Genomic DNA, 143,214 nt, shown 5'->3' with positions numbered 1-143,214 from the left:
AGTAAAACTTGGGACAGTGCTGCAGACTGAGACGATCAAGGACTGCAAAAAGGAGTTACAAAGGCTGAATATTTTGTGAAACAGGAATTTAAACGTCTGAGATGAAGTCATGTGTTTCGGGAAAAAAAAATCAATAAAATAATGCAAAATTACTCAAAACTCAAAAAATTCAAATTAACCTTTCTCCTTGTGTTTCTTCAGTTATATTTTAATATTCCCTGTATGTAAATATAACATCATGCACTCCTTGGTAGTTACATAATAGCTTTTAAAATGTAACAAGAATGTAGCCTACTTGTTAATATTTCCTTCTTTTTTTTTTTTATTTCACTCACTTTATTTAATTATCTATATATTTGATTTGTCTATTCATGTAGCATTTTAGTTTTCATTTTACGATATATTTATTGTAAATCGTTTTAAAAAATAAATAATTAAAAATAAATTCGGTTTGTTTCCAACTGAAAAGGGACAGAACCAATCACAACGTGGAAGGCGGGACATAAACGTAGGGATGAATTTTGATTGGGTCGTTAGCTTCGACAAAGCTTTTTCTATTGGTCTGAAGATGAAAGTTTTAGCGTTTTCAAACGTGAGAGAAAATACAGTTGTAAAAATACTCATATAATGCTTTATTAGAATATGTTTGGCAGATAAGTGCTACAATTATTTTAATAAACAAACACTTAACACAGGGGTTTTTCTAATTTCTATAGTTACATCATAAATTATACTGTTTATTGGTGAAATAAGAAAGCTTATTGTATTGTAAAGGTGTTGAGGTGGTGTTAATGCAACTGTCAGAAAACTCAGCAGATGAAGTAAGAGAAAGTCTTCAACACGTTCCACTTATTTTTCTTTTTTTCTGTGCTTTTGTTGGATTACAGGAAGCTGCTTATGGCAGCCAACATAGTGGGGTGAAGTGTTGCTACGAATGGAGGACGTCTGTCTGTCTGAACGGACAATGTAAGTGAACGTCTTCAATATAATGTCAACTACATTTGAAATGTGTTTTGCTTCGGGCTCAGATGCTAGCTAGCAAGAGTTGTGTGTCGCTCGTTTCCATGGTTACTTCACGTGATCTGAGCCAACACGCTGCGCAGACTCAGAGCTGATGCGTTTTGTAAATCCACTTGTGATTTTGTGGAGACTTGTATATTTATTTTTCGTCGTTTGTGTATTTTTTTTTTCTGCTTGAACTTCAGTTTAATGCAACAGCTCTATTTCTTCATAACTCTTTCCTGTGCTTATAACTTCATCTCTTTTGCACTACTTATTTTATTCACATTTCTTTCACCTTTTTCACCCCCTGTTGTGAATTATAAAATATGTCTATGTCTGCTTCTGATTTGCTCACTGGTAGTGTCCTGAAAAAAAAATGCTTTTACATTATGAAGTTAGGAACGCCCATTTCAATTATACACCTAGAATAATCTCCCCAAACCCTTACATCTAGTTCTGAGTTTATCCACCTATTGATGACATTGTAATTGAATAATAATCGTAACCACTCTGATGTCAGCGAAAGAGCTGATGATTTTAATCAAATCACAACAAAGTTTTCATCCACTGTGAAGCCTTAAAATGAACAAATCTCTGAAGTGGCCTGTGTAATTTTTGCCTGTTTGTAGCAAAGCATATAAGGAAATCACAAATTCTCATCGCCTTAGCAAAAAAAAGAAAAAAAGTGAATCAGTTTTTCCTGCCTTGTCTTAGCTGTTTCTGAGCTGTGTCTATTTATTTACTTGTTGGATTGTTTTGTTGTTTCGTTTCAGTCTCCAGGCTCACATCTTACAATTCAAACAATTCAAAGTTGAATTTGCTTTAACATAATGTTTTAGATCTGAACCTTTAAATCAGGGATCTGAAGGGCTCTGCTCAAGACTGATGGGCATTTCAACTGGGCATCCTTGGTTCACTTCCATTTAGGGTTATTTCTTTAAATTCACTGTCACCCCAAATAACAGAAAAAGGGGTGGGAGGGTCTCTGAGTAACAGACATGGTTGACCTATTCTATAATGCAAATTATTATCAGCTTATGGTTGCAAATAGTAATTGTATGTTCCCAGAGACAACCCTGCGACGACATCATTTTGAAACATGTACTTTGATTATAAATGTTATTTTCTAGGCTGACTCCTTGGACAGAGTACTTCTTCTTTTTGCAGACAAAAGGTCCAGCTGGGCTCTTGTTTAACCGCCTCCACGGACTATTATGACTCTGATGGATGCCAGGCATGTTCACCTTTCCCAATAAGACACTAATATTAACTAGCAATGCTGGAATATGTGCTGGGTATATGCGTGCATGGACCTGCAGGCTTGTGCTATTATTACATGTTGATGGGAATGTAAATCTATATGTAAATGTAATTCAACATACTGACTATCGCCATCAGTCATATTTATAACACACAGGGTTCAGCAAAATTATGCCACCCTGGCTCCCATGCAGACTATGTAACATTAACATCCACATCACCTGCCCCCACCAGCCCGTCCATATCATGAAAGTAATTTTGAACTCTGTATATCCAACTATAGGCGTCACCATTACAATGAAAATGAGCAAATGGCGTTGTGATAGGGAATCAGAGGGTGAATGCCATCTGATCCCAGAGGTTTTTCCAAGCGTGTCAACTTGTAAAAGGCCATCACAGAGTTGGATTGTTCCCTTTTGAAAGGTTATAGGCTGCAACCCATGTTTCAACTCTGTCACCCCTTATAGCCCATGTATACATCTGAAACACACACACACACACTTCATATCCTGCATCTGTTTTGTTTTTGGGGAAGGGCTCTCTGCCTCCTCTGCTCCTCATATCTCTCCCTAAATTGGATGCAGGGTCGGGATGCCTCACTGCCTCGCTGAAATTGTGATGTGGCTGCCTGATTTTGGGTTCCATGCATCCTCCGGTATTTATTATTGTTATTTTTTAAAAAGGTAGAGGAGGCCAGCTGAATGAAGGTTCCTGGTTCAGTGCTTCATCTCTGAGCATCCAGACTAGTGGCGTGTTGAAGGTGGATGGAGAGTCCAGGACAGGGATTTAAAGTCTCCCCATTTCCAATCACACATTCCAGAGGGACGGTTCTGCCTGATGAATGATCTTTATTGAGGAGAGGGAGTTAAAAGAAGCATGTCATTGCTCTCATTTGATGCTGTTTGTATGTGCTATAGAGGCACTTACTTTCATTTTGTGCCAGACGCTGCAGCCGACTCTGACAATGGAAAGGTTTATCAAAACAGGATTTTTCCCCGTTACTGTGGTGCATTGGCAATATTCGGAAACTGATGGTTACTTATTTACAAAAGTAGTCGTTTAAAGGCTAAAAATGAGCCGACTGTGTCCTGAACTCTGTGCTTTTCTTGGATTTTGTCTGTGTGATGAGACACTCAGGAGAGGATTCACCGAATGGGTTTTTTTTAGGACCTGAAGTGCGTCTTGTAAAAATGGCCGGCAATGTGCAGTTGTTTGATAGACAAGCGAAGTGCCATTTTGGAAAAAATATGTAATTGATGTGATTTTGTGGCGACAGAAAAGCCCCCTTGTTTTATCTAATCTTAAAAGCTGGAATAGCAAAACATCTGGTTTTATAATATTTTATAGTTTTCTTTGACATTGAGACTTTAAGAACCTGTGAAGGACATCTCTGTTGGCCAAGAAAGTACTTTAATTGAAAAAAAATGGTCAGCAAATTCAACAAAAGGATGAAAATACCGTAGTGCGTAGTTGCTTTAGAAATAATTTATGAGTTGTCCGGGAACACTCAGATGTAGATTCGAGCTGTAACTGGTTGCATCAGCTTGTTTCAGTCCTGTGAGCTCTGCTGAAAACAAATCTGCTTCCTTTTCTGCTGCAGCTGCAAGCTTCCTTGTTACTGTATGTATGTAAATACAACCAGCCAGCCTGTATCAAAGCAGTCAGGCAGGAGGAATTCCATCTAAAAAAAAAAAAAGAAAAAAAAAAGAATCGCCCTGGATCAGCGCTTCTGAACAAAAATGGCTCCCATGCATCAGCCATATGGGGCCCTCTGTGCTGGAGTCTCCCACACAAACACTGCAAGTACAGCACCCGAAGTGGCAGAGTTTTTCTCTCACTGCTACACACCACACTTTGTTTTTATCACTTTTCAATCATATTAACATACTGTAGGTGTTGTGTTTTTGTTCATTTAGATGGATATCACAGCATCAAATAGCTGAGCGGGATAAGAAACTGGCGGTGTATTAGAGGGATTCAGTGGATTCTGGAGTTAATATGCCAAGTAGAGCATGTAGTAATCAGCAGCGTGGCTCACACGCAGGAAAAAAAACAAATGATCAAACACAGCCGCAGGGGAGTGAGGACTTGATGACAGGAGCAAAAACCTAAAATTCTCAGCCAGGTAACAAAATATTCCTGCGCTTTCCCAATCATCCTGCTACACTGGTATTACTGCTCGGCCTCCAGAAATGACAACACCAACAGCTTTGACAGAGGCTCAAAATACATGTCTGGGAAAGCAGCAGGATTAACAAGCTCCATTTTTAATTTAGCTTTTTTCATGTATTACAGATTTTTGCCTTCTTAAAATTATACATCCAAATGAAGTAGCTTTAACTCCTTCAAGAGGTCCCCAAAATACATGAAGTGTCACAAATTCTGCAAGGTAAAAATAAAATAAAAAAATTCTGCTGTTTACACAGACACTTATCTTTTTATCTTTTGTGAGATGGACAACAAACGCCTTAAAATGATTTTTTGAGCGTATGAGAAAAATTGGTAAAAAAAAAAATCAATTAAGCTTAGCACACTTCTGTATCACGATTATTACAAAACATTATAAGGAGCTTTTTTGACAAATGCATTCACAAAACATTAGTTGTGGTTAAATCAAAGTACATGATCAAATCAATGCAAATTACTCTAATATTTCCCTTAGATTCGGTGGCTCACTTACCTGATAAGACTCGATGAAAACATTGGCCATGCTTTTTAAAAGCTTCCATTGATCCTTATAGTTTGCTCCTCTCATTTTTTTACGCAGTTGGCAAAATATAGGAACAATAAATGATAAATACAAAGTGGAGTGTCACCTTTCTGACCATGTCAACAAAGACTAAAAATGTAGAAGCTACATGAAAGTAGAATTGATTGTAGATGTGTCGTATTGTTGCTGGTGTTAGTGTTATGGCTCATCAGTTAGATGTGTCCTCTTATCAGCTCAGCCTTAATCTATAAATAAAACACTCCGAGAGAACATTACTCTTAACTCTCAGCCTTTGTTACCTCCGTGTTCAGCTGTGATCGGGGTTTTTAGCTTTTAGTGGTCAAATGTAGAAAAAAGAAAGACTTGTGACACAGTTTCAGGAAACCAGGACTCCTCCTTGTTGATGCAGATTGGGCTTCTCTTTTGTGTTTTAATAGGTGTTTAACCTCTCTTCTGTTTGTCCCTGCTCAGAAAGTTGAACAATTACAAATTTTAAATGAAAAGCTTATAGATCAACCCCCCTATACACACACACACATACCACACACACACTCCAAAAGCACCTTTTTGTGAAGCTCTGTGATCAACAGTATGTCTGTGCTTTCAGCAGGAAAAGACCAAGAGCGAGAGAACAAGCCTGACAACACCTTTTGAGACCGGACCAAGTGACTTGTGCCTATGGGGATTAAATTTGTGAACAGAAGCTCTATACACTCGCACACATACACACACTCGCAAAGTCCCCACACACACACACCCACACACTCTGCGGCCGCACGATGCCACAACACCTCTTTCTCAGCTGTGAGTATAAAACCACATTGACAGGAGCCTTGTCCTCTCTTGTCCAACGGTCACGCTGAAATGTTTACCTTTACATACAAATGGCCTGGTGTCATGTTGTGTCACATAATGTTTCATGGACAAATAATGTGTCGCATTTCTCAATCCGCCCTGCAGCCCTTAAGCCCCCTTCTTCTTAGCTTCATAGTCACAGCAACACCCAGGCACCATGGCGGTAAAAAAAAGAAAAAAAGAAAAGGGGACCCTGTGTCACCACAGTGAAGTGCCACCCGGAATTAAATCCCAGGGATACAGAGGTGAGCTCAACCAGCATGGAAAACAACAGGGCCAAGTTGCTTTGAAATGATATCAGTGTAGGTTACTTTCACAAAGTGTACAAAATGTGAGACAAAGTCGGATCTAAAGCGGCTCTATGAACGACCAAAGAAACATTCCTGCCCCTTCAGACCTCTTCTTGATAGGCATTAAGGATTTATCCGCACATTTTCCAGAACAAAATGAACACATTGCTTCTAATAAAGAATCAGAGTATGATCAGACATGGTAGCACCAAACACATGAGCAACCAAACAAACATTAATTCAAACAAAAATGAGACTGATTCTTGAACAAAACAAACGTGTGGTTTTTAAGTGATAATTGAATATTTAATATTGAGAGGGAAACTTTATTGAAGTTTGTGGGCAGAGAAAATATGCATTGTATCCCTTCATCCATTTTAGGCAAAGATCTGCTCTTTTTGGCACAGGAGCCACTGTTTATACCCCAAATCAATACTTTATAGAAAAACACATTAATCCCAAACTAACTTATGTTGTAAATGTGTGTTTAAATCTGTTCATTTTTGCTTTGAGGTAAAGTAATGTGGTTGTAAATGACTCAAAAGGAGAACATTGATGGAGTGAGAGTTGCAGACTGCTAACGTATATTTTACTTCTTTATTTATACTTTTACTTGTCGTGACTTTCTTATCCTTAAGCTTCTTAATTCCCACTAATATTTACACGTCTTTTTACACCTCTGCATATTTCTGATGGTGTGGTGATTTGTGGAGGTTTTATTTTTATTGGTTAGTTTGAGAGATTTAACTGATTAGAAAGACACAAAAATGTGAACAACTCCATGGCAACTTTTCTTATCACTGACTTTATGTTAAAGTCTGCTTCCAATACTGTAACACTAATAAGTATAGTGAAATGTTGTGGCTAAAAAAACACTTTATTCATAAAGCTCTCTCTCCCGCACGTATACTGTGCCAGGCCTCCTTTACGCACTCTCCTTTAGTGGTAATCTAAACTGTCATGGTCAAAGACTGAAGTCCCAGAGAGACACACAGCGTCTCCTCCTGTGTGGACGTGTTTACTTATTGTTTCCAAACGTCCCTTTAGTTCTTCTCTCTCGCGCTTTAATGCGATTCTCTCCGGTTCCGCTCGGTCAGAGCTCGGGTCACCGGTCCAACGACGACCTCCCCCTCACATTAATGACATTAATTAGCACGCGGGGTGAAAAACAAACAAGCAGTGATTAATATCGAAACTATGGCGAATTCTTTCAAGGCAAACCAAATACGGAGCGACAGCCTTAGGTGACAAATAAAAGGGTAGCTTAATAGAATAATATCATATGACCATATCATACTAATATCGTATATTGATTCATGAAAGTAGGGCTTTCTAAATGTTACATGGCATAGGCCTATTGTCTCTCGACTATAAAGTCTAGAGATAAGATAATGTAAAACGTCATATTAATAATGTAGCACTTTTTTATTCTAAAACAATAAATGAAAAAACATAACTATTATCTCATTTTCCTGAGTAAGAAACTTTACTAAGAGCATTACAAATATGGTGTTCCTACATCTGTCATTGCATTTGTCTTATCCTGTGAAAAATTGACCTTAAAAAAAATAATAAGAAAAAAATAGGGATATTTTCTTCAAATTTGGGCTAAATTTCTATGTTTTTTTAAAATATGTCCCTGCCCTTCTTTTACCTCACTGTAAATCTGGTCAAATTACCCAAATTTAACTTGCGTGATATAACAACTGTGTTTCTTAATATAGTGCATTCTTACAAAGTCTGTCTTTATACCTTTAGGAAGTGAATGCAGCCATGGCTCTGCATACAGAATCAAGTTTTGGGCCTGAAAGGATAAAGGCAAGACACAATGTATTCTACCTATGTGGAAAAGAGTGAAAACTGCATATATAGACTGTTTTTTTATAGAAAATATTACAGTTATTGAAAGCTTGACTGAAAAGAAGAAAATCTCATCAGTTGTATTTATTGGCAACACTGGGTCAGAAGTTGTCTAACAACCTAAATATGACTGTAAGAAAATTAAAAAATATTTTCTTTTATGATGAACATCATTTTAATACATTTCTTTCCTTGAAGTAGGCTTATCACTTCGTGCTAACATACCAATGGTATACACATATATGCTCTAAATTCCAACATGGATCTCCCTGATGACCCTCATGGTTTGCCTGTAACAGATGTAAAGTGGACTGTTTCTTCGCTTTAAGTACCCAGTTGAACCTGTCAGAAACATTAGCAGCCTATTTATGTTTTGATGTTGTGGGCGCGAGCCGGAGGTCAGGGTCGTAGTGTTGCAGCGCGCGGCGACAAGCAGAGCAAAAGGGTCGCTGTCTCGCGCTTTGTTCCGCACTCAATTGTCTCGGAGCTGCGCGTGAACCCTGAGACCTGCAGCTGTCTGGAGGGCAGAGTCGAAAGAGAAACAGGGATACGTTTTAAACCAAATAAAGAGACATATTGACTGTTGAATATCCTCCTTTAAATCGTACTTTACAGGCTCTGTTGAGTGTTTGGTCTGGCCAGGGGGGAATTTTAGAAAAATCTTTCGTTTGTTTTCAGTGACAGAAAGATGACAGACGATGAAAGGAAATGATCTTAATGTCAAAGCTCCTTCCGTTTGGCTTCTACACGAAACGAGTTTTTTAATTTAATTTTCCATTTGGCCTTCACAGAATGTTGCATTGCCTTGATTTGTGACAGTAAATTGTATTTATGTATTTGAAGAGTAGAGCCCATGCTTACATGTTGTTTTAGGCTATAGTCTTTAAGTGCTTCACCATTAAAAATGTCTTTATCTTTCACTAAAACGACATTTTATTTTGATGAACTACTAAAGTTTTTTTTAAAGTCCTCTGCTTAGTTACTTCACTTCTCTTTAGGTTGTTTTATATAAGACACGTGTTTAATGTATTTGTCATCAGTATTGGTTTGAGCACAGAGGTCATTTGATGAATGAAATCTTGAACAAAAGAGGAAATATTTTTAAGGTTAAGGTTTTTTTTGTTGTTGTATTGGGTGATGGTGGGCCAAAAAGTCTATTAATCCATAACATATGTTGTAACCAAGTGCACTCCTCAGTTGATCTGATTGACTCTAAAACTCTCCCTCTTGAAAGTTGTTCATCTTTAATAAAAATCGACGAACCAAAAAGAGCACGTGTTCAGGAAATCTCCACTGTCATTGTTCCGCCATAGAACTATATTTCTCGATGAGAAGTGAACAAAGCGGCGAGTATCAGTATGAGTGGACATTTTTAGTTGGCAAATTAATATTGAAGTGAAAGTTTGTGCATTCACAGGTGTGTGTCTACGAACAATAAGAGCCGAGCATCAGAACTTTCCGATTTGTCACAAACACTTAGCGCAGAAGGAGGACAGGAGGAGCAGAAGACTTCACTATCCAACAGCAGATTGATGAAGGTGAAGATGTAACTCAAAGTACTGCACCCAGTCTCCGTGCGTAATGCGTAAAGTGCGCCGTGCGTAACAGGTGTATGCTGCCAAAGGAGGAGAGCTGTTTGGAGGAAGTCCCTTAAAGGCTCACTGTGAAGATGCTGAAAAGACACATGCGATATTAAGAATCAACTTTCTCTTGTTTGAAACAAAACTACTATGGCATTACGCATAGGACTTAACATTACCTGCCTACATCGCTGTCTTGTTCCCCACAGGAAATGAGTCAAACATAAAAGAAGGGTAGAGAGGGGGAGAAAGAGAGAAGGGGAGAGTAGGGCGGGGGCGGGAAAGTTTAGTAAAGTGGAACTTGGTAACAGATGCGAGTGAGGGAGGCGCGGCCCTGCAGGGAAGGGTGGAGATTTCATGATGTGTGTATGTATGCATTAGCCGTGCGCAGGCGTGTGCACGTGTATGAATTTGTGTGTGTAAGCTCGTGCAGGGAGCGAAAAGGAACAGGACATGAGCGCACATTGCGAGAGCGGCTCTTTTTACTCGGCGTGATCATTTCACGCTTCCCCCCGAAGCCCTTTTTCCACCTAAAGCGTTTAGTTGCAGCTGACTGAACACTTGCAGGGTGTGCAAGAGGGAGCGGAAGGGTCGAATTATTTCAGCCTACAAGTCGCCCCAAAAGTACTGTAGGACGAAAGGGGGGAGAAGAAGACTGTGCCAGAAAGTGAGGGAGAGAGAGAGAGAGAAAGAGAGGGAGAGGTGGACACTGGAAAAAGTTTTTGTTCTTTCCTTTTTTTTTTTTTTTCTTCCCGTTATCGCCTCCCCCTGTTCTAACCAGGCAACATGGATCAGGGGCCCAAGAGTCCTGCGCTGCGGCTGGGAAGAGCAGGTAGGGTCGCACTGGTTGAGCTTAATTTCAATTTTAGGTAGAGTTGAATGAATATTTTCTATGTCAACAGGTTTTTGTGTTGTGTGTTTGTATTTACTATATATATATATATATATAATTTTGGCTAATTTGTAAAACTTTGAAATACAAGTTGTGGAAGTTTTTTGGCAGATAAAATATATTGGAGAAGAAATGCTGGTGATGTCCTAAGTTAGTTAAACTTTTAAAAAGTTTTCTGAACTGGAGATTAAACTTTAAAAGTGAACTTTTTCCCCAAAAATCTTTTCATCACTTTTGGTTTATCCAATGTTGTGGCTTTATGACTTTTTGTGGGCCAGTTATGAATTTATTGAGGATTTTTAGCCAGAATTCTGTCCCTAAAAGTTTTTTCTCTCTCTCTCTCTTTCTCTCTCTCTCTTTAGTTTAGTTCATGCTGTTTCAGATTGTGGTTCGTTTCTGCCAATATAAGTGGCCAGTTTATGGTTGTGAGTTAGTACCAATTCTGCCTGGGAGTGGATTACATTATAAATTGGGATTAATGTTTTAGGGCACTTTTGGATACCTGCAAGACTGTGGTGATGGGTTTTATTATTATTATTATTGAGCAGGCAATAAGCATAGATGTGTTGAGCATGCAATGTGTTTCTGTGTTAAATGAAGCCAAAACACTTTGAACATGTTTTATGAGGACTGAAGTGACGAACAATGAAAGCTGTGTGTCTTTCTTTCACTCTGTGGACAAAAAGTTTACACTGCAGTATAATTCAGACCAAAGCCACTCTCTGAAAGAGTCTGTGTTTGGCTCTTTCCTGCGTGTGTGCATTGCTGTTATTCAACAGGTTCATCTGCTCTCGGCCTATTCATAAACCAGCGGGGTCTGCTACAGCAATGGATCAGGCCATCGACCTTGTTATGGCACCCAATGGATATCACATCATTTCATATTGCTGCCCGCTGCGTCTGCATTGATAAAACGTCGTTTGTCATTAAGAAACGGTGGGCAGGTGATCCTCTGAGGAAGAACATTGTGTTTCGTTGAAATACTGGGGATTCCTCTGATTGCCTGGCACTGACACTATAGTTAAACATGCAAAGAAGATGTTAAATACAGTTTTTGTTCTTTGGAAACGCTGCATAATTATTATTTTTAATCATATTAACCTGCACAATATTGTTATTAGGAGTCATGTTGGAGTCTAACGTGTCGTCCCATGGTTAAAATACGTCAGTTTGTGCCCGGCCTTCTATGTAAATTGGTCATCAAAGAAAGCCTAAGACAAATAATGCCCTCTTTGCAGTCTTTGTTGGAGTGGGCCTTGCCCAGGATAAACGATGAATGCGTTGGGATTTGTAGCTATTGGATAATAACCTTTTAACCGCAGAGGAAATCAGAGTTTAAAGGAGGCCCTCCCCTGTTGGTGTGTAAAGTCTTCAGGGCCCAAGGCCTTCACCTACAGCCTCTCTATTTTACTCTCACTTTAAGAAACGTGCTCGGGGTACAAAGGAGACTCGGGAAGAATGAACGTGATTCTAATGAGAACTCCTTTCTTCCCGCCCTGTAGGTTGGTCGTGCGTAAAAGTGCGCAAAGGCCGATTCTTACCAATAAGCAAAGCCGCCATTTCGGTTTCTGTGTGGCGAAATGTGGCCGCTGGGGCTGATGTTAAATAATTATTTTCGATGAAAAGTGTGGGGAAAGATAGTTTTAAATCATTTGCTATTTATTAATTTTAAGATCCCCCCCATAAATAAATAAAGTAAAATTAATAAATAAAAATATTAAAATAAAATCCAACTTTGGATTCAGTGGTGGTATTGAGGTCTGAATACATTGAGGTTCACCAGTTTCCCCCTTGTGTTTCTCATCAACAGTTTCTTCTTACACCATCAGACAATTAGGGCCTGAATAATAATACTTTCTTTTAATTATTATTCTTAATTTTGATTTTCCCAACGTCGTTGCGAACTAATCAGACATTACGCTCTGTAATTTATAGGCCAAATACGTTTGTTGCGTAGACGCCGTAGAGAGGTGGAGGGTTGAGGAGAGTAATCGAGAAGGGAGGGGAGAAAGAAGGAGAGAGATGACCTCACATGGCATATAGCCTACTTTCGTTTTGACCTGAAGTGCCCCATTACAGCACAAGGTTAGACCTGATGCTATGACCAGAGGGGGCTCGTGCTCCCCCTGACACATGACAGACTGGTCTTTTACGCACTATCATCGATACAAATGATTACAAATGGATTCATTCGATCAGGGCTGTGAGAGGGAGACGCAGCGAGTGTGATGATTGGCCTGCTTTGGGAAGTCTAGCACGGCTCACTCCGCTCAGTCCATATATTTTATTGAACAGTTATTATGACTTTTATATTTTATAAGCAAGTGCAAACTTAAGAACAGATACGGCAGCTTTCTCATTATGTTTACAGTCAGCGGGCGTGTAATAAACGAGCTGGTGGAGTTAACATGCGCTATTAATTTTTCATTGCTTTTCCGTTTCGAGGCTCTCGCGCAAAAAAAAAGCAAAACAGCCGAAGCTTTTTCATGGTGGATGGAGGGAAGGGCGAGGAAGAGTGAGCACTTAGACAACAGCGATGCCTCCAATTTGCCTCCAAATGATTATCACAACTCCACCACATTCTTACTAATGTTTAAAAAAGTAAACGCTCCCTCTTCCTCCCCCCTTCTTCTCCCCCAGCCTCCCCCCCCCCCTCTCATCCTCCCATTTCCGAGGTAATGAAATATGGTAATGGATTTGGACCCCCGGATTAAAGTCGTCCTACCCTGATGGAAGTTTCCTCCAAAATTTCAACCCTAAAGCAACAACAATTTGTATACATGATTGATTGTGTTTGGATTTTTTAATTGCTTATGTATTTAATTTGCAAATCGTAGAGACAAGGGCGACGACTGCAATTGACTTCTGTTGCCGAAGAGAAGCGCTCAGTCTAAATCTCAATAAATAAAAACAGACTCTGGGTGTGAAGGGAGAACGAGCACAACTAAAGAAGATTTTTGTATTTATTTGTATATTTATATACCAAAAATAACCCAAAGTGATATCTTTATGTTTTGTCTGTAAACTGGAGACACCAAAAGCCAAATTGGATACTCTGATCTATCAATGCAAAACTATTAATTTATGCTTTGTTTGGAGAAAGAAGAATGCAAAAACACTCGAAATGAAAATGTAAAAATAATGAAGATCATAACATGCATATGATAATATGCAATATCCTGAGATATTCCACTTTGCAGAGTATTTGATCTCAGCAGGTGTTGCCATTGTTCGCACATCCCCAGTTTCCCTTTCGTTGTGTGCAGCCTGAATGTAAGTTCTTCTGTGTGAACTAAGACTACACTTCTTTTAGATGGTCTATTGTAAATTAGTCTTATTATGCGTGGAGAAAAAAAAAGAAAAAACAAATCAATGCAGCTCGTCGTGTGTCAGATTTGTTTGAGGGCCTCATTTATGAATACGCAGGAAACAGATGTGAAATATGAATGAGGATTAGTGTGAATGTTTCAAGGTGTTCCTCAATGCCAGTGGATTAAAGAGCAGCAGGGATCAATGCAGATTGTTGAAATCATATTGTGCTCTTAAGATAGAAAAAAAACGAGTTTATTAGGAGGTGAGATCACTGCCACAGAGACATCATGCAGTGTGTAGGTGCTACCATGCAGGCCTGAATGGTGCTTTTATATTCAGCTCCGTTTATTGTCTCACTGACTGCTTTGAAAACTCCCTCAGTGTAAGTTTGTTGATAGTACAGTTGCTGTAAGTCTTCCTGTATGTGTTTGCGTGTGTGTATTGCAGCGTGTACGCGCGTGCTCCCACGCACACGGCCTAAAGTCTAACGCCCCCTCGTGGTTGCATTCAGCTCCACCAAAAAGAACCCTTTCTACAAAGAGCAAAGTCCAAACTAAGATCTCCTAAAATCCGCTGTGGATCAGATTAAAAAACAACAAATAATGAAGAATAGTGTTCGTTTTAATGAGGACAGCCTGAGCGTCATCCACTTTATTAGTTTGGGCGTTCTGACAGGAGGCAAGTAAAGCGAAATCAAAGCAAGGATAAAAATAAAAAAAATAAAAAAGTACTCTATGATATTATACATTGACCTTTACATGATAAGATACATAGCCTTGAGGTATATCAAATCTGTAAGTCTTTTGAGGATAAAGTTAAAGTTATTGTCCGTCTTTTCTGTGTCACTGTATTTACCCTCTTCCGCTAACGTCGTGTTAGTCTAATATCTTTAATCATATACTGGCTTTTAACAGAAAAGCATATTAGATAATGGCCTTAAATGTGTGTAATCCACGTGTCTTATGCGCGCTGTATAAACAGCGTGGATCTGAAATGATTAAATGTCTTGAAAAAGGAAGAAGGGAAATAACACTTTTTAATTTGGCTTGTGCTTTAGGCTATTTGTGTGTTTAATATTACAGGGGCGAAGCTCAGATATGCCCTCTGAAATCAGGTGGGACGAGCTTGTAATGAATCCCTCTCTCTCCTACAGTTTAAATGCGGAGCTCGCCAATTGCATTTCATTAAAAAGCACGTCCGTTTGGATCCGCAATCAATTAGGTAATGAGTAGGAATGCATGTTTCATATGCTTACTTTACTCGATTGTCCCCCAAAGCTAAAGATTTATAACATGCTGTATAAGGCGGAAATTACACAGGGGCAATTGTTTTCATAATAGCCTACTTGACAACCCTCGTTCTTGTGGGACCACGAATATGTTGAAATGAGTCAATAGCTTCCGATTTTTTTGTTCTAATGATATTAGGACAAAACGTGATTCCCGGAAATGTTAAAATCTGTTATTGTTTAAGTGTTTTTTTTTAAATGTATTTATTTACCTTTTCTTTATTTAAATCCTTCTTTCCCAAATGTTTGAGTTCCCTCGTTTTTTTAGCCCTTGCTGCGACTAATCCTCATTTAAGTAATACTCAATTAATTAGCCTTTTGATATTGACATGAATAAATTGAGCGCAAACGGGTATAAAGGCATTAAGTTTCTTACTTCGTTAATTGAAATTACACATACCATCATCTTACTCCCCGAGTCCTGCGAAGCCTCGCCTCGCCTCCCAATTGGTCGACAGACAATACATGTGGGGCGTCATTGGCCCACGGGATTCGCGCAAGCCAATCAGAAAGCTCCTCTTCACGATTCTATGTGGGGTTTGGCTGATGACGTGTAGGCAGCGCTCGCGTTGTGATTGGCTGGCCTCGCTGAGAGTGACGGGCAGCTGGCCGGCGCGTGTAGGTTAGGGTTCCAGGGGGTTGGGAGCGCGGGCGCTGTCCGCACGAGAGCTGGTCCTGAAACGCCGCGTGCGCCACCGTGGACGCTGGGCGCAGGAAGTCTATCTCTGTGCATTTCAAGAAGCTTGTATATTTACTTATTACATCACAATCTCTTGGCGCCTTTTTGGCACGAGTGCAGAGAAAACAATATTTTCAATTCGGACAGGACACTTTTCTTATCCAGCGCGAAGAAACGTGTCTCAGAACTCAGACATCTAAACCAGGAGTCCTCGAGCATCGAGTCCGGGTCCACACAGAGGGGGCAAGAGAAGCAGACCAAGACTTGCCTTTGGAAAAGCAACTCGCATCCCAGCCTCTATACTCGTATCACAGTTATTTTTTCTGCTCTTTAGCCGTCCTGTCTGCAGTCCATTTTTCAGATTGATATTTTTAATTTTTGTTGCTTTTTTGTGGCACGGTGGATATGTGACTTCAAGATGCGAGCTCTCTCTCCTCCGCTCTCACGCGCTGTAATTGATGGAGATTACCAAGTGTTAATGTGAAAACAGCTGCCGAGGACAGGAAGAAATGTGCAGGAAAGAATCTGGAAGATAAAAAAAAAAAATCTGTGGATTTGTAAAGATTGTTTTTATTTTTTGGCTTTTTTTTTGCGATTTTGTTTTTTGCGATTTATTTTAACTCACTGAAAGGGGGGGGAAGTTCAGCCCCCCATCGGTGAAGTCGCAGTTCAGGGGTCACGGCCAGCGGACCGAGAAGAAGAGGAAGAAGAGAAAGGGAGGGAGGTCACTTTTTTACCTCTTGATTTCTATTTTATTTTTTGGCGAAAGTTTGAATGTGTTTTGGTGGGACTGAGGGGACCCGGTGCAGACGATAAGCTGAAGGAATGAGCACTGTGGCAGTCGTTTCCCTCCTCTGGTTTTGGGGACGCCAGCAGAGCCCCGGTGTGGTGTCCCGTCTCCATGAGGAGGGAGCCCGTCTCTGATTCACATTTTGACGCCATTTCTTTCTTCCCTTCTACCTGAGACACCCCATGTATATTAAAATATATTTGTATATTTTTTAGTCAAAGTCAATCATCCCCTTGTTATTTAGATATTTTTTTTGGCAGAAAAAGAGATCTTCTATTTTGAAGGAACTGGCTCTGATTTCTTTTTTTTTTTTTTTTTTGGAGCTCACGGTCTGTTAGTAAAGTGTCCGCCTGAAACGGGGCGTCCGGTAGCTTTTTAATTTTTCTATTTTTGGACCCCCTCATATCGTGACTTTCAGGGGCCTCCAGCCCTACTATTGAGATGGAGATTCACTGTAAACACGACCCGTTTGCTGCCATGCACAGTAAGTTTACACGTTTATAGGTGCTCTATCTGCATGAGTCCATCTGCTCTGAACTGACACAACCCCCACATCATCATCAGCTCTGTGTGCATATACAAGAGCAACAGCGGAACACATCGAGCTGCAACAACAACAAAAAAAACAGTCTTATATGACTGCTAGGCTTATTAATAAGTCTCTCACAGTGAAGTCACATTTTTAAACTGGAGCAGTTGCTTTCTTTTTCTTATTTGATTAATTTAATTCATTAGTATCGAAAGCTCGAAACTGTCTTGGTGGAACTCTGAAATCTGCTTGGAAAGTTAATAACCTCTTCTTATAGCACTATTTATTTTTAGGCTAAATAAAGCATGTTTGCCCAAATAATACAATGTTAAGATCTGGATGTTTTCGGTGCTTTACATGTTGATGCATGCAGATCGTTTATGAAACTGCTATTTAATTATTATTATGTTTTATTATTTGAACGTCTTGTTTTTTGCATTTGATCAAACAGCTGCACATTTGGAGCATTAAGCTGTATTCATGTTTTTTTTTAATGTTCAACGCGTTGTTGTATTTGTGCAAGCCTTCGCTTTGTTGTGATTGTTGCTGCCTTGTGCAACACGGTTTGTTGTATTTCCTTGGTTGAACGAAAGAGAAGGTGCAGGGGTCAGAGAGGGGGGGGGGGGCATAGGGGTAACAAAGCATGACTAAAAGCTGAACTTGATCCACAAACACTATCAGTGTTTCTGCTCCTATAACTTGGTTAGACAGAGACACAGGTCTTATGGTGATACCAACAACAAGGTGAGACTCTGCTGCGGGTCAGACAGGTTCAGGCTCGCTGTGTGCACACTCTTGCTCAAGGACACATCAGCAGAGCACGGTGCTCTTAGAATGGAGGGACACTTGTGCAGTCAGCTGTGACATGGCAGGCCGTGCTTTGTGTCCACTTTCCCTTCAGAGAAACAACAGAAAGCTCCCTTCACATTTAATGCATGTAACACAGTCTGAATGAGTGTTCATAAGTGACAGCAGCAAAAATAATAATTACAATATTAACTGTTCGGCCTCCCATTTTAAAGTGAGCCTTATATAAAAAAGAAAGAAAGCAAAACAACATGCTTTGGAGAAAGAATCATTATTTATCAACCCAAAAAAAATGGCCGTTATTGAGGCCTAAAATATCAGGAAATAATTAAATTATGAACTTTTTCAGCAAGCCAATATTGTATTTTGTGTTGAAAGTAGACTACTTCCATAAACGAAAAATATATTTCAGACTTCCAAATTACGTGTCGTTTACGTAATACGTGAGAAATCGTGTAATAGAATATGAATTAGGCCTTTAGTTTTTATTTTTCTGCAATTTAGTCGCGAAGAAAACGACTCCTCTGTGACTGACACAGGTTCCCACGGTGCGTTTTCTTCTTGGAATAAAAAAAAAAAAAAAGCAACACATACACACACACGTGCACGCACTTAGAAAACAGGGAATAAACTAGAACGAATCCCGTTTCCTCTTCTTTCATGCCGGTTGACCAAAGAAACAGCGCCGCTAAAGTTCTATATGTCAGAGCCCGGAGACGCTTTAAAACGATTACAAGTCAAAATGTCAGAAAGCGAGAGAGGGGGAGAGAGAGAGAGAGATAAAGAGGGAAAGAGAGAGCGAGAGAGAAGGAGGACAACGATAGAAAAATATATAGAGAGGTAAATAGGGAATGAGAGAGAGAGAGGTAGGTCGCCATGGAATCGACTGTGACGCGTAAAAAAGTAGTTGATGTGTGTGTGTGTGTGTGTGTGCGCGCGTGTCGGTGCGTTTGTGTTGGCTTTCATGAATGCTTAAAGTCTCAATACCTCTTTAGCATTTTAGTGGTGATTAAGTTATTTGATTGAAGAGATTTTAATGTTTTTTTTGTTGTTTTTTCAGGAAAAAAAATCTGCGCGAGTCTGTGAGCTACTGTCATAGGGCCTAATTTCATAGATATTTTATAGACCCTTTAAACAAAAGAGTAGGCTAAAGGCTAGCTTTAAAATGTTCATCTAGTTGTGTCTTTTAATGTTTGGTGCATTGTGTAAGTAAAGCGATGTGGATCTAAACTTTGCTAAGGTAGCAGCTCGTTTTTAGGCCCAGCAGTGACGTTTTCAAAATGTCTAGCAGATAATTGTGATGATAATGAGCTGAATTTCATAATCACGCATTGTGATGGTAATGGCGGCAGATTGAATACAGAGCAGGCTGTGGCAGGCTACCTTAGTGATGGACTGATAGCCTGAAGACAGAGGGGGGGAAATATAAAAAAATAAAATTAATAAAAAACACAAACAGCTGTAAAAAAAAAAAAAAAAAAGCAACTCAGACCACGTTTTCTGTTGACCAGAATTTTTGCCAACCTTTAGCTAAACTAAATGTGGTAAAAATGCAAAAAAAATATAAGGGATGTATGAGGTTTGACTATAAGATGAAAATTAAGATTTTGAAAAAGTCCAATGATTAGATTGAGTCACACATTCTCTTCAAAATGTAATGATTCTCCCCTCTGAGAGAAAAATAACACTCTATAGTCCAAAACGCCTTCCTGCCTGGCTCATCTCTCACATCTCTTCACTGTTTGCTCAGGAAATGTGCTTCATCTGTATTCTCGCCAACAGGTTTTCAGCTAAAAGTCATTTATACTTCCCCTTTCGTTTTCTTTTTTTTTTTTTTTCTTTCTTCAAGAGAGAAGAACTGGTGGCGTTTTGTTGTGATTCCCCCCCCCCCCCCCCTTTCGCTTTATTTTTGAGTCGTCAGGCCGTGACGAGGCAGATGAGAGATGAGGAGAGACAGAGAGAGAGAGAGACATAGAGAGATGTAGCCGGAAAAGAGAGAGACACAGAGTCCTAATGGACCTCATTTTCTGGATGGGGGAGCTTGAATATACTCTGCTTTATCTCTGTATTTTTTCCTCCTGGAAACAGTGAATCAATCAAACATTTAAGGAGGTGCAGGGCTTTTAAGTCAGCTCCTTTTAAAGGTAAATAAATAAAAGACAACCGGGCTGCATAATGACCCCTGCTCCCCTGGCTGTGTGTCTCTCTGTCCCCTCTTTGCTTCTGTGTCTGAATCTGCTGCTTCTGCCAACACGTCTCCGTCTGCCTCTGGAGACTGTAGCTTCTGTCTTTTACTCTTCATTTGGCAAAATCTTTGAATCTCATTCACAACTAAACCTCCCAGAGTTAACGCTGATTGAATTTCTGGGAGCAAGTGGTTAATTTGTTTGGTCAGTGTGATGAATTACTGGACCTCTGTCCCTAAACTCACACAGCTGTATGGAGGCTCCTGAATTCTTCCCCCGCTTCCAAGTAACATTTTTTTTTTTAAGCCGTCTTTACACAAGAAATGAGATGGATTCCTCCCCAAGTGCATCCCCCATTTAAAGGCTATTTCCATGTCATGATGATAAAAACCAGCGAGATCAAAACAACGTCAAGTCTTTAAAATGCAACTCGTGCAACATACTCAGAGAATTAAGCCACCGTTTGCGATAAACAAATGCCTTTATAGAATGTGTAAGTCATTGCTTTTGTGCCCATCAGTATTTATAGGCTTGGAAAATAAATTTCAAACGTATAATCCTCATGAATCGTCGCCAAGAATGGTGAGAGTGGGAACGCCTAATGCCAACAGTAAATACACAGATAAGTGAATAAATAGTTATCAGGAGGTTTTTGTAGGTCACAAGTCATTCCTCCCCACATCTTTACAAAGCAAGGCGCATTTCCTGCCCAGGCCCAGATAGGAGAGGTGAAAGGAACCATTTCATTTACTCTTATCTGAGAAAGAGGGGGGAGAGAGAGAGAGAGAGGGGGGAGAGCCTCCTCTGCAGATACCTGTGCAGAGGAGGACGTTGGTTTCTATAAACGACCCTGCAAAAACTGTCTTTTATTCACAGAGAGCTTCCAGGACATAATGCTGTGACACAAAACATCCAGAGAGAGAGAGAGCGGCCAGAGAGGCTGTGCAGGACTTCCATTTGGCTCATGTAGGTCAGCGGGCTTCTTCAAGCTTTGAGGAATATCTGAATATGTGCTTCCTCTCGGCCTCGCAGGACACAGTGCTGGGACTTTAAGGGCTCAGGGTTTTTAGCGAACTCGCAGAAATAGATCACGTAAAAATCTGTGGATTTTTCTTTTAATAAAAAAAAAAAAAAAAAATCAAAGTAAGATCATTACTCCATTTTCAAAATGTTCAATCTCCATCTTTTTCCATGATCGATAGCATTAAAAAGTTTAAAAGAACTTCAGATCTTCGGACATATTTTTAAACAGCAACAGAACGAGAGACAGAGCAGCATTCAAATCAACAGCAACATTTCAAAACCAACACGTTGCCAAAGTATTTGTGCAATTTAGTTTGCAGGAGTTAATAGTCAATGGACTTCTTGTTTTGTTGCCATGGTAATGAATCATGTAGATTTCTACCTGAATGGTATTGAAGGTTTTTACAATCTTGTATCATGACAGCTGGATTAGAAGTTCAAGAGCACGCAGGAGAGCCAACCTTAATATCCCAACTCAAGATCTTCACCACATTGTCCTTCTATTCCCACCTTTTTTTTTCTTTTCTTTTTTTTACCAAACATAAATTCAACATCAAGTTTAAAAAGAAAAGATGTTAATGTTAGCGTACATGTCCTAAACCGAGGTACCAGCAGACTGTGTTGGTTTGTGATTTATAGTTTCATGCTGATCTGAGGACAGACAGCGGGCACATCGTGAATCCTCTTCAGACAAACTGGGATTTTGGCTCATGGCAATAGATAGAAAAATACTGACCTGGCTTATTCTTACAAATGCATACATTGATGTACTTGTGCCACCTCTTCTGTCTTTCTAAGACGTTTACAACATAACGTTTGTGTCTTTGTGATTCACCAGAAGAACTTGAGAAAGTTCAGTGTATGCTGCCCTCTGCTTTTGAAAAGACCACTGCTGCGCTCTCTCTTTCGCTCGGAGTATCTTTGTGTTGAAAATACGATACTATTGATTATTTCATTGAAGGAGATCATATCATTTCTAAAACTCTTGGTATCAGAATATTAAAAACTTTGACAACCTGAGCTCCTGAGCACGTGCAGGGTCGAAGGTTAAAGGAGTTCACTCGGCACTGGGCGCCTCAGACTTCCAATGTTGTTCGTTGCCGTGGTATCGATCGAAACTTAAAGTATATTACTTTATTATTTAAAGTATAAAGTCTGGTATTGTGACAACTCTAACAGGAGCAGCATCGAATCCCCTCCAGTTCTATCAACAGAGTCGCACACTGGGGAGCCAAAAAATCATCATAAAATCATCTCAACGGTGTGTTTCTATAGAAACCAGCTCACATCTTTTTAAGAGCTGTGTTTCTTGTCAAAATGACACTTTTTTTCCCCAGCAGACAATACAAGGACATGAAACATGTTGACACAGACGACTTAAACAAAAGCACGTGTTAGATCAGAGCACAATGTGTTTCTGCTGTGAGTTACAGCATCGCACACTGATTGGTGCATCTCCATAAATTTACTGCACTCACTATCTCTAAGTGAGGGTTGAGCTGCTCAAACATCTCACAACTCATTTCTACCATTCTGCAGAAGTTCCTGCATGCTAGTCTCCAAACTTCACTTCTCCTGTTCTGAAATCTGTCTGTGATTTGTTCCGTTGACGTAATGGGCGACGTCTTTGAGTTATTTTCTACGTCAGGTTTGAAAAGACGGTTTACAGGCGGAGTTTTCATCATGAATTCAGTTCTTAAGTTTTTTAAATTCACTGTGGAGCCTTATGACACCGCTGTCCCACCACAGTCACGATTGTCCAACTTCCATCCTTTAAAACATTTCAAACTGTATTTTTTAAGGAGCTGTTGTATTTGATAGTATCTTCAGTCATATTTTAAACCAATAGTGTCAAGTGCATAAGAGAGAGAGCGCGAGAGAGAGCTCTGTCTGAATTCCACTTTAATGTTGGTGTTGTTCGTGTGTAATTCAGACACTGTTCGCCTGTCATTTTAGGTCATTGAAGAATTTAGGCGTCATTGGCTGCAGAGGACTTTATGCAGGAAGTGATATCGTCTCACTTTTACTTTTATCGTATCTAAGTTTGAAATTCTGTCATCAAATGAACCCTACACAGTCAAGTCACTGAAATGAAAAGAAAATGAGTGGTCTGTAATTCACTCTATAACTGAGTCTGTTGGATGATAGTGTACATTACATTTAATGCAGGTGATGCTTTCAGCTGCTTTCTTTGTTGTGGTTCGCCCACCTTTCATCAAACTGAACTCTGTCTGTCGCTTGCTGTCTTTATTAAAGAGTGTCAGTCTGCAGCAAACGTTCATGATGGTGACGAGTGTGAATCTTACAATCAGTGATTCTCACCTCAGGACCCACCGCCAACTCCTTCAGGAAAAATTGCGACCCCCAGTCTCTGATCATTTTCCAACCAATCAGATGTGTTTGATGTAAAGCTGTGGACCTCAGACGGTACAAAACGTGAGAGAACAAAGAAACAGAGCAAAACACACACTTCATAGATCTCTGAAAACAGCTCTGCGACCCACTTTTGGGTCCCGACCTACCAGTTGAGAACCACTGTCTCTTTGACGCTGAAAATATAATCTGTTAGAGAATAGCTTTATTTGGTTTCACATAATGAGACTCTCCAGACTTCACATTTCTGCGTTTATTTGAATTTTCTAAGTATGGATTTATTTATATTTAAGCTGGAGGAAAGCCTGTGTGTGTGTGTGTGTGTGTGTGTGTGTGTGTGTGTGTGTGTGTGTGTGTGTGTGTGTGTGTGTTTCTTTATGTCACACTGGTGGAAAAAAAGAGGACAGGTTCAGGGGACAGCTTTGTGTTCGAGGGGGTATCCCTGCTGGGGAGATGTGTTTAAAATCTATTACCCCCACAGCTAGGATTAGTGTGTGTGTGTGTGTGTGTGTGTGTGTGTGTGTGTGCGTTAACACGTGTGTTTCCCCTAAAGACGTAATCACTATGGTAATACAAAAGCCAGTGGATTAGTTTTAGAAAAAAAAATGGGGTTGATTTATACTCTGCCTTTGGTGAGATATGTGCATGTACAGTAAATACACAAACACAGCTGGGGACACACAGGGTGCTTTAACTTTCTCTTTCATACACGCTGTATGTCAGCGATCACCATACAAGCTATCTCATAGCTGTTAGCATCAGTTAGCACTGCTGTCTTAAAGTGTGAGGCCGCTGCATGTTTTCTGACCTGGCTTGGCCGGTTTGTGTCTTTAAAGAAATCGTTTGCAGCGATAGAAATGTGTCAGAGGAGTTTCCTACACTGCCTCTCCTCAAGTGCATGCTGGGAGATCTTCCAGCTGAACCTGTTAGCTTTATGATCAATCAGACAACGGAGAGAAGATAAATCATCAAGGACTAAGAAATGAGTTGCTTTTTGTCTTTTTTAGGCTAAAATGTCTTCTTTAAATAATCTTTGTAAACTGAGAGTATCTTTGTGTTTGGGGCTGTTGGTCGGACTAAACCAGTGATGAAAAGACTCCAGCTTGACATCGTTGTTTTGTTCTTTTCTAACCTATAAGGTTGATCATTTCAAGCTGCATCATTTCACACGTCGTCGTCGTCTTCTCGCTGCTCCTTTGCTGCTGTGTTTGAAGTTTAAGTGAACATGCAGATGTTGTTCTTCTGTGTCTTGGCTGTCGTCAGAGAACAGCTGATTCAAATATAGGAATATTAGTAAGGAGCCAGGGCCAGGCTCACAGTTTACTCTGCTCAGGTGGAAATGTCAAAGTTTGCACACTAAAATAGAAAATAGAAAAATAAATCCGAGACATCAGGAAAAAAATGATAAATCGAAGTTTTGATACAGTAAATTGGTTTGATGACTAATGCTTAACAAAAGTCATGAAAAAGTGATCATCAACAGGCACATATGAAAGTGTCCTTGTGCGTAGAGTCAGTATGATCAGTGTGGGTCTGGATTAAAGGCAGACAGGACAGCTGAAGAGAGACAGGAAATGTTGGAATGAAAAAGTCGGGGGAAGAACGTGCAGCAAAGGGCCGAGGTCGGATTTGAACCTGCAGCCGTGGGGGGCGTCAGCGCTCCCACACAACTTTATTAAGTGTTGCACAGACAAACGCATAACATGGTGTTTAAAGCGTCGTTAAGCAACAGGCAGGACTCCTTCATCCAGACTGGACTAAGCTTGTCAAAGTATTTGAGACCTCGATACTCTTCCCATGTGTTTTAAAATGAGACCAACTCAGTTATTGTGATAATCAATAATATCAAACAGAACCAGGAGCTCCAAAAACCCCTCAGATCTCCAGTCATGTTGAACTCACAAGCTGCAACGAGCTAAAGAGAGAGAGTAATATCTGAACTGCACAAATGCGTCTGCAACGCTCCAGGACGAAAACATCGGCAATTTAGAAAGTGTTCAGAAGTTTTCCTGCATTTACAATCAACACATGACCAAACACAGGCGGCCTGGGTGTCCAAACAGGTCACACAGTCGTGACAATCGAAGTTTAAAAATCGGTATCATCACAGCCCAACCAGACCGTACTGCAGCCGTTTGTGAAGAAATGTAGTGAGCGAGCAGCAGTGTTGTGTGTGTGTGTAGAGACAGACATGCTGAGTTATGACTGTACTGTCAGCAGTCAGCGAGGGAAGACTGTTAAATTGTCTTCTCCCGTCTGTCTTTTGTTAAATCAAGTCTTTTGTTGTCTGAAACCCGATCACCATCGCTTCACAGAAGAATCAGGATGATTATGTCAGAAAAGCAACAATAATGTGACGTTCTTCTGCCTCTTCAGTTTTCTGAACCAGAAATCTAATTAGAGGACAAGCCGAGCCTCAGAAGCTTATAATTGAGCAAACGGATAGTTTATTATTTTTTTTTATCAATTATTTGGTCACTGCTGTTTTTCTGCTGTTCTCTGAAACTGCCATATTTAAACCTTTTAAAATGGTTTCATTATTACCTCACCAACCTCATCTGAGTACGTTCATCTTCTTCCTCTGAAATGCATCACTGTCTTAAGCGAGGGCGACCGCATCGTTTCTGTTCTCTCTCATCCTTGACCCTCTGTGTCTCCCTCTCCCAGGACATGGCGGAGTGAACCAGCTCGGAGGTGTGTTTGTAAACGGCAGGCCCCTCCCAGATGTTGTGCGACAGCGAATAGTAGAACTCGCCCACCAAGGAGTTCGACCCTGCGACATCTCACGGCAGCTGCGAGTCAGCCATGGATGTGTCAGCAAGATACTGGGCAGGTAAAACGGCGCACACACACACCTTAAAAGTGTGACACACTGCTGTGTTAGGAAGATGTGCTACAGGAGAACATCAGGCTTAAACATTTAGTTCATTGTCGGGCCTTATTCTGTGTCTTTATGAGGTCATATCTGGGTCAAATCGTTTGTATTTTTCAGCCTTTTTTTTTGTCGTTTCAATGCCAACTAAGCATGTGTCAAATTGAAGCTCTTGCGTGGCAATTTTTCTTTTTCCTTTATCACACACAAGCTAAATTTCCTCGACGGTTGGCCTTCATTTCCCTCGTTTCTCTCTTTTTTTTCTCCTCCTCCTCTGTATCCTGTATCTGTCGTCCAGCCCCTCTCAATATTTCTGCCTTTTCTCACCTCCCATTTCTTTCTCTCTCTTTCTTTCCGTCTCTGCCTTTTCAAAGCTAAAATTCAAGAGTAAATCCCTGCTCGTTCCGTCCCCCCGAGAAGAAAGAGGCACAAAAGGGAAAAGATTCATCACTTTTTGGAATTAGCATCAAAATGAAAGTGGCACCATATTTCTGCACCCCTTAAAAAAAAGGGAGGTAAAAAAAAAAAAAGACAGAGGGGAGATGGAGAATGGGAGAAAGACAAGAACAAGGAACACAATCAAAAGGGAAACGGCGTGTTAAGGGTGAAGAAGAAGAGGAGTGCGGGGGGAGACAGAATGAGAGACAGAGAGACCATTTGAGGGGACGGAGGGGAAGGATTAGCCACAGCGACCCTCAGCTATATCAAAAAATGTGTTGCTCATTGTTCTCCCTTTGCCTCACTCTCTCTCCTTCTGTCTTTCTCTCTCTACCTCTCTCTCTCTCCCCCTGTCCTGGCCGTTCAACTCACTCAAGCGTTACCGTTTGGGGGGGGGGGGGGGGGGGATCGAGGGATGGAAGGAGGGAGGGAGGGTTGTTTTATCCTCTCCTCTCTGTCTCTGTGGTGCCAGCAGAACAAAAACACCAACTCTACCACTCTGTGTGTGTCTGATTGTGTGTGCGTGTGTGAGTGTGTGTGTGTGTGTGTATTGGCTCATCGCTGCGTGGATATCAATAACCACGCTCGTTTATTCACCAATGATTCAACTGTGAATAATTTAAATAGTTTTCCATTTGGAAATAGATTGTTTTTTCCTTTAGCTGTGTTTAGACTCCAGCTGTGAAAAGCCCAAAAAGTGCAACACACACACACATACACACATACACACACACACACACACACACACACACACACACACACACACACACACACACACACACACACAAACACACAAAAAGAAAGACAAGGAAATGCACGCTTACAGGAGCACACATCTTCACGGAAGGGATTACTCTACCGTACAGCGGTGGAGAGAGAGAGAGAGAGAGAGAGAGACAAACAGAGAGAGAGAGAGAGAGAGAGAGAGACAAACAGAGAGAGAGAGAGAGAGAGCAGCAGGTTTAAGACTGACTGACAGCTTGCATCCACACACAGCATCCCCCCTTTTCTGCAAGCTGCGGAGCACATTTGCTGTCCTTCCACCCCCCCATTGCCCCTTCTGCATGCAAATACATTCATGAAATAGCCATGGTGGACATGAAACGCCTGGATTTGCTTGGTGTGTGTGTGAGTGCGTTTGATGTGTGTGTGTGTGTGTGTGTGTGTGTGTGTGTCACAACGTGAAAGAAGAACAAGAGGCAGCACGGCAGTCAGGCGTCACAAACGTTTGTCATTCAGTCGATGCTGTTTCTAAATGACCTGCTGATAATCAGTCACCTGGTTAAGGACAAATGAACCTTCTCATGGGACAGCGTCATATTCTTTACTCTTGGAACGAATTAGGTTTGCTTTTAGGTCAACATTTCCAGTACTTTTAATCTCTTTTATAATCGATAGTATTGAACACTTCATAATCTTTACTAAAAAAAAACCTTCAGATATTGAGTCACTATTTCTGCACCAGTACATCGTAAGCCTTTTCCCCAATTTAGCCATCATTAATCTTTTTTTTTTCTCAGTTAAACAAGAAATGACCAAATACTGAGAATGTAGGACTTTTGTTTTTGTTGCTTTGGTATGTAAAAAGGTATTCATGTAATTCATCGTTTGACTTTTCTCTAAGTTTTACCTTTATGCATCATGACAACCCTATGTTGCTGTCATTATAATGGTTATTTTCTGGGGTGCTAGTGGTTGGAGCACGTCCCATGTACAGAGGTTAGGCCAGTGGGGAGGTGAAGTTGCTGTGTGAAGGTCATTCCTCCACACGCCAGGAGGGAAAGATTTGAGATAGTGGACCAAGACACACGGACGGTGAACTAAAAAGCCATTTATATGTCATAGTCCTGTCTTTTGTAGCCCACTCTCCAGCTGCTGGGTTGAATAATGAACAAGTTTCAGCAATCTGACAGAAAGTTGGATAATGGATGGATTAGGAAAGAATAAAAAGGTGTTTAGTTGACGGATAAGGCAGGAGTATCACTTTTAAGAGTTGCAATGGACTTATTTGTTGACAATCAAAAGAATAAAAAGTAAAGAGTATGAGCCAAATACCTCAGAAACCAGGTCAACTAAAGGTGGATGAAGAAGGAAAGAGATCTGGAGAACATGTATCAAATCCCCCCAGCAGTCGAAGCCGACAACAAGTAAAGCTTTGGTTCTTCTCAGTGCTACCGATCAAAATAAAATCATCACGGATCGTTGAAAACACCTCCCAAATGATACCATAGTATTACAAACAGAGTCAACCTTAGCCCTACGTATAAACCTTGTCCAAATGAAAAAGCCTCCTATCATAAAAGGAGAGGGGTGTCTGCCTCCCAGAGTCATCGGACTCTCCAAAAGTAGCATGGGAGGCAAAGTACTGAAGCAGGCCTCCAGTCATGGGTAACAATGACCTGGAGGTAAAAGAGGGCACTGAAGCTGTCAACGTTCAATTTTTTGACGTGCTTTGATACCACGTTTTGAAATGATGAAACCTCCATCATTTCTATTATCGATAGTGTCGTAAAGCATCAAATCATTTAAAAGCAACTTTTGGCCCCGCAGCGGAGCCTTTAGAGATTCATTAGGTCAGTCTGATAAAAGGGAATGCAATAAGATAGCTAATAGATAACAAAAGCATGAAGCAGTTGACCTGCAGGTGGTTTTCAAGTCAGAGCTGCGTTCATTTTTGGAGTGTCTTGAATTTCCCTTGGGATCAATAAACTATCTATCTATCTGTTAATGAGCTGCTTTAGAGTTTTCTGGGAGGGTTTTTGGAAATTTGGAGATGTTTGGGAATTCTTACAATATCAAAATGCTCTTAATGGATCTCTAAATCCCCATTCACTGTTAACAAAGTGTTTTTTTATGATTTAAATCTCAAACTTTCCAACAGCTCACATTTCTCTTGAAGTCCGATAACCTGTTGCCGTCTTCTTTTCTCTGACCGGCAGGTACTATGAAACGGGCAGTATCCGCCCCGGGGTAATCGGGGGATCCAAACCAAAGGTTGCTACTCCCAAAGTGGTCGACAAGATCGCCGATTACAAACGCCAAAACCCCACCATGTTTGCCTGGGAGATCCGGGACAGGCTCCTCGCCGAGAGAGTGTGTGACAACGACAGCGTCCCCAGTGTCAGCTCCATCAACAGGTACGACAGTCTGTGTAATGTGTGTGTTGGTGTGTGAGCATCCACTTAGGTAGGTAGAGCACAGAGCAATATAATACTGTGTGTTTGTGTGTGTGTCGCAGTGAAAAAAGAAGAGGGAATGGTAAAGAGGCCCCAGCCTCCATATGTATGAAGTGGCTGCAGCTCAGTGGTTCAACACGATGGTACAATGACAACCCTTTCCCCTGAGCATAGAGGCAGAGAAAGGGAGGGATGGAGAAATAAGAGAGAGAAGGAGAGAGCAAAGGAGGCGGACAAAGGGGAAGGAAGGTGTGTGCGAGTAAGGGAAGAGACGGACACAAAAGGAAAGGAAAAGGAAAGGAAATGAGAGGACAGGGGAGGAAAGGAAAATAAAGAGGGAGAAAAGGCTTGCATGAGCAGCCAAGCAGGAAGTGTGAGGCCCCTCTGCCATGTCAGCCTGCCTCAGCCACTTCACACACACAGCCACACACAAACACGCGCACAGTTTTAGCTCCCACGATGGTCATGTTCTCTCTGTCACTCAGAATCCTCTCACGCACACACAAACTACCACTTCACACACACACACACACACACACTAATATCTCCTCTCTCCTCCTGCAGGATCATTCGGACAAAGGTTCAGCAGCCGGGCCAAACTGGCTCAGTGTCGGCTCACAACTTAGGTAGGTTCGCCGCTTTTAAAAATCCTGTTTCCAACTGGCAAAGCACTTTTTACGGAGGAGCTGATTTCATGGGAGTCTCCCAGGAGCAAAGCCTGCACTCTGTACGTGATTGAAACTCTGGACATGAAGTTCAAGTGAAAGACGAGGTGTACAGTTTTGTGTGCCACAGTCCGAATCCAGAAATATGTTAGAAGGATTTAGGTTCTGATCTATTTCCCCCCATGCTTTGTAAGAACATTTAGATTCTCAACTTGTGTGTTATTGTTGACGACACGGACAGAAGCCCGACTCAAACTGGGTTTAAAGAGCACGACCGACTCCAGTGAGATGATTTGTTACATCCATGGATGTGTCGGCCTCTCACCAAGAACATCATTCTCACAAAGAAATACAAGGAACAGAAGAATGATTCAGCTCTGACATGATGGAAACGCAGACATTTTTACCTTCATTTAACAATAAATCTGAAACAACTTCATTCTCATAAACAAGTCTTACTAAAGCACTTATAATTAGGACTGAAGTATCTGCGAATGGATATTTGTATCAAGTTTAAACTTTACCGTCTGTCACTTATAGATAGATAGATAGATAGATAGATAGATAGATAGATAGATAGATAGATAGATAGATAGATAGATAGATAGATAGATAGATAGATAGATAGATAGATAGATAGATAGATAGATAGATAGATAGATAGATAGATAGATAGATAGATAGATAGATAGATAGATAGATGGTAAGCAGTAATACTCAGGAGACATCAAGATCCACATTTTAACATGATTCCCCCTTAAAGTTCATTAGAGTTGAGATTTAGCCGAGTTAAGAAGAAAACAAAAAAGAGATGCTGAAACGTCGTCCTTCAAACGATCAAGCTCGGTGTGTTCATGTCTACTTTTTAATCTGCTGCAAAATAACTGTTACAACTGTGACTGAAACATTATTTCCTTTCATTCAATGAATATCTTAGAGTACAAATAAATATTAGGACCTCTCTCTCTCTCTCTCTCTCTCTCTCTCTCTCTCTCTCTCTCCCTCCTCCTCGCTCTGCCCTGCAGTGGATTGTGTCTCGGTGTCTTTCGTATCTTCATAATCGCACGTTGTCTATTAATCTAAATTAATTTCACACACACTGCTCCCTGACTCCTGCCTTTTACACACATTTAGCACGCACGCACACACATCGCACATGCATACACGCATAGATGCTCTAAGACTCACACACACACACACACACACACACACACACTGCACGTTTGCAGATTACACAGATAAATGGGTCCCACTCCCAGGCGTAAAATTGAACATTTGGATTTGCGGAATAAAAGCGTTGCGCTGTGATAAAAAAAAAGAGTGAAAAGAAAGAGAAAGGAAAATCAGATAATTGAAGTGCTAAATCAAGTGATGGGAAAAGGAGGGATATGCATTCATTATGGTCTCCCTGTCGTTAGAGAACCAGGAGCGACTGGAAGGGACCTCGATCGCCCGCTTTATCTCTTTCTTCTTCTCTTTTTTTTTTTATTCCCTTTGCGGTCTCGTCTTTCTGTGTTTGGGGGTCTGCTGGGAGAGAGGATTAGGATGTCTGTCTCCACACCTTTCTGTCCCTCCTGGGATACCGTACTGTCACTCAACCCTCACGTCCGCTTACAGGGGCACAGATAAGGGACCGAGGAATGAGTGACTGTATGTTTTGGTGTGTGTGGATGTTTGTGTGTGTCAGGAGGTTGCAGAATGTGTGTGCGTCACTGAAGCGGTGACAAGTATGTCGCTGTGTCGCCCAGCGAGGAACTTGTCTCCTCCAGGGGGAAGATTAGAGAGAGAGACATGAGGAGCAAAACACAGACAGACTCGTGTCCTTTGTGGCTGTTTAAAGATTCTAGTCGGTGTGTGCGGCTCAGGAACGTTTCAGGCGATTTAAGAGAATCTATGTAGGTGAGAAGGAGAAAAATAGTATTACTGCCCTGTTTTTAAAGGTTTGATGATCAGCTGCAGTGAGACATGTGAGTTTGGCTACACTAGTAAAAGAAAGGAGTACAAGCCATGCTTTGAGAAAACACTATCAGGACCAAAATGTCAAGCAAAGGTGACCAGACAAAAAGCAAACGAAAGAAATACATTTCATGAAGATTTTATGAACTTTGATTTGATTTTTATTAGGATTTCATTTGGATCCACTTGTTTTAATTTTTTTTTTTTTTTTTTTTTTTTTCAAATCTTTTAAAATGGATTAGAAATGCTGGAGGAATCTGACTGATGCCTAACTTTCCAGAGTTTTCAGTTATGTATCAGGATTTAAAAATCCGTCTCCATCCGCAAGAAAATCAACACGACTAACATACTCAGTATTTTTAATCGTCATTGGTATCAAAAATGCTTTTATATTTTAACCCAAAGCTGTTGCAAGTAAGAGAGAGAGAGAGAGAGAGAGAGAGAGAGAGAGAGAGCAGTGGTGGTCTGTTCAACTTCACAGGTCAGCTAATACTGAAGTTTGTCAAGTCCTTTCTCATAAAGACACAAACGTTACGTTTAAGTCTCTCACAGAGAGCGGAGAAGGCGGCTGTGTTTAAACTCCAGAAACACTTGAGGCAGCGTTTTGACAAGGAAAAATTTGATTTGATGCAGTTTGAATATGCTGAAGTATTAAAGCTGTGAGGAGTTCAGCGTCGCAACTTCATTTTTCTCATTTGTGTTGTTGAATGCCTGTCACCATGGCTAACAGATGATTAGCATAATTAACATTTTATTTATCCAGAAAAAAATCCATATTGAGTGATTCTTCTGGCTGTTTAAAGAAAGCAGGAGGAGATGTGTCACCAGATAACATTACTTATACAGTTTCAAGACAAGATCAGCAAAGAGAAAAAGATGGACCACTTTGTCCACAGGGGGCGCCACATTGAGACAAACTAGAAGTTCCTTGCAGGAGCTTTAATGTGTGTTTCATTTAATCTCAGAAGTCAAAAACTACGAGCAACTTCATAAGACTGAGTAAAATCCATTTCCAGGTATATGACAAAACAAACGTTCTTCTGGAAGTCCTTTGAGAATTTGACTCACTTTAATAACTTCTAAAGGGAGCGTAGCGATTTCATTTTAATTCAGAGTGCATCCTTTGTGTTGAACGTGGGGGGTTCATTCAAATTGTCGTGGCTCTGTAAGTAATCACACTGTGTTTCGGAGATTTCAGATGTCTAAAGAAATTCCTTTGAAGTCTTTCTCGTGAGCCACTCACAAAAGATCAAAACGTGTGTGTTGTGTGTTTCCGTCCACAGCGACGTCGGTGGCTGCCACACAAGTGTCAGCAGTGACCAGCGACTCAGCCGGCTCGTCGTACTCCATCAGCGGCATTCTGGGAATCAGCTCGGCTGCCGACGTGGGCAAGAGGAAGAGGGACGACGGTGAGCAAAAAAAAAAAAAAAAATGTTGAAGAGTGTGTGTGTGATAAAGTGCTTTTTTTTTGGTTTGTTTTAAAAGCCTTTTTAAGTACACTTTACAAAAACACACATGCAAACATTATGTGATGACGGACAGCACCAACACCCTCCAACTCACCCCCGATGGGAAGAACTGAGCACAGGAGGATCGATTGTGTGTGTGTGTGTGTGTGTGTGTGTGTGTGTGTGTGTGTGTGTGTGTGTGTGTGTGTGTGTGTGTGTGTGTGTGTGTGTGTGTGTGTGTGTGTGTGTGTGTGTGTGTGTGTGTGTGTGCAGTATGGGAGTTCTGAACCAAACGTCTTCATTGAGAAAGTCTTATTTGTTTACTATCAAGCTTCACTGGAGAGCTACCTGAGAAGACAGTTTATGCATGCACTATTGATCATACACGCTGTCGTCCTGGATCAATGCTGCATGTTAATCGAGGCGTGTTGGGGGTTCTCACTTACTGAACTGTATGTGTACATTTTGTGTAGCAGGATGTGTAACATGAATACACCTGTGCATGTCAGTGAGTGTGTGTGTGGCGGTGTCAGCGGCATTAAAAAGCCATCACACAGACGGTCTCCTGCGGTAAATGAGACAGGACCAGATGTCGGAGCGAGGGGGGGTGACAGAACGCCACTGGGGGCTAGTTCTCGCTCTCTCTCTGCAACTCACACACACACACATAAACACACACACACACACACACACACACACACACACACACTTACAGATACAGTATGAGATCTTTTGCCAAATGTTAATACATTTCCAAAACATTCCAGCAGGTTTAAGGATGAATCCCAGGTGCTTCTGTTCTGCCACAGACTGTTCATCCATCGTTTCTAAATTAAAGGGATCGACTTGACACAAACATTTGATTAATACAAATCTGTTTATAAGGCACCATGCATACATGGAGCAACTCACAGTGCTTTACAAAGTTAAAAAAAGGACGTTAGGAACACTGTTAAGCATGAAATATCACTCAATCAGTAAGTGTTATCTTAAGACGCTTTTAAAAAAAGAGCAGGTAAAGGCCCTTACACGCTGGTGATAAAAACGGGATAGAGGACGATGGGATAAGATGCTCCTTTGTATTCCTCACATTCCCGTTGTCCACTCTTCCTTGCTGCTGAGCTCGCAGCAGGCCGTGCATGATTGAGGATAGTGATGGTCGTGAGGGCGACACAGTCTGATGGTGGAGGCTGGACGTCGGGTGCTGGTAGTGCCAAATCCTCTCGCCGAAGGTTGGGGAGCTCCGTCTACTCGAGAGTCTGGCTTCTGCTGCCGGGACAAAGCACTCGATTCTAAAAGATATTAGAGTAGAAGCACAGCAACCGTTGAACTACTATTTTGAATTCAAACAACACTCTGATTAGGTCGAAGCTAAAGATCACTTACAAACACAACACACTAAAAGCGTCTTCATGAGTTTAATAACTCACCACCTATTTGTTTGTGTCAGCCATTTGCTCCTGAACAGCCTTTTAACCAACCTTGAACTCGTCATGTATTCTGAAGGGACTTTCACCCTAACTCTTGTTGCATTAGTGAGCAAGACAGAAACAAAACAGGAATAGATTTCTGGAGAAGAAAACACTTCAAAGACGGGACAGAAACTCCAAATATTTCCCCTGCAAGACTCAGGACGTGAAGTCAAAGAGTTCTGAGGTTCACCTTGAGCACTTCACAGAAAGCCAGGTCTTATACTCACCTTAGATCATCCTTTAAATGCACATCATTTAGCATGTTTTGCCGGACCGTTCAGATATAACAAGTCCATCAGGCGTTTCTTTAAAGCCTACAAAATGAGTCGTGCCTTATTATCTGAATGTATCCAACATTATTATGTGTGCTCTGATGTCTGTGTGGAAGGCTCTGTGGTTGAATCTGAAGCTCTGCAATCTAATTAGCAGCATTATTGTTTCACTTTGTTCTTTACGTGCCTGACATGCTGCACCATGTGCTACATGTGTGGCCTGTCTGTTCTTTTTTTATTATTATTTTTTTTTTTTTTACTACAGCTCGGCCTCATGTTTTCTTAATTCATATCGAAATGCTGTATCGCTTCACGTTTCACTGAAGCACCCGGAAAGCGCCGGTCGAGGCGCGGTGTCACTGGGCGTCACGTTTTATCTGCAGACTTCTCCGCGGCGGAGGTCTGCGCGGTCGGCTCTGTGGTCTAATTAACAGCATTGCTAATCACAGCTTCCATTAGAGCAGCCCCCGCTGGATAATGACACACACACACAGCAAGGGGCGACAGAGCGAACAGCATGCACCGACATGGACAGACAAACACATACACATGAATGCAAGCGTCTCACAGACACACTCACCACCGTGTGTCTCGTCTGCACCACACATTTGCACGCAGAGGGAGGAAGACATGAACATACACATGTCACACTTACATGACCAGCAGTTGTACAGCTTTCTCTTGTTGACTTTGTGGTTTGGTCTATTTCCAACAGCAGGTGAATATGTCGCTGCAGTGAGACGGAGAAGGTTAAACTCTGTGTCCTTTTGGTTTTCATGTTCATAGCAGGGTCGTCACTTTTAAGCTGCAAATGTGGGGTTCAAAAGAAGAGCCACTGGCATGCTTCAGGGCTGTTTTTTGTTGTTGTTATGTTACGGTGAATTTAAACGAAAGGTCATGTGGAATCGCACCACATTGTGCAACAAACTAAAGAAACATCATCCAAAGATGTGTGCAGTAAACCTCTTGTTATTGGCTGTAAGGCCGAAGCATAGAAACGGCAGCTGTTTAAGAAATGGGAACACAGGAAGGCGGGATCATGCTAACGTGTGTGTGTGTGTGTGTGTGTGTGTGTGTGTGTGTGTGTGTGTGTGTGTGTGTGTGTGTGTGTGTGTTGTCGGCAGGAGTGTGTGTTGGGGTAAAGCCCTGTGATGACCTGTGCCCCCCGCCAAAGTGAGGGGAAGTGGGGGGTGACCAGGGGGCAGAATGTGGATGAATGGGAGTGAATGGAAGAACTTGACTTGTGGGGCCAAAAGGGGACTATTGTATCTTAACCTATTCTCCCCATAAACAAAGGGTGTATGTTGGTGTGTGCATGTGTGCGTGTGTGTGTGTGTGTGTGTGTGTGTGTGTGTGTGTGTGTGAGCAAAGTATGTTTGGAACAATTAAGGGGAAAATCAAAAAGTAGTGTCTCGAGCTGTTTTCTGAAAAAAAACACTGAACTCCTGAAAATGTCTATAAATTGTATCAATGACACATTTCTGTTCCTTTTCACAACCACCTGCCCCCCAAGTATTTTTGAGTACACACACGTCCCTCACAATGTGAAGCTTTGGGAGGGTCACAGGAGGCTTGACATCACCTGAAAACAGACACTGCAGTAATCCAAGATGGCAGGCACAGCGGTGGACTCTGACTACGAGATGGCATTTTTAGCCTTTCTATCAATGGACACATTCACAGTGTCCACAAACGAGTGGAGAAGAATGGTGATCAGAAAAGAGTGTGAAGCTGCTTCATTTTGTGCACAAAGATCACACCAGTCACATATTAATGTCATCATCCCTTTCTGCTCGCTTGCAGTGAATTTTCCAGACTCCTTCCTCCTGCGTTCACTAATCAGCTCATCCTGATTTCCTGCAGAAGTTTTACTGGGATGCTGGCAGGGAAAAGTCCGCTTCGGCCTGAAATGTGCAGGTGTTATGTGCATGTGTGGAAAAAAAAACTAAATAAGACAGAAGATATTTGTCAGTGGCGTTTTCCCAGAATGCAGAGCTGACCCCTCACCCCGTTGTGCATCCACTGTGACATGCAGCAGCTTAGCAGATAAAAGACGCTGGAAGTGAGCAAAAGACGGAGCGCCAAGGAGAAGAGGGAGGCGAGCTCCGCCCTTCACCCTGAGTCCCTCTTTCTGTTTCCTGCCAGCACAAAAAGAAAAAAAAAAAACTTTGATCTCTGGAGTTTACATGACATTGACACACACACACACACACACACACACACACACACACACTCACAGGCTTGAACTGTGAGGTCGGACTTATGATCCTTGTCCCTATCAGTATGATAATCTATGTCAAGTGCAAAAAAGATGCACGCTGGTGGTATCCAACCCCCTGCAGACACACCCGCCAACACACACACACACACACACACACACACACACACAAGCACTGTGAAGTACCCACAAACAGGTGCCAACTCATTAAACTCTCAGAGGTATTTGGGTTTAATAATTCAACTGTTCCTGGGTTTTTCGAATAAATGGCAAATGTAGGCCGAGTCAGAGGGAGACTGTGAAAGAGAGAGGACGAACAGGGAGGGAGAGAGAGAGAGAGAGAGAGAGAGAGAGAGAGAGAGAGAGAGAGAGAGACAGAGAAGGCGGAAGAGAGAGGAAAAAGGCAAGAAGGAGAGAACAATAAGGGCTCATTGTTTGTTTTGTTCTGCTCTGAAAAAGAGGGAAGAGAAGCGCTTCCCTTCTGAGACTGACTCAGAGAGATAGAGGCAGCTGTGAGTGTGTGTGTGTGTGTGTGTGTGTGTGTCTGTGTGTGCGTGTGTGTGTGTGTGTAGGTGTATGTGTGCATGTGTGTGTGTGTGTATCCGACAGTGAATAGGATTTAACCCGTCACGGCAATGAGTTTCTTTACCCATCCATGGATACAATGAGCCCAGCCGGATATCAAGCTACCCACCCACACCCACATAGATACAACACATACACACACAAACTCACACACATGCACACACACATGCACACAAACATACACTCATCTACACACATTGATACAGATAAATGGACAATATTGATTATCATAAATAAAGGCTTTGTTCTTACTGCTCGATTACAGCAGGGTTCTGTTGTCTCCTTCATTCTCTCTGTCTCCTTTGTGGGTCCTCCATGGTGACAGGTTGGGTCAGTCTTCAGTGTGTGTGTGTGTGTGTGTGTGTGTGTATACGACAGACAGAAAGCAAAAAAGCAATAAGCTAGCTGAAATGGTGCCATCAGAGCTACATGATTGATCAATTGAATTCCATCATGAGCACTGGCCGGTGGGATTAAATGGGTCGCCGTGGGTTACCAGGCTAAAGCATCATACTGGCTTTATCTCCCCCCTGATTGGTCTGTCACCAGAGACCTGGACCATACACTCACTCCGCTCCCAGCATCTGTACATCAGTGTGTATGTGTGTGTGACTATAGTAGAGAGAGAGAGAGAGATTATGATCGAGCAGTGTGTTTGTGAGTGGGAGTGAAAAGGGTTTTGTGTACTGAAAAGGTAAAGCGTGTCTTCTTCACTTTTGCAGCTCTGTGTGAGAGTGAGAAGCAGCTTTGAAATGTGAGGTGACCTGCAGTGACACATCAACTCTACGATGAAAGCAAAAAACGATGGCTGTCACACGACAGAAGAAGAATTTTAAACTATGATTTATTTTATTTTATTTTTTTATTACATGATCAGATATTGGGAGAAATCAGACATTATTGATAGCATGGCAACAAAACACAAGTCTGACATGTTGGGCAATTTCTTGCTTCAAAAAAGTCCTTCTAGACAATTAGAGTAGAAGTAAATAATCCTAACTTGGTGGGGCGGGACTTAGCAGAACACTGGCTCGCATGAATGATCACGAGTCCGAGGAAACTAGAGCATCATTCTCAATCACCTGAGCACTTATTTAAAATTTAGGAAAAATTCAAAGCACTTAACTGGAAAAATCTTTTTTCCCTTCAGGATCAGCTTCTGTTGCAAATGGATTTGATTTTCAGTCCAAACAAAAAACAAGAACAAAAATATATACTATATATATATATAGACATATTTTATTCCCCTCCCCCAGCTCTACCTGTCCGTCATATCACTCCCTCTGCTGCAGGACACACACTTGTGCACACACTTTATAGGACACACACCAAACACACAGTGACCCCCAGGACTAAAATAGGCTCTCAGGAGCGGCACCGAGCGATGAATTGGCTCTATAGCGGGGGATTTTCACCCTCATCCCCTTTTTCTCTTTATCTTTCTCTCTCGTTCTCTCTTTCTAATCATTTGTGGGCCGCGACTCTTCAGAGTTCTTATAATTGTCTCGTTCAGTCCCTCAGCCTCGCAATAACTGCAGGATACGAGAGCTCACAGTCTAATACTGATACCACGGCCATATATATATTTGTGTGTCTGTGTGTGTGTGTATGGATGTTACGACAAGGGAGACGGAGAGGTGCGTGTGTATGAGAGGCAGGAGTGTACTTTGGAGAGATCAAGAAGAAGAGACGGCGTATGCTCGGTAATGGATTGCATTTGTGTAGCATTTTCTCTGGGTCCCCGCAATCTATGAAGTCACTCAGTCCTATATCAGCTCAGCGGGGTTCATTTAAGTCCCAGCTTTGCTCAAACTTTTTCCTCCCCATCATCCTCGGTGACTTATTCTCCAACTAACACTTTAACTCCTCCACTCTTTCTTTCAGTATTTTCTTGGTTTCTCCCCTCCTCCACAAACACAACAAACTCACCCGTATCCCTCTGTCTCCTCTCTGCAGGTTTGCAGGAATCACCGCTGGCCAACGGGCACGGCCACAGTGGGCGGGACTTCCTCAGGAAGCAGATGAGAGGGGAGCTGTTCTCGCCGCAGCAGATCGAGGTATTGGACCGCCTCTTTGACAGACAGCCTCCCTGTCCAGTCCAATCCAGCTCTGACCTCTATGTGAGCCCTGACTCTGGCAAGGTAAGGGCGTGGCACTGTGCAGGCTCTGGGCTGACGCTGAGTGTGGGGACAGGTCAACAAGACTGTAGGGTGCTGTCCTGAAAGTTGTAAAGGCAGAGGCTAGGTGAGCTGTGGTAAATAATAATCTCCACCGTAGAGGGCATAAATAATGGATGTAGTCTCAACTTCCAATCAATGTAGTGTCAGGCAGAGAGTAGAGCTGCAATGGGTCCACCAAGTCTCTAATTATGCAAATATCTGAATAATTCTTTGGCTTATTCAAATTAAAACATTTGAGTTTAAAAAAAAAAAAAATCACCCCTGTACATTATGTACCAATACATCTCCAGACATCTACTGGAGACGTACTTAAATTAATCCATTAATGGAGAGTCTGTTTTTTGTCAAAACATGTGTTAATGTGAAGTATCAAGGTGTTGGAAATGTTGACAACCTTGAGTGAGACTTTGTACATGAATGTTTAGAATCATTTCTAAAATAAGATATGAAAGAGGGCAAACATACATAATTGTGAGTTATCAAGCAGAGCTGCACAAATGTGAGGATATTGTTTCGTTGTTGCTCAAGGTTACAGGGTGAAATCACTCAGTGGATGTGAACCCAACTCAGAGCTTGTGGAGTTTGATGCCCTCTCTTATCAGAGGTGTAACGCTTGTCTCTGCTTATAGCTTAAAGCCTGTCCTGCCTGCTATGCCTTGCCATGCCATGTCAACGTGTAGAACTTAGTCAGACTGCGTAATGAAAATCCCAAAGCAACACACAACCATGGCGTCCATCCTGATGTCTGTTTTTTTCTGCTCGCTCATATCACTGTGCTGTCAGCGTCACGTCGTCTCTCTCCGTCAGTCTGACACTCGGCTGTGTGTTTCTGCGCTCTGATAGATGTTGTGATGTGTGCAGCAGAGAGCCAGTCAGGCCTGGCCTATTGATGTTCCTATAATCTCGATACACTGCAGGGGTTAATGAGCATATTGACCCGGCTCTCGTAATGACCTCACTTCCTGCTGCTTGGGGGGAATGGCGATGGGGCAGTGTGCATGCTGATGCATCTTGGAAATGTGCTGCATAAGTGTGTGTGAGATGGAAATGAAGGGCGAAAAACAAGAGTGAGAAAAGGTGCGTCTGTGGGCCGATCCCGATCGCCACCCTAAAGCCTAAGCACGAATGCATTGGCACACTTTATGGATGTCGGGTGTGCAGGGCTTAGAAGTCTGGAAGGGCTTGAGATGATATGGAAAATTATTAAAACTGGGAAAAGGCTCATTCGTCACTTCAATATTGCTGCAACAATAACAACATGTGTTTACATTCAGTGGAGGGTAGGTAGAGCAGCTCACGATGAAAAGAGAGTGTGGGGAAAGTGTGCAACTTGTTGTTGAAATGTCTGCCTCAGAGCCCGCACACACCTGATGAGGTCATAGTGGGACAGCACTCTCACTTAACGTATGGAAGTCCCAGAGTGTGAAGATCGGCCTTAAACCAGAGTGTCTTCATGTTGCATCTAAATTGACCTCCCAGCCTTTTTGCTGCAGAGAGTTAACATCGTTCTGAGTGGAATGGACAGGTGGAAGTAGTACACTGAATAACAAAACAACAATAAGCCTGCATTTGTATGCTATGGGTCTTTTCTTCAGTATCCTCTAATTTGCAGCCCTGCCGTCAAAATTAAGGAAATATTTTGCCAATATTGCAAAGTGACGCTTCTGTTTGCATAACCTTAAACATACCCTGATTTCACGTTTATTCATCCAGTGAATGTCAAGGGCAAGAGGATAAACACACACGGGAGGAGTAGAAGTATATGGAGTCACATACAGGCTGCAGCCTTAGACCTTTGGGGCAGAGTTTGGCTTTTTAGCCCTTTCTCTTCCCGCTGACCAACATGGCGAATGGAGTGGTCCAGGGCGAGAGGTCGACAGGGATTGGCTCTAGTAGCTCTATAGACTACGACTCAAGACTATAATACCCATGATTCATAGGTCAACGTCCTCTCTGAGCCCGGTCAAGCCACTGGGGTCTGTGGATAGGAGGCTTTAGACTGCGGGTCGCCCTGGGGTCAAACTGGAGCTGCATTGTCATTAGAAAGAGGAGCGTACATCTGCACACACTGCCCATCGACAGCACCATCCGTCCCCCTACCTCCGCTCCCGTCTCTCATGCCGTCTAGTCCACCAGCGCCCCTCTTTTCCCAGAGGGAATGATTGACAGTCATACCCTTAACGTTGACAAACTGACAGCTACAGCTCAGCCTCTCTGGTATGTGGGATGAGGTGTCTTTGTGTGAGTGTGTTTGTGTTTGTGTGTGTGAGGTCACGCTGGCGGGGTTATGGTCAAGGAGGGTCACTCTGTGTGTTGGCTGACATTCCTCAAAGAAGCCCCCGACCTGCAGTCAATGCCGGTGCCTCTGCAGCAGCATGTGCGTGTGGCTTTGACAGAATGTGGCTGAGTGTTAATGTGTGTGCGTGTGTGTGTGTGTGTGTGTGTGTGTGTGTGTGTGTGTGTGTGTGTGTGAGCGTCTGGTGGTGGTTTCTTTTTTCTTTTGAAAGAAAATGTGCAAAAATGCAAGTGGCTCAATTTCAGGTACCAACAGTATATTACAATGGTATACTAATATACTGTCATTTTACTGGTTATTTTAAGCTCCTCATTATCTTTTGGCTTTCATACACTGAAACACGAGCCTCATTCATTATTTCTTCTTTCTTCCTCATAGATAAGACAAAGTCAAATTGTTCACGTTCCTCGCAGGAAAATCTTATTTTATCTGTCACTAGTTGTTACTCCTCTGTCCTGTTTGTCTCAGACCCGCTCTTTATCTCTGCGCACTAACAAGCCATCCTTTTATCTCATCTCCCTCTCCAGCTTTTGTTCCCTCTCTCCCTGTAGTCTATTAAGTCCCACTATTAATTTGTGTGTGTGTGTGTGCGTGCCTGAATGTGTGTCTGCATGTGCGCCTGTCAGAGAGAGTTCATTTGAATTTCCCTTCAATCACTTCCTATTACCCAGGTGATAAATCAGCAGGGCTGATGGAGCCCCAACTCAGCCCTGCTGCCCCGGGTCCAAATGCCCACCACGGCCCCCTGTCCCGCTACCCTGATAACGCTCACGAGCAGGGGAACTTTATATACGCTATCACTTCAATGAACAACTACATCCATGTTATTACTCATAGAGGCCCAAATGTTACTAATAATTATAATATTCCCCCTAATATTCGCTCTCTATACAGAAAATGGATCTATGTAAAGTTTCTGGTTTCGTACTGGGTGGCTTGTGCACTTCCTGTTTTATTACAAACCTCTCAGGAAAGCTTCCATTTTCCCCCAGATTCATCTCTGCACATTTTATGCTCTATTAAATACTGACTACAACGCAACAATGCTCGTGTGAGGCAGATTTATTTTTTTAACTAGTGCAAGGTGTATCCCAGCCTGGCTTTTTAAGATGTTTAGGATTACATTTCATCGTAGATAGATAGATAGATAGATAGATAGATACTTTATTGATCCCGAGGGAAAATCGTATGCACACGACTCATTCTGGTGCATTACAGAAGCCTCGGTCTTCTAGGTGTCCAGGCACACATAGATAATCACAGTCACTGTGCAAGCAAGAGAGAGAAAGAATAAAAGCCAGGCACACTGATGGCATCATCAAAACCTCAGATTAACCAACAACTTGTATTTGACAAGCGCCAGCTACATGTCTGAAGCACAGTACTGTAGTGTTATTCACCGTTAAAGCTAATCTGTAACACGTTTAGTTAGAGTCAGATGTAACCTAAAGGAGCTGTGGCCGCTCATACTGTGGATGTTTGCTGATATTGGAGTCTTCTGGATTTGTAAAACAGTCACTGAAGGGGATCTTAGATCGCCCTCTGACTTCATCATGGACCAGCTGGCTGCTGCCGTTTGTTGTAGCACAACCTGCTCGCAGGAACGCACTCGAGACAAGCGTCACTGCAAAGTGTCTTTTTGTGTTTCCAAAAGTCTGAATTATCTGAGTATTTCTGCCATCTTTGAATATTATTGAATCAATAGTGAAGCACATTGATCAAATCGACATCAAATCTAATTGTCACCCAAACAATCGAAATCGAATTAAATTGTAAAATCCTTTACAGTACCCAGCCCTAGCAACCACAGATACACACACACACACACACACACACACACACACACACACACACACACACACACACACACACACATATTGATTAAAAGAAATCTTAGTCCAATTGTTCATCTAAAATTCATGAACTTCTGCAGCCTCTCCCCAGAGTTGAGGTCTATCTGGCCCGTCAGGAAATAAATATCCTCCCCACTGCTGCCATGCTCAGTTTGAGCGCAGATGAATTCCTTCCCCACAATTCCTGTCTCCGTTTGTGGACCTCTGAGGGAATTGTATTTGTTTATAGTCAAGCCTTTTTCCATCAGCAGCACACAAGACAATGTGGAGAGAGGGAGAGAGAGCGGTGGAGAAATCCACATCTATTTGGGGAATGGAGAAAAAGGGAAATACTATTATGCAAATGGTGCAAGCCAACGGGGCCAGGCTGTGTGTGTGTGTGTGTGTGTGTGTGTGTGTGTGGTGTGTGTGTGTGTGTGTGTGTGTTTGTGTGTGTGTGTGTGTGTGTGTGTGTGTGTGTGTGTGGGAGAGGGCTGATTAGGGCTCATCTGTTATTGATGTGAAATTTGGACAAAACCATTACCCTCTCAAATGTGAGTCAGTGGACCAACCTGCTGTGTGTAAGTGAGGGAGCCAGTGAACGGGTCATAATCTGCCAGGAGGAGACATGTTTTTATGACTCTCAAACGTTGTAACAATACAAAGATTAGCATACACTGTTTGTGTCCAATCAGCACAGTTGATAATTTCACCGTTATGAAAAATCCGTGCTTTCAGAGTCTGATCTGCTAATAAGCTCAAATCATCAAGAATCAGTGGTGAATTAACAAAATGCAAGCAGAACTAATTATTGCATTGGGACAAAAATACAGTTCTTTATATTTTCTGTCTCATTTAAGCAAATTGTTGGTTTGACTGATTTGTTTAGTGGAAGATGAGGAGCATCAATTCTGTAGTTTGAACAGCCAGATCCGTCTGCACATGTCCTGACTCCAAATGACATCACCAGCACGACATGTTAGCGCCCTTCACGAGGCTATTTCAGCTTCGATTTACTATGTACATCAGAAGAAGATGGAGATGCGTCGTCCATATTTATAGACAGTTTAAAGTAGGACTGTGCTGTCGTCAACATTTCTCTGCATCATTACTATCATATCTCCTCCTTTGTTCATTACTCGTGTAAAGTACGTCCTGTCCAAGATTTAGCTTCCTCCTGCCATCTTTTCTTTTAACCCTCCATCCTGCCCCCAATACGACTCACACACACCAGCTCCTCCTCCACCACTCCCCCCCCCCCCATGCCAACCCTTCCAAGGCAGCTGCGTCCCCCCTCTTTGATGAGGGCTGATGGGGCCTTATGAGCGCTGGAATTGACAACATTTACGGGGCCGAATGAGAATGATCCATCTTCCTTAGCGGGGCTGTCACCCCACTGGCCAAAACTTCATCATGGCCAATTACTACGGCAGACCCCGTCTTCCCTGTCGCTGCTGCTGCCTGGCCCCCATCTACATGGAAACACGGAAACATTAGACACCATTACAATACGCCAAGAGAGTGAGGAGGGGCTCTAGGGACAGTGTTTATGAATGGGTGAAAAAAAAAAAACTACAGGTGTGATGTGTCAGGGGGAAAGGGGTGGGGTGGGGGGTGGGGGGGGGGTGCTAAGAGAGAAAAGAGCTTAAAATGTGTCTGAAGTGTAAAGAGAGAGAGAGAGAGGTGTGTGTAGTGTACAGAGTAAGCTCTTATTTGGCAGGTCACAGTCCAGTGGTTGTGTTGTGTGTTGACGAGCACTGGGGTGTTTAAGAGGTCAGTGAGCACAAACACACGCCACACACACACACACACACACACACACACACACACACACACACACACGTACACACACGGATGCAGAGGTATTAAAAGGGTCAGTGCAAAACTCTCACCTCATCACCTAAAGGAAATTCTGATTGCTGTCATTAGTGCACACACACTCACACACACACACACACACAAAGGTAAGCAGTCGAGAAGAGGGGGGGGGGGATTCAATTCATGTAGAAAAGTAAGTTTTTTTTCAGTTCACATTGTGTCCAAAACAAGTTGTCAGCAAAGAAAACAACTCAAATGCAAAGTGATGAGAAATTGTTTTATTTAAGTTGTAATATGAATATTCAAATAAGGCATGCGTCATGGACGCTCTCAGCCGACATACATCTATACCTTTTTTTTTAACTCTCGTTTCTCAGATAGTAGATTTTGATTTTGTCAGTTTCAGATCTTGTTATCTTGGAAATAAAAAACGTTTTATTGGAACAGTTTTCTCGAGATGTCGATAAAAATAACGTGACATCACAGAAAAGCCAGCGTTGTCCTTAACAGATAAATAAGACACCGAAATGTACTTCAAATCATCAACATATCATCACATAAAAGGTTTGGATGCATTTCTTTTAAGGGCTTCCATAATATATAACAACTGTACTCAAACACACACACACACACACACACACACACACACACACACACACACACACACACACACACACAAATAAGCAGCGGGTCATTCAATCATGATGAGCGTAGCGACCCTGAAAATAGTGGTTAATCTATATCTAGGTGACCATCATTGTCACTGCCATCACTACACACACACACACACACACACACACACACACACACACACACACACACCTGGCAGAGAGATGGATGGGTCATGTGTGTCTGTGTCGGGGGTCAGATGGAGGTGAGGGGACAGTTTTCTGTCTGGGAGAGAGTTTGTTAAATCGTTTTCTGCTGAGTGCTGAAAAATCACATAACTAAGTTCCTTACAGGAGCTTTATACATTTTTAGTTTTGTGGTAATAGTTCATAAAATGTTTAATGTTTTTTTATCTGGTAAATGCAAAACTAAGAGACATGTTTTAAAGTGTATGTAAAGAAACGTGTGGAGAAGTAAGATCTATTTAAAGGCTTACGACACGTAGCAGATTTTCAGATCAAGACAGATGCTCTCTTTAGACACACCTCCTTCCTCCTTCTCCTCACTCCTGTCTCCTCACTCCTGTCTCCTGTCTCCTCACTCCTGTCTCCTCACTCCTGTCTCCTGTCTCCTCACTCCTGTCTCCTCACTCCTGTCTCCTGTCTCCTCACTCCTGTCTCCTCACTCCTGTCTCCTCACTCCTGTCTCCTCACTCCTGTCTCCTGTCTCCTCACTCCTGTCTCCTCACTCCTGTCTCCTGTCTCCTCACTCCTGTCCTCCTCACTCCTGTCTCCTCACTCCTGTCTCCTCACTCCTGTCTCCTCACTCCTGTCTCCTCACTCCTGTCTCCTGTCTCCTCACTCCTGTCTCCTCACTCCTGTCTCCTCACTCCTGTCTCCTCACTCCTGTCTCCTGTCTCCTCACTCCTGTCTCCTCACTCCTGTCTCCTGTCTCCTCACTCCTGTCTCCTCACTCCTGTCTCCTCACTCCTGTCTCCTCACTCCTGTCTCCTGTCTCCTCACTCCTGTCTCCTCACTCCTGTCTCCTGTCTCCTCACTCCTGTCTCCTCACTCCTGTCTCCTGTCTCCTCACTCCTGTCTCCTCACTCCTGTCTCCTGTCTCCTCACTCCTGTCTCCTCACTCCTGTCTGTTCACTCCTTCGTCCTGTTTCACTTCTTCTGAAAACACGCATGCTCGTGAAACATTTGTGCGTTTCAGATGCATTTGGAAGTTGGTTCGGTTGTAACATTGTTTGTCTTTTTAGGCCATAGAAAGTCTTTTCTTCTAATTGGAAAGTCTGTTGGTTGTCCTTCAGCTATACTCATGCAACAACACAATGTTTAAATGCACCTCGACACAGTTTGTTGCTCTTTCCTCACGTGGTTTCAAACACAAAAAAACCACTCGACTTGATAACAACCAGAGATTGCTTCGCCACCGCAGTCTGCTCTTTTCTATATGTTTTACGCTTTGTTGTTGTGGCTGTGTGTGTGTGTGTGTGTGTGTGTGTGTGTGTGTGTGTTAGAGAGGAGAGTGTGTGCAGAGATGATCACAGTAGTTATTGCTGTTGGTATCTGGGGAGACAAGAGGCTTTGCATTAGCCATGCTCTATACGATGTCTGTGTGTTTTTGTGTGTGTGAAGGAAGTGTATGATGTTGTTTTCAGTGTGTGTGTGTGTGTGTGTGTGTGTGTGTGTGTGTGTGTGTGTGTGTGTGTGTGTGTGTGTGTGTGTATAAGGATGAGAGAGATGAAGAGAAAGAGCGAGCTGATCCTGTGGTTATAGACTGTTGAACCTGGTTGTACAGTAAATCCCTGTCTTTGTAAACAGATCAATAAACTCTCCACTGTAGGTGTGTTTCTGTATGCGTGTGTGTGTGAGTGTGTGTGAGTGTGTGTGAGTGTGTGTGTGTGTGTGTGTGTGTGTGTGTGTGTGTGTGTGTGTCTGTGTGTTCATACTAAAGCTTCATTGCTCTTTGCCAGAAGGCAGCAGACTACGATACATTCATGCTGTATGTAGCAGAACATGTAATGATTTTATCTCTTTTCCCCCCTCTCATTGCCTCTCAGACGTCGGACTATTCAGCCATGGCCTCACTCGCAGGTGGACTGGACGAGATGAAGAACAGTTTGGCCAATCCCGGTTCGGGGGCGGAGTTAGGAGCCAGCGTGTCCGGTCCACAGTCCTATTCGCTCGTTCCAGGTAAGAAAGACATCCAACATATACCGTAAATTCCGTACTATTGAGCGCACCTGGATATAAGCCGCACCGGCTAAAAATAAGTAAATAAATGTATTTGTACATATATAAGCCGCACTTGATTATAAGCCGCAGGTGTCCACGCTATAACAAGAGCTATTTACACAGACGTAGGCTACCGGTAACATCCGCAAATACTGTAGCGTCCGTACGGACGTTAAAGGACGACGAGAGCGTTCAAATAATAACTTAATAACCCGATCACTGTCGGCCGTGACCACGCCGTTTACAGCAGAGAGCAACATAACTTGCCGTAACAATCCAACTCTCTCCCCCAGCGTTCTCTCATACAGCCACTCAACACGTTCTCGCTGGTGCATTCACTGACTCTCCACATAATCGGAATTATGAACACATTATCAACTACTGACTTTACAACATGAACCGTTACAATACGAAGCCTAGCCGACGGTGTCTGTAACACGGCTGATGAAAAAGATGACCGTAATATATTTCACAAGAAAAAGTCCATCCATTCACTGCCTCAGAATGACTTCATTACTCACTTCCTCAGTCTCTGTTGTCGCTGTCAGTGTCAGCTTAACGTGCAGCAGCTCTGTTAGCTTCTTTGACAGCCAGGTCGATCGCCTTTAACTTGAAAGCTGCATCATATGCATTTCTCCGTGTGTTTTCCATCATGAGGGTGCGTGCATGAAGCGCAAAATGACTGATATTAAGATCCGACGTGACGAAGTCAAATGTTTTTGCGGCAGAAGCTCATTGTCCCCCAAGAAAAATCCATGCATTAGCCGCACCGGAGTAGAAGCCGCAGTGCTCGAAGTGTGAGAAAAAAGTAGCGGCTTATAGTCCGGAATTTACGGTAAGTGAACTCCTCCACAGTCGAACCGGGTGAGATCTATAAAACAGAATGTATTTGAAAGATCAATAAAACTTTCCGTGTTGTGGGATTACTTCCAGATGTTTCTTATCTTTAGACTTGTTTTTGGGAACATCTCTTAAGCTTATTGCTTTAATTCCTTTTCCGTTGCTCTACTTTATGATGGAGTCAAATAAACAGTTCTCAGTTGACATATTTTTGATTTGTAAGGCAGTGTTGGTGATGTCAGTTTAGCAAACAATATCTAACGTATGTAAAGTAAAGAATGGATAATCAGAGCATGTTGTGTTTTCTCTACCCACTGAATTTATTTATGAGCATGTCGTTGTTTCATATCCCTGCAGCCTTGTGCACATGTCTAACATTAGTATGACTTTAAACACAGTCATTTGTATTCAATGTGCGGTGACATTTGCTTTTTGAGTCGAGCTCAGCAGAGATGGCAGCGACACAGATCCTAAGTGATCCCGTTTAAAGAGCTCAGTGCGCCGCGAGCAGCCCAGAGGAGTGGAGGAAAAGAAAGGTGGATAAAGAGAGGAAAAGTGAGGGGCCTCGTCTCCTCCTCCGTCTCCATTTAGAAGTGCCAGGAGAGGCGGTGGTTAATTAAGAGCAGACCAGGGAGCACTTGGACAAGGCTTCAGCGTTCTCATCTGTAATGAGGGAAATCATAGAGCTGGGATTTTGGGATATCTGGGAAGGGGCTCTTTTTTTTTTTTTTTTTTTTCTTTTCACCCACTGAGGAATATTACCTGCTCGAGCCAGGAAAGAGCGACAGAGTAAAGGAACGAGAGAGAGAGAGAGAACATTTCCATTTCTGCTTATGCATGCAAGCACGCACATTTATATTCACACACATCTTCTGAATATTATGCATGCATTTCCGTGCCTGTCTTTTCCCTCAGAATAGAGCTCCCTCTAGGGGATCAGATGTCTGTGTGTTTGACGCAGTGTTATTGCTTCCTTGAAGGGTTGTTGGTCTGGACACGAGCAACATTTAGACATTCAATTTTGCTTTCTGAGGCCTTTTCCAAATCTGGAGGCTTTTCTCATTTCCCCCCTGATCTTCACCTACTCCAGTCCAAAGGGACATATTGGACATGGAAGACTCCCTCCATGTTTGACATTTGTTGCTCTGATGGCGGTTTTATTGAGAGGAGTTCAAGTAATCGAGAAAGAGAGCCAGAGGAAGCATGTTTGTCCGCTGCTGCAGGCGAGCGCGGAGGAGACTTGTACTTGCAGTTGACCTCTACAGTAAAGCTGTGGAGAGCAGATACGTCAACACAACTGGCATACATGAACACAGATACAGTGTATGCACAGACACAGGAACACACACACACACACACACACGCACACACCTCAGAGGATCTGGCCCTGTCTGCCCCCTCTAAGTTGGGCTGTAGAGAGTCCATCTCTCCTCTCCTCCGTGCCCTGTGCACTGACCCTGAGCGGATGAGTAGCCCGTCTGCACTAATGCCTCGCTGTCGCGTCAAACACAGAGAAAAACTTTACTACACTGAGACAGGAGAGGGGAGGCGGAGAGGGACAGAGGGGGAAGCACGGAGGAGGAGAGAAGGGATTTACGAGAAAGAAGCACGGAGTAGAGAGGGAGCTGAGGAAGAGGCCGATATCAAGTGAAGAGGTCAGAAAAACGAGAGGAGGAGGTGGAGGAGCCTCAGATGATTTGTAACCACACAGCTTTACTTTGCCTATTCTCCTCCCTCATCAACTCCACTACTGCTCCCATCTATATTTCCCCTTTTCTTCCAGTAAAACCCAGCTTCAATCTCATTGTTATAGTTAATCAACCAAACATTCATTAGGCCCAAAAAAGACCTGACAGAGATCTGTTAGATGGGCTTTTTAGCTAAGCTGTTTTTAATGAGGATAACCTGCTTCTTTGATCCACACTATGATAGTTATATTATTGATCTCCAGAGGATGTATCCTGATGACTTTTATCATCTGACTTGTCCTTAAGCTTCTGGTGATGTCGCTTAAAGTCACCACTATGCGCTTTTTTTGTGGTTTAGTGTTAAGAGTGAGCAGAATAAAGTGGAGTACAGTGAGCTGTAAAAAGCTGTTTTCACAGTTTCCATGCGTGCTCACATTGTGTGCAGACATGTTGCATTACTGTCGCTGCACATTGTTAATGATTGACTGATGGATTTGAACTCCTTCATTTACTTGTGAAGATTCCCAAAGGAATGTGCATTCTCTTAACTTATTGGTTATTTATTTGGAGGACACCTGTCCCTCTTCAGTTTCCTTTCAACAGAAAAGCAACATCAATAAAGAATCCTCAAAAACAAGTGTGACTCTAAAAAGAAAGGAGTCTGTTTGGATCTCAAATTTGATTTCGAACATGTGCAAGTAGCACATTAAAGTAAACAAACGACAAATAAACAGGAAGAGTCAAATCAACAATATTAATAAGAACCCAACATGTCTGAAAAGGATGAAGCCTACGTTTATTCAAACCCACCCCTTCTTCACTACTTAATTAACAACTCCCAACATACATATTTACATAATACACGTAAAAAATAACTCCAGTAAATAAACAAATGTAGATAATATATGTGTTTGTACCGTTTTTTAAACTCCACTCCACAAAAACAAAAACACAAAAACTTTGTATCTCTACTGGAGTGAGGTTAAGAAGCAGCCCACATTAAATCCCTCCAGCATTGTCTTTGGTTGGCTTCATTTATTGTCAGTTGGCACCAAAGACTTCTTGTGTGACATTTCTGATTGGCTGGTATTTCTGATACTTAATTAAGGTTTGAATGTCAAATGTCCAACCGCTGCATTTGTTTAGCACTCATGAATATCATTTCTATTCACATGGCTTTTTTTGCTCCCTGTGAAACTAATGATGATGATATTTCAGCTGTCCTGCTTAAATCAAATCTGTGATTTGGCATTCACTGACTTTCTTTTTAATGAAATAACACAGAATGATATTCTTGATGATACAAGAAACTAAATACATAATGGATAGTGAGTCACTGAACCAACAAAAAGGGAAGAAAACTCCCTCAACTATTTCAGTTCTCGAAAAACTAACGAGTTTCCCATCAGCCTCAGCTGCTCTCTGTCTTTGATGTAACTCTTTTTTTACAGCTTTTTTAAGTGTTACTTTTAACCACTTATCTTCTGTTAATATGAAAACACGTAGAATCATTGAAAGTACGAATATGTCCTCCATTACTCCTTGAGATTTATTTTATAGTAGAATAAAAAAAACACATCTTTGTTCCCGTTGGTAACAGTCAGGACGCCGTTTCCCCGTCATAAAGAGTTGAGTTCAGTCACTTTCTCGACATCTTCAGAATCGACTCGTTGTCATGGAGGGAAAAAAACAGCGTTGACCTCCAGAGGTAACGGGATAAAAACACTGTTCTGTTCACGCATTATTACAGGACAAACGGATGTACGTATGTCCGCTCTGGGCTCCTGTAGAAAGGTGCTTTTAAATGGAATAGTCCTTTTTTTTTTTTTTTTTTTTTTTTTAAATCAATTTATATCAACATGTTTGCACATTATGCTACAACTCAGTGAAAGAAATCTCTGCTGTCTTTGATGTTCTCGCTTGTTTCTTTATTTCCTCTCGTTGTATATTATGTTTTCCTTTCTCCTTCACACCTCCTCCTCCTTCTCCTCATCCTCCTCTTCCTCCTCTTCTTCCTCCCTCTCCTCCTCCTCTCCTCATCCTCATCCTCCCCCTCCTCCTCCTCCCCCTCCTCCTCCTCCCAGTTAGTTAGTGGTGGTTAAGTGGAGGGGAAGTGAATGGGATTGATGGTGTTAACATCTGAGCTGTTTATGATGATGATAAATGTGTGTGTGCAGGGAGAAAGAGGAGGGTGTCAGTGTGTGTGTGTGTGTGTGTGTGTGTGTGTGTGTGTGTGTGTGTGTGTGTGTGATGTGTATGTATGATGATGATGAATGGAGGGCTCCTTCTCCACGCACTCCCAATGTCTACTGCGTGCAAACATAGAGAAATGATTTAGGCCGACACACTGTCATGTAGTCTAATGCAGTTATATATCCAATCCACCGACTGACAGACCGGGTGGGGAGGAAGAGGAGGGGGAGATGGTAAATTAATAGATGTTAGCTGATGGAAAACAAGGAGGAAGGAAACAAAAGGAGGTCGTCCTACACGTGCATTATTAGTAAAGAGCCTAAATGAGGGGTCTAGATTTAGGTTTTTTTATCTGCAGCATTTTAACAATGTTAAATTCTACTTTCAATCAATTTTATAATTTTCTATACTATCATGCAGAACACAAACTTGTTATTGTAGATGTATAAACCACTGTCATTGTTTTATTTAGATGGTTTTATAACTTAAAACTGGGATACTGTCATTTTAACACCTTCATGAATTGTTCCTTTTTTTTTTCTTTAAAAATGATTCAACTCTGCTAAAGCAACACTAATCGATTCAGATAGTTGCCTTTAAAACTAGAAAAAGATTAGCTGAAGCATCAAAGAAGTACAGTAACTGCTGCAACAGGTGTGTTGGCTGTGTAAACAGGTTACTGGCATGTTTTTATTGCTCATATTCAACACAGATGAAATGATCTGAATTCCTCCAAGCATGAGCGTGCAATCATTGAACTCCTGGTTGTTGACGATGTGGATAGTAAATGGTGAATGGACTTGTAAGGCAGTGTTGCAGGTCAGGTCAGATCCTGGTGATGGAGGCTGCTAAGGAAAGTGATCATCAGGAGTAACTCAGATGAATAATACACATGTAGGGTTAGGTGTCTTTCCCAAGGACACGGCGGACATACGACCAACTCTACACAACTGAGCTACAGCCGCCCTGTCTGTCTGTCAAAGAACTTTTTCATCACTTTTATTAATGGTCTGTTTTTAAAGTATTGTTATGAATGATGAATCACCAGTCTGCACTATAACTTCACCTTTTAAGCTCCTGAGAAAGAAACCTTGAACCTTATTTGTAAACGGCATTCAGCACTGAAACAAAAGAAAAAACATTGAGGTTTAAATGTGGTGAGTCTGTACTTATATTTATATGTGTGTGTGTGTGTGTGTGTGTGTGTGTGTGTGTGTGTGTGTGTGTGTGTGTGTGATCACAGGTCGAGACCTCGCCAGCACTACTCTACCAGGCTACCCTCCACATGTTCCTCCAACTGGACAGGGCAGCTACTCCACCCCCTCCCTCACTGGCATGGTACCTGGTGAGTACATGCATGCAGTCACACACACTCCTGCACACACACTCCTGCACACACACACACACACACACACACACACACGCGAATTCAAACTGTGCCAACTTTATCTGATAACAGTGCCATCTTACATCTGCAGCTGTGTTTATGTATCTGTTTGAATTCTCAAAAGATTATGTTTAATGTGTGTGTGTGTGAGTGTGTGTGTGTGTGTGTGTGTGTGTGTGTGTGTGAGTGTGTGTGTGTGTGTGTGTGTGTGTGTGTGTGTGTGTGTGTGTGTGTGTGTGTGTGTGTGTGTGTGTGTGTGTCTTCAGGGTGGTTACTTAGCTCTGCCACTTCCTCCTCCTTGTCTGTATGGCTGACAGTGCTCCCAGGGGGTGCCGTGTGTGCACGTTTGTGTATATCTTTACATATACGTGTGCGTCGGTGTTGTGTGCGCCTCTCTGTGTGTATCATTAGAAAGCAGCCACAGTAGCACAGCTGTCCCTCCTCAACATTAGTAATTTGTTTTTAATGAGAATCACCAGTGACCCACGACTAATTCATTCATTCCCTTCCACTCCGCCTTTCTACGCTGCTTTTGTGATTCAATCCTGGACCGCCATCCTTCTTCTCTCGCTCGCTCGCTCGCTCTCTCTCTCGCTCTCTCTCTCTCTCTCTCTCTCTCTCTCTCTCTTTCCGTCTTTCAGTGCTGCTTGTGAAGTTCACTGCAGAGAAATAAAGACAGATACGCAAAAGCAACAGCGTCAGCAGAGCAAAGTCAAAACAATGTTGTTTACAAGTTTTATCTCTGTGTATTTTCGATCATTCTGTCTGTGAGATACGTACACACACACACACACACACACACACACACACACACACACACACGTACACACACTCTCTCTCGGTGGACATGTAGGAACAGCACGTCTAAAGATGGGTAACCCTGTCGCCCTGTCCCCCCAGCGCTCACCCCGTCCTGTCCTCAGGTTTGACAGCGTATTTGTGTGTGTGTGGGTGTGAATGTGTGTGTCGGCATGCTATTGCTAGCGTGCCTTTGTGTGTTTGTTTTTGACAATGTGTGTGCGCGACCTTGACACTGAGCTACACAAGGGAGACCCCTGCGCCCTCCACTCCCCCTCCCTCCCCCTCGTCTCCTAAACAACCTGACACGTTGCCGTCACTACGGTGATGACAAGGGGAGGATGTTCGCACCCGGGGATGCCATGGAGACCGCATCCCGACCCCACCTGACAGACGCAGATAAACATATACACACACACACACACGTGCATGCACACACACTTTTGAACAGAGGGTAGAGTGAGAAAGAAAACTTAAGGTTGTGCATCCAAATACACACAAACCACCTCAACATCCAAATGATACTGTGGGTTCTCTGACTTGCTGACTGGAAGAAGATAATCTTCTAACTTTGCTCCTCCAGCTCCACCATGTTTTATATCAGCACTTCCCAGGCAAATTATCCTCCTTTTTGTCCGCTCTGTCTAATATCATACCTTCATTAAGCAAGCAACTCTCTTCTGCTGTTCTTCTTCTCCTCTCTCTGCAGCAGGGGGGCTGACACTCAGAGGGGGTGTAGAGGAGCAGTGAGGCAGAACCGACAGAACGAGAGGGAGAGAGGAGGAGGGGGGGGGGGGGGGGGGGGGGGGTTGTGACTGTCAGCTTTGGGAGAGGAATCCCCCGGGAGGAGTGAAGGTTCAGGAGAAGAGAGAAAAAAAAAGAGTCAAAGATAGGAAAGAACGGAGAGCAAGAGGAGAAGAAATGGGGAAGAATGTTGTTTTGATGTGAAGGGTGACGGGTGGGCTGCAGTCTGAGGACGAGGGAGAAAAATAAAGAGGAAAGGGGCAAGGGGAGGAGTGGGAGGGTGAGACAAGAGGAAGAGTAGACCCCAGACAGTAAGTAGTAAATGAGGGAGAAAAGCTATGCTATCATGCGCTGTATGGGAGGACCACTACAGCCTCGCTGAGATCTCCAGTTCAGTCACTCAACTGCTCTGCAAACCGTTCTTCTGAATACTGAGTGAAGGTCAAAGTTTTACTGTGAGCAGAATCAATCTGAAGAAATCCTCAAAAACGACATGACAACATGGTCATTACCTTTAGAAAAGAGGCAGGATGTGTATATAGAGAGAGAGCACCATCCTCCTACCTACAGATTCTGCAACAAATAGCAGATATTATTTGCATTGGATTATCCAAACATGTTTGACAGAGGGGGGCCAAACGCTGACACTGAATAATACGTGGGTTGTAGCTGAATAATGCTGGTTTGTACACAGTTTGAACTGGGCCAGATGTGACTCAGTTGGTAGAGTCGCTCCTCTCTAAACCGGAAGGTCGTGGGTTTGATTCTTAGCTCCTGCAATCACATGTCCTTTCCTTGTGCAAGACACTTTTATTGGTCAGCATGTATTTCAGCTAATACTAATGGACACTTTACATAGCAGTCTCTGCCATCACTGTGTGAATGTGTAGGTTGGATGTTGATGAGAGAAAAGTTTCAAAGCTTTGTTACTGTAAAGTGAGGCTTTCTATATCTGTGTTGAATGAATAACATAACTACATCACAGACAATAGCTCAGACATGCTTGCTCAGAATCTCACAATCACTAACATTGTGCTGGACCAGGACTCTGCAGTCACTGGCCAAAGTATTCTTCTTCACAGTGTTCCTTATATCCTGATAGAAAGACAGCCAGCAAATACTTGACTCTGTATACGGCATGAAGAACTCACCTCCTGGACTCAAATGTCAAACATCTATGTTAAGCTAAAGCTCTCAGAAAACAGATCAAATAATAACTCTGCTGCTGCTGTAATGAGATCTCTTACACACATGTACCACAGCTTCACAAACCTAAAAGAATTACTCTCACATGGTTCACACAATTAAAAGATATATCCACAAATTTATCAAGATGAATGAATCCATAAAAATATGTTCTATCCGTTTCCTGATCGAAGACACGTCTGACTTGAATCACTGTGGCGCTGTATGAACAAACTAAACCTGACATAAACAACCATGATGTTTCCCCTTTACATACAAACAAGTATCCCAAGTTCAGCTTTGTGGTGTTTTCGGGTCTTTTTGGTGAGAAATACAATTTCAGAGCGTGCAATAACTTTTTAGTTCAGTGTTTAATGAGATGCAGCAACTAACATTTTCCAAATCCTTTCCGTCAAAACATTGCTTCAGCTTATTAAAAGTTGTATCTTAAAACACATCTTCACCCTGGTTTAATTAGTCCGGATGTTCTTGGAATGGTTCCCGATTAAAAACGGGATTCTTGGCATTTAATCAATCATCTAATGCAGATGTCCAATCCATATTTCCTAAAGCCACAATGAACTTGATGTTCAGTTGATTGGCTTGTATCTTAAACAGGGCCAAAAATGTCCATTATTTTATTCCTCTGGGACAAAGACGAAGAACAGTCATCGGCTGTTTCTTAACCCTGCTCTGTTTCTTGTGTTTCCTTTTCTTTCAGGGGGAGATTTTTCCGGAAGTCCTTATTCCCATCCCCAGTATTCCACGTACAATGAATCGTGGAGATTTCCAAACCCCAGTTTATTAGGTAGGTGTGTCCCATATCTCTGCACAGTTCGGCTCACAGATCAATAATTGTATCATTGAGTTTCTTTTCATCCCACCTCACATCCCGCTTCCAACCTTTCTAATACACTCTTGTAATATGCCGTATCTTTCATTCAGCCGCTGTTCCGTTTTTCATTACATTACACTACTTTCTGTTCTGCACTTTACAGTCGGACACATCACAGACATACTAATAGTTCTGTGGAGGGATTTTTTTTCTAAAGGCTGGCAATTAATGGTGTGAATAGGTTTGAAGAAAAGGGAAGACAGCGAGTGAGAATGAGAGGAAGGAACAGATTGGGAGGCATTTCTCTGCATGAGTCATCAGTGCTGCATTTTGGGATTTGTAAGATTTTTATGTAAATCTGTTATTGTGCAGGAATTCGACTCTTACTATTTATTTATCATTTTTCAAGAAATTCGTCACATGAGCGGGATGATCAATTAGCAATGTGCACCTGTTCTCTTTGAAATGAAATGTGTTCTTCTGGAACAATCTAAATCAGGTGTGACGGCAGAATCGAGCTGCAGGAATAAAGAAAACATGTCTCCATGTTTAAATAAGTCTCAGAGCTCCCCAAAATGTGTGTGAAGTTTCCTGCAATAAACTGATCCTGTATTTGATCATGCCTATAAACCCCTCTCTTTCAGCGCTGCTCAGAACAGGCTGTTTGTGTGCCTGTACCTTTAAATGTAAATGAGCTGTGTCTGACCACGCCCCTCTCTGGAAGAGCTTTGGGAGCTTAGGCTCCATGTTCTATTGTTTACGGTGGAAAGGCAGACTTGGAGAACAAACACCTAGCTGGGGGAGGGGCTACAGCCCTTTGTGATGTCATGAAGGGAAAATCTTCAAACGGTCTATTTGAGCACATAAGAGTGGAGCAGGCAGAAGACATAGAGGATGGACTTTTCTCATGATTGGGTATTTTTTAGACGGACTAGAGACACATATTAGGCAAGGCAAATTTATTTATATAGCACATTTCAATACCAAGGCAATTCAAAGGGCCTCACTCAAGACATCAAACAGCATCATGACAGAGGAAAGAAAAGAAACATTAAACTGACATTATTAATGTGAAAATATGTTCAAGTAAAAATAATTTAAATAAAATTAACTGAAGGATGCAACGCTCTAAGTCACCTTAAGAGAAGAGACGAAAAACAACCTGGACCCTAAATGTTTTGCTATGAAAGATCCAGAAACCATCTTGGAGCTTTGCATCTGTGCTAAAGAGGAAAAATTAACCCTGAGCCAAAACTACAGTCAGTGTCAAAGTCAGCGTCTAGGGAGCTATCTAAGGGTCACGTTTAAAGGTGAAAAGGTCAATGATTGATGCTTTTAAGGTCAATAGGTGAGAAGGGTCAGTTTTTTGGCGTCCACCTTTTATGCCTCTATTCTCCTAACCTCTCGTCTCCCTCCCTCCTATGTCCCCAGTGTTTCAGCAGGATTATGGGTCTCTCCTGGGGACGGAAATCGGCTGCTCCTCCAGTCTCTTCACCAGCCAGGCGGGACAGATGCAAGGTAGGAAAAGACGGAAACAAAGAAACAAAAGAAGGCAGGAGTCAAAGCTGTTTGAAGTGACTGAGGCCGTTCGAGGAGAAGACGGTGCAACGATGAGAAAAAAAGATCATAGAACACTGAGGGGAATAAAAGGGAACTTTTGTATGATAACGGATGATTGGACACATAATATGAGGACAGGAGACAGTGAAAGGTTTAAGATTGATGGTCGGGAGGAAATGTGGGGAAAAGATTAGAGTAAAGGTGACCAATGACAGACGAGAAAGTTACAAAAAAAAGAGCGAAGAGGGAGACAGAGGGCGTCTGAAGTCTTCCCTGAGACTAAATAGTTTGTCAGAACGGCTTAATGCCTCACTTCCCCAAAGAGCCTCCTGAGATTACCTGGACTGTGGACAGACATAACCTGTCAACACACAGCTGGCCTGATTGATGGAAGTGACAGAGACAGGTGTGTGTGTGTGTGTGTGTGTGAGTGTGAGTGTGTGTGTGTGTGTGTGTGTGTGTGTGTGTGTGTGTGTGTGTGTGTGTGTGTGTGTGTGTGTGTGTGTGTGTGGAGGAGGGTTTTTTCCCCCTGTGTTTCAAGGTGTGTGGGTGTGGGTTTCTGTGTGTCTTTGGGGTTACAGTATTGAATTGACCTTTTCCCTGCGGAGAGAATAGACTCAAGGGATCAGCCGTAGTAGAGCTGTACTCAGTGTGTCAGCTTAGACTGTCACTTAGATGGTGTGTGTCTCTGCCCGTGTGTGTGTGTGTGTGTGTGTGTGTGTGTGTGTGTGTGTGTGTGTGTGTTAGAAGGGGAGAGAGTAAAAGAGTTCAGGCAGGTGATGAGAAGTATGAGAGAAAGTAGCCTGAGTTCATTTCGTTGGTCGTACAAGAAAAGGAGAGTCATTTTTTTTTCTGTCATTAGCTTCATCAGCTGGTGTCATCTCATCCCTGCCTTTCACGGCTCACATCCAAAGTACAATATAATCTTAAAATGGAAGCTGCTCATTTCACATTAACACAGCATTTCAGTGAGTATTCAGAGGATGATTCAGATTTATTACAACTCGGGTCTCACTTTTGTCAATCTAACCATCAGACCTGTCGGTAATAAAAACTGCACTCGCCAAGTTAATTGCTTTTGAACGTGGGGAGAGACCGAGCTACAGATGAGGTACGGTGAAAGAAACATGATTATAAGAGTTAGGAGATTGTACCAGTTTTAAATGAATCCCCACATAAACCATGAGAAAATACCAAACAAGTCCATCAGCCCACAGGAGCATAAAGGTCTATCTCTTCATGCACTGCAGAACATTTCCCTGCTGTGATGACAGAACATATATGTCACCACTATACTGTGATGACTGTGATGTGCATGTCATCTCAGGCTAAATGGACATAAGCTGCTGCATGCACATGAGCAGTCGGGGCAGTGCGGAGAGTCAGGGACAACAATGGCAAAACGTTTCAGAGACCAGCGAATAATCGAAGTCTGTAATTATCCACATCTACGTGATGCTAAAATCAATCCACGTAGAAACCTGCGAAACTTCACGGAAACCATTCAAGGACGGTTACGTCTGTTCACAGAGAAAGAAAGTGGAAAGAGTGCTGATGTTGTGTTCTGTCACCAGTGACTGAACTGATTTAATTTATTTAACCTTTATTTAAACAGTATAACTCCCATTAAGGTTAAAAACCTCTTTTTCAAGGGAGTCCTGCAGAAGAACGCTGATGTTACTATCGGTTATTGTTTTTAATAGTATGTTAGTTCTGTCGTCAAATTTGTAGTTTTACATCCCGAACATGAGTTAGTAGATGAGTTAGATGGTGTGCCCTCTAGAGGTGACCTCCAGTAGCACGGGGTGCATAACCAATATGTGAACATTGGCGTTCATGATGCAGCCTGTTGTGCTCTTGAACACAAAGTTAAAAAGCATTTTTGGCTGATATGTCACCTGACTTCATCCTTTGCCTGTAATATTTACTGTGACCCCCAGAGGTCACCACTTTATTGTGATGATAGAAAATACATTTTAAGTTTTTAACCTATAAAGTCTAAGTTATCAACAGTCTCTGTGCAGTATTTTAATATTGACAAAATGCCCTCAAGTGATCAAAAGTGTTAATCATTTCAGTTGACTTAATTTGGTGGTCACCTTGTCTGAACGAATCAGATCCCAAAACCTGGTGAACACAGTGAACAAAGCTAAACCCCTAAAAAATACCAAAGTTGTGATAAACTGAACTCATTTTTGGGTTAAATATTTTCATATCACATAATACATGTTTGCATCAATTTAAAAAAAAGTGAACAATACATTTATTCCTGCATTTTTTTTTTTCATAGGGTCACCGTACTACTACGGAGCAACATCACGGGGCGCAGGTCCTGCTGCTACTGCAACAGCCTCCGCCTACGACCGCCACTGACCCCTCCTACAGAGAGGAGAGGAGGATGAAGATACAAGGGAGGGAAGAAGGGAGGGATGGATAGCACCAGCAATGCTCAGTAAAAAAAAAAGAAAAAAAACTGCCTGCCTAAGTGCAAAATGAGGATGAAGATTTCCATGATATGACGTCAGTAAAGTTCACATTTTCTTTATATGACACTCAAGGCAACAATTGCACTGCTGGGCTGCAACACTGATGAATAGCTTAATGTGAGGAAGTAGGCATAGCAGAGACAAAATAATAAGGGAGTGAAATATTCACGCTGCAACAAGGCATCAGATCCCCTTTTTTTTTAACCAATCATCAACTACTCCAAGAAATCAGCAGAGCAGTGACAGACACTGTATTGTGATTTTCCGGGTAAAATGTAATGTTTTCAGTTATTTGTGATTAAATTCTTTGGGCTGATTCAAAAAAAGAAACACTCATTCAAACAGTCTTTTTATGCCCCCACATCAATCAATCAATTTTCTATGCCACGCTGAGGTGAAGTAAAGACAATCCAATTTTCATAACTCTTAATGACCAAAATCCTCCACATCGCTGTCATTCTAGTCTCCTTGCTTTTGATGTCACACTTTTACCCTGATATCACAATGCTTCATACTTTTAATGGGAGTGTTTAGTTCAACCACTGACCCTTTGATGAGTGTCCTTTGTTTAGCATCATGATGCAAGGCCTGTCAAGTGTATCTAATCCTGCACAGTAGCACCACAGTGATCGCTGTGGCAGATTAGCAATCCACGGTACCAGTTAGCAACTATGACTGATATTCATCTGTGGGAATTTTAACACCATCAGCTAGCTTCGATACATATCCATATTTTATTTCAAGAGTCTGTTTACGTTCATGTAAAAAGAACAGAATTAGAGGGCTAACAAATCCTCGCTATACTTTGATAAACGTGCTAACATTAAAAGCTTCCCTTAAACCAAATCCACTAATGGATGTGCGCTTGCTTGTTTGACGAGCACAAACCCGGACATCCATCTGCTGTTTGTTTGTGTGACGTTTACCACATGTTGTTTGTATTAACAGTAGCCTCACTGCATAGACTGTATGAAATATGGACGTAATCGTACTGACGTCACTTGTTGGTCACTGTAGGGGAGTTTTGAGGCCCAATGATGGTAGTCGCCATATTGAAAATGTTGTCTCAACCTAATTCGAGAAAAAAGGCCCAGAGGTGGAGCTGAGACGGGACTTAAGCCTCCTGGCAGCTTCTACTTGCCCACATGCAGTGATGTCAGTCTATAAATAACTCTAAAAATCACCCTCCCGTTTGTGACATGAATTAACAGGACTTGTGTGTGACTTCCAGAGGTCTGCAGCCAGCCTAAAGTGCACACAGCAGGAACCATAGCTTGTCACAATCCAATTTTTAGCACCAGATGTCGGCAGCTTGGCTCATTTTTTACATCTCCAGCCTGTCGTGTCCGCCTGATAATGACTCGCATCTTTTCCTAAAACACAAGCGCACAAGCCTTTTTTAATCTATCCAAGTTTTTGCACGTCTGTTTCCAAAGAACGGCTCCAACATGAGACATCACTCTGCATGATGTATGAAAGCTTGACAGGCCTGCATTGCTGACTTTTGTCGCTAAACTGTAATTTTGTTTTGGGATGTTAAATTTCAGTGGTTGTTGAAATACCCCCAGTGTGTTTTTACTCCATTTGGAAACCTGTTTTCTCACTTGCTCACTTCCATTTTAAGGGATTTGATTGCTCTGGGCTGACAGACATGCCTTTCAGTGAAGCACAGCCATGAATCTGGGCTCCCCGCTGTTACACAAACAGCAACCAAGTTCCCATCTGACTGACAGTAAATCCAATAGGGAGTGTTTTTGTACATGAAGGTGCTATCCTCCCTCTCCAGCCAAGACGTACTCGTGATCAAGAGCTATTTATGGTGAAGGAGACAGAGTAATATATTAAGAAGCTTTTCCGCGCTGCACTCCGGTGTGAGAGTGAATGCCTGTAATGATTTATAATATGTGTCACGCTGTTGTGCTAGAGTAGTGATGATGATGATGATGATGATGCAGTGAAAAATGAAATCTTAAAAACTGTCAATATGGAAAGAAGTCCTTGTTTCCGAATATGAGGCGACTGCGATTTTCCTGTTTATGGTTTGTTGCCTGGTATCAGTCGACACGGGTGCCACTTATTAAAACGCCATTTTTCCTACATCCTGTTATAAAAAAAAAAAAAAAAGAAGAGTCGGGAAATAGTGGCACCCTCTCTTTTCTCAATCTCTCTCGCTCTCTTTCTATTTCTCTCTTTAAACTCCCCAAAGATGGGCCCCCCCTAGTGGATCGGCTGACTTACTACAAAAGCACAAAGAGACTCAATCATCATTTAAAGGCGCCACATTATTTTGTTTTTTTACTTCCTTTCAGAACCATTAAGTACTTTTTCTTCTTCTTCTTCTATACTTTTGAGTGCTTGTCCTTGTGCTGTTTGACATCCTGAAACTATTTCTATAAAAGCATTGCTTTCATGAAAACACACAAACAAGTGAAACGTTTTTTGTTTTTTTTGTTTGTCTCCTGCATAAGTTCTGCGCTGTGACAATGTATGACACCAGGGTCGAGGCCTTACCCATCCATGTACAGACAGCGGAGGACAGATTTGCCCTCGAGCACTGATCTCAAATCAGTGTGTTATCTCTCTCAAACGTTTGGGGGGCCCACAGTGTTGATCTTGTGAGGGGGCAATATCTTCCTGAACCCTGTACATAGCTTCCTGTCTCACTTCTGTCCATACAAGAGTTGTACAATAATCAGTGAACGAGAAGAGTATTCGCAACGTCGATAGAAATTTAATCACATATGAATTTAGAATCTAGTGATGATTTTTTTTTTTTTTACCATAAAAGACGAAGAGGTTTGTGGTGTTGTTTTAGCCATCGTCTGCAAGTGTTTACACCTTTTCTGTCCCTTTGTTTGTTTTGGATGTGTGTGTGTGTGTGTGTGTGTGTGTGTGTGTGTGTGTGTGTATGTGTGTGTGTGGCTGACTGTAGCGCATCACTGCTACTGTGTAGTTTTACGTAGACGCCCAGATTGGAGGCACCAAATCTGCGGCGTGAGACTTTAAATATAGTTCTATAAACATAAACCTATGAACACAGAACAGAGCTGTTAGTTTTTCAATCTTTGTTGTTTCTGAGTTTTTTGAAGTCGTGATAAAGTGGATCCTTTTACATTTGTAGACTTTAAAAAGTTGTGTGCACACAACCCTAAAGAAGATTCTTCTGACGGCTCGCCTGCTGTGCTGCCAGCGTGCGCCGCAGCAGGAGCCTTTCCTTATTTCTGTCTTTCTCTCTTGATCTTTCTGAGGCATTATTGAACCTGAACCACACCAGCTGAAAACAAGGACAGTGCCTTTAGTTTTATATGTCAACACCCCCGACTGACCATGTATCATTAAAACGTATTCAGCGCCCCTCCTCAACTCCTAAAATTGAACTTTGTCTATCATGCATACACAGGGCTTTAGATAACAGGAAGTCTAAAACAAAATGAGTAGCATACAGTTACTGCAGTCCCGACTCTGGAATAAGATTTACAGACTTTACATAAATATTGCATTCCTGAAAGCAGGAACTATACTTAATCAAAATGCCCAATTCTCCCAAGACCAGCGCCTCTCAGCTTGAAGTGTCCCAGAACTCGTCAGCCACAGACTAATACATCTAATTTGGTATTTTGATTGTGTTGAAATCCCACTTGAGTGAAAATCTTTCAGCAATCTCCTCATGCACGTAAAATAAACAAACAAACAAATAAAGCAACAAAATAGAGATCTATTTCATTATATCTGATTTAAACTGTGTAAAGTCAAATAAGCTGAAAGACTCCTTTTCTTTTTAATCAACTGGACGGACGCTCCGATGAAGTGCTCAGTGCAGCGACTGAGAGCGTTATTATTAGAATTGCTGTGTTATCACTGCCAGCCACCAGAGGCAGCACTGAGCCCCCGCCTTCAATTGTTTTGACCTTTAATAGAGAAAACTTTTCTCTCTCTAAAGTTTTTAATCACTACTTCTCAGACTGGGATCAAAGTTGGTGCCAACATTCACTTGGTCTCCAGAGGATAAATCTGAAAAGACTTCAGTGACCCTCTGCCATCGTTATTTCAGATTCTTTGTGAACAGATACGACAACGGCTACTGAAATTAAGAAAGTAGATGTGCTGCAAGCAACCACGGTCCCCAGAAGATGTGCCCTCTTGATTTGGTAATCCTCAGACTTTTCCTCGGGTGCTATCTCAAGGTTAGCATGTGGTTTAAAGTGAAATATGTCCAAAAGTTTTTGGTTTGGCCGCCATGAAAACGTATTCTCTACATCCAGCCTCCTGATGCTGGCTGTCGAGTCTGATCACGCTCTTTGGTTAAAGCTAAACTAAGATGTTCTTCATATTGGTCTCAGCTCTGAATCATAGAGTTTATAAAACATGGATGTCGCCTCAGTGACATCGTCATTTGGTTCCAGAAGCCCAGCGACGGCAGTCAACACGTTTGAACTGCCGGCTAACTTTCGTTAAGCAGGACATCTTGTCAGTCGATCAGCTGTACCACAGTTCTGCAAATCGTCCAACAACTCTATACAACAAAACATACAGTTTGTAAAAATAACGAAAAGCTACAAAATGACATGAAATTCATTTTCTAACCAGGCTGTAAACATGTTTATGTCTGCTGTCAAATTGAGATATTTAAACATGGGTGTTAATGGGACCTCCGGGGCTTCTGCAGCCAGTCTCAAGTGGACGCTCGAGGAGCACAATTTTTTTTTTTTTACACTTCTGCATTGGCTTCACACTGGAGGTTGTTGCTTGCTCTGAGTCTATTTTGTTCTACATGGCCATCTGATGCATATTTTCCAGCTTTACCAAACATTAAAAGAGGCTTCCTACCTACCATCCATGCTGAGCTTCTGTATTTGAGACTTTCAACTCAAACTGATCTCTGACTGAAAGGTTTAAGAGCAGGGAGAATTAACATCTTACAGCTGTGGATCAGAGTTGACCGAGACTAACAGACGAGGAGTTAAAAACAGAAAATATCAGAATAAGGCAAATTAATACCAACAAAGTAATCTCTTCATTGAATAAGCATCTTATTCAACTACAGCATCCTAAACGTGTACTGCATCAACAAACACACGCTGACACATATTTATGTGAACTTGAAGAAATATTGATTGAAGTCGTTCTCCTTGAGGAAGTCTCCGCTCACGAGAAACAATGGCACCAAACCGTCCGTATTGACGCTCGCTCTACCAGAATCCACTGATACATTAACAGGCTTATTTGTTAACTATGCACCTCGTAGTGACACACAGCTTGCCTTGCAATTGGTTCACACGTGGAGAGGACGCGTTCCCATTGGCCTGCAGTTGTTTCGATTGGCGGCCGTGACATTGACTGCGGCGATGAGGGGGGGGGACAGTCATTGTGGGTGGTACTGTAGGAAGCACGGCGAACAGGGGCGGCACACACACACACACACATATAAATATAAGTACAGACTCTCTCTCTCCCTCCCTTTGTCCTTTGTGGAGTGTCGATCGCCCCCCCCCTCTCATGCCCCCGTGTTCCCCAGGGGAGACCAAACCTGCTGTGCCATCAGAAGCTCACTCCGTCTTTCTTCTCCCCCTCCCTCGGCCCTAATCTCATCATATCTCAAGCTCCCGTCTCCTCCTCTCTCTCCCCTCGCCTCCCCTCCCGTAGAACTGCCACACCACCAGGATTAGAGAATATTAAAAGTATTCTGTTGATTTCAGGCCTGTGACCTTCCTCAAAAAGCCCTCCCTCCTTCTTCAGACAGCCTTATTAATCCTTTTTTTTCCCCCGTCTCCTTCTCTTACTTTTCTCTCTGACTGTTTAGACGTGATGCTCACTGTCCTGTCAGAAATCCTGCATAGGAATGAAGCAGCGTGCCAAAGTGAGGTCATTTCAATGGCAATATTGCTTAGTGGTAGCTACTGTATGTTAGGCCAGGGATATTCTGTGAGGTTGCATCTGGAAATCCTTTTTTTCTTGCGCTGATTGTTGAGAGCATTTAAAAGTGTAAGAAACACAAGTTTCAGATCAAACAGGGGCATTTCATCTCCATCTCTTCTCCAGTTTACTCTCCATGAAAATACAATTGCATCCTGAATTGTTATCCCAGCTCCAAGTCAAATAGGACGCTGAAATAAATGCAAATTCGTTTTTTGTTTTTTTTTGCTTTATTGTGATTTCTCAGCGAGCGTGCACCGCCTGACTGTATCTCAATATGAATCCATAAAGATGGCTACTGCCTCGGTGAAACCTGAGGGGATTTCAGCATCACATCTTGACAGCAATTAGTGGCACAATCTGTTTCATGCTCGCTGATATAACTAGGCTCTGGACAGATCTCATACTGAAGTGATACAATGTTCTGTACATCTTAATATTATTCAACTGTGGAAGAGGAGACAAACACAGGACTCAGCCTACGAGAATCAACTCTGCTTTTTTAAGCAGATGTTTCAATCAAAAAAAATTAAAAATAGAAGACATGATTTTTCACCTTACTGTGGCCTTTCGTGTAACAATCTGGAGTTTTTTTGTGTGTCCATGGCTTCCTATCTGGGGTGTAAAAGAGATATTTATATCTGTAATGTTTTGGTAAAAAAAAAAGATAAAGAGCATACAAAAGACGGATAGAAAAACACCAGAGCGCAAAGATGAAAGTAGGTTTTTAACAATTCTTCAAAATCCAACGCGACAAAAAGAAAACATATCTGTAACATTCACCAAAGCCTGTGATGCCTGTTTTAAATGATAGATTCTTGTACAAAATAAAAACGTATAAAATAGCAGAAAAGACTTACAGATACAAACACAAAGTGAAGATAAGAAATGCCTTCAAATATTCTGGAGGGGGAGGATTTAAAAAAAAAAAAAAAAAGTTAAAGAAAAGCTTCTTTAAGAAAATGTGTATGTTTTTTATTCAATTTTCTAGTAGTTGCAAACAAAACTTGGTGTTTTTTCTCTTTGTGTGTTGTGTGTTGTCTTAATATTTGAATGTATTTTACTGCAGTGCGAATTTGCCAAAGATATCATATCACTTGATTCCTCTCTTCTTTTTTCATTTTGTTTTTGTTTCTGATTCTGTTCAGAGAACTGGAAATAAATTAAATTGTGAATTTGATGTTCTGATTATTTTTCATAATTCTATTGTTGATATTATTGTTATTTTATTTCCTAGGTTTCTGTGAAATATTAAATTTGCAGTTTGCTTGATGCATCTCCTCATACTCGGTCTGTGTACCTGTCCATCCGTCCACCTGAGTGACTGTTGTTGGTGAATTTATTCCATTTATGTACCTGTAATGTGAAGCTAAGAAGTAATTATTTGTAAATATTTGCCATAATTTTATTGGTCCTTCAGAATAAAAAATAATTTTTTGGAGTTAAAGCTTCTGTGTGTGTCTATAAATGGCTACCACACACACACACACACACACACACACACACACACACACACACACACACACACACACACACTTCTTTATTGCTGGTTTAAAAGTCACATTCCTCAACATCCAGTCAGCTTTGACTTCCAGAGCAGGAGGCTGTTTGTGTCTCAGTGTGACCCCGCAGTGCAGCTTTCATCCTGGGGACACAGATCAAAACCCCTCCCTCTCCTCCTCCCACCCCACGGACTCAGTGTAGTGTCCCAGTGCTGCAGTCTTGGCTGCGGGCCGAGTCCAGGAGGGGGCAGAGGTGTGTGTGTGTGTGTGTGTGTGTGTGTGTGAAGATTAAAGGAGGAGGAGAAGTGGGAGGAAGGGGGAGAAGGGTGATAATAGGACACAAGCCGCGACATGGCAACAACACGCTACGCACACAGAAAACAGCACAAACCCAGCTTGAGACACAGGCTGCGCTGTCCACAGCTTGGGTGCCTGCCCAGGACACCAGAGCAGCACGGTAAGCCTGAGTGTGTGTGTGTGTGTGTGTGTGTGTGTGTGTGTGGGGGGAAGCCTACTTTGGATACTTGCCAAAGAAAGGCAGGTCTTATAGATTGTGAAAGAAAGTATAAACACCTGTGGGAAAGTTAACAATCATCATTAGATCCCAAACAACAGAGCCGGATGTGGGACCCTTTCCTTGATTTTTATTCAAACTTCCTCACGCCTGAACACGTATGTGATTGTGTAAAATCCCACAGTGATTATAGTGTTGGAAAGTTTGAAAGAAAAAAGAAAAACTTTAAAATATGACGCATGGATTTAGTCGCCATGGAAACTAAATCACAGCATGATCAACCAAATCAGCGGTTAAATGTTTAGCTCTGGCTGCTTTGTGAAGTTTAAAATGAAAATGATGGAGGACTTGAGTTTCAAAGATGTGAGTCTTAGTGCTTATGAGTTGCATCATGGGATTTGTAGGATTCAATCCAGAGTTTGTGTCGTTCGACTCATACAAAAGGACTCAAAGTACGACATCAGTTTGAATCTTTTTACAGTGTGGCTCTTCGAATTTTAAAATCCTGCAGACATTAAGAGTAGATCCAAACACAAGACTGTACAAGTCAGGGCAGCCAGGCTGCTCCTTTTATTTAAATCACCCAAAACTTTCAAATTGTCACACTGACAGTTTGGTGCTACCGGGATAATTTAAACCTCCTCCCTCATTACCGCTGATGCATGAGACAAAATCATAATTAGAAACGGGTATGAAATGGAGAAAGTTTAATTTAGCAATTCTATAGTTAAATTAGAAAAAAACGTCTGCTTTGCTAGAAGACTACACAATGTATCCAAACATTCGCAGCCTCAGACGATGTTTTTCTGACAGGTGCAGAGCTGCTGAAGCATCTGTCACATCAACGTCTGCTGGAGAAACGAGGGTTTGACAGTGTTTAGTTAGTTAGAAAACAGAGCCACACCCTCTGCCCTCTTCACTCTCCTCCTACTGCTGCAGATTACATAACATGACTAGGTACTGACATGTTCTACCTCCCTCCTCCTCCTCCTCTTCCTCTGGCTTCCTATACAGAGCAGGGAGACGGACAACAGTGGTACTTATGGAGGCCAAGAAGTCATGCAAATTAACGTCAGTCAGCATCGGTATTTTTTTGGCCCTCCAGAGCCCCTGCAGGGAGGAGGCGTGGGGGGCCAACTGAGTATAATTGGGCCTCAGCTGATTAGTGAAGAGGGGCTCACAGAGAGGTGGGGGTGGGGGGGGGGAAATGCTGAAGAGATATCAGGAGTGAGAGGAGAGGAAGAGAAGCAGGAGAGAAACTGACAGAACATTCAGGAAAAGGATGGAGCAGGATGTGTGTTAATACACGTGTTGCATATTCATGACTGCTGCTGCATCCTCACTCTGCTCTCTGCCGACTGGATACTGTTTATCTCCATGAGTGCATTTGTTCTGGTTAAATCAGCAATAATAAGCAAGTCATGCAAATACTGAGTACGATTTACAATATTGTAGTTCTTTTTATTTGCACTCATTTTTACTCATCTCTATAAAAAAAAAAAAATCTGTATAAAAAACATGAACATGTGTTTAAACACACACACACACACACACACACACACACACTTCATTACCTTTCAATTAAAGAGTGTTTAAAGTAAAAACTTTAAAAGGAGCTTGATAGCAGACTTTTATTTTAAAGGTTTAGGTTTCTTTTAAATTTAATGTCAAAAATTATTTCAAGGGAAAAGTCAGCAAACACACACATCACTTATTCAGGTGCTGGATATAACACACTATTTGCTGTATGCATTAAGAAACACAAGTTTTCGAGCCTGACTGGCACAAACCCCCTTGTTTCCTTTTTCCATCTTTTAATCATTTGGCTTTATTACTGAGCAAATTAAGCAAGGATTTTAAAACGTAGCGTCTCAGAAGCGAGACGGTCTTCTGACTGTCGGCTCGTCAAACCAAAAGAAACTCTGACAGAATCGCTGTAAAAAAAAAGACGTGGTTTGACCTTTTCACTGCAGACATTCAGAGCTCACGGGATGAGCGTTTACATGTCTCTCATTGGCCTTTAGCAGCATCCATGTTCACACACACACACACACACACACACACACACACACACACACACACACACACACACACACACACACACACACACACATATATCAAACGGAGGATGTTCACACAGTGTACAAACCCTGGCTCATCACCACAGTCAGAGTACTTATGTGCTGTGTTTCACTCATTACGACCCCCCCAGACGGACCAAATGATGAGACACGTAGTTCCATGTAAAGTTTTTTTTCTGACCTCAGCCCATCACTCACATCACTCCCTCACACAGGTACTACATGTAACAAACGTCAGAGTACAGCGCGTGTGTGTGTGTGTGTGTGTGTGTGTGTGTGTGTGTGTGTGTGTGTGTGTGTGTGTGTGTGTGTGTCAGTGTGTAGATGTTGGACCATTGACAGGCATGGAAGCAGCTTGTTGAACTAATAGCCTAACTAATGTGTCTACATCCCCTCCCTCCCTCCCTCCTCACCGGCCTCGACCCTCAGCAAAAACTGACATTTACGGTGGAGGTGGGGAAGGTGGGAGGTGTAACGTGATGTTCCTGAATGCCACCTGCAAGGCAGTGCGCATGTTCAGACAGGACTAGGCTGCAGAAGTTGTGACCGTTCAAGTTATTAAAGAAGCCATGATCCGCCAATGTTCCGCCTTATCATTTTAGGATATGCTAGTGCACTTCACATGGTGTCAGAAGTTAAAGTTAACTAGAACAATATGGCAAAGTTTTCGGCGCCGGAGCAGTTTAACTTCGCGAAACCGGAGAACTGGCCCGACTGGAAGAAACGTTTCTCCAGGTACCGAGTTGCAACGAAGCTGAACATCGAGGAGCAAGCAGTCCAAGTCTCCGCATTGATATATTCAATGGGTCCAGATGCTGAACAAGTGTTCAACTCGTTCCACTTCGAAATTGGTGAGGATGATGAAGACTTTGAGACCGTGTTGGGCAAATTTGACGACCATTTTGTCCCAAAAAGAAACGTGATATTCGAGAGAGCTCGTTTTCACTCACGCACTCAGGAGGCGGGTGAGTCTGTCGAACAGTACATTCGTCACTTGTATGAGCTAGCCGCCCACTGTGACTTCAGAGACAAAGAGGAGGAAATAAGGGATAGACTTGTGATAGGAGTTAAAGATAAAGAAATCTCACTCAAGCTCCAGATGACAAAAGACCTCACTCTAAGATCAGCGGCCGAAATGGCAAGACACTCCGAGCTAGTAAAGCTACAGAATAGCGAGGACGCAGCTACAGGACACGTGGACGAAGTAAACAGGTACCCGCAGGGCACGTGGAAGATGAAACAGGCCGAGGCAAATGGCGGTCGCGAAGAGGAGAGACAAAACTGTGGTAGATGCGGGCGCAGGCACGAGAGAGACAAATGTCCAGCCAAAGACAGAGCATGCAATAAATGTCGGAAAATAGGTCATTTCGCAGCTAAGTGCAAAACCAAAATGGTTCAAGAACTGACTGAGGAAGTAAACACACTATTCTTTGGGTCACTAGAAGAGAAAACGCGTGATAATATGGCAGCGGAAGAAGGCTTAGATGAAGTCATCTCAGACACTGAGCCACCATGGCGCACCACGCTCGTGATAGGTAATACAGCTGTCAGCTTTAAGATAGATTCAGGTGCTGACACTACTGTAATGAACGAAGCTACATTTAATCGCCTTCGTGTTAGGCCAAAACTCAGCCCAGTTAAAACTAAATTGGCGAGTCCAGGTGGGAACGTAGGGCAGATGGGACAGTTTCTCGCAAAAACACGAGTCCAGCTGGGGAGCAAACCCACAGACTGTTGCTTTAGGGTAATAGTAGTGAAGTCTACATGTGAAAACCTACTAAGCAGGACAGTTGGTGCTCGCCTAGGCCTAATACAACACATTGAGGATGTGAGCGTTTTTGGGGAGTTAGGACTACTTAAAGGAGAACCCGTCAAAATAATCCTTAAAGATGGCGCGCAACCTTACAGCATACCAGCACCTCGCCGCATTCCCATTCCTCTTATACCCAAGGTAGAGGAGGAGTTGAAACGGATGGAGATTATGGGCATAATAGAGCGCGTAACAGAGCCTACAGAATGGGTAGCACCCATGGTGCCTGTGGTCAAGCCCAACGGAAAAGTTAGAATATGTGTAGGTCTAACAAAGTTAAATGAAAATGTGAAAAGGGAAAAGTTTATCCTGCCAACCACAGATAGCATACTGCACAAATTGGCTGGTAGCAAAGTGTATACAACCCTCGACGCAGCCAGTGGGTTCTGGCAAATCGCTTTAGACGAGCAGAGCTCAAAGCTAACCACTTTCATAACGCCGAGTGGAAGATATTGCTTCAAAAGGTTGCCTTTTGGCATCAGTTCAGCACCAGAAATATTCCAGAGAAAAATGCAGGAGTTACTGCGCGACCATGAAGGAGCTCTTGTATACATGGATGATATTCTGGTGTACGGGTCAAATATGCAAGAACACGACAGCAACCTGAAAAGGGTCATGGACACGATCCGTGCGGCAGGCCTAAAACTAAACCGCGAGAAATGTAAGTTCAGGCAGACATCCATTCACTTTCTTGGCCAGGTCGTCAGTCAAAATGGAACATCTCCAAGCCCTGAAAGGGTGTCCGCTATCACGTCTTTGGAGAAACCCACAAACGTGAGTGAGTTGAGGAGGGTGTTAGGCATGTTTAACTATGTAGGTCGATACATCCCTAGCCTGTCGCAAACCCTCTATCCACTTAACCAACTGCTGAGAAGTGATGTAGCATGGGTGTGGGGTCCACAGCAAGACGATGCCTTCAGCAAAGTTAAAGCGCTGATTTCAACAGCCCCAGTGCTACAGTATTTTGACCCTAAACTACCGACTGTAGTGGGAGCCGATGCGTCCAGTTATGGATTGGGTGGGGTGTTGCTTCAAGACCATGGGGGCACACTCAAACCTGTAGCATACTGCTCGCGTACACTAAACGAAGCCGAAAAGAAGTATGCGCAAATCGAAAAAGAATGTCTCGCTAGCGTATGGGCCTCAGAGAAGTTCTATCTCTATCTGTGCGGTCTGGAGAGCTACAAGCTGCTGACCGACCATAAACCGCTAGTGACTCTAATTAACCACAGGGACCTAGACAAAACCCCCTTGAGATGCCAGCGACTTCTAATTCGCTTAATGAAATTTAACCCAGTAGCTGAGTACATCCCTGGCAAAAATTTGATAGTTCCCGACGTACTGTCAAGGCACCCGGAGTCGGCTACTGACAACTCAGGATTGAGTGAGGAAGTCCAAGCATATGTCGATGCCCTCGAGGAGGAACACGAGAAGCCTCAAACAGTGCTGGAACGCATACGGGCTGAGACTGCAGATGACACGTCCTTAAGGTTAGTCAGACAGTACGTGAGAACCGGCTGGCCTCGACATGAGAGAGATGTTGCCAGATCAGCTCAGGACTTTTTCAGAGAGAGAGGCAGTCTGAGCGAGAAACACGGACTGGTGAAGAAGGGAAACTGCATCGTGATTCCTCAGACAATGAGAGCTGAGATGTTAGAGCGAATTCACCATGGACACCAGGGTTTGAACAAAAGTAGAGAAAGATGCAAGGATGCCATCTGGTGGCCAAAGATGAGTAAGTCAATCAAGGAAAAAGTCACCTCATGTCCACACTGCAATGAGCATAAGCCAGGACAGCATCGCGAACCTCTGATCACAACGCCGATGCCTGAGCTTCCGTGGCAAAAGCTTGCAGCGGATTTATGTGAGTATAATGGAAAGAACTTTCTTGTTGTCATAGACTATTACTCACGATGGCTTGAGATACTGAGTCTCAACACGACTACCAGTCAGGCCGTGATAACTAAACTGATGAGCATATTCACACGTTTTGGCATTCCAGAAGAGTTGGTTACGGATAATGGCCCCCAATTTAGCTCAGAACAGTTCAAGTCTTTTACAGAAAAGCACGACATCAAACACTGCACGTCAAGTCCGTACTATCCCCAAGCGAACGGGATGGCTGAACGGGCTGTTCGCACAGCCAAGAGCATCATGGGACAGCCTGACCCCGGATTGGCTCTTTTATGTTATCGGGACACCGCAACAGAACCAACCAATGAAAGCCCAGCCAGGCTCCTACAAGGAAGAAGGTTACGCACAACAGTTCCAAAGCTCAACAACCAACTAAGACCAGCGTGGCCTGACCTTGTCGTTGTCAGACAGAAAGATGCTAAGGCCAAGCATGCATATGAGCACGCCTACAACAGGAGGTACTCAGCAAAGCCTCTCCCGGTTTTGGAGGTTGGTGATAGAGTAAGGCTGAAAACCGACGCTGAAAAGACATGGACAGGAACAGGGGTCATCGAGGCGTCATGCTCTACTCCACGGTCATACGTCGTAAGGACACCACAAGGAGATGTCACCAGGAGGAACCGACGACATCTGCAGATCGTGAACCGGGAATGGACTCCATCACGTCCACCAGAGACCGCCGCTTCAGCTGAGAACGGTGGTGACCAGACTCTGAGTCCATCTAGTCCAGCTTGGCCTGTCTCCGATACGACTACTGCTGAGACATCACCTAAGAGAGCCAACATCACACGCAGTGGGCGTGTAGTGAAACCAGTAGATAGGCTTGACATATAGGAGGAATGTGGATCATCCACGGGGCACAATAAACCCCTTCCCATTCCCTCAGGGTGTGGCAGTCTACCCACTACCCTGTAGACTTGAGTTCAATAATTGCATGTATGTTAATAGATTACAATATCTTTGAGAAAAGAGAGAGAAATTTATTTTGGGGATAAAAGGTGATTTTGTTTATGACAGCAGGCTAGAACATGTAAAGAGATTGTATGTTTGTGTTGCCCCAAACTTAAAGGGGGAGATGTAACGTGATGTTCCTGAATGCCACCTGCAAGGCAGTGCGCATGTTCAGACAGGACTAGGCTGCAGAAGTTGTGACCGTTCAAGTTATTAAAGAAGCCATGATCCGCCAATGTTCCGCCTTATCATTTTAGGATATGCTAGTGCACTTCACAGGAGGCAGAAAAGAGAGAAAGTAGGAGGGGAAAAAGGGAAAAGGAGTGGGTTGACAAGCGGCAGACCCTTTCGCCCTCCCGTCTGACTCTGTCTATCTCTCTCTCTCTCCCCCCCCCGCTCCCTGAGGGTTTGTCTCTGAGGATAGTGCTATGATGAATAGGCCTGTCTAAGCTAACCTAGCAGAGACCAATTAGAGAGAGAGAAGAAGAAGAAGAGAGGAAGAGGAAAGATAGAAACAATGAGAGAATCTGAAGCAGAGGGAAAAGAAGAGCAGGTTAAAAAGGAAGGTGGAAAGTTTAAAACAGTGTATGTTGAGTGCTGGTGTCTACATGTGTGTTTGTGGGAACTTGAGTGTGTGTGTGTGTGTGTGTGTGTGTGTGGCGGGCTGTCAGTGCTGAGGGAGAGGGAGTGTGAGCGGCGTCGGCCTCTTAAGTCTTAACCTCGTCTGCTGCTGCAGGAGAGGCTTTGACAGCAGAGACGCACAAACAGGACTGACCCTCGCAGAGCACTTCCTCCTCCTCCTCCTCCTCCTCCTCCTCCTCCTCCTCCTTCCACATCTTCCTCATCTCTCCACTCTTCTGTCTGCTTACTGTGTGGGCTAAGTCCTTAAAATGCTAGCCACATTTCCCAGCGATCACCTCAATCAAGGAGTGTTTACTGTGCTTTACATTTGGCATAAACCAAATTTAAGTGTCGAGCCTGCTGTACTGTAAAGTATGCCGGGCCCTCAAGGCAGAGCAATGCAGCAGCCTAAACTATTTTCATTAAGAGGAACACGTTTCTGTTTTGATGACTGGATTGGCAAGGGTTTTCAATTACATTTATTTTCTATGTGTTTTTTTTGACTTTGTGATTCTGCTGTGACTTGGTCTGGTTTTGAATTCGCAGCCCTGTTTTTACTTGTGCCATCGGGACTCACTTTCACTTGACGCCCGGCGTTATGACATCAGCATTTTTTATTTGTTCTGCGACTTCTGCCTTCGTTTGGGCAGGACAATAAATAAGAGTTTGAAATTAGGAGAGAGACTTTGGAAAAGTTGGACTTGAACCCGGGCGTCTGTTTGAAAGGACTCTCGCCTGTGTACATTGGAGGCTGTGGTCTATGGGGATTATGTCTAGTGAACAGGTTGCTATGGCGAAATGGAGCCCAACAGGGTGAGCAGGTTGGAGTCATTAAAGTGTTCCTCCGCTAGCATAAAGGGCTATATAAATAAAGACTTACTTCCATATTTGTTTTAAAACTATACATCTCTTTTGTTAAAGAAATAGTCAAGTTGAATCTACAGTTAGAGCTGCGTCCATCTCAACGGTTAACTCTGCTCACAATGAGCTACAAGAGCTAACATTAGCTTCTAACATTAATCGGAACATTCCCTTGAATGAGCCTAGCAAGCCTTTATTAGTCACGCTGATCTTCCTTTGTGTTTACTGCACGTGCCATCATTACATTAGTACAGTTTTAGCATCTTTAAACCTTCTTTCACAGCTCGCAGTAAACAAACCAACGTAACATTGACCATACCTCTTTCCACAGATTGATACGATTACAGCTTGTCCTCCAGAGTCTGCGATTTGGAGCCTCACTCAGAGCACTTCACAGTAACGTTTGTTATTTGTTGTTATGATTAATTAGCAGATCAGATTCAAGTTTAAGCACATGCAAACTTTTCTATTCCACCATCCTTCGAAGTAACTTTTGTATTTTACTCAAAAACGTTTGTGTTCACATCTTCAGGCCTGGTCTGGCCTCCATCAAATGTCTGCAAAGCTCATTTTCCTCCTTCACGCAAACATTTGATAAACGACCCCCTCACTCTCATCCTTTCAAATAGGACAAAAAAAAACAACTCTCCTCCACTTCCTCCAGACGATCTCCGCGCTGCTCTTCTCATCTCTCAGACAATTACAAACATCCCGCTTCCCATTTATCACCAACAATTAAATAGCATGGACGGAGGCTACTTCATAAGCAGAGAGGAGAGGGCGCCGAGGAGCAGGCGGAGACGAATGCAAGGGGAATGAAGTAGAGTCAACAGTGGGAAAGAGAGAGGAAGGCTGACAGCACAATTAAGGTTTTTAATTCTCTGCTTGAGTGGGCCGGTCCAGTCTTTATGCTAATTAGGATGCCACGGCCATGTAATAAATCTCTATGATCCAGCCTCATTTCCCCTCTGTCTCTCTGTCTGTCTCATTCAAACGCACTCACACGCGTTTACAACTGCACACAAAGTTCACCCATTACTTTTTACAGCTGCATCCTCAGGCTGGTGTGTTAATAGTTTTTGATAAAATTGTTTTTCCCGTGCAAATTTCTAATGCTTCCCTGTGATCTGGGAGCCTCAGCGTGTCAGCGCAGACTGTTTACTGGTTGGCCAAGCATTCCCCCGACTTGGCTCGACGCCTGCACCACATGTAGTTTCTCTCCCTGTTAACTCCCTTTATTAGTGTTTTTCAGGAATCTGGTTTGCATGCCCTGCTCTGTATAAACACACACATTTAAAAAGGCGCTATGAATGCAGAACATTATTTGATTCTTTTCTGTTTTTTTTTTTCTTATTTGCTCATCTCCATTTGACAGGCATGTCTAATGATAACATCTGCAGATGGAGGAAAAACAGCACAACAATCCGCAGATAATTGGGAGGCCCTGTTTGGAGATGAGGAGAGAGATAGATAACCAGACAAGCTGGTGGTTAAAGAAGCAACTAGCAGATATATTTTCACCCTCATTTAGGTCACGAGGACGCACGCTAATCAGTGCTTTTTTTTCTGTTGCTTCTTACAGAGTGTCCCAAAGCCAATTTAAACACGGAATCAATGGAAAAAATCTGCCGTATGTTGTATGTTCATTAAATTAATGAAGGTAAAAGCAGGTCCAATATAATTGAGGTGGATTTTTAATCAAGAAAAACACAACAAGAAGATGATCCAGCAGATATCAGCCCTGCTGTGCAGCTCGAACACCAAAGAATCTAAATCTGGCTCTGGTGTGTCTGCTCTCTGCTTTCCTCCGCTGCTGCTTCAACACCTTCTCTTGAGTGGATTCGCTGTGGGCCGTTTTGTTCTGCATGAGGATCAGGATGGCCGCCACTGCGATCACCAAGGCCAGGTGAAGCAGGTACAGACCCACATGGAGACAAGTCAGCAGCAAAGAGACGCAGACGGAGGCCCGGCAAGGAGCAGCAGCAGGGAGTGATGGAGGGAGGCGAGGACGAGAGCGGGGACGGAGAGGACCAGTCTGAGCAGGGAGGAGGTCAGCCAGGAGTACAGAGTCAGAGGAAGCAGGAGGAGAGACACTACGGCCTCACTCGTAGATACTGCCTGAAAGGTAAAGAATTAAATGTTGAATTGTGACGTAAAGTGATGATAAAAGGGGAATAAGTGTCTTTAACATGAGTGGTTTCCAAACATGTGACTATACAACACTTTAAGGTTGATTTTGCATCGGTCCATACCTCCAGAGGACATGGAGCGTCATCGCATTCATTTGAAATCATTTAGGCCTATATAGTCTTTGAGAAAATCAAACCAACTTTAAACTCTCTTTTTGGATATTATTTTGGGCATTTCACTTTTATTCGACAGGACGGCTGAAGAGAGACAGAAAATGTGTGGAGTAAGTAAGTCTTTATTTATATAGCACTTTTAAAACACTTGTAAACACTTGTGGTTACAAGGTGCTTCACACATGGAAACAGTCAAACATGTCATAAGGTGCGAGAAATGGATCCCAGAGACGGATGAAGAAAAATTAATAACAGAAAAACAAACGCATAGAAAACAGTGGGCACAAGGAAGGGTGTAAGGTTACACGAAGGCTCATCATCTATACTGATGAGTTTTGAGATGCTTCTTGAAATTGTCCAAAGACTCTGCAGTAGAGAGTGGAGGACTGTAGCTCTGCATGAAGCTTTGTAATAAACCACAGACTGCTCATTCTCACATTAAGCCGTCCCATTGAAACACAACTTCTGTCTCACTCTGCTACACCAGTGTTACACCTCTATGATGGGATGGCCCTGTCACATAGCAGCTTTATTTATTTGCTTTAACCTACCTTACAAGGATTTCTATGCAACGTGTCGTTAGGCTCCTGAGCGTCTTGAAGATCTGAAATGAGCAACGTAAACGAAAGCATTCAGAAAAACAGCTGGAGAAATTGTTGAATCAATGAAAAGGTACAAGTTCTATCAGCAGAACTCACATAAGAAAAGAAGGGTCAAAGCGGTTGCCAGGATGAGCCTCATTTTCCCCGCAGCCTTTAAATCTCACAGTCTGAAGAAAAACAGGTTAAAACGCCAAGCTGCCATAATTTAAGACTCAAAGTCAGCACCTGAAGATTTAAAGAACTGGACTCACTTAACATTTCTCCCAAACTTCTCGTACTGTGAGAGAGTCTCCTCCTGCTTCTGATCAAGTTAAAGCTCGTCTGCAGGTTTCACTCTGCCCTATATCCTTTTCTTAAAGTCTGAGCTTTCACACATTAATCCTCCCCAGGACATTGTGCAAACATGCTCTCTTGACCCAGTTCTCAAACCAGACTGGACTGAGTTGCAAGGCCTTATTTTAAAAATTCTTGAACGCTTCAAAACACTGAAATGAAAAATTAAAGAAATCATTTGGACCATTCACGCCGCTGAAAGAGACATTTCTGATTGTTTCACAAGATCTCGATTTATTTATCTCGTATGCGTAAAAATGCAAAAGCACAAAACAATCAAACAGCTTTCATGTCTGTGTTCTCAGTCTTTCAGGTCAGGGTAAAGTCAATGCTTGATCCAAAAGCACGACTGTCTTCAAAATAGGTCTTTGAATCAGACTGTAAACATGCTTTTTTCAAAGGGACCCAATAAAGATTCTTTGGCTCTAACAAACTGCTTTTTTTTTGTTTTCATTGGTGGCCTGGCTTCATTTCAACGTTGGAGAAAACAGCTAAAGAATTTATGAGAATTATTTGTCCCATGTTGTCGCTTTATTAAGTTATGTATGTTATAAAAAAGAAGAAGAAGAAGAAGAAGAAAAAAAAAAAGGAAAAACAGCCAGAGAGAAGGGAGGAGTCTCTCTAATGTGTCGGCTGGCTTTCACAGCTGTTGTACACACACACACACACACACAACACACACACACACACACAAACGCAGCTCTGATCCTCCAACCTCCACCCAGCAGGACTCATTACCACAACTGAACGAGTATGAAGAATATGGGCCGAGGTAGATTTTTTCTTCCCTACAACCTTCACCTCGTCTGAGACTCTCATGCCCATCACCCTCCCTCTCTCAGACTCCATTAAAGATAACCCCCCCCCCCCCCCCCCCCCCCCCCCTATCATCACCTCCACCCACCGTTACCCTTCTCCTCCTGCTGAGACATCAAGGAGAACCTGCCACTAATAAACGCCAGTCAGCTGCAGCGCTTCTCTGACTAAGTGGCATCCCTGTCTTGGAGTCGGGAGGGGAGGACAAGCCCAGATTACTTTTCTCAGATGTTTCAGGCAATGATCATCATTATGTAGTCATTCACTCGGTCATAACAATCACGCCTCCTACAGCCACTTCCACCATAACAATGATCATATAGCATTTTGAGTGTCAAAGAGTCATTATCGTCCTTCATTTCAGGAGTAAAAGCTCTTCAGGACATCACAATCTGTGTACTTTAATGGACCCAGTTTAAAAGGGTGTAACTAACAAAGGATCATGTAATGCAGCTCATTTTTATCCCGGTGTTTCACAGAAAAACTAGACTGTATTATCTTGATTGAGCTGCAGACTTTTAAAGATCACCAAATCCAGATGACCAGTTCTTTTAAGCGACATGTGAGGAGTTTGCAGCTGGTGAGAAAACACACAGATTAATTTGGATTTCACAAAAACTCAAAAACCCACCAGTGAGAAGAGTCACTCTTTCTATTGTTCTTAATTTGAAATGCCTTCCTGGACCTCAGGAAGGATGCGGAGCTCTCGGGTACATCTCGGGGGTCAAAAAATATGTAAAGAAAAAATAATTAAATGACATTAAAAAACATTGTCCTTCAAGAAGTCCCAATTTCTGACTCCATCCACTCTCATGTCTCTCTAAAGTTAAAAACAGAATAAGTCCAACAATCATTTTAAAGACCAACAAAATCTCTTAAACATTCAAATCTCTTATATTATATATATAGTTTTCCTGTAATCCAGCCCTCTGCTGGGGTCAGAATAGTTCATCAATCATTCTTTGTAAAGGTCTATACATAACAGAAGTTATCTTCAGATGTATTGGATGATATTCAGGAAGGATTTCTGCTTTGTTAATCCAGATTTTGTTCCTCCTAATCCCACTCAGAACATCACAAACTGGAGATTTAATTTGGATAAAAAGCAGAATCGGTTCACCTGATCTAATCCAATAACATAAATCAAAAGGTGAAATTATCTGATGTAAAGATCTGAATCTACTCGCTCACTTTAACTGTCGGACGACTTTAGAACAGCCTCAGCGTGACGTTAAGATTTTCTGGAATAAGAAAATACAAAATAAAATCTGAGTTTTGAGAGTATTCCAGGTATGTGAGTGATCACTACAGAGAAATGTGAATGTAATGTTGTTTTACATTAAAAAGAGCAGCTTCAGCTTTGCGGCTAGTTTCCAGCAGTAGTCCCCGGCCAGCTCCTGAAGTGCTAAAATGATTAAATATTAAATGTGCAGCTCCTACAGTGAGTGACACCTTTCACTTATTTAACTGGTGGAAACAAAATGTTTGCCGTCTTGAAGAGAAACTGTCACTGTCAAACTGCGAACCAGAGGAGTGACGAGGAGAAGAACAGAAGGACGATGACAGAGTGTAAAACACACCAGCGCTCCATCAAACTGCTGAATGAAGAACAAACTCAACATCTCATGTCAAAGGCGTAAATTCATCCATCTCCATAAACACCACAACGTCAAATTGACCAGAAATCATTTATTTTTCTTCTTCAGTAGAAAAGGTACAAACACAAAGTGACCGTTTAAAACAGGACGAAGACGGAGAAGAAGACGCCCCACACACACACACACACACACACACACACCACACACACACAGACGAGACAGCCACGTAAAAGTGTCATGATGGAAGAAGTGTAAACACATGTACATCAAAAAAAAACACAATGACAGCAAATTAGTAAGTGCTCTGCTTCTTCTTTCTGTTATTCAATCAAGTTTAGCACCTAAAGGGGAGAATAACAACATCCACACATAAATATGCTAATATGTAGCCAGAAGGTATGCTGTACAGAGCGCGGTTACATTTCATACATATACACACCATCATCATCATCATCTCCGGAGGATTGAGCGAGATCAGATTGAAGCCGCGGAAGAAGTAAAACAACAACATGCTACATAAAACAAGACATTGTGTAATGCTCTCAGACTTCATGGTAACGTGTTCTCTCGGGGTGGCAGGCTGGCCTGAGGACACTTTCAAATATTTACTGAGAATAATTAAGGTCTGATCATTAACGGGTGAACACCACATTTCTCTCCCAGCGTTCACACACTGTGTCTGTTGATCGTCGCCCCGTGTGTTGGTCCTGGGAGTATTTGTGTGGGTCTCTGACACGTACAGTACGCAGTCCAGAGAGCACCACAGTCACTGCGTCTTTCACATGCGAGGGGGGGGGGGGTGGGGGGGGGGGGGGGGGGGGGGGATGGCCAGGAAAGTGCGTTTTTTCAGATGCTGGATGAGGCGAGTACGTCCTCCACCAGGTGCTTGTAGACCCAGGCGTCTCCTTTCAGCCTCTGGCGGCGGACCCCGACCACCTCCGGCCTCTGCAGGCAGACACACCTCCAACTCAAACTCCATGGTCACCTTCCCAAAGTCGCCATAGGTTCGACACTTGAGGGTGTAGCTAAACGAAGAAGAAGAAGACGCACAAACATCAGAGTTGGATCAAAAAGTGTGGTCTTCTGTTCAGGAGGAGGAGAAGATGTGTGTGTGTGTTTTTTACCCCTTCTGAGTGAAGTCAATGTTTTTCTCGGGCAGGATGACAGGATCTGTGTCAGCACCTGTTCTGGGCTGGTCTGACTGGTCAGAGTCACGTTGTACTGCACCTACAAGATAAAGTCACAGGAACGTCGAGATGCGTGTCACACCTGTGAGACACAGAAAAGGTGAAAAGTCCGAGGTGACAGCTCACCTTGATCTTGCGCGGGCCGTCGCGCAGCGCTACGCCTCTTGCTGGGAGTGAGCATGGTGATCATCTTGTCCAGACCTCTCTCCAGAGAACCAAACCACCCTTTCCTGCTCTCTTCTTCTTCCACTGTCTCCTGTCACTGCCAAGTCCAGCGAGCGAGACCTGCAGAGAGGCGCACGGTGTCACACGTTTAGACGACCCAGTCTGTTTCTGAGATCTATCAGAGGCTCAAAGGTTTCAAATGTCCGCCTGCGTTCAGCTTCGTCCACGTCGTTCAGTTTGTGTGCAGCTCTTACTAATACGCTCTGTTGTCATTATGTGGAGCCCTGCAGGCTCTCAGCTCCGAGCCTCCCGTGGATAGAACCCACAGCCTGTGATCAACTAGCCGAGAGTTGTGCTACCTCTAAGAAAACCTCAGCTGGTCACATGATGCCGTTGATCGAGGAGGTTTATTTACCCATCAGTCATGAGGGAGAAAAGCTCGGTCCGCCCTGATGTACCCCAGCAGGTTTTTTCATAGAGCATCAACTTTCAGTAAACAATGACTGAATATTAACCTGGTCAGAGTCGCATCATGTGTGTAAAGGACAATGCCCAATCAGGCTGCTTTAAACCCCCCCCCCCCCCCCCCCCCTCCCCCCCACTCACCTTCTCTCAGGACTGAAGGGCAGTATTTCCATGTTTGCACTTTCACTGTTCTCTGCTGCTTTCTTCTTACTCTGCTCTTTAGAGGCGCTGCCTGCACCTACAGCACGCAGGAGGACAGAAACACAACCTTTACACACACGACCAACCATCATCAGAGGAAGACGAGTGTTTCCTCATTTCATTTTAAAAGATCGACAGTATCGCAGTACAGGAGTTTTAAAAAAGAGAGAGAGAGAGACAGAGAGAGAGAAAGAGAGAGACAGAGAGCGAAACAGAGCGAGCAGACGTGCAGGAGAGAAGCCGCAGGTCGGGTTCAACGTTCCACACAGACAAAGAGCAGAAGAGGAGGCGGCGTGTATTCAAGCATAGAAGACAGTTTGAGGGAGTTTGCTCACCATGTGAGGTCACAACATTGGAAGCCTGGTTTTCTCGAGAAACACACACACACACCCACACACACACACACACCCACACACACACACACACACCCACACACACACACACATCCATATTGTTTGATTTTGACTAGAATCTCTTAACAAGTTTCATTTCACTTTTTAACGTCCACACTTTAAAACTTCATGTGACGCAGCGTCAGAACAAGGCGACATAAGAAAGACTCAAATCTACTGTATAGCTGTTTGCTTTTATGCATGGGCTCGGCCTGCTTTGACATTGAGCCACACACACAAGCGCACACACACACACACACACACACACACACACACACACACACACACACAGACAGAGCTCGGCTTTAGTAGCAAGAGAACACATGTCACTACAGCCCACGTGGGACAGTGAGCAGAGGAAAGAGACAGCTACACCTGTCACAGCACACGCCTAGGGACGGACACACACAGAGTACAGTGTGTGTGTGTGTGTGTGTGTGTGTGTGTGTGTGTGTGTGTGTGTGTGTGTGTGTGTGTGTGTTCAGAGGCAGCATGTCTGCACTGTAGCTTAGAGAAGAGGAGGCTGAACACAGAGTCCAGCAGGTGTCACACCAACTAGGTCAGCTTTGGCTCTGAGGTTTTATGAATCCAGAACTGATTTCTTTTCAACTGTTCTTGATTTGGTTTCATTTTGTCGATCAATCAATCACAATATATCGCAAATCCTCAAAATGTTTAAAATCCCAAATATGTCATACCGTGGGCCCTGAGGTGAAATTCATCAATACTGAGAAACATTCACAGGGGCGAGAAGAACGTGGTGAACAAGAGGGACAGGCAGGAGGGCGTCCTCACACACAGGCGAGTTAGTGCTTAATGTCCGAGTAAAAAAAGAAAGCAATAAGGGCGGACATCTTTGTCACTTTGACAAATTATTAGGAGTTTAATGATCCTCCATTCATGTTAACGTGCTTCATTTAGAGATAAGCCAGTAGAATTAGCTTCCTGATAATAACCTCACCTTTGAGTTGACAGTGATAAGTGTGTGTGTGTGTGTGTGTGTGTTCATTTTTCAGTAGTGCTATGACAGCTAAATCATAGAAATAGGAGCGGCTTTGGAATAAAAACAGGACCAATAAATGAGTTTATTACCAGAAGACAATTTACTTGCAAATGTGGGGCATGTGGATGTGGCACTCGTGATTATGAGCGCTGCGTGAGAGCGAGCGTGGGGACGGATAAATGAAAGAGAGCGGCGTGGAGAGGGGCAGTTGGCTAATGCAAATAATCTAATAGAGATTGTACTTGAAGCTCTTGTTTGGAAGGAAAAACAATTACAGTGTACAAATAAAGTGGCTGATGAACTGAAGCCTTCAGGCAGCACTGCCTGCTTTCCCATTGGCTCAGGGACAGAGTTTCTTCTTACCTTTAGGTGTGACTGAGTTTGTGTTTTGATTGGGTGTGGTCAGCACGTTCTTGTTGGGCCGGGCTTTCTTCTTACTGGACGCAGGCGTTCGGGGAGGTGGCAGCACAAACATGTCCACGTCTTTCTCCTGCACAGCCACATTCTCCTTGTTCTCACTGCTTTGCTCCTGGCCTCTGCACCTCCTCTCCTGGCGCTGCTGTGCCGGAGTTCGCCCCCTCTCCGGGGTCGGGCTGTAAGCGCATCTTCTCTGAGCTGATGGAGATGCTAGTCTCTTTAGGAATACAAAAAAAAAAAAAGGAGCAACATGTGGAGATGAGGACATTTCAGTCATTGCTCTTCACCTCATTCAACAACACACTCCCAGTGCAGCTCTCACATACCGTGTCTTTGGGGCATGCGGCTCCATCTGGCTGACCTCTGGCCCCCTGGGGTGTGTACTGTGGGGCTGACACCCACGGGCAATCATCAATGTATTCTGAGCAAAAGTCCAGAGAGCCCACAATCACTGCGTCTTCATCCTCACTCAGGTGAAGCACGTCTCTGGTCTGAGGGCGAGAGACAAAATAAGAAGGTGATCCGGAGCGACGCGTGGAAGCACTTCGTTCACACCGAGCATGACGCCACATTGTTCACTATTCACCGTATGACATTTTGTGTATTCAAGACACCGAGAGCTTTTACATTTTTAGGTGTGACAGGAGCTCACTGGTCATACTGAACCGCCCCACAATGCATTGCGGCTCTCAGAACTAGCCAGTGGCGTTGCTTGCTATCAACCAACACAAAGGGTATAAATGAAAGTTACTATATCATAATACTGTGGTTAAATGACTGCGTAGCCTGGTGCTAGCACGTCTCATGAAGTTGTACGATGGAGAGGAGGTGCGTTCGTCTTTAGCTAAAGGCAGACTAACTGTTGGAGTTGGTATCAGGCTGTACGGGAGTATCTGTTAGTCTGACCTGTCGTCCCTGGTGAAGAGGAGAGCAGGAGTCGTCGCTGACTGTTTGTTCAGGGCGCAGGCGGACTGGTTTGCCCCTCTGCTTCTTGGCCAGCAGCAGCAGGTAGATGGCTGTGGTCTGATCATACCGCCACTGCACGAGGAAAGAGATACCAGACTTCATCTCAGGTACAAATGATGTCAAGTTTACGCAGCCACAGGAAACAATTTAAAAAAAAACACATTGGTACCAATACACAGCACATCAAAATGAATGGATTAACACAATAAACACACACACACCTCATTCACCAGCACTGTGACGCTCTGCCTCGATCGCTTCATGTTGACGGCCATCTCAGTGATACAGTCCTCATCGATGTGGCCGAGCTACAAAGAAGCAGAGCAATGAGAATCCAATAAGAAAAACATTGTCATAATAAAAATCTGGAAAATGTGTCAGCTTAATAGAAACTTGTAGAGGCTTGACCTTCTCAGCAAAAATGAAATGGAATAAACAAAATGTTCAGATTTCTATCAGAAGACGCATGTTGAGGTCACGTAGTGGTTTAAAGCTTTAATGTAGTCTCACTGCAGAACCGTTTAAATCTGAAATACTGTCATAGTGTGTGCGCGTACCGGCTGCCTGCTGTGCCACTCCACAGGGCTGTTGTAGTCCTTCATCACCCAGGGATGGTCCAGCAGGTGACGGACACTAATACGGCGCTTGGGGTCCACCTACAGGACGAAGACGGAAACTACAAGTCAGCATGCAGGAGATGTTAAATCCACGAGAAATAATGTTACAACGTCCAAATACATGAAATGATTCCTGAATCATCTTTTTTTTTTTTTTATAAACAAGTGAAATGTCAATTTAAATGTCTATCAGGTCACTCCATGAGAGCAAGCTAACATGACTGAAAGACAGACAGCTGGGGTCTTCTGCTGCTGTGAGAATCACTTTGTAATAAATGGAGTGAATGCTTAACGATGTAAAGACTGTGTTTAGATTAAAGAAGGTTAAAAAAAAAAAAAAAAAGGTTTACTAGGCACCTGCATCATCTGGTTGAGGAGGAGGACACTACCTGGAGAGAGCCAGCTGGGGTTATCATATTTACCTCTCTGCAGACAAGAAGACAAAGAGGAGCGGGTCACGGATACTTCATCCACTAAAAACGAACACGATGGTTCACAGAGCAGACGTTTGATGCCTTGGATGGAAATATTTACAAAAGAGAGTCTGACTAAAACAACACGAGCACAATAAAGGAAAAGGGAATAATCAGAGAAATGAGAGGGCACGTTTGAAATATAATAGTTTATAATCGTTTCTCTTTTTGAAGGTTTAATAAAATATTTAATTTCATCACTACGTTTGCCGTCAGGTTGTCAAATATTAATTTTCCTTGATATCCAGCAGCTGGGGGAAGAAGTCAGCACTCTTACTGCAATCTTCCTGTAGAGGACCATGCAGTTGTCATCATCGAAGGGAAGGTATCCACAGAGCAGAGCGAACAGCAGCACTCCCATACTCCACACGTCCGCCTGCAGGGTCACACATCATCACACAGCAGCATTTCAGCCTCAAGTGTTACAGCTAGGATTTCACAGCTCAGAGTCATGCATCAGCAGATGTGATCAAGACACCATGAAAGAAGCAGAAATGTGGAACAGGCAGGTAATCACAACTACAGGAGGGGGGGAAATAAATAAATAAAGTACGATTTTCCTGGATTTAAATGACGAAAAATGTTGATATGGCAACTCTGATTGCTCCTGAAGTTCAGTGAACGCGAGGCCTCTCACCTCTGAACCAATATATGCTTTTCCCTGGATGAGTTCAGGAGCGGCGTACGCAGGACTCCCACAAGAAGTCATCAGCTGAAACTCCAAACCTCCCTGAGACAGATTAACACACGACATCATGACCACACGGCGTGTGACTTTAAAGGCACTGATGGTTATTTAAAACACTCTGCTGATTCATTAGTGTCCACACAGCCAAAAATGACTCAAAACTTTGACTACTAATTCAACCAGACGATGAATCCAGTCCTGTACCTTCGGTTTGGCACACAATCCAAAGTCGATCAGTTTCAGGTTGTGGTCTTCATCGATCAGTAGGTTCTCCTACAGTTCAGAGAGAGAGAAAATGGAAAATTCAACCCCAGAAGTTTCCTCCAGTCGATGTGTCACATGTAATCAGTCAGTACTTCAACATGCAGCTGCAGTTACAGCTCAGTGACATAAACTGTGTCTTCTAGTCCGTCCACAAACTCCTGATTCTCGCTCTCGAGCACTCGCCATGTTGATACTGTCGTCTTGTTTTCTTCCCAGCTTTCTTTTACACGTTTATTTACCGTTCACCTTCCGGGCCAAAGACCGGCGTGGGAACTGATGAGCACCTGCAGAAGGTGTAGATCCGAGGTGTATACATGGAAGAGTAAATCGACTCCTACTTTAGTTATCTAAGTTGTAGACCAACGTCCAGATATCTGACTTTATACAAGTCAAGCCAGACTATAGTACTTTTAAAAAGTCGAGTTTTAGTCGGACCAAGACAGACTGATTGGTCGTTTGTACCGGTTTGAGGTCCCTGTGTGCGTAGCCCTGGCTGTGGACGTAGGCCATGGCAGACACGATCTGTCTGAGGAACACTCTGGTCTCCTCCTCTGACAGGCGGTCCTTCGCTATGATGTAGTCGAACAGCTCCCCTCCTGGACAGTACTGAGAGAGAGAGAGAGAGAGAGAGAGAGAGATGTAAAACGTTCTAATCAAAGTGACTCATGTGAACACAATCTCTGTAATCTCTCACTTACCTCCAGCACCATGAATATCTGGGTGGAGGTCTCTATGACGTGGTAGAGACGACAGATGTGCTGGTGACTCAGGTTCTTCATGGCGTCTATCTCCACCTTCACACGAGGAAGTTCATCCTAGGATGATCAACACTTTGTTATTACATTTAATTTCATCTGTGTATAAAGAACATCAGAGCAGCTTAATTCAGTCTGCAAATATAAAACGAAGAATGAAAGACGTTCTTTTTAAGCTCTTTTGTTGATATTGGGATTGTGTTAAACAAGCATTGGTGTAAAAGCGAATATCCTCGTTGTATCACAGACTTTATTGTCTGCAGCTCTGATGTTTTACTCAACCACTGTGATGGTGCATGTTTGCATCTTTAACGTAAGCATGTTACATAAAACAAGCGGTGTCGCTGACTCACCCCTAAATCCTTCTTGTTCATGATTTTAATGGCGACCTTCTCTCCTGTCAGGATGTGTCGGCCCAGCTTGACTTTAGCGAAGCCTCCTGAAACACACGCGAGGTTCAGAGCACAGTGAGCACGCTGCGTTACCTGGGACACACCTTCAAGTTGTCATTACAGCAGCTAATGTTGAGATGAGACTGATCAGTCCAACATCATATTCAGATGTTACTGCGAGTATGACACAAACATTTACCATTATTACTGACACCGTAGCTATAACTCTCTTATTCATTGCTGTTGCTCTGTTTCTCTCCTTCCTTCCTGCATCTCCCTCTTTCTCACTTTCCCAGCACGTCACAGTTTCTCCATTTGTCTGTTCAACACGAGTCTGGCTCTCCTCGAGGTTTCTGTCTGGAGAAATGTTTTCCATGCCACTAATAACTTTGCTTGGGGCTGGTGAATATAACAGCGCTCTTTGTAATATAACATAACCAAAATCTGTTGTTTTCATTTAAAGCTATGCTTTGCTATCAGTTTGAAATATTCAATAAATAAATCACATAATAGTTAAACAGTAAAAACACCCCAACTTTAATAGTTGAGCAAATATACAGTAGAGACCAAATAAGAGAGAGAGAGAGAGAGAGAGAGAGAGAGACAGACAGACAGACAGACAGCCCTTGTGATAAATGCAGGTTTTAGGGCCCCCGAATATGTCTGACTTGAGGCTCCAGCAGACTCCAGACTCACTGAACACAACATTAAGGAAGGTCTTTTGAAAAGGTTCAGGACATCCAAAGACAGATGGACACTTGATGGATGAATACCTGAGCCGATCGTCTCGTAGACTTCATAATACTTGTAGAGCTCGTCGCTCCTCTCCACAGGCATCCTTCCTCCCTGCACAAAGAAAACAAAGAAAATACCACCTCAATAAAACCCTAAACTACATAAAGAGGACACAATCACAACATTAATGTAACACACACCTAGAGAGCTAACGTCAATAAAAACTGAAAAGGTCCGTTACCTTTAAACAAAACGTTAAAACCACAAAGAATGAAACTATAAAGTCCCGCGGGATATAACGAGATAACTGAATATCTTTTTTCGACGTTGATAATGTTACCTGTCGTTGTATAAAAACAGCAGAGGAAGCAGGTTAAATCAGTTCACAACTTGTGACCGTAGAGAGAAAAAAAACCGCTCCTGCTTCAGTGTTTTTGTCTCACAAGTTTGAATTTCGCACGTTGATGTTGACGTCAATTCCTGCTTCCGGTTTGTTCTTCGCACGCCCCCTTGTGGTGAAATAGGGTACTGCGACCATTGACAAAAAAAGTTTACAAAAAGTCTGCTTCTGTCACTGTGTCTCACAAAATTAGGAATTTTAATAGAATTTCTCCAGAAGGTTGTGAAAATGTAAAACATTACTCATCATTATGCCATATAATTTGATCATTTAAACAGATGTCATTAGCATCAGTTTAAATTTGTCAAGTCAAAGTTTATTAGTTGAGCACATTTAAAAACAGCTTCAGCTGACCAAAGTGCTTTACAAGCAGTGCATAAAAACAGAATCACACCATACCCGTGTAAAATACAGAGGCATCCACTGTCATTACTGTGAGTGCAGTGCTAACCATCACACACAACATGACGTAATTAGATTCTCAAGTGACCACATGAAGGCCTTTCCAGGATTAAAAATAAATAAATCTAGTCAAAAAATATTTATCTCTACTAGTATGCAGTGCTCCGATCCACCATTGTCACTGAATAGTTGTGTGATATTGGCAAGAGTTTCGCAAAATCCAGCAACTTTATTCATTTATTTATTTTTTATCAATTGGACCTATAAAAGTGAAGGTAATCGTCCACATGAAGTTTAAACCTCAGCTTGTCATCCACCACTGTCCCAAGATATCTGTACTTTTTCACAGTTTCAACAGTCTGTCCATTTATCACTACAGGAGTGATGATGGTAGTGAGACTCCTCCTGACATTAAAATACATTAAAAAAAAAAGACTTGCAACAGCTTATAAAATCAGTACCAGTAGGCCATGTTAGATTTTCCTCTCATTTATCACCTTCACATTCAAAGACAGGTATATGCAGGATGAAAAGCAAACCCTGTTTCAATGTGTGAACTGTTCTTCTTGACCCCAAAGGAATGTGGCTGTAGTAGTTGACCAAAGAGGTGTACTTTTCATTTCAGAAGGTGTGTGCCTTCACCTGAGCAACTACTCAAGCCTGTAATTAGGCAGAGGTGAGAGGTGAGCTCAGACCACTGGATGCCTATTTAACAGACCTGTAATGACCGTAAACAATCACTCTCACTGTCAGAGGTTTCTTTTTTGGTTGTAGGCTACAAAGGCTACTTTCCTTACTTTCTATGTCAAATACGCATTGTAAAGGGACAACAATTGCAATTGTTTTGGGAAATTGTAAACGAGTGGCTATGCCGCATGCCTCTTAGGTCTTTAAGCAGTCCGTCCCAGTCAGGTATTTGCATTTAAAAAGTAAGAAAGACATGTTTATCGGGTGGAACTATAACATCCTGACTGCAGCTGCAGAGGAATTTCAGTGATTGATCGATGGTCGCTCAGTGTTTCTCATGGTTGTTAGGGAAGGAGTTGATCGTTAGGGAAGTAACCATGGGTTTGTGGACCTCCAGGTGTCAGCAGTATGACAGAACCCCTCATTTGGTTTCAGAGGCAGCTGGCCAGGACGGGACAGAGGCGACATCAAACAACCCACAGCTGGAGGAGAAAAGTGGGTAAGGCAAGTGTGAGAGGAAGAGAGGGAAATGAAAAGAGAAGGGGGAGAAGAGAGGAAAGTGTAGAAAATCACGGCATCTTTAATATCACTATTGAGTTAAATGTCTGTTGACAGTGTTGTTCATTTTCACTGTCTTTCAGCATCTCATCCTCCTTTGTTCTTTAATTTGTCTGTGGTCAGTGTGGCTAGCTGGGAGAAACACTGACTGAAACAGATTTTAAATAGTTACATATGTTTGATCCTCGAGAAAGCACTTGGAAAATTCTGATCTGTTTGAGACCTTTTTATTTCTTAAATCTACCCGTAATGGCTCCTACGTTCCCAAATCTGCATGAGCTCATAATCTTTACAGCACATTAAAACATATTTTCAAAGTACTGTAACATAGTGCTAGCCGATGGGTGTTCCCCCTCTGGGTCCTTTTATAAGAAGCAGCTCAGGAGAAAGGTTTTTCTTCTTAGTGAGCAAAAAATTAAAATGATTGTAATGCTTTGGAGAGCCAGTTTGGTTACAGTTAATGCTTTTAACAGACACCAGAGGCCTTCAATATTAGTGGCTTGCCTGCATTAGTATGAGGATTGGCCATTTCAGTTTCACAAACAACTTCAGGACTGAATCAGCTGTTTGGAAAAATCATCTCTGTAATTGCACAAAAAGGTGCAAATCTAAAACGACTTCAATTTTAGACAATTGTCATAAGAACAACAACAAGTTAACGGTTTACACCACTGACGGTATGGACAGTGCGTCTCTGTCTCCTTAAGTTGTACAAAAGTAAAGTGGCAAAGATTCATTGTGCCAGTGATACTGCAGATGCTGAATATCAAACTCATGTCAACTAAAAAAACATTTAACAGTGTAACATTGTTTTAAAAAATGAAACTATGACAGGTCATCAGCATAATGTAGGAACAGACTCAAGACACTTACACAGCAGTAAACCAGGGAGTCTCTAGCTTCGCTTTCAATACCTGAACCAAAAATGCCTGCTAATGTAAAAAATCAGTTTACTGACCGAATGATTACTGAGCATGGGGACTCTCCTTATATTTGTCCACTGTTTACTTGAGTTACTAATCTAGAAGCATATTATATTGAGTGTACAGTTAACTCAGTCTTGGTGGACAAATAGCCATTTTTTTCTTCTTAGCTGAGTTAAGCAACAACAAGTCTGAAGACAATCAGCTCCTAAACAGTAACAAGACAGGCCTCAAATTTAGCTGTATTGGACCCACCTTCAAAGGTCTCTGGCATGAACATCTGCAAATCATCTGCATAGCAGTGGAAAGAAACACAGTCTGACACAGTCGTACCCAATGCATAAGAGAGTGGGCCCAGGATTGACCCCTGCAGAACTCCATACCTAACAGCACAGGACTCAAAGAGCATGTTGTTATTAATGTCATGTTGAAGCTTTTTGACAAACTAACTGTTGATTGTTTTAAATATGTTTTCTCACTACTTTCCTCCGCTACTCTGCTAATCCAGTTTAGAGCCCTGCAACAAAGAGTACGTGTCAACAGAGCTGTCGATCATGTGGTTGCAGCTGCTCTTTTTGCATCAAATTACAATAAACACAAAACTACTCAGCAAAAGGAACTAACTATCATGAAAGAATCAAATGCTAGCAAAATTGTATTTACCATGTACTTTATCTTTATTCTGACTCAACAGGGAGAACTCTCAATATTTAGGCTTCACTGTCAAGCAGCTGTTGGTCTGTCCATCTTAATACACAGTCAATGGTTTGCACAACATGACATGGCTTGTCCCTGTGCTGCATAAATGTATGGCTGTGTTCATGTCGCTGTTTAAGCAAATGTGTCTGTAAGAGAGCTCCTGTGCCGCCTAGGGACTCGCTGTGTGTGTGCATGTAATCAGAAATGACAGCTGTTAAGCCGTCACAGTGGAAAACAGACGTTTTAGACGCAACAGTTTCTGTCTTGGATAGAATTCCTGGTATTCCCTGACAGAGCTTTGGAGGCATCCAGAATGCCTCAGTGTCATAGCTCAGTGACTTTTCTCTGCGGGGGACTGGCGTCTGAAATCTGGATGTGTTACAAAGAAAAAAATGGAAAACTTGTATGTTTTTTTTGTATTTAGATGTACAACATGTATGTATGCATTATTAAAGGTTTGTGTTTTATGGATTCGTGCTCTACATGTGTTTTCAGACAGACCAACAGATGAATAAAGGAGGCATAACAGAGAAAAATGATATTAAAGTCGTCCCTCTGATATTGTCTCACGATGTCCTCAAGAGACGTTTCTTTCTCCTTTTTGCTTCTTTCTGCAGTTCCCATCATTTCACCCTGAAATAAGGACATTGCATAACCATGTATTGCTTTATTCACACATGTGTCTCATATATTTTTGTAGCTCTCCAGACAAACGTACAATATGCACCCACACAATCAGACACAAACACATACACACAATCACATAGAAACTAAGGTACTTAAATGAGTTGGACAGCTCTCAGCCCCGGTGATTTCACACCCATGATCCAAACAGCTGTGGTGTCGATCAACAAGGGAAAAGAGTTTCAAATGTTTTGGTTTCTGTCAGGACAAAACAGGTAACAGCAGACTCTTGCTGCATCCCTAAGCTACAGTGGACATTTAGTGTACATTCATTGTGATATTTACAACATCGCATCACTTTCTAGCATTGAGCAGGGAAAGGCTAAAGAGTCCAACAGACTACATTGTGCATCAAAGGGGTCCACTGCCATTCAGCTAGAGGAATATATTACCCCCATATGTTTCTGAACGCCTCCAAGTCAGTTATGTCCATTCAAATATTACCATAACATTTCAGATGAGGATCTGGGGAGTGTGTCACTGTGATCTCTGACCAGTGGATTTGCTGGATTTTATTGTTTCCCGACACAGTTTGGTGTTAATCTGAGTCACGGTAAAGTGGCGTCCTTTAGGTGCGAATCATTGATGAAAGAATACTGAATCACCACTGACATGCTCTCCATTTTCCATCGACTGTATTCATTTTATAGACAAGCTGTGGAAATATTTTTACATACTTTTTCTATTAGCCTGAATCCAGGCCACTCTTACTGTGGTATTTTTGATTTGATGTTAATCCTTCGTTTTTTCCCATCATCAGCAGAAAATAAAAAAAAATAAAAAGAAAGAAAGAAGAAGAATCATTTCAAACAAGGAGAGGTCTATAAAGTGAAAACAAGAAAAGGGCGGAGAAGTCAGAGTGAAATCAAGAGTGATGTGTGTCCAAAGCTTCAGAGGGAGAGTTACAGTATTTCTTTTGGATTAGATTTCAGCATTCACTTCAGGGGCTTGTTCTCTGGCCATAAATACTCTTCATGAGCTGCCACAACATTCATACTGAGGTGCAAAATACAAGCGACCTCGACTGGAAACATCTTAAGGAAATCTGTTTCTACAATTTCTAAAGACTTTCTCTCAACATTTTTCCAAAATTTTGTTTCTTATCCCTCCCAACCCTAAAGCCAACCCCACCTCACTAAAACACACTCCCCCATGTAACGCGCGTGTGTGTGTGTGTGTGTGTGTGTGTGTGAGTGTGTGTGTGTGAGAGTGTTCTCCGCCTTCAGTCTCTCCATGGCTGGATTGTGGCAGCAACTCGGCTCCCTGCGGCACTTTCGGGCGCTGGCTCTCTTCCACTACTTCATCTGTCTTCTCTACCCACCCTCAGGTGCTCTTCGCTTGGACACAAACGCCAGTCCGCCCCCGTTGGAGGTAAGAGAACCATGTGGTCATGGAAAATATACAAAATAAAAGGATGTAAGACATAGTTGGATGCAAGTTTAAATAAGTCATTTTATGATTTTGGAAAGCTTTTAGAGAGTAATGTTAGTGGTTTAAAAGCAAAAAAATGAAAATAAAAATAAATCTCTGAGGTATTGCCTCATCTTGTAAATTCTGAAAGAAAGTACTTCACTTTCTTAGTTTTTCTTGTGCACAGTAAGATCCAAAACCAAGATCTGGCTGCTATTACTGGGGGAAAAAACAACTGCTTAACCAAATATGAACAGTTTTGATTATGTACAGTATCTTCTATCACTGGCAGATTGTTGTTTAAATTTTTAACAGCATCCAAAGAGAAGTAGAAAGACTAAGAGACTGATACAAATGCATGGCATGAAAAGAACAGAAGGGGTAAACTATCAAAATGAGGCTCTGTGCTGAGAGTCGAAAAGTAGAGCGGAAAAGTTCCCCAACTCAAACCAACTGTTGGACTGAACCGAGGGAGCTGTGGGATTTCAAGCAAGAAGGACGGAGAGAGTTAGAGAGTTAGAGAGGAGGATGTACGAGTGAAAAGAAGAGAAGCGGAGCGCACTAATGTGAAACAGTGGCATCGAGGATTATGATGTTCAAATAGATACACATGTGACCCAGGGCACGCTGCACCTCGGGTGTAAAGACTATGTATGTAAGAGTGTACACAGGGTGGTGCAGCGTTCGTACCTTTGGCTGTGTGTTTATTAAATTGAGTGACTTTGTGTATGTGTGTGTGTGTGTGTGTGTGTGTGTGTGTGTGTGTGTTGGCAGGGGTTTGAGCTGGTGAAGGGGAATTTCTCTCGCATTTTCCTCCGTGTTGGCTACCATAAGATTGGAGAGATTCCTGCAGGAGCACGCAACATCAGCATACAGGAGACCGTAAAGAGCAGAAACTACCTGGGTACACACACACACACACACACACACACACACACACACACACACACACTTTCAAACTGTACCAACTTTTCTGATGACCAACAGTGCCATCTACCATCTGTAACCCTAGTTACACATTCATTTCATCGTTGTAACAAACGTTATAGTTATGAGTATTTGTTTTTCCTTCAGCTCTGCAGACACACACTGGTGTCTCCATCATCAATGGAAACTGGGTGATCGACAGGCCGGGGATCTTCACTGTTGTGGGAACACAGCTGACTTACCAACGACCCAATGAAATTCGCTCTCGCAACGGCGAGTCCATCACTGCACCTGGACCACTAACTGAAGACATACATGTTTATGTGAGATGCCTTCTCCATACACACAAAATTGATTGCCATACCATGCAGCATATCTTCAAATACGGCACAGCCCTCCGATCTCTCGCTCTTTCTTTCGACAGTTGATCTACCAGCAACCAGGTCCCAGTGTATACTATGAATACAGTGTGCCTTTGAAAAACACACACCCAACTTCTGAGCCAGTCACACCGACTGATATTCTGCCCTTGGGTGAGTGAAAACACACTATCATGCATGAACACACAATTAGAGCTTTATTAGAGTGACCCTAAATGACCACAGTGCCATATTCTTAGGCTTAGTACTCTGGTTAACCATCAGGGAACATAACACAAAACAGATGTTTTGTTTGTTACTGCATGTTCAGTACTGACAAGTGTGTGTGTGTGTGTGTGTGTGTGTGTGTGTTCAGGTCAGGTTTCACTGCAGTGTCATGGCCAAATTGTATCGTTTTCTACAACATTTCTTTTCAAAATTTGATTAGGATTTTTGACGATACTTGATACCAGAAGGCAAAAAATCTTTCTTTGCAAAAAATATCTTTACCTCACACTTTGACAATAACCAGTCACTTGGGTGGATTTTATTTCATGACCTAATATTTAGCCATTATCAAGGAGCTTAGAGACTCTTATTTCTGTTGATGCTGAAAAATGATCCTACAAGTACAAAATATCTCCTGAGCATCTCCACAAACAACGAATATTCTCGAGGGCCCAGAACATCCTCACAGGTAGAATTTGTACTGATCAGACTCCTCGCGAGCGATGCTGAGAATAGTCAGAGTCTGACGTCACACTCTCAGAGGCTGCGATAACGTCAAAGTGTTATCTACCAGTTCTTAAAAGAGTAATGTAGAAAATGTCCCATCTTTATTAACCCTTCATCTAATCCATATTCTGAATGAACACACTCAAACGTGCGCTCTACTCAAACAGCTTTCCTCTGTCTTGCAGTTCAGACGGTAGCTCCGTCCCTCTCAGGTGAGAAGGTCGACCAAGATGATGTCACCAACAATGACATCATTAAAGAGAGACCCCACCCAAACCACGTACCCTCAGAACCTAATCTATCACCCGGCCCTCGACTCACCTACACCTGGTTAAAGAGTGGGCGCGCAGAGTGCAGCACGACTTGTGGCACCGGTGAGGACACACATCAGATTCAAGCTGTGCTCGCTTGATGTAGATTATTTGTTTATCTGGTGCCGAATGAAGATTTGGGTAATTACTTTAGTTTGAAAGGAACCCTTACTTTAATTGCTTTGCAAAAAGACCCAAGAATGTGTACAGTGTAAAGGCCTGAGACCATAAAAAATCATATTTTGTCTGATCTTTGATTAGCAAATGAATGTCACTGAAAGCTGTAAACAGTATCCGTCACACACCTGAACGACTGAGACTGCTGGCAAAATCTACTGTCCTTAAACATAATGATTCAATGTCAACTATTTTCTAATAATATTTTATTTATTTTCAAAGTTTATACCATGCAGATTAAACGTCACTTGCTTAATCATCCTTCTATCTATCTATACATATATGTTTGGTGTGTTTTGCACACTTGCCAGGCAGGCGCCAGGTTCTGTGGGAGTGTGTTGAGAAAGACTCCCAGGTGACTGTTCCTGCTAACCTCTGTGACCCCACACTTCAACCGACGCAGCAGGAGGAAGAATGCAACGCGCAGTCATGTCCCGTATAGTGAGTAACACACACGCGTATATACACACACACACACACACACACACACCTAATGTCCCAAACATCAGCACATACACAGAATCACACTCATACTCATTACATCAGTTCCACATGTTGTTGAGACTCTCTCACACATTCCTGCCATAAATCAGTCAGAATCAATCACACTGAGTCACTGTGCCGTGGCTTTGCTTTTCATCTCCTGTGGTAAATATTATTAGATATTAAACCGGCCAAGATCCAGGGTTAATGTAAGTGCATTAACTGTATGTTTGGTTGTGGGTCTCTTTGACATTTTGCCCATGACAGCTGTCAGTCAGCAGTATGTTTCTATTGGGAGCTCAACAGCAGAGATTTCAACACTATTACTTCAGGAGTCAAACAAGACAAAAAAATATATAAAACATTTTTCTGTGTGAGTTGGCCTTTTTGTGCTATTCTCTTAGAGATCACCAATTTATGGAGGACACTAAGCTTTGTAATGTCGTTGTAAACTATCGTCAAATGATGCACTCGGTCGGCACGTCCACATCCCCAGCCGAAGGTGCCATTATTTACACCACTGTTATAATGTGTCAAGCATGGAGGCGGTGTGGTGGTGAAAAATCCCTCAGCACCAGTCCACCATCAGAGGCAGCAACAGAGGTGCAATGGAAGGCGAGACGGTGGATGATGAGGAAGTTTGGAGCTGGCAGGGCGGAACAATGCTGGGGGTGTGTGAAAGTGCATGACTGAGTGTGTGTGTGTGTGTGTATATGTGTGCGTGTGTCAATGTGAAGCTGCTGCAGTGTGTACAGCACTTTGCCTCTCATGCTGTAATGTAATGTGAAACCACACACAGAAAAAAACAACATTTGGACAAGTGTGTAAGAAGATATAGCAGTGGGAAAAGTTCTGTTGAGGATGGTCATTGAGAAGCTATTGTCTGCTGCCAGACCTTCAAGCTGTAATCTCATCATTGAAACTGAAAGACAATGGAAAGTGCAAAAACTGCAGTTCTTTGAGTGTCCTCTTGAGGCTTACTTTAAAAGCCAAAGAATCGTCAATAGGTTCCTTATCAAAAGGCCCAACAGTTGAAGCCTTTAAGTTATTCACACATTTCAAAATAGTCGACGGACAGGTGGACATGTTGGAGGTGTTTGAAGCGTTGTCTCTTTGTCAATCACCAATTCATCGAAGGTTAGGTTGAGATAGTATTCCCAACTAGCTACTACCATACAGGACTCCTCAGAAACCAATGGGTGACCTTACTGAGACTACGCCAGTCCATGATTACATCTGACCATGTCCTTGCTCTGTGATTGGCTGACAGCTGGGACGTGGGGGAGTGGTCAGAGTGCAGCAGGAGGTGTGGCCCTGGCACTCAGCAGCGCCAGGTCATCTGCCGCCAGGTCACTCACGTCCATGCCAACGGGACAGAGACCTCAGTAACTGTGGCGCCAAAGCTGTGTGGACTGTCTGATATGCCGGTGACCAAGTCGACATGTCAGCTGAAGATCTGTAGCCAGTGGGAGACCCGGTCCGAGTGGAGCCCAGTGAGAACACACTCATGGTCTATTTAAAACATACATGCACACAAAGCCTATTTTAATGAACAACTCTATAAATAAACATCTTATCTTTATATAGCTGAAGGTTGTCATCAGGAACAGATATTAGGATTTTAGGAATTAAAATGAAAACTCCTTTGACATTCGATCATTATATTAAAGGATTGTGATTGATAGTGCATTAAAATTTAAGAAGCTTCTAATATTATTAAGCCGATTATGGTTATTATGACCAAGTCATCTGATTGGGCAAGAAGCGTCCCATGCGTGCTGACATCAGCGGGACTTTTCACGATACGTATCACTCCGCCTTGAGTGTTTTTAATACAGTTTGATTATCTCTAAAATAAACAGTGTTTGTCTCGATCGATTAAACTGATTTCTGTGTCATCTCAGAATCACACGACAGTCTTTAATTTGACATGTAACATGATTTATAAAAACAGCGTCGATGGTCTGTGGTAACCATGGACACAAACGGAGTGGCAGAGTGCAGGAGAACGTTTGGGTTGCTTGGCAACAGTCCCATGTTAGAACTAGTTGACATCGGCACTCCCTCTTGTGTGATGTGTTTTAGGCATTTTGTAGTTAATCTTAATCCGTAAAACTGTTTCACACACAAAAAGCAAAAATACAAACATATAAGGAAAACCTATAAGTGACTAATGTGAAAATATGAACCAACAGTTATATGTTAATACAAACAAACAAAGCAATGCAATCAACCAAAAAAAACCCTCTAGACATTTCACTTCAGAGAGGAATTTGTCTTCTGGTTTTGACTCAATCTGAAAAAACAACAGAAATGCCTCTCGACTTAAAAGAAGAAGACTACTGATAATTTCCTTATGCATGTTTGAATGCCAGCATGAACAGCTGCAGAGAGGTAGATGTAAGACATAGTGAGTAACAGCATACAGAAAGTCTACTTTTTTGTTCATTTTCCACAGCAAGTAGTCACAGTGAGTGAATTAAAAACATTCCTGCACGTACACATGTACAGGACAAAGCCAACAAAGATATAAGATAGATATAGATATAATAGATATAATGTACCTCTCTGTCCACAGGGGTGGCACAATTGTCTCAAACCAAAACTTTTTTTCCCAGGGGCCTCAAATAATAGTAAAAATACATCCTGTGTATAAAAGACATTTCCCCCTGAAATGTTGTAAAGTACAGGATGAAATCTGCATTGTTATTACTTCACCCTTCCCTCCACACGTCTGTCACCCAGTGTTCGGTGCCCTGTGGGGTGGGCCAGCGCAGCAGGGAGGTGGTGTGTGTGAGCAACCAGGGTGATGTGGAGGAAGACACCGAGTGTAACATGAACCTGAGGCCAGACACCCTGCAGAACTGTGACATGGGAGCCTGCGCACGCAGCTGGTTCACCTCCCTCTGGAGCCAGCGGGTAATGCAGAAACTGTGTGTGTGTGTGTGTGTGTGTGTGTGGATGAAGAGATATGAAACTACTAAATGTATGTATGAAATCTTGAAACAGCCCTGATCAAGATGTTATTTGTGTGTGTGTATGTCTGTGTGTGTGTAATGTTTCACAGTGCTCAGCAGACTGTGGTGGAGGCAATCGGAGCCGGGCAATAGTTTGTCTGATAGATCATGTGACTGATCTCCCATTGGGCAGTTGTGAAGGGGAACGCCCTCCAGAAGTGACATCATGTGACTCAGGGCCCTGTCAGAACCGCCTTGAGTGGTACACAGGACCCTGGGGTCAGGTAATTTACAAGCACATACATGTATGAATTTTAGGAGGTTGGATTCTTCCTCTTGTTGGGCTTCATGTTTGGTCCTCCATGTTTTGGTCCCGCCCCACAGTTTGAAAACCACTGCTTTAAACACTTTGACGCCTTATAGACTCACCAAGTTACCCGTGTGTGTGTGTGTGTGTGCAGTGTTCATCAGAGTGCGGGAATGGCACACAGACCCGGAGCGTGGTCTGTATTTTCAACAACAACAGTGTCATGGAGGTTCTGGACCACTCAAAATGTGCCGGTCTCTCTCAGCCAATCACAGCTCAGCCCTGCAGACTGAAACCATGTGGCGTCCAGTGGTACGTCACCGACTGGAGTACAGTAAGTGTCAGAGAGTCTCTCTTCCAACCACACATTGAACATACTCACAACATACAATCAGGTCATCAATTACATTCTTTATATCAAGAACTTCAATCAATAAATTTGCTAATTTTCGTTTATATGTTGATGCAATATACAATTAAATTTGTAATCCCTGAAAGTGTTTTTTTTTTTTGGCTCTCTGGATAATATTTACTTGACAAAACAGCATCAACTTAAGCCTGGACTCAAAGATTTTTTCTGAAGCTTTTAACCGAACTGCACAAACAGAGGTCACTGGTTAAAAGTGAACTTTAAATCATACAATCAGTGGAAATGTCTGCTGTCATGTCCCCTACCTTCATCGTCTGCTGATGACTTCACTGTGATACAATCTGCAGAGAAAGAGATTATTTCTGTTAAACCCTGATGTATGAAATGAAGCTGAGAGATGTAATTGTTGCAAAGAATTTTCTTCTCTTAAAAACAAAACAGAAACGTTTAAAGAATTACAAAAAGAAAGCACCCATTGTTTCTGGAAGAACAGCTTTCAGTATGAAAGGGCTTTAAATTGCCTTGTTCCTGAAATGTGCTAAATATGAAAAAACATGGTGAGATTTTTCAATTATATAAAGATTATGTTAAATCAGGTATTTTAGAAGAAGAGATTATGGTCGTTTATTGTGTTCTCAAACTTCAGATCACAGATCATATATATTTATGAGTAACCCTCTGCTCTCTCTTTGTCACCTCAGTGTTCACGCTCCTGTAATGGTGGCTATCGAGTGCGTGAGGTGCGGTGCCTCACCGATAACATCGCTCCAAGCGAACAGTGTGACCAAAGTTTGACGCCGGAGAGCCGAGAAGAATGCAACAAACAACCATGTAAAGCCGAAATAAGTAAGTCTGAAAATCGCATGGACAGATCAAGAGCTCTTGAGAGGTGAAGCCAGTAGGTTTAGAGCTCCCCCTGCTGCCTGGCTGCAGTAAATATCATAAACCCCGCCTCCTTTATATGAACGGATTAATCATGGGTCGAACTTTAAAATATTAAAAAACTAAACTAAACTAAAAAACACGTTGAATACATTTATCTCAAACAAGGTTCCTGTCATCGTAGTACGTTTGTAACATGCTAATATGTGTCCATGGGTTGACTTTCTTGAGTTTTATTTAGTTATTTGATGTTTTAAAAAAAAAAAGAAGAGTTTATATAGCACCGTGATTGACAGCTTTGTTGACCAATGAAGACTGGCACAGTTAAGAAGGAACGCTGAGAGGAATCCTTACATTTACTAACACGAGTCACTGAGTGTTTGACTTAAACTGACAAGAATGTATTCCTGTGGGATGTACTGACTTTAACAGATCATTAATATTTTCAAAATAAATTACAGTATATTTCTTTGGTTTGAGAAAGACAAAAGACATTCTACCATTTTTTTCTGAATTTCTCTGTCATACACTTTTCCCCCTCCTCAGATCCGTCCTGCAGTGACCAGTATCATAACTGTGTGGTGGTGGTTCAAGCCAGACTCTGCATTTATCCGTACTACAGAAGTGTCTGCTGTGCCTCTTGCTCCAGCTCCCAAAAATCATACCCCAAATCGTTCCAAAAGAACTACATCCACAGGTGATGGAACTACAGAGAGCAGGTTCAATACACCAAATGTCCCACTTCAGTATGAAAACACCAAAGTGGAGTAAAAAGAACTACTTTCTTCTTTTGTGAACACAAACAAAACATTTCATTCAAATGTCTTCATGTTTAAACCTCAGTGTCACTTAAAACTGAATAAGTTGCATTTCTTGATGTACGGTATTTGTGTATTTATTCTTAATATAAATCTATATTACTTCAGCTGTTGTTCAAGATATTAAAATATTGAAACTGTTGGATGTTAATTTAACATGTCCTACATATATAGAAATAAACATGTTTGAAGTCTGGTTCATGCTGGTTTTGATTGGCTAATTTCTCCTGGTACTGTACAAATACGCCCTGTAGGGGGAAATTAATTTTATAACACTTTTTTTTTTTTTTTTAAATTAAGCCTGAAAATCATTATGAATGGAAAATTCCTGCCAGGAACTTTAAACTCAAACAATCCAGTCAAGAGGAAGTCACAGCAGAGTTGCACTCGTTCGAGATAGTAATACCATTGCTTTAATGGGACAGCCGGGCTGACAGCATGTAAAAGGCCATAATTCAATCACGAGAACTTAAAGCACAGGAACATTAAAATGAACATCGATGACAAAATGCACATCGCATTCACTGTTACTCATAAAACATATTAGAAGTCACATTAGGACTCTTTTACATACACACTCTCCCATTTTTGTAGCTATACATAATCTTTAGTAATGTTCCCGAGGTGTTCCCGAGTCGCTCCGTGTCAGTGGATGCAAGGCTGCATTGGTAGGTCCATGCTAATAGGCTGTTGAGGACATGTGATATGACAGAAATCTTCAGGGTGAGCCTGGGCCTTTGGCTTTGAGGGATGCAGGGTCCACATTCACCAACGATATCCATGTCTGTCTTGGCTTAAAAAATAAAAAAAATGCTCGGACACCATTACCCCGGAAAAAAAACATTCAAGGCTCTTTTTTTTTTTGTTCCATGCTGATAAACCTTAACTCATTCTAAATATATATTTGATTTCATCAAAGACACCAAGCTGGATTTTTGTGAACACAAACGGCAGCCACTTGTCTTTTTTTTTTTGCTCGTCTTTTTTCTCTTGATAGTTCTTTTTTGCTTTGTCCTTGGCGTAGGGTACCAGACAGTAAGACATTAATGTAATTGTTACTGAAGGGTTTAAAACAAGAAGCGTTTGTAAAACATCATCACCCCCCCCCCCACCCCCCCGTCCATCAACTGAACAATCATCATCTATACAAGTCAGTTTCTGAAAATACAATGGCAAGTGACATTTTCCACCAAATATTTCACTGTGAACAACAAAAAATATATTTCACTCCCCCGTGTGATTTGTTCAGCTTATCAAATGCAATAACTGGTTTGTTTTCTTTGTAGCATCGTACCAACATTCACTGATTTCAATATTGTAGAAGTTTTACAAAGACATAAATATAGTAGGTTACAATACAGTAAAAAATACAAAATAAAGTTGATATAGTTTCTTTTTCTTAAATGATAATTTACCAGAGGCAAACCCAGAAACAAATCTTTGACACTAGGCTAAAAACACTAGAATTACCCCCTGAGGTCAAATGATAAAAGAATAGCCATGTCTCGAACCAGAGCTAAGTCCACTCCTCTGATGGGATTCAGAAGCAGTGAACTCGGTGCAGGACTGTAGGCAGAATGTGGGCGTCCTGCGTGTACTTCTCAAGTGCACTGGTTTGGGTGTTATTACTACACTAGCGAGACGTTAAGCTAAGGAATACCTGAAGGCACAGTTATCTGAGGCAGAACACGCCTCAGGAATCAAACACTATCGTTGTGGTTTCAAAGGAGTCTGATACAAAAAAAGGGGAACGAACAAAAGGAGAAGGTTACAGTTTCAGGTGTGGATTAGGTCTGAGAACGACGAGGCAGTGAAACAAGTTAAGGCCAAACTACTTAAGATTGTCCAATCAGAACACTCCGACAGTAAAGAGGATGTTAGACCTGACCAATCAAACGATATCAGTTTAAATACCAGAACTCAGTCTAGATTTTGTCATTGCCTGGCTCGCTACAAAGATACTTCTTGTTAAGTCAGTCATATTAAATGAGGCTTTTTTTTTTTGCTCTTATGTCAGAGGTTGTTACGAAACACAATAATGTATAAATGTATGTTACATGAATATACATGGGCTTCAGACGATATAATATCTCAGTAAGGAGTACATCCAAGCATTCAGGGTGAGGACTTTGGCTTTGAAAAGTTAGTCTACATATGCACAAATATGACACGCGTAGAAAATGCACCATAGAGAAAAAAAAAAAGAAAAAAAAAAAGGACGTGGAAATAAAATCTAAAAGAAATGGACTAAATGGCTCACACACTTTTCACATACGACCATTTGCTCACACAGAACCATTTCCTGTCAAAACAAAGAAAAACTCCGCTCAAGTTTGACCCTTTCCTGCCCTTCACATTTGATCTGCGTTCACAGACTTGATCAGGGTTGAAAAAGAACAAGAAAAAAAAAAAAGAAAGGAAAAAGGGGGGGAACAAATACCGGGGTTTGGAGGGCTTCAGAGGGGTAAAGTTCAAGTTTGTCATTCCTCATGTGCAAGTCAATATAAAAATGCTACAAGTCGTACAACTCTCTCGTCAACAAGACAGGTTCAGGGCAGGCCGCGTCCCCTGTAGTTTGCTAAATGAAAAGGGGCTCGGATATTGGCAGGACTGCTTGCTTGTGAGTGATGAATGCACAGTCTCTACTCCCTGTATTATTATTTTTTATTCCTCCAGCTCTTCACCGCCTTCAACCGTCTGATCACAAAAAAAGAAGAGCAGCTGTGGGAGCCAAAACGAGATCTCCCTCCTTTGTCTCTTCTCTCGTATGGCAGAAGAGTCTCCTCCCTCCTCTCTCTTGTTCCTATGACTTCGCCTTAGGTTGGATATCCAGTTTGCTTTTTTCTATCTCTGCGTGTGTGAATACGTGTGTGTGTGTGTGTGTGTGTATGTCTCTCACTCGCTGTCAGTCTCCAGGTCCGAGTCAGACCACTGCACCGGGCTCACTTTCCCATTGCGCTGGGCATACTCGATGACTGCCGTGTAACAGAAGTAGAACTGGTCCCAGGTCTGGATGCTGAAAGCCCTTTGTGAACGCATCCGCCGCACCGTCTGACGCACGTTGACCGTGCCGATGTCCTCCAGCCGGGACAGGCAGATGTCCAGTGTACAGAAGGTGCCTGGTCAGAGGCAGAGAGGAGAGCAAGGAGGAGGAGTTACACAACGTACAAGTCAGCACATTTGAGGGATGAACACAATAAACGTGTATATATAAATTGAGAATTTCACGAATTTAAAAGGTACGAGTGCTTCTCAACATTTCGTCAATATTGTTTTTTTTTCTCTTATTGTTGTGGCACAGCTCTGGTACTGAACCAAAGCACATCACCATGTGAGCACATGACTCAGAAGTCTCTTAATCCACTATAACAGTGTGTATGAACCTTGACAGTTCATAATGCCATGCGTTTACCTGTTCTGCCGATGCCAGCGCTGCAGTGCACAACCACAGGAGGGCCCCCGGGAGGCCCCGTCCAGCTGGTGCCCAGACTCTGCACTGCAGCCTCCCTCCTCTGAAGAACGTGTTCACGGAAGTCCAACATGGCCGAAGCACTTTTGGGCACCCCAAAGTCTGGCCAGCTGACATAGAGGTAGTGGTACACCTCCCGTCTCTCTCCAGACTGAGGGAAGGGCAACAACAAAAAAAAAAAAAAAAAAAAAAAGGGAAATAAATCAGACTACTTTTTAAACTTGGATGTTCGAGCACAAGGGTCAGTATATGCATGACATACAATCTTAGACGACATCACCACAAACAAAGGCATTCCCACAATCTTCGGTCACGAGTGTCTGTCGAAGTTACACTGCGCTACGATTCAATTCAAAAACCTTTATTTTAACTCGAGAGACACTGAGGTTTCCCTCATTTACAGTGACGTCGAGCTCACGATAAAAGTGAGTGGAAGAGAAGAAACCAGCTAAAAAAAAACAAACAAACAACAAAACAAGATACACAGTTTAAAACAGTTACAAACTGATGAACAGTGATCCCTTACTATGCAAGGGCAGAGTCCTAATTTTTAAATTGGTGAGTGTCATATCTATCCCCAGTGAAGAATCTGATCGCTGCATGCCTGTAAATCAAACCACCATAGTGATTCTACGTAACTTCGACTGCTACGAGAGAATTCAAAAGTCTGATTCCAGCTTAATGAACCGACCTGTAATAGGATGTGGGTCTGTGCGGTCACTTACCTGTGTGTTGTAAAGTTCGAGATGGGAGAGTTTGAAGTCCTGAAAGGTTTGGATGTGTGTGTTCCTGATCAAGAAGTACCCGTGCTGCTCGGTCCTGCCCTCCTCCAGAGGCCAGTACTGACCACACTTGACACGACCGCGCTCCACCACCCTGAGGCAAACAGGCTCCAGTTCAAACACCTCATCGGACACTTTACCACACTTCAGCTCTTGGGAATGAAACCGCTTCACTTGAGCTGACTTTAAGGAGCGAGTGATAAAAGGAAGGAGCCTCACCTGGTCGTCATGACGATGATAAGTACCATTTGTTCCCAAACCATTCGCCAGAAGTCGCCAAATGTTTTCGGCAAAGGACCTGAGGGGGCAAAATAAAACCATCAGGAAGCGCTAACAAGAGGAGGAGGTCAAAGTTGGTGTTAACAGCTGCTCACCCTGAGTTGCGATGTAGGCGTTTCCTCTCTTGTACCCGTCCATGAAACTGGCATTAATGTAATCGGATGTCTGTTGGGGACACAGCAGAGGAGATGTGAGATTCACTGTTTAGTGTTCTACTGCCCCCTGTAGGTAGACCATGAACATTACTCTTCATCAGGGATGTGATTGTCCTGAATAAAGAGGAGACCCACGAGGTCGTGGACAAAAGGAGGATTTGAGGAGAACCACAGACTAAATTGTGTGATGATGCTTTTTATTTTTTCTGTGCCAACGTTTAGCTTGAATTCGGGTTTTGGGGAGTTTTGGGACTGCAACTAACATTTTCTCATGCCCGCCCCCACTCCAACACACGCACACACACACACACACACACACACACACACAATAAAGGCTACTTGTACACAGTGTGCACTTTGAGATTGTGCAGCGCTGAAATCTTGCTGAAGCAGAGGTTCATAAATCAATTTAAATGATGTGAACAGATGTTGGTCAGATGTTAATCACACCCCTGATTGAAAGAGTGGGTTCAACAAAGCGTCTGTCTTCTCTGCACAATCTGAGGCCAGACACAAACCAAATACAAATGTTAATATATACAACACATTATGAATCCACAGCAGGTTCAGTCTTTTCGTTGCCAATATCAACTGTTTTACACGGCCATTATTTTGTCTGAAGGACTTTTTCAAACCTGCTTTTTATTCATAAAGCATTATTAGACTGGATTACCATAACAGTGGTCTCACTTTACAAAAAAATAAGCAGGTTGCCAAAACCACGGCCTGTCCTTTTAAGAGCTGTATTTTTGAAATGGGGTCGTTTGAGGTACTTGTCAACAGTCGGTGTATTAGTCCGAGGAGATGCCTGTCAGATTCTTTATTGAGAAACCAGTGGGAGCGCTGGCACGGCGGCTAGGCTACACATCACTGCAAAGGGGGGAGGGGGGGGTTGAAGAGAAGCCAACCCATAAATCAATGCAATGACGATGATGTCAGTGTTCTCTAGATTTAGATTTTTGTCAGTTCTCTAACTTTACCACAAGCGACTTTTGCCGTGTTCATCCGCCTGCAGCGCACCACGACTTAAGTATACGACGAAACTTGAGCAACAATTTTATCCTGTATTTAAATAACACTGTATCCCAGCTGGAGAAGAAAATCAATCAACAGTCGTTTGTTATCATTCCAAAGAGAGAGAACTGTTCTTACCTCGTCTTCATCGTCAGAGAGCTGACAGAGTCGCACCCGTGAGTGATCCAGGCAGAGAACGTCGCTGTACCTGTTCTTTATCTGATTGGACAGTTTTCTGTAGACGCAGAAGACACAGTGACTCAGCGATGCAGAATGTGCTCATGTCTCATCTGTCTCATCACCTTCGTACAAATTCCCCCTTTCCACCAAGCGGTCCGCTTCAGTCCAGTACCCATTTATTGACATTTCTGCCGTCAGAAGTTGGTACCAAAATAAGGGGAACGTAATGTCCTACTTTTTTGTTACCGATCTCACCCTAAATCAGGGTTTCTTAACCTTTTTGACCTTGGGGCCCAACATTTTCAGGGCAAGGTAGTCTGGGGCCCAATCGAGTAAATGGTTCTGATTTAACTAAACGGGCTAAAGAGACTGAAAACAAAGAAGTAAACACCAGCTCTATTTCCTGTCTCTTACTTGGAGTAGTCGAAGGTTCCTGCTGGCGGCTCCTTGCGGATCTCCTCGTACTCCTGGTAGATCCCCTTCTTCTTCTTCCTTTTCACGTGCTCCACCAGCTCACGCACCGTCATGCCTCCCTGCTCCGGCATGTGAACTGACACCTCAATGCACTGGTCCTCATCATCGGGACCCCATGATGAAGACAGGGGAGGAGACTGGGAGCAAGGCTGGTGAGGGGGGCGGGGCAGAGATTTCTGGGGTAATGGGGGCACCCCCTCCTCTTCGTCGTCATCCTCCTCCTCCTCGACCCCCTCATTCTGAGACCTGTGGGCGGAGTCTGTCACCTTGCCGTCAACGTCATCTCCATCACCCGTCTGGGAAAGCGGTGTGTCTGGGGGCGTGTCTGACTGAGGCGGGGCTTGACGACCTCGCCCGTTCATGTTAGCATTGGGGCTAGAGCTGCTAACAGTAACATTAGCCCCGCTCACTGCCGAGCCGTTCCAGTGTTGGTGGTTACCCTGCGGGCTCTGCTGGTACTGACCTCGAGTCCTGCCCTCCACCACACCGCAGTGGTTGTGTGGGTTAGCATTGCTATCGTCATAGCAGTTAGAGTTAGCCACGGCTTGCTCCGAGCCGAGCTGCGTATTGATGTGTGTGTGGGACAGTGTAGCGCCTGCGCTCGTGTTGCTGCACTCCAAGCTGTAGGAGCGCAGCAGGCTGCCCACACAGTCGTGCGTGTCGTGGTCTTGTGTGTCACCCTGAACAGTGTTTGTGTGGGAGTTAACACAGGACTGGATCCAGGCCACGTGGCTGTACTGAGACGTTCCACCCAGGTGTTCAGGGAGGGACGAGACTGGGATGTGACCGGCCAACTCATGGGCCTTCACTGTGCAAACCTGAGGGAACAAAACACACAGGAATGTCAATTAAAAAACAGAGTGAGAGCTAAAAATCATCTGACATCAGCTCCGGATGAAAACAGAAACACGTACCCTCTCTCTTAGCTTCTCTCGCACAAATAGGCGGAGTACGGCAAAAGGTGCTCGGAACCAAAGAGGCGACGACACAATGAAGACACACTTTAGACGAGCTGGAAAAGCTCCCTGAGAAAACGTAAACACAAGAGAGAAATGGTTGTGATGTCAGAGAGACTGTTACTACAACTTGAAATCAAAAACATGTGAGAGGAATCAAACGACAATCTGCATTCTTACCTTGAGCAAATTGAGGATCTTGACACAGAGCTCATAGTCAAAGTTTCCATAGCTGGAGTTGGTCATGTCGTAAATAAAGATGAGGCCGTCTCTCTGAGTTTGTAAACTGAAGAGAAACAAAACAAGTTTTTCAGTTGAAAGGAGAGGTGGAGGGACAAAAGATGATGGCTGGTTAAATACACAAAACATTGAATCATAAAGAAACACGAGGCTCGATTGAAACATCCTGATAATGCCGTCCTGATAGCTTACACAGCACACCCTCCGGCCCTCAAAATACAACTAAGAGGGTCTTTGAAACACTCTATAGCTGTTTAGCTGTTCGGCCTGTTGCACCAGCTCTGTGTAATATGGGTCTTAAGTGTGGGTGCAAAGTCCACATTAAGCCCTATGGTGAAAAATACAGAGTGACAGAAGTGGGAAAGGAAAATAAGAAACACTGACATAATGCAAGGTGCAAGTGAACAAGATGTGTAAAGTGACATGCACGCACTTCTCTATGGCTTTGTCCAGCTGATAGATGATGGCCTGCAGCACAGCTTTGTGGGTGGTGACGTCTGGCCGATGGAGGCGAGCAGTGAAGAGAGCCAGAGCAGCACCCTTTGCATCTCGTCCGGGCTGGAAGCAACAAAAAACACACGTGAAGAGACCCAGACTCATCTTTAACCCTCGAGCTGCTTACTGTCAAAAATAATACGCCGTAGTAACTCCTCCACTCACCAGGACTGTAAACTTGCCACTCAGCAGCTCAGAGCGGAGGGGGTCTTCGTCAGGGTTGATATTGATGATGCCCTCTTTGATTCTCGTGTTCTACATTTGATTTAAGAGACGGAAAGGAACAGCAGATGAAACGGCATCTAAAATGAATAACCTGTTTAATTTGTCAAGTGTGTCTTATTTCAATCAGGGCTGGGAAACAACACGTTGTCTTTCTAGCGTTAGGGGGACGGCAAGGTCACAAAAATGATTGTAGATGTATTTTAGCTCTTACCCAGAAGAGAGTAAAACAGACCTGTTTAGAAAAAGAACATTAAATGATCTCATCCCTTTAACTTACTGACGATTAAAGGTTGTGTTCATGAATGCATGAATGAGCATTTAAACCGGATGAAATTACTGGAAGTCCTAATCACTACAGCTATGTTTAGGTCAGCTCAGCTGGATGGTTTCCCTCTGGAGTCCTTCAGTCTTAACTAAACCCAGTGGTCAGTGATCTCAGATTTTCTCCAATAAAAGCACGGCCCTACCTTGTATGCTTGGAAGAGGTCGATGGCTCTGGTGACGTCGAACTTGCGGGCCATAAGAAACTTAACAGCTGTCGGTTGGGAGACGAGCCCGGCGCTGTGAGGCTGCTCCCTGCTACGCACCTCACTCAGGAACTCCTCCACAGCCTGGACACACCACAGAAAACAAAAGGTGAGACAATCTCGTTTAAAGGACATCAAACGTTCAGAATTTAGAGAGTAGATACTTAAATAAAGAAAGAGAAGATTGACTGTCTCCTGTTTAGTCTCTTTCCTGAAGTGCGATACAGACGGCAGCAGCAGACTGTGCTCCTGGAAGACGCCATGGATGCGGAGCAATCCTTTGCCAGGAGACAATTGTGAGCCTGTGTTCACCGAATGAGGCGCGTGTCCAGCACAAGCAAAGTCCAGAAATGGATTTAATGGATTTGATAAGTACAAGGTGTCCCCGTGAAAACCACCAGACCCTGATTCATCTGGTCTCATGATTATCATTTTAAAGTAAATAAGGGCTGCAGAGATGCACTGAAGCAGAGCAAACTGAAATCAAAACATCGCTTGAAATGAAAACGACACATTTTAGTCTTAAAGTAGAAACTAGAGCTGAAACGATTCCTCGAATAACTCGATTACAAAAATTCATCGAGGAATTTTCGCTGCCTCGAGGCTTCGTTAAGTTTTATTTTTTTTGCGTCATCAAAACTTTGGTATGAGTATAAAACACGTTTAATGTAGCTGCAGCTACATTAAACGGCGCGCCCCTTTTAACTTTTAGTCAGCACACAGTTGATCCGTGATCCAAACGACCCAGTCAGGAACACGTGATCTGGTCAAACGGTCGGCTTTTCTCCGTTCACTCTCTCCGTGTTTGCAGCTAACATAACGATAGCAGCGTCCTCACAGTCTCTGTCATAGACGCGTCTCTGGTCTCTGTAGTCTGTGAGCGCGCTGAATGCACGCGCTGCAGGAGCAGACAGAGAAACACCTTAATTAAGCAAAAGTATGATTTATTTGATTACTCGATTAATCGACGGGATATTCGATAGAATACTCGATTACTAAAATATTCGATAGCTGCAGCTCTAGTAGAAACCAATCTGAAACAGTAAAAAAATACTTTCAACTTGTATTTTTGCAAACAGTTTTTCCGCAGTGTTTATATTTGACTTCTTTTTATTCGCTGGTGTCTTTCCTAAAGAAAAAATGTGTGCATCTATCTATCTATCTATCTATCTATCTATCTATCTATCAATCAAACGCTCCCCTTTTTAACCAGATCCTTCACAGAGTCAGAAGAGGAGAGAGGGTGATTATGTTCACTCAAATTAGGGTTTTAAGTTTTGGCGAGCAAGTTACCATAAGTCTAGCTATGTCAAATAAGCTTTTAAATAAAGCCTTCTAGTTTAATCATTTCAAGGCAAAAAAGCCAAGAACCAAATATCAGACACTGTTAAAGGTGGGATTGGAAGCCTTTAAAAGCCAAACTACACTGACAGGCAGGTTAGTCGCCTCTCCACCCATTTGTCTACAGTCTCATTTTGTGAAATAAATCATGAGAGAATCATATCATGAATCTTTACACCCCTATCTGAAATAGATATATATATTCCTACAGCATCATGCATCATATTTGCCCTGTTGTTGGTACAACATACAGAGCATGCAGCTTACAGTAAACATTGGTCAAATGAAGGGAGATCATGGAGTATGCATTCCATCAAACCTTTGCCTCTGTTACCTACAGTGGTGCGGCCCAGTTGTTGAAAAAGACACGCAGAAGTGCCCTCTTGGGAGCCAAAAATCGTGCTAAGTTCAAATAAAAAAAACTTTATTTGTCCCCTGGGTGGGCAATTTAAACCCGGGGTTAAAGTGCTCTCGTGGTTGAAAAGCACTAAACTGCCCCCTTGGCTGGTTAAAACATGATAAACTGCCCACTGGGGAGCCAAAAATGAATGCTGAATGTGCCCTCCTTTCTCTTTTCACGCCTGTCCTTCACAGAGTCTGAGCACGCCTCTGGTTACCAACACAAGCTGAGAAGCATCAACAGAGTCCTTGTTAGCTTCAGTGGGTATAATCAACACATTACAAACGTGTAGCATCCTTCAGGGCAGTAATGTATTAAAGTAGACTTAGGATGAGTTGGAAAAAAGATATCTGTAAACTTGACAGCAAATCCAAACAGTCACAGACTCCTGCTGCTCAAGATAACTTTGTTAGTGTTTTAATGGAGATCAAAGCTGGAAAAATGTGAACCGAATATCCTGATCACATTTGCAATCAAAGTTAAGGCCCACCCTTTTACTAGAAAGCGAGGTCAACAACAATGCTAGGAACCAGAGGACCGCTTCTGTGAATCTGATAGGCTGATAGACTCTGCGGGCTCGCGCTGTCTTCACGTGTCATTGCACGTAAATACAATCTGCACTTACAGTGATCACCGTTTTGTCATGTGAAGCCTTCAAGCTGGGTCATATGCGTTTTTTTTATCAAATCCACAAGAATAACAGTGGAGGAAATTCCATACAAGTCAACAATAGCCGTTAGCATTAGCCGCGGCTAGGATACATGTGGCAACTGGACGGCTAACGAAAGCGTTAAAAAAAAGGAAATTATCAAAAGGACATATTACGGAGCACATCGAAAGTGACGAAGTTTCGCAAGTTCTCACAAAAAGACATGGACATGCTAATGAAGGCTAGGTTAACAGGGACACGAGTAATAAAGAGTGCACAGCCGGTTCAGTGTTCCTTACTAGAAAACGCCATCACGCTAACCCATGCTAACACATGCTAGCTGCTGTCAGTCAGTAGATCGGGACAGGACCGTTAACGACTCTCCGGTTAGAGTTCACGTGACAAAATACACATGAGGAGTCGCCGGTTGGAGTTGACATTATACACTGTTAACACGACAGGGCAGATGAGGAAATATCCCGTAAAGAGAGTCTTACCAGCTGCTCCTGAGTTGTCAGGGCTTCCGCCATCTTGAAGCCTCCGCAACGTCGAAGCGGGCGCGCCCACCAGCCGCTCGCTCACGCCCGAAACGGAGGCCCCCGAGGCCCCGCCCACAGAGACCACAGACGCTCCGCCCACATCACTTTTATTGCGTTTTAAACGTTAAGTTTTTTTTTTAATAACTGACAAGTCAGCATACTGTTATACTAAATCTGTCAATCTTTTATTGATGTGAGCTATATTATCTGTACTCCAACTGTACTGTAGAATATAATATAGATATACTGTTATCATACTATTGTTATCATATTATATTTAAATGTATTTTTATTTATATTCTATATACTGCACTGCAGTATATAACTGAATATTGTATTTATTTCACTATATTATATTATACTTTATAACTGTCAGACTGCTGTTTACACTCGCTGCCTCTGAACACACATCTCTTTAAATCATCACTGGTCACTTTAACCCACCATTCACTGCACATCACTTCTTCATTGTCCTGTAGAGTTCAACCCATTAGTCTTCTGTATATATCTTCTACAACTATTTTTCAAATTGTATTTATGTTACTGTTTTATTCCGTCTTTGACTTTTTGATTTCTGTATTGCTGCTGCAACACCCAAATTTTCCCCTTGGGGATCAATAAAGTGATATCTTATCTTATCAAAAGTTACAAACTCTATTATTCGTAAATTCACGATTGCCATGTCACATATTGTTAAGAATTAGCCGAGAGATTGTCTTATGTACTTTAGCCATGAGCGTATATGATGCAGAACTGAATCAGTTCCCACAGTTTACAAATCAATGTGCTGATTTATTCCTAATCTGTGCCACAGATTTCTAAACCTGCATATCCATGTGCACTGACTTTCAAACTGTGGATTGGATTTACAAACATTCTTTAATTTTATTTGTTATATTTTTCTTAGTCTTTAGGGGCCTTGAACGTTTCAGTAAGATATAAACATCTCTTTTCTTTGTTTCTCTAAAAAGCATGACATTTTTAATCCCCCCTTATTTTGTTGGGAAAATATTGCAACAATATTATTTACGGAAAATAATATATGTTTAAGTTATAGACAAGAGCTTTGTTTGGCTGTGGGGCAAAACAGCCACTGTCTCTGGCAGAAGATGAATGTCTCCAGTGGTGATTCTCGGGGCCCTCCAACTTATTCACAATTCTGGAGCTTCGCTTTACTCCTTTCCCTCTTTTTTCCTGTTCATTTCTTTTCTCTTCTATAGATAGATAGTTTCCTCTTCATTTTTAGTGACTGACATCGTTGATAAACTTGTGTATTCACAGCAATAATGCATGCAATGTTTTGCAGGTAAAGAGAGGGAGTTCTTTCAGATGGTGGCCCCCGAAGGGTGGTTTTCGACTGTAGTTGAAAAAAAATTTCACATTTTGGGCTACTGCTTCAGTTTGCATGCATGACACCTCTGCTAAAGACACCACTGCGGATTATATTAAAGGAATTTTAAAAGCAAGTCATGTAAGATAAACTGACCCTCAATATCAATAAATAATTCATAAAGTCATATTCTCAATGAATTAATGAGAGTATGCAGGCCTATATTAATATATGTATTCATGAAGTTTTGAATGTTTTGTAGAGACTGGAAGAAGTGGCAAACGTCTATTTGTCTGTAAATTTGTTCTCCCTTTTTTTTTTCTCTCTCTCTCTCTTTCTTTGTATCACTTGTTTTGTTATCTCACAAATAAAATATTGGGAAAAAAAAAGAAGTCGCACAGATCACACAGCAAGAGGAACTGTTCACTCGTGGGATTTGTTTACGTCGGACTGTTTTTGTGAAGCACCGGGGCAGCGCTTCGGCGGACTTTTTGACTTGGAAAAAGAGAAATGTTTATAGTTTGTATTCATAACAACATGCACTCTTTCTGCGCTTGTTGCTCGTCATTAGAGTCTTGTTTGTAAACCGGTGTCATGCTAAGTCATATCCTGACAGCTGTGCAGAATGAGCACCGCGAAGAAGAAAAGCTACATGGGACAGCATCAGGTGAAGAAGAAAAAAAGGTGAGGTTCAACCACAGTTTGATTTCATATTAAATGTGGGTAAAGCCTAGGATCCTTATTTCCATGTTCAACTTGTTGCCTAGCAACATCTGCCATTTATTGTCTCACTCCTTTAGTGTTCCTTTTTATTTTAAAAATAAATAATAAATTATATATATAGTATACGCATATACATTATAATAATATATCTATTATACATAAAATATATTCATAAAAATTAAAAATAAATGTATAGTTTAGTTTTCATTTCTCTGTGTATGTATTTACGTTGGTCTCTGACCTTTTATCTTTCTAACCACAGCTTCCAAAATCCTGATGAGCCACCAGATGAATGCAGGCTGTTGCATAAAACTAGACATCTGTGTGACAAATCCAACGGATCAGAGAAAATGGGCCTCATGGTGAGTGTGACAGCGGTGAGTTTTTTATTCAGGCTTTGGATTCTCTTTTCTCAGATGACACGTTTTACTTTCACTGTAGGGTGGAGGAGCCATGTTTCCACTGGGAGAATCCACATTAGCTCTTGATGAAGAGATGCTGCAGGTGTTGGATGCTGCAGACCTGCCGAAGCCTGCCGCTAAGCATGCATGTCCATCGGCAGCAGCCAGCAGAGATGAAAAGGGAGAGCCATCAGCAGCAGCATCATCATCATCTGTCTTCGCCCTGCCACGACCTCTTGCACCAGTTTCAGATGACTTAATTGCAAGTGACCGAGCACCTCAGCCCATGGGACCCCACAGAGCCCTCAGCACCCAGGAGGTAGTCTGTGGGCGCGGCGGTGATGGGAAGAGACCAGGATGGAGAGATGACTGTAAAGACCTTGCTCAGAGGCTTCTCTTCAGTGAGGACTCTCACCAAGACATGAAAAATGATCAGCAAGAAGGCCATTCATCCAAGTGAGTCTTAACGTCCACAATCATGCTATTTATTACTTTAACTGCTGAAATTATTATGATTTTTTTGATCCATCTCTTTTTCTGCACCACCCTCTATCCCTGGATCTCCAACCTGATGGCAGAAAAGAAAAGAGTGGATAGAGTGGGTGAAGGGGGTCCTGGGCTGTGGTGGGAGGCGGGAGAGGTTTTGGGTAGGTTGGACTATGAAAGCATGGTGAGGAAACAGGGTTTGCAGTAGAGGAGGATGTGTTGGATGATGCTAGAACTCTAAGTTTTCATATGACCGAAAGTCTTTGCTGGTCGCGTTTATGAGTGTTGTTGATTACCAAGCTGCACACAATGGGACAGAAAATATTATATCTCATGATTAAATATTCTCTCTCTGCAGGTGATGAGTTTGGTTCAGGTGTCTGCCTATTAAAAGGATGTTTTTTTTGCTCATGGGGGCTAATGTTGACTCACTGTTAAAAATGTTCCAAAGAGTACGGCTTCGAATTGCTCTCTTTGTAAAGTGTCTTTAATAACATTTGTTATGAACTAGCTCTATACACGAGGATTATTGATTGAGTTTTCTTCTGTTGATTGTATTCCTCTACTTACTTTTTAACTATCAACAGGCAGATGGTTACATCCAGAAGAAAAAGCTCTCCTCGTAGTGACAGCGCACGTGGAGCGAACATGAACGCTGATCCACCTCTGGATGTGTCCAGGGACTACATCTTATTCAGCCCCACCCGCCTCGCAGCAGCCACGAAGAAGGCCAGACTCCAGCAGTCCTTGCAGAATCAGTCGGCCTCCGTGCTCACAGTCCCCAACGGTTTAGACCTCAGCGCTCTGACTGACACCTTACCTCAGCCAGGTGGGCTCCTTTTAACACAGGGAACCTACGAGACATGAGAGCGTTACAGTTCAAAGTGCTCTACATGATGCTGAAGTTGTTAAAGTCAAAGAAAAAGTTTGCAATAAGTGCAAGATATGAGATACCATATTATCAAATATTATATTACAATAATTACGTTCTGTGAAGGCCAGCTTGATCGTCCAGATTTGCTCTTTGCTGAATGTTAGTCCAGATTCTGTAAAGAATGAAATACATGAGTGACTCTGGATTGTGTATCTGATGTTTGAAAATACTCCTCCTACTCATGTCTGGTTTCTCTCCGCTCGACTTTAGGTATAGCCTTACATGCTCCTGCGGGACAAGCTGAGAAGCTGCTGCTGTCCAGCTGGGGTTTACCCAAACCTGTCCTGGAGCGCTACCACAAACACGGAGTGACTCGCATGTTCGAGTGGCAGGCTCAGTGCCTCTCTGTGGGACAGGTGCTGCAGGGAGGGAACCTGGTGTACTCTGGTACGAGACTCTACAGTAGTACAGTAGAATCTTCATGATAGAAGATGCAACTTTGATAGGATTCCAGTAAAACTCAAAGAATGTAGACTCCTGTTTGACCTGGGGCTCCTTTTCCGCATGTCATTCCCAACTCTCTCTCTCTCTCTCTCTCTCTCTCTCTCTCTCTCTCTCTCTCTCTCTCTCCTCTCTCTCTCTCTCTCTCTCTCTCTCTCTCTCTCTCTCTCTCTCTCTCTCTCTCTCTCTCTCTCTCTCTCTCTCTCTCTCTCTCTCTCTCTCTCTCTCTCTCTCTCTCTCTCTCTCTCTCTCTCTCTCTCTCTCTCTCTCTCTCTCTCTCTCTCTCTCTCTCTCTCTCTCTCTTTTGACTCAGCAACCAATACTGGATACAAGAGATTGCATCATTTTAAAAAGTTGGGTATTGAAAAGTGTTGATGCAACTAACATTTAACAACCTCACTCTACAAAGTCATTTACAGAGTTAGTCACTTTTTTCCCCTCGTCTTTGTGTTCAGCCCCCACGAGTGCTGGAAAAACTCTGGTGTCAGAGTTGCTGATGCTGAAGCGTGTGCTGGAGACGAAAAGAAAAGCTCTCTTTATTCTGCCCTTTGTCTCCGTGGCCAAAGAGAAGATGCACTACCTTCAGGTGACAAAACGAGGAAAGTGGACATAAAGAAACCCAGTGTTGATGTTATCTGTCTGATAACAGCTTTGAACCTCTGGGTTTTGTAGAGTGTATTCGAGGAGGCGGGAGTTCGAGTGGAGGGATACATGGGCAGCACCTCGGCTGCAGGAGGCTTCACCGCTCTGGATGTGGCTGTTTGCACCATCGAAAAGGCCAATTCTCTCATTAACAGACTCATTGAAGAGGACAGGCTGGGTCTACTTGGTAAATATTAGCACGTTATATTGATTTTAAATGATAGGCTGAAGGTTTTTTTTTTTTAAAGAATGTAATGTGTGTTTCACTAGGTATGGTGGTGGTGGATGAGTTACATATGGTCGGAGATTCTGGGAGAGGATACCTACTGGAACTGCTTCTCACCAAAATCCGCTTTATTGCACAGAAGCAGAACACAAGCGGGTTCGTGTCCATATATCAATAAATATATACATTAATATATGAATACACTGAAGCATCACATCACAACAAAAGGTGGAGATGCTGTGTCAGACAACATATTTAATTGATCGCATAAATGATGAGAGACAGACAGGCAAACAGAGAGGAAGCCGTGCAAAAAGCCACTTAAATATCAACACAGAGCTCGTTGTTATGTGATGACTGTTGGAGCCTCTGCCACATGTCTGCATCTGTTCTCTCTCTGCAGGTCCCTTTCTGACGGCGTGCAGATCGTAGGTATGAGCGCCACCTTGCCCAACCTGTCCCTCCTGGCGAGCTGGTTAGGAGCAGAGCTCTACCAGACAGATTACAGACCCGTCCCCCTGCAGGAGCACCTCAAGGTGGGCTGCAACATCTACGACAAGAGCCTGTCTGTGGTGCGGCAGTTCACGCCTGTGCTCCGCGTTAAGGTAGTGGAATCTCGTTCCGATGCAAAGTTTGCACCATGATGGCGCCATGATGGCGCCTTGTCTCATGAGACTGTCGATGTGCTGTTTGTTGACATACTTCATAACCATTCAGGGGGATGATGACCACATAGTGAGCCTGTGCTATGAGACGGTGAGAGAGAGACGCTCCGTGCTGCTGTTCTGCCCTTCGAAGAACTGGTGCGAGAAACTGGTGGACAGCATTGCCAGAGAGTTCTACAACCTCAGACATCCGGGTACTTGAGATATCCCTGCATCATCATTTAGCCTTCGTGCATGCTGCCTTTGATAGTGAGAAGAAGTCAAACCAGCATTTCATTGTTTTATTTAGCATTGTCCAGGACTGGAGATGAGAATTGTGGCTAAAATGTATTCATACTCTGGTCTCATGTTTCCAGATCTGCAGGGTGAAGCGGAGCCTGTAAGTCTGGATCAGAGGGGACTGGTGGATGTTATCGCCCAGCTGAGACGAACTCCAGCTGGTTTAGATCCCATCCTCCAGCGAACAGTGCCATGGGGGGTGGCCTTCCACCATGCAGGTGAACCCACTCACACGACTTATTTAAAACAAAAAAAACAAAAAACTCCAGGAAGCAGCGGTGTCGTCCGTTCGTAAAACGAGATTCATCTCGTTTCTGCAGGTTTGACGTTTGATGAGCGGGATGTGCTGGAGGGAGCTTTTCGACAGGGCATGCTCAGAGTCCTGGCTGCCACGTCCACCCTCTCCTCAGGGGTCAACCTCCCGGCCCGAAGGGTCATCATTCGAACCCCCACCTTCAACGGACACCTGCTGGACCCTCTCACATACAAACAGATGGCAGGACGGGCTGGGAGGAAGGGAGTAGACACCATAGGTACGGAGGGAGTTTGGGCACAAAAGTGAAAAAGCAACAACTTGATCAGAAGTTCATCAAAGAACAAAACGTTTCCTTTTATCTCACAGCATATTCTACTTCCTCCAGGTGAGAGTTTGTTGGTGTGTAAGGAGGCGGAGCGGCAGAAAGGCGTTAGTCTCCTCACAGGTTCCCTCAAGCCGATCAGCAGCTGCTTGGTGAGAAGGGAGGGAGAAGGAGTCACCACCAGCATGCTGAGAGCCATCCTCGAAGTAAGCCTGAAAACTCAATGACCCAAGCACACTTCAGAAAGGGACGTAAAATCAACATAATGAATAACCACTTGGCTGCAGATTATCGTCGGAGGCGTGGCCAGCACGCCACAGGACGTGACGCTGTACGCTTCCTGCTCTCTACTGGCTGCCAGCATGAAAAGTGAAGAGAGAGAGAACGAATCAAACGAAGGGACGAGTAAAGGAGCGATCGAGGCCTGCGTGGAATGGCTGATGGAGAACGAATTCATCAGTATCCAGAGAGACGGTCAAGGTACGGCCAAGTGTTCGATTTCATCTTTTACATTTGAATGAACAAGTCTTTTACAAGAAATTAAATCGTTGATGGAAAAATGTTCTTCATTTAGAATGAGTAAATTAGAGGAAAGAGCAGGCAGTTTCCTTACAGTTCTAAACAAATTTGCCACCTTAGCTCTGACAAATCCATCTAATGTCACTGACACTGTCTGATTGCTCTTTAATGTTTGTTCTGATTTTATTTTTGATTTATTTCTTGATGTGATATGGTTTGGTTTGGTTGTGTAGAAATGGTTGCGATAATGGTCTTCGTCTCCAAGTCTCCCTCCAGGTGGATCGTGAGATCGTAACAGTAATGTGGTTTTTGTACCAGACAGTCGTGGTAAAGAACGGCAAAGCTTTCGATTTACCAGTTGATGTATGTACCCAACCCCACCATCAGTATGGTTATGAGCTTTGGGTAAGAGTGAGAGCAGGGGTGCATGCAGCTGAGATGAGCGTCCTCCAAAGGGTGGCTGGATTTCAGAGGTGCCCAGACACATGGAGCTCAGAGTAGACCTGCTCCTCCTTCTAATCAAAAGGAGCCGGCTGAGGAGATTCGGGCATTTTATTCCTCCTGGAAGTTTCCCTTTGGAGGTTTTCTGACCAACTCAACTGGGAGTAAACCCAGAGTAGACCCAGAGCGTGTGGAGGGATTGAATATCCCATCTGGCTGTGAGGTTTATAAAAGGTTTCAAGGGGGAGGGATGTCTGGGTCTACTTGCTTAGCCTGTTGTAACACTGACCTGACCTCGGATAAGATGAACACAGGATGTATGACTGGATGGTTGAGAAAATGAATTGCCTCTCTGGATTATGGAAGGTTATTTAAATCTGGGCTAATGTGAATACTTTTTTTGTGTCTTTAAATATCTAGACGAGCGCTACTGTCCAACCCAGCTGGGAGCGGCCACTCTTTCCTCGTCCCTCTCCCCTCCTGAGGCTCTGGGAATATTTGCAGATCTCCAGCGAGCCATGAAGGGCTTTGTTTTGGAAAACGACTTGCACATACTGTATCTGGTACTTTATCTTTTTTCCTAATCATTCCTGAACCCTCAAACAATACACTCATGATGCAAAACTTAATTCAAGTTTTTTTCTTTTAAACTGAAATTCCAAACCGTGCCCCCCAAAGATTGTTATCAAAAACAATGTGCACAAATGCCTCTCAGATAACGCCGCTGTACGCAGAGTGGACCACCATCGACTGGTATCAGTTCTTCTGTCTGTGGGAACAGCTGTCGTCATCCATGAAGAGGGTGGCAGAGCTGGTGGGTGTCCAGGAAGGCTTCCTCGCCCGATCAGTCAGCGGCAAACTTGTAGCCAAGACAGAGAAGCAGCGTAGACAGATGGCTATCCATAAAAGGTAATGAACATGTTTTTACATGCCGAGTGTATTTATTCTGTACCAACTGCTTCTGACATCTTCTGCTGCTTCAAACCGAGCTCCTTGTTGTCTCCTCCCAGGTTCTTCACCACGCTTGTGCTGCAGGATCTGGTGAACGAGCTGCCTCTGCCAACAGTGGCGTCCAAATACAACTGCAATCGTGGTCAGTTACAGTCTCTCCAGCAGTCGGCCTCGACATATGCAGGTACGTTTCATGTTACACTGCAGAATGAACGAGCAGCCACAACATTATGACCACCTGTGCAGTCTAATGCGAGCCACTACAGCAGTTCTACTCAGGCTGATCTATGGGCCAAAAATCATATCTTGATATTTTTGAACTGAATGATATATATCTTAAAGACACTTTTGTGGGCTGCGCAGGCCAAAGGATGTATTGCACCCTTATTTTACACTTCTGCACCCTCAATTCAATGGACGCAATAACAACTGCAATCAAGGCTATCAAACGACAACAGGGACTCAGATCAGATGTACGCCATCCATGATCTGATGGTCATGACAGGTGCACGTGACCTGTCTCTTAACCGGGCATAATATGTATATCCATAGCCTGCAGCTGCACACTGTCACATGCTCTGAACATGTAAAAAATAACAAACAATAAAAACCAACCTTTTATTGAGAAATGTAAATAAAAATAAAATTCCTTTCCTGCACAACAAAATACACAAAGCTGCTGCCTGTAATGGACACTCTTGAAAAATAAATTTTTGATCTCAATGAGTTTATTTCCTGGTTGAATTAGAAAAACAATAATAATTGAAGATGTAGTGGGTGGTTGTGTACTGCAGTGCATTATATTGAAAATACATGAGGGGTGCAAAGTTTTAGGGAACCACACACACCATAGAGTTCTACAGAAGACAATACAAAGGGAGGATAGGTCAAGCAACTTGATTCAAGAAGCAGAAGCACTCTAGACTGATGGATAAACAGCCTGGTCTCCATTAGCTGGTGTTTCATCATGTGCATGTTTCTTTAGGAGCCACGGATCAATCCGTCTAGAGTGCAAACGTTTCCTGCATCAAGTTACTTGAGAGGTTTTCTGAGGTGTGTGTGTGTGTGTGTGTGTGTGTGTGTGTGTGTGTGTGTGTGTGTGTGTGTGTGTGTGTGTGTGTGTGTGTGTGTGTGTGTGTGTGTGTGTGTGTGTGTGTGTGTGTGTGTGTGTGTGTGTGTGTGTGTGTGTGTGTGTGTGTGTGTGTGTGTGTGTGTGTGTGTGTGTGTGTGTGTGTGTGTGTGTGTGTGTGTCTCTCTCCTGTCTCCTCAGGTATGGTCACTGTGTTCTGCAAGCGCCTTGGCTGGCACAACATGGAGCTTCTGTTGTCTCAGTACCAGACCAGGTTGAGTTTCGGGGTCCAGAGGGAGCTGGTGGACCTCGTCAGAGTTTCCCTGTTGAATGCAACACGAGCCAGAACGTTGTACGCTCAAGGCCTCTGCACGGTCGCTGAACTCGCCAGAGCTTCTGTCGCTGATGTGGAGAAAGCCTTGAGGAACGCTGTGCCGTTTAAGAGGTGTGTCTGTGTTTGCTTGTGTGAACGTTCCTTTACAATATGGAGGCATATCAGTTCAGGTAAATAAGGATGTGAGGCCCCTAAGAGTGCAAAAGCAATTACAAGGACTAATGGCTCTATATGAGCATTGGTTTCATTCCCACTGTCAGCGGACTTATTTATTATCTTAAATGATTTAAAAAAATGTTTAAACAGATAACTTTTATCTTCCTTTATACGTCCCATATTCAGCCTTTTCTGGTTTTATTTGCTCATTAGTGTGCTCTCTAGTTGTCTTGTGCCTTTTAAGGCACATCTATATAAAAAAATAGAAAGTTCGCGGAAACGCAGCTTCTCTTACCTTCTCCTGTTAGCTGTAGCAATAGCTGCATGAAAAGCTCGGTCCCTCGCCGCCCTCGTTGAAAATGTGTGGTGTGACATCACAAGACAAAGACGTCACTGTTTCAAGCCCATTCGCTCGTTGTGCTAAGCTCAAGCTCCCCTCAGACTGTAGCATTCCCAGTATGGTGAAACGGGTGGGACAGATCCGAGAACAGCCCAATGCCTGCCAATTACGAGTGAGCAGATCAGCCGACCAATCAGATCGGACTTAGCACACGCTGGGGTTTTTTCTCTTCGTGGGGGATTCTGAGCGTTAGAAATGCAGGCAATACTTTAGTTTCAGGGGAGAAAAACGACTGAGTGGGTTTATATTTGTCACAGATTTACAAGGCGCCTTAATGCTGCACTGATCTCAGTCTTTCAAATCAATGCAGTTTCAAATGGATCCTGCTGCTCTTATGTTTACAACCCTCCCACAGAAGGAGCGTAATTAAAAGCACATCACATTTAAAATGTAAAATGGCTGCTCAATAAAAGAAAACCACAGCCTGTCGTATCACGTGAGCTCATCATTACCAGTCACAACCTCAAACTGGACTCTGTGGTGGTGTGTGTGTTGTGAAAGATGGACGTAGTCTCACTGACAACACCCACTGGTTTCTCAAATGGCGTTTTAAAGGCGAGCACTGGCGGTTTGCCGTATTGGAAATGATATCTTCACAGTTTTGATCGATAGATAGTCACAGAGTTTGAGCTGAGCGAACAGAATCGATATTTACTCGGCCTTTACTGAATCTTAAGTCTAGATCAGTCAAAAGCACCACTGAGGGACTATTTCTCCACGTCGAGAAGGAAAACGCCTCTTTCTAAAAGACCCAATAACTTCAATTCATTTGCTACCTGCGGCTGCAGCTTCACAGCGTTACAGTCAAAGTGAGTGACACGCCCCCTGCAGTGATATTTGTGATCTTGGTCTGGTCTCAGTCTCATCCTACCTCGGTCTACGTCTTGGTCTCGGTTAGTGTGGTCTTGACCACAACACTACTGTCCATGATGTAGATCACACTGCGTACATATCAAAGTCACTTTGTTGTGAGCTGATGCTTTCACCACCTGTCTCCCTCAGCTCGAAGCGGGCGGTGGATGAGAGCGAGATGGAGGCAGCTGAGAGACGGAGCCTCCGCTGCGTCTGGGTCGCCGGGGGTCGCGCCCTGACGGAGCAGGAAGCAGCCGTTGAGATCGTGTCCGAGGCAAGGCTCCTCCTTCAGGAAGACCTGGCACAGCTGGGGATTCAATGGGACCCAGCGTCTCTTCCTCCTGAGGCTCCCGCTTCGAACAGCCAACATGACAGAGACAGTAGGAACTCTGAATCATCGTCCACGTCCAATATCAGCCCTCACGAAGAACGGGCGGACGGCAAAGATCATCAGGAAGAACACAAGGCCAACAAAAGTGACAGTAGAGAAGTAACAGAAGAAGAAAATCTTGAGAAAAGGACGCCTGAAAGGAATGTACAAAAAGCTGAAAGAGAAGGCAAAGAAGAGGGAGGGACGGTGGGTAAAAGAAAGGGAGAGAGGAAAGAGCCAGAAATCCCACAAAAGGGCAAAGAAGTTCAAGTGGGAACAGAGAACGATGAGATAAATAAAGGAGCATTCATGGAAAAACAGTCTGAACCAACAGATCCAAAAAGAGAAACACGAAGGCTCACAGAGAGCAGAAAAAACAAGGCGGAAGAAAAGGAGACAAATAAAGAGAATCAGTCAGCTGGACCTGTTCCTGAAAGGAGCCTGACTCAGGAACTGGCTGAGATTTTATCCAGCCCTCTACCTCAAGCAGCACCAGCTCCTCAGACCTTCCCCTCCCCGATGCCCCCACCTCGATTCAGAGCTCCGGTAGCCCGCGTGGAAGACCAACGCGGTGTGACGTCAAACGGAGAGGGCGGCGCCGCGGTTTCTGACTCCCCCATGCAGCCAGGCAGACTGAAGCACTCGAGAGCTTTAAGCAAAGTCCTCCACTCCATTCAGTCAGACAGAAGACTACACGATCCTGTAGAGGCTGCGCAAACCTCTTGCTCAGTCATCCCCACAGTCCAGAATGTAGAGCTGGATATTCAAGGGCCTGTGAGTGTCTCCACACCGACCAATCCTGATATAGATTCTCCCATGTCCGTGTCCCCTGCTTCAGTTCCCTTATTCTCTCCTGAAGCCAAGCGCAGAAGGATAAACAGCAAAGAGGTGGACAAGTTCTCGTCTCCCGAGCTGTACGCAGACGAGGAGGGAGGCGTTAAAAAAGGAGAGGACAGCTTCGGGGAGAGCTTCGAATTGGACTCTCAGACAGAAAGGATCATAGTTCAGCAGATCAGCCAACACAGAGTCCGAGCTGGTAGCCAGGAAGTAGAGACAAATAAGAGACGAGGGGAGGGAACAGGAGGAGCAGCTGTGGGGGATAAAAGAGACACAAACGAGGACAGGTTAGAACCTCCTGCTATTGCATGTCCAAGATTCAATATATCTCTGACAGACAGCCAGATGGAGCTCGTCCTGAACACCAGCCAACAGGTGAGTCCTCTGTCGACGCTATGATTTAACATCTATCCTGTACCAGTAGGTTGCATTTGAGAAATCTAAAGCCATGATGTTGTTGTGACAGATCTCTCCTGGTCCAGCTGTTGAAGACAAAGACGAAGGTGCCGAGGAGAACGAGGCCCTCCGTGTTGATGACGGAGAGTCTGAGAGCGCAAACAGAAGCAACAGCTTCCTGTTCGACAGCCTGTACAGCAGCTCTCTGCTGGATGGTCTTAACCAATCCGATGAGGAGGAGGAGGAGGAGGAGGAGGAGGAGGAGAAATCAGCCAGGCAGGAGATAAGAGAGGAGTTCCCCGTTCCATCAACGCAGGAGCGAAGACGCAGCGAGCTTCTGGCCAATCAAGAGGCGGAAGAACAGGAGGCGATGCAGTGGGGCGAGTCCTCCTTCAACCTGTCCGAGTGGGGCGACTCGCTCCATGTGGGCGACCACTTCCTGGAGAGGCGGAGCTTGCTAAAGCAGACCGAGAGCGCTCAAAAAGAGCAAGAAGGGAGCCATGATAAAGCTGAGGAAGCGGACATGGACCATTCCCCGCCTGAAGGACAGGCGTCAGAATCCCAGCGTAAACCCAGTCACATACAGGCACAGTCTCAAAATGAGCAGGACAAGGATGGAGACAGAAATGATCGAGTCCTGAAACACAGAATTACACAAGATAATAACACAAGTGAAACAGTGAATGCAAACAGGAAGCAGGTCAAGGAGAAAACAAGTGTTAAGTGTTCAGATAGTGCACATATAAAACCGCCACATGTCCAAAACACGGCTGAAAGCACTCTTTACTGCAGCCCTGGTTTACAAGACATCTTTGACCGCTGGCCTAGTATGTCCGACCAGCCGTCGAACCACACGACGAGCGCTCACACAGCCACTCATGCAAACGTTAAAGCAGCTATAGAGGCAGATTTAGCTTGCGTGGACAGAACACTCGCACAACCAAACATGCAGGTCGAAGCCTCTGCTGCTGATCTTATTCCCCCGACTCCGGAGACGCCACCTGTCACACCCAGAGTCAAACTGACCACGTCGTCTGTCCAATCGCCGCTGATCACACAGCCACTAAAGCAGTCAACACCTTCAGCGCGTAAACCAGCGACCGCAAAATGTGCTAAATCGAACCAAGGACGCAGCGATCGCCCATCAGAGGCCGCTGCAGAATCCAAAAAGCCTAAATCCACATCTAACGACAGAGCTGGAAACGAGGAAAAGACTGCACCTGTTTCACATTTAAAGTCAAAGCCCCTTCCTCTCATCAACCAAAATGTCAGCCCTCCACCAGACGCAGCTTCTCCGTCCTCCCCGCAACCGAGGCTTCCCTCGGACGGAGAGTCACCCGTGACCGACGGAGGCTTCACTCTGCAGCTGTCCCAGGATGCTTCGCTCGGCTCCAGCAACCCGGGGACCTTCTCCATCATAGACGTGGCCAGTGACAGGCACCTCTTCCAGACTTTCATCACTGAGTGGAAAACGAAGGAGCGGTTCTCTCTGGCTTTGGCCTGTGAGAAGAGGGAGCAGAGAGAGCAGCCAGACGGGGGTATCGGAGGGAAACACAAGAGAGGTGAGGGCGTTAAAATGAACATAAAGGAAGTAAAAAAGCAACGAAATTTAAAATGTTTCCAGGCACTAATTATGTCCTGTCTTGCCTTAGTGTTTTTGATTCATTATCGAAAATACACCTACTGGACTGGATTTATTGGTTAGATTTACTTGCTTTTCTGACGTGTACATGACATTTAATAAGACTGATAACTAAACAAATTGAAGAGTTCAGTTTCATCAGTACATTGATGAAAAGGAACGCTGAGCACTTCAAAGCAGCAGCTCTGTGCACACATCGTACGGACGACCTGAGTTGACTGACAGCTGACGTTGAAAGCATTTCCAATATGGCAGCCGCCACAATCGGCTTTAAAAAAATTTTCATCCCAGAATCAAGTGTGTACTTTGTTGTAGTTTCAGGTTCTCACTCTTCCTCTTAACATTTCCCACAGACTCTAAAACAAACTCTTCTTTGTTGTACAAGCCCAGTGTCTTACCGTTTGCTCCACACACGTGTTTTCTGTGCAGCGTCAGCAGCTCACCAGAAGGTCGACGGGTTTCCATTAAGAGACAGTGATGGACTGGTGTTGATTGGACTGTCTGTCTGCTGGGGAGCAAGAGATGCATACTACATATCTCTGCAGCGGGAGCAGAACAGAGGTATATCACATGCACCTGTATGCACGCACCATAAGCCCCTCCCCCCTCCATTAAAGTGCCCTCATGTCATCTGTTACCCCTCAGGTTTGAGCGCCAGTCTAGCTCCACCTCCACTTGATGATGATTTGCCAGTTAGTGAGAGGGCGGAGAAGGTGAAGGCGTGTCTGAGCAGGTCAAAGGAAGGTCGGGGAGGAGGCGTGGTCATCACTTATGACATCATCCAGGTGTACAAGGTGCTGGTCCTAAGCTGTGGCATCAGTTTGGAGGGAAACTGTGAAGACCCCAAGGTAACAAAAAAAATAGTTTTGAAAAGACCTTTTGATAAAACGGCAGAAACGAATCAGTTATTCGGATGTGAAACGCAGGTTGCGTGCTGGATGGAGGACCCTGGCAGTGAGGAGAGGACTCTTCCCAACATGGTGACCGTCTACTGTCCTGAAGAGTTACCTCTGCTGGACGGGCTCGGGAATCCACATTCACACTGTCCTCGCGTGAGGGCCGCAACTAAGAGCGTGCTCGTCCACGCCGTCATGAACCATCTCACCGGCCTGCTGGAGAAGGACGGCATGCTGGGTACAGTATGAGAACTCAGAACGCACATATCTGCTCAGAGAAGGTGTTAAGTGGTTGCTGTGTTTGTGTTTGCGTGTGTCAGATGTGTTCAGGAGCGTCGAGATGCCCTCCCAGGTGTGTCTGGCCCTGTTGGAACTGAACGGCGTCGGCTTCAGTGTGGAGGAGTGTGAGAGACAAAAACATGTGATGCAGGCCAAACTCACAGCGCTGGAGGCTCAGGCTTATAACCTGGCTGGACACACATTCTCCCTCACCAGCATCGACCACATTGCACAGGTCGGACCCAGCTTCTTTAGAGCCCAGTTTGAAATAGCTTCAAGCTCCTTTTTTTCAACTGGTCATGAAACAGACTGATATAAATACAGATGAATCTTTATGAACAACAATAGCAAACGAGACTATCAGGGACAAGATTGATGATTTGTGTGAAGGTATTTTTAATGCCCGTATCCAAAGCGACGCGTTAGGTGTCAGACGAAGTCTTTAACTACATTTATCTACATTTTAAAAACATCCTATTTTAACTGATGTGTTTCCCGTTAAAAGAAAAAACATCACTCACACATGTACAAGACGAAGAGATGAGACCGCTTTGTCAACAGGGGGCACCAAAATCTCCACAATGAGACAAACAGTTCCTCAGAGGAGCTTTAAATTCTTCTAACTGCTGTGCTGTAGGTGTTGTTTTTAGAGCTCCATCTGCCTCCGAACGGCGACGTGAGTGGATCAAAAAGTAAGAAGACTCTGGGTTACACCAGGAGAGGGGCCGGCAGAGTACGACTTGGAAAGCAGTTCAGCACCACCAAGGTGAAACTACTTCACTGCTGCAAGTGGGAGAAAAAAAAGGGAACACATGTCAGATGTTTGATGTTTAAAGTTAAACTGAAATAATACCTGCAGGATGTTCTGGAGAAGCTCCGCCCACTGCACCCGTTACCAGGCGTGATTCTGGAGTGGAGGCGCATCACTAACGCCTTGACTAAAGTGGTGTTCCCGCTGCAGAGAGAGAAGAAACGCCACCCTGTACTGAACATGGACAGAATATACCCCATCGCCCAGACACACACAGCTACAGGTAGAACACACTGACACACACTTACAGCTCAATGTATACTATTACTATATTATACTACTTTATACTGTTATTATTACTATGAGTTATTACAGGTTTACAAATATTCCTATGAAATAGCAGAGTTAGATTAAGTTCAGATGTTAACTCTACTCCTTCGGACAAAGGAGAGAGACGTTTAAATATCTATTTTTTTGGCGTCATGCAGCTTTAATACAAGATTTCTTTTAAATGCGGAGACAAAGTTGTCAATGTTTTTTCCCATCACAAACTCACTTCCTGTTTGTCACAAGTCCAGTAAGGTGAAAAGGATTCATCTGTGTTCTTGAATCTGAGTTTTAAGTTTTCGAGACAGGACGAGTGGAAAGAAGAATTCATGTGTCCACTGTAGTGACTCTGATGTAACAGCACGCAGTGACTCGGCTCCTTCTGTTGTCAGGTAGAGTGAGCTTCACTGAGCCCAACATACAAAACGTCCCCAAAGACTTTGAGATCCAAATGGCCACAGTCGTGGGCGAGAGCCCGCCTTCACAGGAGAGCCGCCACACGAAGGCCAAACCAGGGTAGGTTGAGGGGAGGATGACGCTCACGAAGGGCTTCTGTTGTTCAAGAGTGAGGTTGCTCTGATTGTTTTGTTTCAGAGCGGAAAGATTCCCTGAGGCTGCAGCCGGCCGCGCAGAACAAGGCCCGGCCTTCTCTGTGAGCATGAGACATGCCTTCGTACCTTTTTCAGGTGAACATCACGAGAGAGCGGTTATAACCATTTCTGACCGTGACTCCGTGTCACGCCGCTCAACAAGCCGTGTCATTGTGCACTCTACCGATCTGCAGGTGGGATGATTTTGGCAGCAGATTATTCTCAGCTGGAGTTGCGAGTGTTGGCTCACCTCTCCAAGGACCAACGCCTCCTCCAGGTTTGTGGTGTAAATAAGAAAAAACACATCAGCAACGAGGAAGAGAGATGAGGAAGTATCCGTGCGTTCCCAGGTGCTGAATGGAGGAGCAGACGTGTTCCGCTGCATCGCTGCCGAGTGGAAAAGTGTCGACCCGGAGTCTGTGAACGACGACCTCAGACAGCAGGCGAAACAGGTACGAGAAGAAGAGTTCGTGCTTTATCGCTGCTCAGACCACCACCCGATTCATGTTTTGATCTTTTCAGATTTGCTACGGCATTATCTACGGGATGGGAGCGAAGTCTTTGGGGGAGCAGATGGGAGTGGAGGAGAATGATGCAGCCTGCTACATAGAGAGCTTTAAGGCCAGATATAAAGGTACACTACTTTAAATCAGTTCATTTACATTCATTTAAAGCTTTGATGTTGGCCTATGTGTCAATATTTTTAGAATAGAAGTTGGTGGCAGAGGTGGGTGTTTGTAAAGAAAACGTACTTATTATTAAATGTTGTCAGCGCCTTTAAATCCAGCTGACCGTGGTTTTTGTGGGGCCAAAAATATTACCAATATGGTGGCCATTTTTAAACATGATAAAAATAAATTTGGGGTGTAGCACAAAGCGAGATAAGGGGGAAAGCCAAGTTGATCCAGAAGTCAGAGGCTTTTTATTCCTTTATTTAGAGACAGGACAGTGGATAGTCAGGAATCAGAGAGAGAGAGAGGAATGACATGCAGGAAAGGAGCTACAGGAAGGACGTGAACCCGTGCAGCCCTCCTCCGTACATGAGACCTCTAAAGTCGGACTCACTCACTCACTGTTTTTAACAGGCTAGATCACCATGGTAACTGACTCTAAACTCGTAGCCGGGTACGAGGTTACAATTAGATTTACCGCGCTTCATGTGCTGCCAACAGTGCTGGAAGTATTATAAACCAGGAAGTCAAAAGGACTCAATGCATTATATAATTACAAGTGTTTTTTTTCTGCATTTTATGTAAAAAAAAAATAAAATAAAAAAAGTTGTATCAGAGCTTTGAATGTAAAGTTTAAACTCTGGTACATTAGTGCTGCTCCTGCCTGGTTGCTGGTAAACATGAATCATGACATGACACATTGAATGAACATTTTGTCCTGTGTTTCAGGGATCAATGCTTTTCTTCGAGACACTGTGAAGAAGTGTGTAAAGAACGGTTATGTTCAGACTCTGATGGGCCGCAGGAGATACTTACCAGGGATCACCAACACCAACACGCACATCAAAGCACATGTGAGTCAAGCTGTTTGTTTAACGCATCCTTTTCCCATTTGTTGCGTCCTTTATGACTCGTCTTCCTCCTCTCTCATCGCAGGCAGAGCGGCAGGCAGTGAACACAACGGTTCAGGGATCAGCAGCAGACATTGTTAAACTGGCCACAGTGAACATCCAGAAACGCCTGAGAAACACATATCCTGCAGCTCCACTCTCTCACCAGCACACACACTCAGGTGACTTTCTCCCACACTGTAGAAACGCCAAACCAGAACAGTACAACCCTGTCTATGTCTGTGAGTCTATGAATGTGTTTCTATTCTACTTCTAAGATCATAACTTGTGTGGGCAGGATTTTTTTTTTTTTTTTTTTTACTTTTTGGGACTTCAGGGACTCTGTATTCTTCTTCTTCCTGCACAGGTTATACAGTTTTCATGGTATAGATTGTTTTTTTTATTGTACAGGTTTAATTGTTACTATGTAAGAGTTTCTTCATTTGTTTTTTTTATGCTGCTACTGGATGCTTTGGATTTCCCTCGGAGTCAATAATCTATCTGTGTCCGTCATTCAGCTAACATCCTGCGGAGGTCTCGCCTCAGAGGAGCCTTCTTTGTGCTGCAGCTGCACGATGAGCTGATTTATGAAACCGCAGAGGAAGACCTTATACAGGTGTGTTGGGAAAACATCATTACAGCAAAGACTATGTACACAATCCTTTGTCTCTATATCGCCTCACAGTCACTTAGTAACTATATTTCTTCTTAATGAATGTGTTTGTGAGTTGAGAGACGAACCGCTGATTAAATATCCCATTGCATTTAAACCTTACACTACTTGTTAGATACGTTACAAAGAGTTAAGATACCAAATACCACCTTGAATTTCCCTCGGGATAAATAAAGTATCTATCTATCTATCTATCTACCATGTTTCTTCCCAAGAAAAAAAACTAAAGACCAAACGAGATTCTTGAAATCAAAGTTCATTTTTTTTCTGATTTTCAGTTGGATCAAGTTTGTCTGGCATGTGTTAATGATGTGTGATGTCTCTGGTCCTGGTTTTGAAGTAAATCATAAATAAGAAGATTCTTATGAACTTCTAAACTTTTTTATTATGAATCTTCCAAAGTCTTATCTTAAGAAGAATCTGGCTTCATGTAATTAAAGATGTTTATATTTTTCTATGTATTTGTTGCATTGACGTGTGCTTCTATTTCCTGTTGTACAGAGCAGCCCTCGTTGTATACAGTAGAAAAAACCTTGTGTGAAAGACTTCCTGTTTACAAGAGGCGTTTCCTCTCACAGTAACGCTGATGAGAGCTTTGTGTCGCCCTCTGCTCTTCTCAGACAACACAAACTTTAACGTGAGTGTGCCGACTTCTGTTTTCTTCCCTCTCCGTCAGGTCGCTCAGATCGTAAAGAGGGAGATGGAGACCGCAGTGAAACTGTACGTGAAGCTAAAGGCCAAAGTCAAGGTGGGCCCCAGCTGGGGAAACTTACAGGACATGGATATCTAATCTGAACGTGTCGACAATTGGTATCAGAATGAAATACCATGCAGTTTGATTGATATGTATATATGTATAATCTACTGTGTAAAATATATGAACGATGATGAAATGTAAAATAAACCTCGAGTCAGCGGCTGCACTATGAAATGAACATTAACTATTAAATGTATTTATTTTTCTCGAAGTGTCACATGTAACTTTAATGCAAATGAGAATATATATATATATATAGTATATATATGTATATATATATAGTATATATATGTATATATATATAGTATATATATGTATATATATATAGTATATATATGTATATATATATAGTATATATATGTATATATATATAGTATATATATGTATATATATATAGTATATATATGTATATATATATAGTATATATATGTGTATATATATAGTATATATATGTGTATATATATATATAGTATGTATATATATATATATAGTATATATATATATAGTATGTATATATATATATATATATAGTATGTATATATATATATAGTATATATATATATATATATATATATATATATAGTATTTAAAGGTTTCCTAAAGCGTCCTAACTTTTAATCAATTAAAGCTCTTATACGTTCTTCCGTGTTGAATCTCTGACTGAAATGAAACAAGGATTTCATCATTAACTGGGATCAGAGAGCAGCAAAATGCGTCACCATCGCCCCGACAAACAGCACTCTGAATGTGCTGGTTATTATTCAGATCCAGTGTTTACTGATTGAAACATCCAGGAAAGTTTAAAGTCAAGGCAGAGGCAGCATCCCAGAACACTGAAGCACGTGTTCAAACGTTGTTTTACTACGTCCAGCAGCAGACTGCGAACATAACTAAAGACAGTTTATAAAGACCGTCAACGCAGGTCGACTCTGAGGCCTGCTCCACATGTAGGTGGTTTTTTTTTTTTTATGTTAACAACCCCAAAAAGGAGTTTTCCAAAAGGTGCATTTTCAGTGACTGGAAATTCAGTTTGTGTACAAAAGGCCAAAACAGACAGAAAGACCCGCCTACGTGTGGACTAACCCTGAGAAGCTTGAACTTCAAGTTTTTGTGTCTTTCTACATTTTTTGCCGTTTTAAATATTATTGATCGAGGTCAGGGGATTTTAAAGTCCGGGAGAGTGAGCCTCCCCTGCAAGAACTAAAAATGTGCTTCTTTGTTTTCTCCCACACACAAAGCAGACGTTAACTGGGGAGGGGGAAGCTCCGATCCAAACGAAAACTTTTCTCCGAAGAAAGACACAAAGCAGTTTTAGTATCGAGGACATCCTGAAATCTCACATTTTATTGGACCGTTGGTTGACTTGGTTTTCACGAGAACATACAGGGTCATCAGTCACTCTTCAACACTGATTTGTTTTACACAAGAAATGTTGTTCTGCTCGTAAGCAGGACGACTTTAGTCCCATCTGTTTTAAAGAATCAACTGAGTCAATGTTCGGGGACTATCTTTACGTCAGAACAAAAAGCTTAAAGGTTCCAGTGAACACCACGTCCACATTATTCCGAATGCTGAAGATCTCAACGACCTTTAACTCCATGTTTAGTTTATCAGGAACTAAATAGAAGATTGACACGTCTGGGTAGGAACTTTCAGGACAAAAGTTTCTTGTTGATTCATAATCAACCAGTGTGCTGTGGATCAACAGACACGGGCTCGAAAAGAGAAACAAGTAAATAAATACATGTCATGGACACACATCCACAAATGCAACAAATCATCAGATTTCTTTTCTTTAAAAAACAAAAAACTTTCTTTCCACGTGATGATGAAGGTGTTCGTGTCTGTGAAGGGAAAAAAAAAGGCTTCCTGTGTGTGAAAAAGCCGTGCACCTCATGTTGTTATATAACGCAGGACAATGTTTACAATTTCAAGCTGTCATGACCTCACATACAGGTTTTGACTAGCAGCTACAATGAATAAGTGGTATTACCCATCGTACTAAGAGCGACACGTGGCAGCTTCACTGGCTGGGGACCAGAGAGGAGAGATTGTGCACTGACAGTTATACGTCTCAGAGAGTCGATGAATTCCTCGAGCCGCTGCTGGTGAGTGTTGCTCTGTAACGTTCGGTTCATAACACCCGTCCCCTGTGATCCGAGCGTGATCGGTGAGGCAGCCGAAGTGATGAAAAATGAAAACAAACCTGCACGCTACGATCATCAGTATCTTTGGTGGTTTTGCCGTTTTATACTGACCTTTTTCAACTTCCAAATTATACAACAAGTATTAGCTCTGACCTGCTTCTGAAACTGGGAGGTGACGATCATTCGAGCCGCTGAGAGGACTTTGGGGAAGAAGATGTAAACTCCACTTCAGTGCCCAGAAAGTCCAATCTCAGCCCCCCCTTTAGGGTCAAGCTGACTTCAAACAGAACCGAGAGCAGTGTGTGTTGGGAGTATGCAGGTTGCTGTAAACATGGATTTGTCAAACTCACTGCCACAAACTGAAGGAAAATGATTAAAATCGATTAAGGCATCGACACAGGCAGAGCTGTGCATTTCACCGGAGTACAAAACATAAGAGAGGAAATATATGTACACAGGTAAGTGCTACTTTAGGAGCCTCGTGTTCCACTGGTTAGATCTGTGGCAAGAAAAATCTGGAACCAGGACTTGCCTTTGCTTGCTTCATGAAGTGCAGGCAGGGAGGGAGGGGGGGAGGGAGGGAGGGGGAGGGGCTTGAGTTTTTCCTGTGTCAGCTAGCATCCTGCGAGAAGGCTCCTGGCCAAGGTTATCGGGGTAGAACAATTTACATGAGAGGAGATAAAGTAAGGACACGAGAGGCTGGAGGACGACCTCTAATGAGGTGTCAGGGAGTCTGTCCGTCGCCGCTGAAGTAGTACCTGACCGGAGGGCCGGGCAGGTCATCGTCTCCGTCAGTCTCCGGAGCAAATGAGACAGTGAGGTCGACGTAGCGGCGGTCCACTGATGGCCTGATCAGCTTTTGCATCCTGCAGAGAGATGGAGGGTTGTTGTTTTGGTCATGTAAAACAGAAAAAAAAGCACATCTATACAATAAAAAAAACATGTGGTATATCTGTACTTCTTCCAACTCTTTTTG

At 43.0% G+C, this 143,214-nt stretch overlaps 6 protein-coding genes and 1 long non-coding RNA gene across 13 annotated transcripts in view; 3 read left to right on the top strand and 4 right to left on the bottom strand.

Moving 5' to 3' along the window:
* The first annotated feature begins 8,009 nt into the window (after nt 1–8,009).
* Nucleotides 8,010–64,401, top strand: pax5 (paired box 5). Of its 5 annotated transcripts, XM_079338395.1 has the most exons (13): nt 8,010–9,515; nt 10,339–10,389; nt 26,104–26,269; nt 29,686–29,883; nt 29,985–30,065; nt 30,487–30,548; nt 33,827–33,952; nt 40,495–40,679; nt 49,342–49,474; nt 55,481–55,582; nt 59,073–59,159; nt 60,618–60,704; nt 63,037–64,401. In XM_079338395.1, the coding sequence occupies exons 2-13, from the start codon at nt 10,344–10,346 to the stop codon at nt 63,117–63,119; spliced, it is 1,356 nt and encodes a 451-aa protein (XP_079194521.1). In that variant the 5' UTR covers nt 8,010–9,515; nt 10,339–10,343; the 3' UTR covers nt 63,120–64,401. The 5 variants fall into 5 exon arrangements, with proteins under 5 accessions (XP_079194521.1, XP_079194522.1, XP_079194524.1 ...); XM_079338396.1 differs by lacking the exon at nt 29,985–30,065 and having other exon boundaries at nt 8,014–9,515; XM_079338398.1 differs by lacking the exon at nt 29,985–30,065 and having other exon boundaries at nt 8,018–9,515; nt 40,495–40,595.
* A 16,728-nt stretch (nt 64,402–81,129) lies between these two features.
* Nucleotides 81,130–82,471, bottom strand: LOC306820221. The gene is made up of 3 exons (XR_013778653.1): nt 82,401–82,471; nt 82,254–82,306; nt 81,130–81,517 (listed from the first exon to the last, which is right to left on the bottom strand). It is a non-coding gene; the product is annotated as an uncharacterized lncRNA (long non-coding RNA).
* A 2,651-nt stretch (nt 82,472–85,122) lies between these two features.
* melk (maternal embryonic leucine zipper kinase) lies at nt 85,123–94,262 on the bottom strand. The gene is given in 22 exon segments (XM_079337302.1): nt 85,123–86,002; nt 86,004–86,076; nt 86,176–86,215; nt 86,218–86,278; nt 86,365–86,394; nt 86,396–86,459; nt 86,461–86,523; nt 87,010–87,106; nt 88,828–89,098; nt 89,208–89,372; nt 89,788–89,919; nt 90,069–90,155; nt 90,405–90,503; nt 90,822–90,890; nt 91,215–91,313; nt 91,575–91,667; nt 91,830–91,898; nt 92,352–92,495; nt 92,588–92,704; nt 92,998–93,083; nt 93,810–93,882; nt 94,112–94,262. Coding segments are annotated over 21 exon segments (2,028 nt in total). The 5' UTR covers nt 93,874–93,882; nt 94,112–94,262; the 3' UTR covers nt 85,123–85,897.
* Nucleotides 94,263–99,357: 5,095 nt separating this feature from the next.
* adamtsl7 (ADAMTS-like 7) lies at nt 99,358–110,284 on the top strand (the record flags this gene model as incomplete). The annotated part of the gene is made up of 12 exons (XM_079337614.1): nt 99,358–99,495; nt 100,369–100,438; nt 100,609–100,734; nt 100,821–100,994; nt 101,741–101,929; nt 102,355–102,484; nt 103,797–104,019; nt 105,272–105,445; nt 105,594–105,767; nt 105,945–106,124; nt 106,862–107,006; nt 107,589–110,284. The coding sequence occupies 12 exons, from the start codon at nt 99,358–99,360 to the stop codon at nt 107,741–107,743; spliced, it is 1,878 nt and encodes a 625-aa protein (XP_079193740.1). The 3' UTR covers nt 107,744–110,284.
* On the bottom strand, nt 108,819–119,651 carry ptpn9b (protein tyrosine phosphatase non-receptor type 9b). Of its 2 annotated transcripts, none has more exons than XM_079338361.1 (13): nt 119,544–119,651; nt 116,597–116,740; nt 116,070–116,159; nt 115,843–115,967; nt 115,350–115,455; nt 115,128–115,238; nt 114,154–115,031; nt 113,698–113,794; nt 112,486–112,555; nt 112,331–112,409; nt 112,055–112,205; nt 111,273–111,480; nt 108,819–110,979 (listed from the first exon to the last, which is right to left on the bottom strand). In XM_079338361.1, the coding sequence occupies exons 1-13, from the start codon at nt 119,574–119,576 to the stop codon at nt 110,756–110,758; spliced, it is 2,316 nt and encodes a 771-aa protein (XP_079194487.1). In that variant the 5' UTR covers nt 119,577–119,651; the 3' UTR covers nt 108,819–110,755. The 2 variants fall into 2 exon arrangements, with proteins under 2 accessions (XP_079194487.1, XP_079194488.1); XM_079338362.1 differs by lacking the exon at nt 119,544–119,651 and adding an exon at nt 119,346–119,530.
* Nucleotides 119,652–121,285: 1,634 nt separating this feature from the next.
* On the top strand, nt 121,286–140,352 carry polq (polymerase (DNA directed), theta). The gene is made up of 35 exons (XM_079338360.1): nt 121,286–121,599; nt 121,901–122,000; nt 122,080–122,495; nt 123,113–123,354; nt 123,670–123,846; nt 124,356–124,486; nt 124,573–124,729; nt 124,813–124,924; nt 125,172–125,373; nt 125,486–125,627; nt 125,790–125,930; nt 126,033–126,245; nt 126,354–126,496; nt 126,578–126,770; nt 127,671–127,813; nt 127,966–128,159; nt 128,261–128,385; nt 129,472–129,715; nt 131,163–132,594; nt 132,686–134,177; nt 134,687–134,818; nt 134,903–135,105; nt 135,184–135,391; nt 135,474–135,667; nt 136,070–136,198; nt 136,292–136,466; nt 136,903–137,026; nt 137,105–137,196; nt 137,295–137,377; nt 137,451–137,552; nt 137,623–137,734; nt 138,501–138,625; nt 138,708–138,843; nt 139,180–139,277; nt 140,011–140,352. The coding sequence occupies exons 1-35, from the start codon at nt 121,541–121,543 to the stop codon at nt 140,122–140,124; spliced, it is 8,085 nt and encodes a 2,694-aa protein (XP_079194486.1). The 5' UTR covers nt 121,286–121,540; the 3' UTR covers nt 140,125–140,352.
* A 1,048-nt stretch (nt 140,353–141,400) lies between these two features.
* Nucleotides 141,401–143,214, bottom strand: part of uba6 (ubiquitin like modifier activating enzyme 6) — a 13,005-nt gene continuing 11,191 nt past the window's right edge. For both annotated transcript variants that reach the window (XM_079337671.1, XM_079337670.1), the window contains exon 32: nt 141,401–143,104. In XM_079337671.1, the coding sequence (XP_079193797.1) occupies nt 142,963–143,104 (142 nt within the window). In that variant the 3' untranslated portion in view covers nt 141,401–142,962. The remainder of the gene's footprint in view (nt 143,105–143,214) is intronic.

Source organism: Symphodus melops (genome assembly GCF_947650265.1).
Source record: "Symphodus melops genome assembly, chromosome: 2".
Classification (NCBI taxonomy): domain Eukaryota; kingdom Metazoa; phylum Chordata; class Actinopteri; order Labriformes; family Labridae; genus Symphodus; species Symphodus melops.
The sequence above is the reverse complement of the archived record's forward strand: the minus strand, read 5'-3'. Positions and strand labels throughout refer to the sequence as shown.

Bases quoted from the DNA above. Each gene is read 5' to 3' on its own strand.
- pax5 (XM_079338395.1), top strand. From the start codon at position 10,344: ATGGATCAGGGGCCCAAGAGTCCTGCGCTGCGGCTGGGAAGAGCAG. The intron at 10,390-26,103 runs GTAGGGTCGCAC...TCCCTCTCCCAG, and splicing joins GCTGCGGCTGGGAAGAGCAG to GACATGGCGGAGTGAACCAG. The intron at 60,705-63,036 runs GTAGGAAAAGAC...TTTTTTTCATAG, and splicing joins CCAGGCGGGACAGATGCAAG to GGTCACCGTACTACTACGGA.
- ptpn9b (XM_079338361.1), bottom strand. From the start codon at position 119,576: ATGGCGGAAGCCCTGACAACTCAGGAGCAGCTG. The intron at 115,239-115,349 runs GTAAGAATGCAG...ACGTTTTCTCAG, and splicing joins AGATCCTCAATTTGCTCAAG to GGAGCTTTTCCAGCTCGTCT. The intron at 111,481-112,054 runs GTAAGTGACCGC...CCCTTCCCTCAG, and splicing joins TCGAACTTTACAACACACAG to TCTGGAGAGAGACGGGAGGT.
- polq (XM_079338360.1), top strand. From the start codon at position 121,541: ATGAGCACCGCGAAGAAGAAAAGCTACATGGGACAGCATCAGGTGAAG. The intron at 123,355-123,669 runs GTGGGCTCCTTT...GCTCGACTTTAG, and splicing joins TGACACCTTACCTCAGCCAG to GTATAGCCTTACATGCTCCT. The intron at 128,386-129,471 runs GTACGTTTCATG...CTGTCTCCTCAG, and splicing joins GTCGGCCTCGACATATGCAG to GTATGGTCACTGTGTTCTGC.